Source organism: Hydra vulgaris, chromosome 07, assembly GCF_038396675.1.
Source record: "Hydra vulgaris chromosome 07, alternate assembly HydraT2T_AEP".
NCBI classification, from domain to species: Eukaryota; Metazoa; Cnidaria; class Hydrozoa; order Anthoathecata; family Hydridae; genus Hydra; species Hydra vulgaris.
The window spans coordinates 16,889,795-17,033,973 of record NC_088926.1 but is presented as its reverse complement, the minus strand read 5'-3'; the positions used below and the strand labels follow the sequence as shown (position 1 = coordinate 17,033,973).

The 144,179-nt window shown below is 27.5% G+C and overlaps 4 protein-coding genes across 4 annotated transcripts in view; 2 read left to right on the top strand and 2 right to left on the bottom strand.

The window, feature by feature from the left end:
* The window catches only part of LOC100215698 (transcription activator BRG1), an 83,640-nt gene extending 14,280 nt beyond the window's left edge, over positions 1 to 69,360 (top strand). The window contains exons 4-38 of the mRNA XM_065801217.1: positions 10,918 to 11,062; positions 13,302 to 13,530; positions 18,498 to 18,624; positions 21,604 to 21,710; positions 22,212 to 22,452; positions 22,522 to 22,686; positions 34,730 to 34,848; positions 35,719 to 35,850; positions 37,425 to 37,530; positions 37,611 to 37,774; positions 37,925 to 37,991; positions 39,328 to 39,438; positions 48,666 to 48,959; positions 49,126 to 49,188; positions 49,612 to 49,719; positions 49,793 to 49,879; positions 50,503 to 50,549; positions 52,300 to 52,633; positions 52,732 to 52,866; positions 52,957 to 53,052; positions 53,140 to 53,217; positions 53,738 to 53,773; positions 53,926 to 53,949; positions 54,055 to 54,132; positions 55,026 to 55,139; positions 55,249 to 55,377; positions 56,539 to 56,575; positions 56,710 to 56,791; positions 57,360 to 57,465; positions 57,547 to 57,648; positions 57,732 to 57,758; positions 58,801 to 58,860; positions 59,180 to 59,215; positions 59,383 to 59,478; positions 69,130 to 69,360. Of these exons, the coding sequence (XP_065657289.1) occupies positions 10,918 to 11,062; positions 13,302 to 13,530; positions 18,498 to 18,624; positions 21,604 to 21,710; positions 22,212 to 22,452; positions 22,522 to 22,686; positions 34,730 to 34,848; positions 35,719 to 35,850; positions 37,425 to 37,530; positions 37,611 to 37,774; positions 37,925 to 37,991; positions 39,328 to 39,438; positions 48,666 to 48,959; positions 49,126 to 49,188; positions 49,612 to 49,719; positions 49,793 to 49,879; positions 50,503 to 50,549; positions 52,300 to 52,633; positions 52,732 to 52,866; positions 52,957 to 53,052; positions 53,140 to 53,217; positions 53,738 to 53,773; positions 53,926 to 53,949; positions 54,055 to 54,132; positions 55,026 to 55,139; positions 55,249 to 55,377; positions 56,539 to 56,575; positions 56,710 to 56,791; positions 57,360 to 57,465; positions 57,547 to 57,648; positions 57,732 to 57,758; positions 58,801 to 58,860; positions 59,180 to 59,215; positions 59,383 to 59,478; positions 69,130 to 69,222 (3,975 nt within the window). The 3' untranslated portion in view covers positions 69,223 to 69,360. The remainder of the gene's footprint in view (positions 1 to 10,917; positions 11,063 to 13,301; positions 13,531 to 18,497; positions 18,625 to 21,603; positions 21,711 to 22,211; positions 22,453 to 22,521; positions 22,687 to 34,729; positions 34,849 to 35,718; positions 35,851 to 37,424; positions 37,531 to 37,610; positions 37,775 to 37,924; positions 37,992 to 39,327; positions 39,439 to 48,665; positions 48,960 to 49,125; positions 49,189 to 49,611; positions 49,720 to 49,792; positions 49,880 to 50,502; positions 50,550 to 52,299; positions 52,634 to 52,731; positions 52,867 to 52,956; positions 53,053 to 53,139; positions 53,218 to 53,737; positions 53,774 to 53,925; positions 53,950 to 54,054; positions 54,133 to 55,025; positions 55,140 to 55,248; positions 55,378 to 56,538; positions 56,576 to 56,709; positions 56,792 to 57,359; positions 57,466 to 57,546; positions 57,649 to 57,731; positions 57,759 to 58,800; positions 58,861 to 59,179; positions 59,216 to 59,382; positions 59,479 to 69,129) is intronic.
* A 4,354-nt stretch (positions 69,361 to 73,714) lies between these two features.
* Positions 73,715 to 74,413, top strand: LOC136082592 (uncharacterized). Its single transcript, XM_065802009.1, has one exon. The coding sequence runs from the start codon at positions 73,715 to 73,717 to the stop codon at positions 74,411 to 74,413; it is 699 nt and encodes a 232-aa protein (XP_065658081.1).
* An 8,585-nt stretch (positions 74,414 to 82,998) lies between these two features.
* On the bottom strand, positions 82,999 to 89,460 carry LOC100207396 (uncharacterized). Its single transcript, XM_065801215.1, has 3 exons — positions 89,347 to 89,460; positions 83,919 to 85,113; positions 82,999 to 83,798 (listed from the first exon to the last, which is right to left on the bottom strand). The coding sequence occupies exons 2-3, from the start codon at positions 85,074 to 85,076 to the stop codon at positions 83,730 to 83,732; spliced, it is 1,227 nt and encodes a 408-aa protein (XP_065657287.1). The 5' UTR covers positions 85,077 to 85,113; positions 89,347 to 89,460; the 3' UTR covers positions 82,999 to 83,729.
* Positions 89,461 to 90,573: 1,113 nt separating this feature from the next.
* Positions 90,574 to 133,742, bottom strand: LOC101234443 (membralin). Its single transcript, XM_065801214.1, has 11 exons — positions 133,408 to 133,742; positions 132,950 to 133,156; positions 128,237 to 128,507; positions 120,676 to 120,780; positions 111,234 to 111,356; positions 111,049 to 111,149; positions 96,388 to 96,445; positions 95,938 to 96,021; positions 95,673 to 95,805; positions 91,780 to 91,879; positions 90,574 to 91,559 (listed from the first exon to the last, which is right to left on the bottom strand). Exons 1-11 carry the CDS (start codon positions 133,621 to 133,623, stop codon positions 90,675 to 90,677), a joined length of 2,283 nt encoding a protein of 760 aa, XP_065657286.1. The 5' UTR covers positions 133,624 to 133,742; the 3' UTR covers positions 90,574 to 90,674.
* Between the last annotated feature and the right edge of the window lie 10,437 nt (positions 133,743 to 144,179).

The window sequence follows — 144,179 nt, the reverse complement described above, 5'->3', positions numbered from 1 at the left end:
CTTATGATTAATTTACTCATTATTATATCATTTTATATTACTATCATTTATATATATATATTTTTTTTATTAAGCAATTATTTTTACTTACTACAATCAATAAAGTTATGAATTTTTTTTTTTTTTTATTATAATTATTATTATTATTATACTTATTATTATTATAATTCTAGCAGTAAGCAACCCGTATTACGGGTTAGTAATAAATAAATAACAATTTGACTTGATATATTATCTGAAAAATATAAAATACAAATTTATCTATTTGGGCTGCCATTGTCCCGGTTTTTTTGCCGGAGAACGCTATAAAAGTTTTAATTAGTTTAGCATTGTGCTCTCCTTCGTAAAAATTGGGATAATAGCAACCTTAAGCTTTTATTGGTCTTGGCATTTAGTAAAGACCACGTAACTTTAAATATTAGGTTATTTTTAATAACAGCAAGCACCAGAGAAGGAAAGCCAAGTACAACTTACCAATACCAAAAGAAAAAAAAAGATCATCTCAAACTATAAAAGCATTACTTTACAGATTTATTATTGTATTTTAGAATAAGTAAGTTTGTTAATAAAGGGGAGCATTATTTTTTATATTTATTGTTGTGTTCATGAATTAGCCACTCATAAAACATTTCTTAAACATGGTCAAAATCAATTATGGTAACAAAAAATACATTAGAACTTAGTAATAACAGAGTGTTCCAATAGTGATCTCCTTTATTAACAAACTTTCGTTAAACAGAGGAGACAGACTGTGTTTCAAAGGCACTGTAGTAAAAAAAAGTTACAATAAGTTTTATATTAATAAATTAGTTGTTTTTAATGGCATCAGCAAAAAATATATATTAGCACAAAATAATTATAGCACAATTAACCATCAAAAAAGGCTTTTTAATGTTATCACTAAACAAAATTATTTTCACCTCAATAGTTTAGAATCCAAATTTCTTCTTAACTGTGAATAATGATAAACGCAGTAAATTTCATATCATATGAATTTACTAAATTAAAACCATGTTTCAACAGTAAGTAAACTAATAAAGCGATGACAACTAAAAAAAACAAAAAACAATTATGTTTAAACTTCAAAAAATATATAAAATCCTTTTTATATATTTTTTGAAGATATATATAAAATATATAAAATCCTTTTATTTTTGGATAATCAGTTATTTGAAAATATAATAAAATTTGATTCGTAAAAATATGCGGTGACTAATATTAGAACTAAAATATATATAACAAATCTGATAATAGTCTAATTTTTTACAGTCATAAAAAAAGTTATTATAATAATCTTTACCTTATCAGTTGTGATATTGTAGAATATCTGAAAGTAATGAGAGAGTTGAGTATAATAAAAAGTAGATATACGTAAGGTTGAATTTTAATTAAAATATAAATATTAGCACTTATCTGATAGGTCCAAGAAATTATAAATGGTAACTTTGAAAAAAGAAAAAAAAAGAAAAAGATATGTAACTTAACAAATTCTAGTATTTATATTTTGATACTGATTTTAGTAAGATTTATACTTAGTCTTAGGTCTTAGTTCTAAAGTGTCTTAAGTAAAAAATAATTAACAGAAATTAATACCACCCAGCACTATATAGTGCCAAGTAATACCACAACTTAGTAACATCTCTTGACTAGCAAGGATAACAATCTTGCTTTACGCACTGCTAAGTAGCACGACTTTTTAAACTTTTAAATAAAAAACAAACAGAGTATAAACATATATAAGCTTTGAACACATTATATTTTATAAACTATTAACATTACCTCTATTACACACAAAAACATACCTATCATAAACTATTAATTAAAATTTGAAAATAAATTTGTGTACTTTTTTTTACCACAAAACATTATAGCGGTTGCAGGCAAAAGTAATAAAAAGATTTGATTTAACAGATCTTTTTATTACTTTAACTATTTAAATTTTAATAACCATTTTCATATTTTTTTTAAAGACTTCTTAAGTAAATAGAAAACTATAACGCACCCTGGTCTAACATGATTGTTACCAAGGTTGCTTACATCTTCATGTAAGGCATCATATTGTATGCTTCTCAGTTTGCTTTGGTTATTTCTATGAAAGCAAAACACTGCTCTTCAATTTTAACAAATGTATCAGCAGTATATTGCTGAAATAGTTTCTTGCCATGATTTAACATGATTTCTAACCAATGTTGCATGTTCAGGGTTGCGAACCAATTATGCTATTTCTTGGAAATAGCATAATTGGTTTGTGAATAATAATAATAGTTGAAAAGTGAATAAGCCGTAGGATCTAAGTTAGCTGTCGTATTCAATATATCTTCTAAATGACCTTTTGATTAAATAACTTCCCTGGAAGCAGGTGGAACACCATCTCCAACGAATACAACTTCAATAACTATGGTTTGCAAATAAAACATTAGATTATGTAAGCAAAGTTGATTGCTATGTTACCTATGATTCATACGTTAAACCACATTATCAATAAATAAAGCAAAACAAAGACAGGCATATTAAATTCTAGTATATTTTAAAAAATTGATATTGGAATTATGATATATATAACTTCCTGTAAGTATTTGTAAGTCTTGTAAAGATTGTGGAAATAGTGAAAATGAAAGCAAAACTACCTTTCTATTATAGCAACATAAAAAATGTGCAATGTAAATTATATTTCTCCTAAATATAAATATTTAGGATAAATGAACAATATAAATATCTCCTAAATATAAATATTTAGGAGAAATGTCAGCAATGCCCGCAGATCTGGTTCATTTCTCCTAATAATTATAATCTAGAATAGTATCACTTCTTGATATACAATACATACTTTTTGTCTAGCAACATTCCTTAAATTTTGAGAATGATTTATCTCGTCTAGGCCAATCTCTTTCATTTATGTGATTATTACTTTCAACTCATCTAACCATGATGTTCTAATTTAGGTATAAATTAATTTCTTCTTACCAAGCAGTATTTCTTACAGTTTGATGACAATTAATTTTAGCTTGCCTAATCATTTCCTAATCAAATTATAAATTATTTTTAAGTTGATAGTATTTCTAATAACTTATTTAAGCCTAATATCGACCATCCAAAAAAAAAAGAGAAAAGAAATTAAATAAAAATATGAAAAATAGTCTAAAGTGGTAAACATATCTACAAAGTGGTAAACATATCTACAAAAAGAAAAATCAACAAAAAACCTGCAATCCTGTTAACAAAGATATTATTTAAACAATAATATCTTTGTTAATAATAACAAAGATATTATTGTTTAAATAAAAACAAAAACACAATGTTGAATCTTACTTGGTTTCTCATCTATAAAACAGTTTTATTTAACCATTTAAAAGAAAAATAAAACAAAAAAAAATCAAAATGCCTTATGTTAAGCAATGTATTTAAAAAAAAAATCAAATGCAATTACTTTAGAATATATATGATATATAAACCTCTAGAATTTAACTCATTAGCCTAACCACTGGTTTGCCATTTAGGTCAAAAATTAATAAACAAAAATTAAAACAATTTATTACAATTATTATTCAAAATAAAAAACCTCTAACAATTTAATTTAGAATTTAATAATATCCATATTTTTTTGGCAATGTCAGTATATTTTTATCTAAAGTAATAAAAAAAATGAACCCATTTAAGAACAAATTTAAAAATCTAAATATATATTCAGATACCTTAAAAAGACGCATAGCACAACATTCTTTTGACAACTTCCAACATAATTTTTTATACTTTCTACTACTTTTTTCTATTTTACTATTTTCTATACCTTTTTTTTTTTTTTTATCTAAAAGAAAATATACATATAGGTACAGAGAAATATAAAATATACTGAAATATATGCAAGTTTATGTAAATACACTTACATGTCCACAAATAACAGTTAATAATTTATTTGAAGAAAAGGAAACAGGCTATAAAAATTAGAAAAATACGAATAACCATAAATAAAAACCCTCACATTAAGGTCCCTCCCGCCTACTCCCCACCCTTAATATTTAATGGCTAGTTAATGAGAAGAGTTCTTTTAATTAAAAATAATTAAGAAAAAAAATTGAAGTTAAATAAAAGGATATATTTACTTATATAAGTATATTTATTTCTTTACAATTTACTTATATAAGTATATTTATTTCTTTACAATTTGCAAAACATCAATTGCTGAGAAAAAGGAACAAAATATATTTTTAAAAACATATTTTAACAAAATTCATTTGCAATTAACAAAGCAAGAATTGTTAACAAAAAAGGAAATATATCTTTTTAACAAAAAGTAAAATGGTTTTACAATCATAACATAACAAAAATTTTTATTTATAAAAAAGGTTATAAAATCTTATAACAGGTTTGAATATAAAGTTTTGTATCAGGTTTAAATCTCAAAAATGATTATGCAGATATATACAGATTGATTTTATATATACAGAAGATTTAAAAAACCTTAAAAACCTTATGGGATTAAAAATAAAAAATAAAAGGCTTTAATATTAGGCCTTGTGTATCTTATACGTTTGTGTCTCAGTTAGCATACATAGTTGAAACAAAGTCTATTAACAATTTTTCCAATTTCTTTATTCTGTTATTGTTGCAAATTCGCTAATGCCCTTACAGTTAGAATGGTGGAATAGCTGTAAACCCCCAAGTTTGCTTATTATCTTTAGATACAGTAATTTTAAAGTTTGCTTAGTTTTATATTAAGTAATTCTAACAAAAAGATTTTGTTTTGTATGTTAAATTGTAACAGTTATAATTGTGATACCATTTAAATAAATGCGTTAACTAACAAAAAGATAAAGGAGACCATTCAAAATTACGGCTAAAGTATATACTTTTGTTTAAACATATTAAACTTTTATTTAACCATAAACATATAAATAGTCATTATAATATAGTAGTTAGATGCAAACCAACTGTTATTAATAACCTCAAGAAGTAACTAATTTGGCAAATAAATACAAACTATTTAATTGCTAAATGGCATTGAAATAGTGTTTTACCTCTCACCACATTACACAATTGCATTTCCAGGATCACTGTTTTTAATAAGAAAACAAAAAAATATTGTAATTAACTATATAAACTTGTATTGTAATGTTACTATGGAAATGCAGCTATTTTTACCTCAATTGTATAGAATTCCAGTTTTTCAGACTGAAATTAAGGCAAAAAAATCTAATTGCATAAACAAAAATTTTTTTTAGCAAGCCCCCCCCCCCCCTCCTCCTCCTCTCCCCTGGCGTCATTGCATTGGGTTGCGTTTAGTATAAAATTGTATCCTTTGTACATTAGTTTGTAATTGTTTTTTTTTAAACATATTATCTCTTATCTTTAAATAATTTTCTCGTTTGGCAGAGTTTAAAATAGCGCAAGTTACTGTTATAATTTACAGCTCAAGTTATTATTTAAATTTTAAGTTGCAGGATGATGCAATTAATGAGCAGGATTGTGTAATGAGCAAGTAACGTATTTAATACTTTTAAGATATTACTTTTAGTAATTGTTTTTACTTAACATGATATTTAAAAAAGTGAAAAAACAAATAGTAAAAACGCAAATATTAAAATATTTTAATCACTTTAGTCATAAAAAAAGTATTTAATATGTTCATGCTGACGATAAAATACGTGTTATTTTTAAATATTTGAGCCACTTTAATTAGTCATAGAAAACTATTTAATACATTTGTGCTGACAATTTTTAAAGATTATTGAACTGTTATTATAAAAAGTTATAAAACAACAATAAAACAAACTTCAAAGTTGTTTTAACAATATAAAGAGCTCGTGTTAATGTAAAACAACATCGTGACACTATTTTATGCAATTTATAACATTAATAACATAATACGCATTTAAAATAAAGCAAAGTAAATAAATTGAATTGTTCTAATTAATAAATTAAAACATAAAACTTTAAACTTCATATTTGCACAAAAACATGCCTATAATCGGGCTTGGCCAGGAAGGCGTGCGATTTCAAGTCTTTATATGACCATGCAAATAATATTTTGTTATGACGATTGAACCACGGTTTTAAACAAATGCGCTGAAAAAATTGGTAGCTAATGATTTCAATTAAAGTATCATTGAAAGTTGTATAAATTTTCATTTATATTTTTTTAATTATATATTTTCATAAGTAAATTAAAAAAAGTGAAAATTATTTTAAAAAATTTAAATGTTGTAAGTGACAACTTTAAACAGCGGTCTCTTTAAAATTTTTTATATAAGAATCATTAAAGTTAATTAACTAGAAAAGCAGTAATATTTTGTCAAGAAGAAAAAAAAAAAAAAGGTTTTTTAAAGTTTTTTTTTTTTGAAAGTTCACTGAATTAAATAACTTTGATCTTTACTTATGTTTTTTTGTTATTGAAACGCCTTTAAGTAACAAATCATTGCTAATGATTTTTTAAAAAAATATTAATGAACAGTAATATATATTTTTTTATATTTATATAAGTATATTTTTTTTATTATAAATGTCTTTAAATTAAAAAAAAAATTATATCAACTTTTTAAATAATCGATTTAATTATTTTTCCTTCTGTTTACGTTACTGCGAAGCGTTGCTAAGGATCTTTTTTTTTACTTTTATATGTGCACTTTTGTTAAACAATCGTTAGATGTAAGTTGTTACTTTATTTTTTTTATTTTTATTTTTTGTTATTCACCTCATCAAGGCCGAGGTAGTGGTACTACCAGGGACGTGGTGGGAATCGAACTCGGAACCTTTCCTCTATGAAGCGAGCGCTTTACCACTACACCACTACCGCATAAAAAGCTTTTTTCATAATATTAAATTGTAAAAACATTATAAACAGTTCAAAGTTATTTATTCCACTACCGCATATACCACTACCGCATATACCGCATATACCACTACCACATATACCACTACTGCATATACCGCATATACCACTACCGCATATACTACTACTGCATATACCGCATATACCACTACCGCATTTAAAAAGCTTTTTTCATAATATTAAATTGTAAAAACATTATAAACAGTTCAAAGTTATTTATTCCATACGTAATTTAAATAATCTTATTGTTATAGTTTATTTTTTATTTTAGTTAAGTTTTAGTTTTAGTTTTTTTAATTTAGTATTATATTTTTTAATTTTTTTTACGAAGATTAATTTGCTTCTTCTATGATTTTTTTTTTTTAAAGCTTCTGTGTAGTTAAGTTAATTTTTTTAGAGCGTTTTTAAAATGTATACAAACTTTCAAAACATATTAACAGCCGTTGTCAAGTTTTCAAAATCACAAAGTATTTGTTTGGTCATATTATGATGTGAAATTGCATGCCTTCCTGGCCAAGCCTGTATAACTATACGAGTCAAGACCAAACGAGTAAGATCAAAGCAAAAAAACATTAGATACCATGTTTTTTATATTTTATTGTTTCTTGATCTAGCGTACTATTAAAAATTTAAGTATAATTAAGTTTTTCATTCAAATGGTTTTTAAGTTGATGTTTTCATTCAATTTTTTCATTCAAATTGTTTTGCAATAAAAAGTGAAAGAAAAAAAATTTAGTTTAATAAATCAAATTATATTTCCTTAAGTTTAAGAATTTGCTTAAATTATTTTTTTAGAAAAAAATTTATTTGTACAGAAGTAAAATAATTTATTAATTTTAATTTTTCATAATTTGATTTAATTTTAATTTTTGCAATCACTGGCTTAATGTTTGCAATAGAATGTTTCTACTTTTAAAATATTTTTCAAGAAACAAATTATAATTAACTATTCAAAACGTTTATGATTTAAATAAAACTTTCTTCGTCACTTGCACTATGATCTAAATCTGGTATTGTTACTGTAGCTAGATATACGCTTAACTTTCAACAACAATTTTCGCTATGCTGGGTATTAAAGATGCCGCTGAATTAAATTTGTAATTATTCAGCATTACAACTCTTTTAAATTTTTCAAATTTTTTTTCAATTTAAAATTTCAATTGCAAAATTATTTGAATAAGAGAGTTTTAGAAAAAATTCTTTTGTTCAAATAAATTTCTTTTTAAATAAAGTTTTAAATAAACTTTTTAAATAAAGTTTTTAAATAAACTTTTTAAATAAAGTTCCTAAAAACAACTTGCGTATTTATGGAAAACGTTTGATCTTGATATCGCTTTAAATAAAATATGAAAAAATGGTATCACATTTTTTATAATCTATTTGAAGTTTCTTTTTAAAAAAATTTTTGTTAGAGGCTTATATAATGTGTTAACAACATGTGATATAAATAGAAACATTTATATGGCTAATTTTTGCGAGTTTTTGAGTATATTAGTTAAATTTAATAGTTGTGTTACTGTAAGTTACTGTAGTAACTTAACTGGTTGTTTTGATTTAATTTAAAGGTAAATTTACTGTGATGTACTTTATCCATTCAGTAAATCAAACTAAATATAACTTTAAAATAATATTGGCTTCCACGCAGAGATTTAAAGTAATTAGTAATTTTTTTAATAAAATATAAAAATATTTATATAAGGTTGTATAAAATCTTCTTCATTACGTACCTGGTAATGAATTTTTGCCAACTTTAAAAAACACTTTAATGAAGGCAAGAGAATAACACTGATTTATCAAGTTTTAAAATAGGCATTGTTATTTAAAAAAAACTAAATAAAACTAAAAACTGAACATAGGGAAGAAATACCCTCTTACAGACAAAACATTTGTGGACATACCATCAATCAAGTTTTATTGCACAGCCCAATTCTCTTTTTATAAATACTGCATTATATAATTAGATTACAATTTTAAAACAATTATGACATGTGTCTATAAATATGATATGCTTCTCAAAGTTGTAATAAAGCATATATATAAATATCCTATGCTTCTTAATATATATATATATATATATATATATATATATATATATATATATATATATATATATATATATATATATATATATATATATATACATATATATATATATATATATATATATATATATATATATATATATATATATATATATATATACATATATATATATATATATATATATATATATATATATATATATATATATATATATATATATATATATGTATATATATATATATATATATATATAATATCCTATGCTTCATTTTGATGAAATGATAAAAAAATCTATGTATACTTTAGTAAAATGCTGAAGCTCTTTGCTTTTAAGCTCTTCACAAAGCTTAAACACAAAATATACACTTTCACATAATAGACAAATATAGGCTCATAAAAACTTATTTTAATTAAAAAAACAACTATAAAAAAATTTTAGCAAATTAAATTACATAAATTTACATAAACAGTACAACAAAATAATCCCACTTTAAATATAACAACAATTTAATGCAAAAGAAAATATAAAAAAAGATGGAAATTTTTTTATTGAAATAAAAATAAATTAGACCAATAACAAAAGGCTTTCAGTCAAAATTCTGTTCAGAATTACTTTTAAACATTTAATAACAACATCCTTAAAACAACAACCAACAATATCCATAGTTTATAAAAACAACAACCGACAACATCCTTAGTTTATAAAAATACAAACTGACAACATCCTTAGTTTATAAAAACAACAACTGACAACATCTTTAGTTTATAAAAACAACATCTGACAACATACTTAGTTTATAAAAACAACAACTGACAGCGCCCTTAGTTTATAAAAACAACAAAATATAAAAACTCATCTATTCCCCTAAAAATTATGTTTCGCTATATTTAGTATAACATTTTAGGTATTATACATTTGGTATATTTATATTTTATACAATTAAAGTTCTTCATTCAAAATAAAAATCAAAATTTCTTACAATTAGATAATGGCTGTTGAACTGAAAATATAAATGCATATAAAAACATTGTTATTAAATCTTTAGTAATAAAAATTTATAAAAAAAAAATTAACAAACAAATGCAAATACTTAGTTTATAATGGTATATAAAGAAAAATAAACATTTAAAAACTAACAAATGCTTTCTTCATTGTTATTTTAATCTAAATATATAAAATGAAAAACAATATTTGATACGAAAGAAAAAATAAAAGTAATACGTACAAAAATATATAATACGTAAAAAAATACAGATTAAAACTTAGTTATTAAATTCCAAATTTTTTAAATTAATGATTGCTTATTTAAATATATAAACAAACAATATAAAATATAAACTTTAGAGAAAAAAAAAATTAATCTAAATAATAATACTGAACTAAATAATTTAGTCAAATAAAAAGGAAAACTAAATAACTCAACTTAAATTGTTAAAAAATGGAATGCGACTTTCATTTTATCTACAACAACAAAAAAAACCCTGTTTAAAACAAAATATTTTGACAGACAAAGATTGAAATAATTTATTACTTGACATCCTAATTCTTTATTTTAGTTTTCTATAAAAAGAAGAAAAAATAACATATTTATCTTTTAACAAATTAGATTATATTTGCATAACAAGGTAGGTTATATGGTTGCATAATTAGATAGAAAATATAATTGCATAATTAGAAAGATTATATGGTTGCATAATTAGATAGATTATATGGTTGTATAATTAGATAAATTTATAATTGCATAGTTATATGAATTATATGGTTTCATCAAATTATCATCTAATACAATAAACAAGTTTAAATCTTAAAACAGATTAATCAGATATATACAGGTTGATAAAAGCTCAAGAGTGTCTTACTGCAAGGTTAAAAATATAAAAGGACATAATATAAGGCCAACTGTGAAAAATCTTTTTTAGAAAGCTCTGTGTAAAACCACACACAAATAAATAGCAGCATTAATTTCTTCATTATAATTTTATTGGATTGAATTAGAAAGTGATAAGTATCGCAAGAAGTAATAGGAGGTATTACAAATTTTTTATAGCAATTTCGAGCACAAATAATGGCATACAAGTTTTTTTCAAGAAATCAACCTGTTCCTGAAAACATTGCAATAGCAGCTATGGGAAGAAAACCACCTGTGCTGCAGTCCCCCGAAATGCCATATTTGCAAACCAATACTAATTCAGGTAAAAAAAGTTAAATATTTATCAATATTGTTTTAATCAATTTTGCTATGTAGTAATAAAAATATTGTTTTATCAATAAATTTTGTAATAACATATTTAGTTAAGATTTCTTTTTTTGATTTGTGATTTACAATTAGATGCAAAAAAAACTGCCAGTAAAATTTTTAAATTAATTAAAAAAATTTAAATTCATTAAAAATCTTGATATCAAAATTAATTACTCTAGATCATTTTAATAAAAATATATTACCTACTCTATGTAGTAAAAATTTTTAAATTATTCATGATCTTTTATTTGGGGAGTGGTATGATTTTGTCAGCGTATTACAGGGCTTGTTTTAAATAAAAAATGCTAATGCATTAGCTTAATGCGATATTTGACATCATAAAATTATAATTTTAATAATAATTATATAAAGATAATTATCTTTATTTTTTTATTTTTTAAAAACATTAACTTTTTTAAATTACTTCAATAATATTAATTACCGCAAAACGAGTTAAATGTTATTTAACTTCTTTTTTATTATTACTATAAGGAAATGGTAATTTTATTATTATTTTTTTAAATGTTAAATAATTAAATTTAATATTGCATTTCTAGAAATGTTTGCTATTAACAAATTTCTTTCTTTTCTCGACATTTGCATAATTGAATTAAAATATTTTAAATTTTTAAAATGATTATTTCTTAAATTTCTAATTGCAGCTTTGCAACTACAAATGATTTTTTATTTAAAAAAAATTAAAGAGTAACAAATAAAAAAATTATTTAAACTTATTTACTTTATTTATTAAAAGTTTATAAGTTTATTATTTTATTATTAAAATTATATCGCTGTATATATCGTTTATTAAAAAATAATCGCTGAGATTTAACTTGCGTTATAAAAGTTTAGCTTACAAAAACGTTTGACTTTTTGTGCAAGTTTTTGATGCAGCCGTTTATTTAAAATTTAATTTTGAGTAAAAAAAAAATGTTTAGGGAGGAAAACCGAAAAAACAATTGCAATAAAAATGAGCTAATTTTTTTTAAGAACAAAATAAAATTTCAATATTGAATAATATTTAGTAATATTTTTAAATAAATTTGACAGTTAAGTTAAACCCAAGCATTAACTTCAACTTTAATAAACTTAAATATATTTTTTAAATCAAAATTAAATTATATATTTTTAAAATCTAAATTAAGTTATGTTTTTTTTTTAGAATAAAATTTTATATTTTTGAAAATTAGTTTTAAATTAAATTATATATTTTTTATCAGAATTAAATTATGTTTTTATGATCTTTGCTTCAAGCTCACAATAAAATAAAAACAAAATAAAAATAAACTTTTTATTTTATTTGCGTTTTTTTCATTAGTAAATAGCGTTTATATCAAATATAATTGTCATTCAAACTTTTGTAACAAATATTTTTAAATAAACATCATTCAAATGTTAATGTGACTTTTTTTAGAATTAATTACTTCTTTTATCTTACCACTTATAGAATAATTTAAAAGTTAGAAAATGATAAAAAGTTGTTTAACCAAAATCGCTTACTGCTTACGTAAAGTTGCTTAAGGCGTACATAAATCACTCTACACATAACACTTTAAAACAAGGCCTGGTATTATGTCTAAACAAAAGCTTTAGATTTCTATAATATTTAAAGAAAACTTTTTCTTTTTTATATAATTTTTAAAACTTTTTTACTACTCCTAATAGTGAAACCTAAAGAACATCATTTTTGAGTCTTTAGGTCAATTTTGCTCAACAGCGTTAACTTGATTTTTTATAAATTTTTTTGAAAAAGTGCGTTAACCAACTATAGATCCTAGTTCTAATCTATTCTGGTACATATTAATAAAATGTTGTTGTCATAATACAACATTTCTGTCGATTTTCACCAAATATTAAAGAATTTCGACTAAGGAATAGACTAATAAAGTAAAACAGCCAAAAAAACGATCGTAACAGATCATTATTAAATTATGATGGTCATTTCACTTAAACATTTATTAAGAAAACATTTCACCTCAGCATTTATTTAAAATTTTATTCAAATTTGGACAAGCAATTATGATTTTTAGGAGGAAGAAAAAAAAAAATGAAAATGAAAAAATTAAATAAAAAGGTAAAAGTAAAAAATTCTATAAACCTTAATTTAAATAAAAAATTTTATTATACTTGTTTAAGCTATAAGATCAAAGGTTGAAAATATCATAGTTTCTAAATTTCATTTTTTTATTTAGTTAATTCCGAACCTGTTGTAGAAAATGAAAATAATGCACAAGTAAATATAAAAGTTGAATCTCCAACTGTTAATTTAAAAAAAGAGTCTTTAGAAGTTAATGCAGCTGAAACCACTAGTCATCCAAAGAAGCTTCCTAGTTTAAATAGTCCACCTAGATCTCGACTAGCACCAGTTACAAAGCCTATGGGAATTAATCCTGTTGAAATACTTGAAGAGCGAGAGCGGAGGTAAAAAATCTTTTTAAGCAGGCCTTGTTTTAAAGCATTATGTTATATGTGTTTTGTGTGAAATTTTCTGTTGATGTACACCTTAGAGTAGAACCTGAAAATCAATTGAATGTTCATATTAAATTTCATTGTAATTGTTTAAACTTTAACAAATAATGAATAAAGATAAAGTGTAGACAATAATTATAATTATTGTCTAAAGTTAATAAAAGTTAAGCAATATTTTTTAAATTTTTTTTACGACTTCTTTTTTTTCAACTTTCAAACAATTTTTTATGACTTATAACATTTTAAAATGCTTTTTTATGACTAATGGTTAACTTTAATATTTGTATGTAATTGGTTATATATGGTGGATTATATTGCTTACATATGGTGGATCATATTAGGCAATGTATTAGGCAATAGGTTTATAGTCACAGAGAAAAGATAAAGATTTAATTAGTGCAAAAAAATGCACTCTAAATGTGAAAAATTGGATTTAGAATCCAGTGAGAAAAAGCCTTAAAGAAAAATAATCTGAATCAATTTTCCATGCTGTTTTGTAGGAACATCAATCCAATGAAGTTAAAATATGGAATTTATAATGCTAAGTTCAGCAAAGAAATAACATTCTTGGGATTTTCAAGCACTTTAAAATGTGTCTCATAAATGTTTTATTTGTGAACACTTTCCAGCCTTTTTTTTTATAGATTGTTATCCTAATTTTCAATAAAGGACATTCTATAAAATACAATGCTTAAGTTTCATTTGAAAATTATTTTAATTATTGTTAGTACTTGCTTTACAAAACATACAATCATTACCCAAAATTTGCAATAAAAATACTGAAAAAATGGGTAAAAAATCAAATAAATTTCAAAAAAAGCAATGAATGAATTAATGACTAAAACCTTGCTCTGGTAATTTAGAAAATTTACGCAAATAAATTACATATAAAAGTCTAGGGCTATGCTACTTGTATGCTGGTAGGACGGTACAGATACATTCATAAAAGTCATTTGATTCTAACAAGAGATCTGTTTTGGAGATGACCCTGAATAGTTGTTTCAGCAAGACAACAGTTGTCAAAATGCAAAAGCAATAATAACCTGGTTTGAAGGAACAAAAAAAAGGTGCGCTTTTGGTCAGGTGTGCCAGATTAAAGTTATGGACTGTTACTGACCAAAATTTTTTTAAGTTTAGCTGAAGAACTAAAAGAAAGAGTTATATAATAGTTTATTGGTTTATGCTGTAGATTTGACTCTAGTTAAGTCAAAACTTATTTTTGTTCTTATATTAAATATAAATAAGATAATTTTTTAAGTTACTTTAAATTATGAAAAAGTTAAATTAAATTTTCTGTTGCAATCAAGTGATTTAATTGCTTTATTTTTTTTTGTTTCTATCTTTACAAAGAATTGTTAAAATTTTTTTTTTTAACTTGACTAACTAATCAGAGCATGAAATAATTTAAAATTGCTATTTTAAATAGACTATATTTAAAAAATTTTTTTTTTTTTTGCTAGCAACTTTTTGGAAAAATTAAATGTTTATACAATTTAAAAATAATATATATAACACTTTTTAGTAATTTAAATAAAATTTGTTCATTCATTAAAAAATCATTTAAAGTAATTTGTAAAAGCGTTTTGTGTTACTTTAACAAAACGTTTCAAAAGATAAGTTTTTAAGTAAATTATTTTAAATGCAATTAAAAATGTAACAAAAAGTAATTCGGTTCGAGTTTAAATTTTTGAGTTTTATTTATATTTATTTTCTTTTTCCATCAGAATTTTTTTTTTCTTTCTTTTTTTTTTTTTAATTTTCTTTCTAGTTAAAGCTTAGCTAGCGTTTGTTTTTTTAGCACATTTCTAAAATGTTTAAAAATCATCTAAACAGTCGTGGTCAGGTTGTCAAAAAATTAAATCATTTGCGTGGTCAGCAATAGCGCTCAACCGCACACCATTCCTGTCCAGGTCTGATATATATATATATATATAATTATATTTATATATATACATATATATATATATATATATATATATATATATATATATATATATATATATATATATATATATATATAAATTGTTGCATTTGGGAGTATGTTAAGGTAAAAATTGATTATTTTTACAACAAATACGTCACTTTTAATTACTTGTGACTTTCGTTCAACATTTCGGTGTTGTCAAAAAGTTAAAACCATTAATTTAATTACAAATTAATCGTTTTTTAAAAAAACTGCAAAAACACAAATTTAATTGACTAGAATGTTTTTAAAAAAAATTCAGAATATTTTTAAAACATTCTGAATGTTTTTAATAATATAAATAATATTTTTATTTTTATTAGCCTGACTCGCAAGGGAGTGCTGCTGCATCAATTGAGGGTTTGGTTGGGGCAGGACGTCTATCAAGTAATAAAAATAAAAATTCCGGTAGTGCATTTTAATTTATTTTTTTTGTGGCAACAAAATATGGAAAAACTTTCTGATAACCAGTAAGGTTGTCAGAAAGTTTTTCCATATTTTGTTGACACAAGCTGCCTAGCTAGTAATAGTTGTGTATTGTCTGCTCCTAAATAATGGTACGTTTTTATTTTTACCTGAATCGTTTGACACAAACAAACAAATGTGCACAATTTAGATGATAAAATTGACTCATTTGTATATTTTTAATCATTAAAATTAGATGTTTGATTTTTTTTTTGTGAATTTATGTGAAAAATTTTAATGAGAGAAATTGTTTTTCATTAAAAATATCTTATTTAATTTTAATTTATAATTTGTTTTGTAAGATACTAATAATTTTCTGAAGGTAAAACACTTTTTTTTTCTCGAAAAATTTTTTTTAATGAATATTTAGGACCAAAATCTATATTTTACTAATCATGGCTTTAGCATAAAAATATTTGAATGAGAATCAGCAAAAATTAATTTTGGATTTAATTAAGCAAAACAAAAACTTACAGAGCTATAAAAAAATAGACTGGAGTTCCATGCTCCACCATTTCAAACATTGTAAAAGTCACCAAAGATTTTGAAAGGATGTAGGCGCAAACATAAGACTACCATCAAAGAAGATCACTTGGTTGTAAGATTATTCAAGAAAAATAGATTTGAGTCATCCAGAAAAGTTGCAAAATATATTGAAAATAACACTGGAGCCAAAATAACTGATAAAACAATCTGAAATTGTTTACATAAAAATGTGTTTAAAACGTATCAAAACGTTATGGTCAGTTACAGATAAACAAATAGATAATCGTCACTTCAAGTGAAAGGCGGAATTAGAAACTCCTGTTACAAAGCCTTGGGAAGAAATAAATTCTGATATTACAAAAAAAATTAGTGGGATCTATGCCAAAAATGTTTAAATGCTATTATAAAAGCTAAAGGAGGTCACACAAAATATAAATTCTACCAAGTTTTCTTAAAAAAATATTTATGTTATGTGTCCCATTATTTTTTTCCAGAGAGATTAATCAAAAAACTGATATGTTTACTTATTATTAAATATGATTTTTGAAGAATTTAAAAGTACTCTGGAATATCTTTTTTTATAAAAATGATACTAGCAACTATCTTAAAAAAATCGTTTACTAAATAAAGTTATTTTTATATATATATATATATGTATATATATATATATATAAATACAACCCTCGGAATTAGCGTCGGCATTCGGCAATGCCGACCTAACTGCCGACCTGAAAGTGTTTGAGGTCAGCAAAAAATTGCCGACCTCATTTCTATGTTTTATGGTCAGACCTTTGTATCAAATAATTTTTGCCGACCTGATGCCGACCTCTATAAGATTGAGGTCGGCAAATTATTGCCAACCTCATTTTTCCTAATTCCGAGGGTTGTGGTTGAAATATATATATATATATATATATATATATATATATATATATATATATATATATATATATATATATATATATATATATATATATATATATATATATATATATATATATATATATATATATATTTCAACCTCATCATCAGTTAAAATATATTTGTTAAAAATGACATAAAATATAGTAATTGTAAAAATAAGCATAATGAAAGCCATGCAATTGATAACAAACTTCTTATATATACAAAAAGTTCTTCTTACAAAAAAGAGCTTCTCTTTATTATTAGCAAGGTCTTTGAATATTTGATTTTCAATCTTTGTGCTGATCTACAGCTGACTTGCTAACTGCTGTGATTAAAAGATTATACTGTACATTAGATGGAGGCGTCAAAGCAAAGTTCTTTGCTCTTGATATTGTTTGGCTTGCTGGTCTTTTCTATAAGCTTGCTTCATATGGTGTATCTGGTAAAAATTTTGAGATTATTAAATCATTTCTTTTTAGATGCTTTATTTATATATGAAGGCCAAGACTATTCTGCATTTCCTGTAACTTCTGAGGTAACACAAGGTTCTATCCTTGTTCCTGTATTGTGTCTTATCTACATTATTGATCCTCCTGACAACCTCACATCTAAATCGGTTCTTCTAATGATGCTTTCTCTCTTCTAGACAAGGTCAAAAAATGCATTTTAAATGTATCTGCTTTATCTGCCAAACTTAGGCATCTCTCCCATCCTTGTAAGGTTGCATCTCTATCTTTTTTCTATAAATACTATCATGGTAGCTGCTCAAAGGAGCTATTATCCCTAGTCACCATCAAATCTATTCATCATCAAAGTCCAATTCTTTTACTTTATATGTTTCTGCACGCTTTAAAAACTTTTTCATCTAGTTTTTTTCTCTGCACTTCACTCCTTTGGAACACTATCTCATTTTCATGATTTCCTGACTCATAAAACTTATTAGTGATTGCTTACAGCCTTGTTGAGAATTAAATAAAAAATTTAAAAACTTGTTGTAAGTACTGTAATATTGAACATGGTTAAAATAATATGTTTGAATATTTATTTAAAATGACTTTAATTTCATAGTTGGTTTAATAAGTATTGTTTTTTGTTTTAGAATATTATCACGCATAGCGCACCGCATACAAGTCTTACAAAGTTTACCCTCAACTATCAGTGAGCATATTAGAACTAAAGCCTTAATAGAGTTAAAAGCATTACGATTGCTTTATTTGCAAAAGCAGGTAAACAAACTATTTTAAATATTTAACACTGTTTTCTAGTATTTTGTTACACTGTTCTGAATCTTATTAGTTTGGTTTATATAACTTAATTATTAGTTTAGTAAACTTTTGTTTTATGCTGTTAATCAGATCTTATGTTTGTATTTTTATCTTATGTTTGTATTATATATAGTGAATTAGAAAACTTATTATTATATTTATTTCTTTTCATTTATATGCAATAGTGGTGTAGTGGTAGAGCGCTCGCTTCATAAGCGAGAGGTTCTGCCCAAACAGAGTACTGCTCAACTTATTTCTCCGCGCAGCGACCTTGTTTGTCAAGATGTTTAAGAATGTTTGTCAAGGTGTTTTAAGTTGTGTTTAAGAGTTATAGAGTTGAGAGAAGGTAATAATCACAATTAAGTAGCCTCCTTGTCTGTAGTGGCCTTCTTGGCCTTGGGAAGGTGAATTAACATTTGAAAAAAAAGTTTAACAAATAGTCATATACAAATAGTCAATAGGCTACTTGAATTCTTTTGCTTACATTTTTGTGCACCAAAGTACTACTCATGCCCTGAATTGGCAGTGACCAGATTTGAACTTGTATAATGGCGTGCTTTCTCCACAAAGCCTATGCAGAATTGTTCTAAAAGGCATATTTTTGCAGGATTTAACCATATATGCTTGATTTGTAGACCCATAAATATATAAACGCTAAGTTTTATAAAATTATTTAACTTAGAGTAAACTAAGTAGTGTTACATTGCGTTATAAAAAGATCTGACTTTTATCAGCATTGATATTATAATTTTTGAGATTGTAGAAAAATCAATGGATAATTTTTATTTTTTGACTGTTAATTGCTAAAACAATATTTTGTGTTAAAAATATTTTTATAATGTTAAGTAACTGAACAATACATTATCCAGGAGTTATAAATATTTTATTTCATATTTTAAATATTTTATTGATATTATAATTAATTCCAAGTTTTATTTAAAATAAAATTGATCTGATAACTTGTAAATCTAGAAATTCTTTAAGTGTTTCACTTTTATTCCAAAACTTTCTTTTGTTTGGAGAACTTTAACTTTTTATATTCAAATAGCATAATTTTTATTTAATAATTAATTATTAATAGATATTTTTGTTTTTGTTTTTACAAAGATAGATTTAGTAGAAAAACTTTTTAGATAAGTAAATTTCTTTAATCATTTTTTATCATTTTGAAAATATTTGACCAGATAAAAAAGTCAAATATCAAACTTGATTTTTCAATTCTATGATTATATAGCAATTAAATAATAGGATAGTCAACAAAAACAAGCAATAATTAAATTTAAAACTAATTAGTTTTATTTATTAATTATTATTATTATTTTAATTATTACATATTTATTTATTATATAAATATATTATTAAAAAATTTAATTATAAAATGTTTAATTGAAAAAAAAATTTAGTTTTACAAGCAATTTATTTTAATGCTTAAAATCAGTGATCAGGATTTCTTTTAATTAAATAATTTCAGGATCGCAAATTCATCTGGCTGTTGTGATTTTAGTTTAATCCTTGATTCAGTTTCTTGAATTTATCATTAGAAACTTTTTTATGCAAAATACTGATATACGTGAGCTCTTAGTTTAACACTTTATTCAGATAATTAAAAAAATTAGTTTGTGATAGCATAAAGAAAATAAAAAATTATTTACTGATCATTTAAAGAATATAGTAAAATAATTTTTTTTCCAAAAGACCATTATAAGATAGAAAACTTAGGGCCCATGCGGGATTCTCGCATAGCCTCTGAGGCCAGCACGCCACTGAACTTGTATTGCACAACAATTCAGGTTTTAACATTTTGTTTAAAGCTCTTATTAAAAATTATTATACAGTCTACTATTCTAGTTTTTTGCAAATATTTATATAATTGTCTCAGAAACACATTGATAATCATATAAATATTTAAAAACAACAAAATAGACAACAGTTATATGAATATTCTTCAACGAGTGAAAAAAATTTAAAAAAAAAAAAAACTTTAATAAGTATTGAGTTTAACTAATGTATACCAAAATATCCCTATATATGTTATATACAGGGCTTGTGATGAAGCGAGCGCGATCGCGCTCCGCTCGTAAAACGCGCCCGTAAACAGTATTTTCAAACTTTCTATGCGCAATAAACAACGCTCGTTCAACTTATAACGTCGTTATTAACGAGCGTATAAAATAACGCTCGTCCAATAGTTCGGGATTATTTTTTTATTTTCATAAAATATTTAAAAAAGATCTTTTATTAAAGATATTCTATTATCAAAGCACTAAAATATAAAAATCACTACGTTGTTCTCTTTTGCACTAACGTAATGAATGAGCAGTTTGAAGTCGTTAATAGTCACTAATTTCAATAATGGAATGTTCACGTGGATACGCAATGGAAGTATAAAAATCTACTTCGTTGAAGTAGTTTCATGAGTGTGATACTAATTCAAACATTTTTTGACGAAAGAATTATGTAACAAATAAAAAAAGAATATAAAAAATAAAAAGCTTTTTTTGAGCATCGCCTTCAGCAATTTTCATGATCACGCTCGCCGTCGTTATCTCGAGCGCACATAATCACGTTCGATGAAAACATATTCTAATTTTACGAGCTCAATATAACACGCTTGACGATTTTCTTCATCACAAGCCCTGTATATATATATATTTAGTATATGTATATATATAAATAAATATATATAAATAAATAAATATATATATATATATATATATATATATATATATATATATATATATATATATATATATATATATATATATATATATATATATATATATATATATACAAATATATATATTTTAACAAAGGATAAAGAAAATTATTTTACTAATTTTTATGATTGTTTTTACTTGCGATTCTAATTTAAAAACAAAATGATTTGATGACTTAGTTACCATTTTTTTTCTTGAAATATATAATTATATTATTTATTAGCTCAGATCTGACATAGTGATGTCTATGCGAAAAGATACCACACTGGAAACTGCACTTAATGCTAAAGCTTACAAGCGTAGTAAACGCCAAAATTTAAGAGAGGCCAGGTAGATTTTTTATTTTAAATTTATGTAGCTTCAAAAATATTTTAGGCTATTTAAACATTTTTTAAAGTGTAAATTTTTTAATTGAAATTAAAATCATTTACACAGGTCAAGAAAAAAATTTTTTTTTCTGGTGCCAACCAAACAATATCTTTTTCGTAGAGCATTTCTCATTTTGATTTCAATTATGCAACTCATTTTTTACCATCTCGCCAAGTTGTAAAAATATTTGGATTCTAGTCTTTAGCATTTGGGATAAAATCCCTTATATTGTCAACAACAAAAAAATTGAAAAGTATGTCAACCTGGCTCTACGAAAAACATTTGTTTGCTTGGCACCTGAAAATTTTTTTCTGGTTCCAATCAATCAATGGTAATCTGTTAAAAGCCTGTTAAAAACTGTTATAATCATAATTATAATCAAAAGGTTTTTGTAATATTTTTTATAAATTGATTTACACATTTATTTAATATGTTTTTATAGAAACTTCTATTCTTTTATAGAATGACAGAACGACTTGAGAAGCAACAAAAGCTTGAAGTTGAGAAAAAAAAGAGGCAAAAACATTTAGAATACATAAATACAATTTTGCAACATGCTCGTGAATATAAAGAGTTTCACAGAGGCGTGCAAGCCCGCATACAAAAGACAAACAAACTTGTGATGGTTTATCACACTAACTCTGACAGAGAAAGGCGAAAGGAGGAAGAAAGAATAGAGAGAGAACGTCTTCGACGCCTAATGGTGAAAATTTATAAATTTTAGTTTTATTTATGTACTTTTATGTGTAAACTAATTTATATAATTTTTTAGGCAGAAGATGAAGATGGTTATCGACAGTTAATTGACGAAAAAAAAGACCAGAGATTGCACTATTTGCTTTCTCAAACTGATGAGTATATAACCGGTCTCATGCAGCTGGTTAAAAAACATAAGAAAGAAGTAGACGAGAAAAAAAAACCTAAACAAAAAGGAATGGTTAGTAATGTTGATACATACATACATATATATATATATATATATATATATATATATATATATATATATATATACATATATATATATACATATACATATACTATACATATATAAATACATATATAAATTATTAGTAAATCACTTTTCAAACTTTTTTCATTTTTCACTGTTTCATCAATTAAGAATCATTAAAAATGCTGATGAGTCTTAATTGATGTGTGTATATATATATATGTATATATATATATATACACACACACACTCACACACACACACACACACACACACACACACACACTACCGGCAATTAATTTGAGACCAGTGATGAGAAAACAGTAATTCTATTAAAAATCAATTAAATCTATCAGTTATATTTTCGTTTATGTTTTTTTCGATCTTAGTGAACAAAGAAACTACAAATTAGTTCATGAAATATACTTTATTATAGTTTTCTTCACAAATATTTCTAAACAAATAGAAAACTTAACAAACATTAAAAAGTTAAATTATAAGGTCTTTATTTTGCACAAGTTTCAAACTTTGCGTTCATCAAAATAACCACCACGTTTCTTCATTACTGCTTTACATATTCTTGGCATACGAAAGATTAATTTGTTTAAAGTTTCCATGGTTACAGCTTTCCAAGCCTTTTGCCATAAATGTTTCTCAGATTTTACATGGAATTTCTTTACATACCAGTCAATTTCATACCAAAGGTCAATGGGATGAGTGGGGGTGACCGCGCAGGCCAGTCCATTAAAGTAAGGGTTTTTTCTTGTACTAGTTGATTCAGATAATTTGTACAAAGTTTAGATTTGTGCTTTGGGTCATTATCTTGCACCATTCAATGAGCAGATGGAACGGCATGATTCTCCAAAATTTCTCTTTATTGCTTCTTCTTCATAATTCCACGAACTCTGATCAAATCTCCTATTTTGTGACCTGCAAAACAACCCCATACCATTATTGAACCTCCTCCATGCTTAACAGTATGCACAATGCACTGCGGAATGTAACGTTCATTCTGGTGCCGGCCTACAAATACTCTTCTCTTGTTGCCAAATAATTCAAACTTGGATTCATCGCTCCATACTGCTGTTTTCCATTGACTTATTGTCCAGTTTGCATGTTTGTGAGCCCATTGTAGTCGTTTCTCCTTGTTTGCTTTCCTTAGCAATGGTTTTTTGGCAGCTACACGCCCTCTAAGTCCAGCTTTCATCAAATGGTTTCTCATTGTCCAGACACAAACAAGTTTTTCAGCAGTTTTATTGTATTCTCTCATTATTTGTGGAGCTGTTAATTTTCTGCTTGACATAGATAATCTCGTAATACAACAATCACCATGTTCATCTATCTTTCTAGGCTGTCCAGGTCGTGGTAAGTCACAATGATAACCAGTTTCCTTGAAATGCTTGATTGTATTGTGAACTCCAGTCTTTGATATTTTCATTTTTTTAGCAATTTTTCTTTCTGAAACACCTTTTTCATCAAGTAAAACAATGCGAACTCTCTGTTCAAAGCTCTGAGCAAAAAGGTCTCTGTTTAATTCTCGAACTGAGCCATTTTAGTACGACAAAATAGAAACTAAAAAAAAATAAAAAGTTCAAATAATACAATATTTGTATATTCATTTGCAAGTCATTATATACTATATTGGATCTACATAAAGTATCTACAAAAAGCTACCAATTAGAAAAATTATATTTTAAATATCAATTATTGGGTGCAAAAATGCACTTATCCTATTCTATTAACTTATTTATTGTGCTCTATATATTTTTGATTCAAAAATAAAGAAGTGCAAATATGATAATCAGATATATTTATTTTTGAAATGTAAATACCGTTTTTAACCGCTGGTCTCAAATTAATTGTCAGTAGTGTATATATATATATATATATATATATATATATATATATATATATATATATATATATATATATATATATAAGTAAAAGAAATGAACATATAATATACATTAGTAAAAGAGATAAACACATGCATACAAATACACACACATACATACATACATACATACATACATACATACATACATACATACATACATACATACATACATACATACATACATAGTGTATTAAAGAAATGTTACAAAAGAAGAGAGATATTTTTGCCACATTCTTTTAATTCTTTGTATTTATAGATAATTTTTAATTCCTAATTTTTAAAGATAAATTGTTTATTGTATATAAAACAATAGAATTAAATTAAAGTTGTTATTAAGCTGGACAATCTGAATTCTGAAAAGGTTTCAAGTTTCTTAAAACTAGAAAAAAAATTCAGGAAAACAATCTTTTTTAAATTAAAAAAAAAATTTAAGTTTTACAAAGTCTAAAATTTTCTGTTTAAATTCATTTCTTTCTATTGTGTTAAAGATTCCATTTCTCCACATCCATTTCTTATTATTATGTTATATTGCTTTTTGATAATTTTGACAAAGGAAGTGAGTCTAGTGAAAGATTCTTCAGTCTGCAACAGTTAAATAACTTGTCAAAAAATCCAAAATCCTTTCTAGAATTCCTCATTTTGACATAATGGAGTTAGCTTGATTGTTGATTAAAGCATTGGTTGTTGATTGGTTTATTTGTTGTTCAATTTTACCAACGTTGCTGTTCCTAGCTAGATTGCTTGTCCCTTATAATAAAATAATATTATTAAGACAGGATTTTGAAATTAGTTCACAGTAAAGTATATGTAAAAGTGGCCAACTATTGGAATAATAAGATGTCGATAAAAAAGGTAGAGGAAATTTGTTTACTTTTTTAAGTCCTACAACTGTAACAAACATTATTCAAACTAAATGTATATTGTTATTACTATTTTTATTTGCTTAAAAACTTTTATGTATCAAACCTAATGGCATCTTTAGGCTTTGTCATAAACAATTTTCCCTGCTGTTTATGATGAAGCCTAAAGATGCCATTAGGTTTGATACATAAGTTTCCATGCAAAAAGAAGCGCCATGCACCTTATTCCTATTTAAGAAATTTTCAAAACAGAAATTGTTTACAAAAATCTTTTTTTATTATACTTTTATCTTATTTGTTTATCTTAAATTTAATTTTCATTTGCTACACACCAACACACACATAATTGGTCATAATGCCATTTATTTCTAATAATATTTGTTAAAATAAAATTTGGTGCTAATGGTAAAAAATAAACTTCTAATAATTATGTGAAGGCAAATTGTAACGGGTGATACGGAAGTTATCGGACAAAATAAAAACGTCAATAACTTATTTATAAATAAAAAAACAAACTACTATTATATTTTTTTTAAATAAAGCATTTATCTTTTAATAAAAATATATTATTTTTTATATGAAAAAACACCACCATCTGCATTTGATCTCAATTTTGCTCTGACGCCTTTCATATGCGACTGTAAAAAGTTTAAATCAATTTCTTGTAGTTTTAGTTTAATGCGATCAATCAAAACTTGCTCTGTTGAAGCTTGCCAATCTCCCTCGTAAACCTTTTGTGCCAAATGTCCCCAAAAATTTTCAATTGGTCGTGTTCGAGGCACATTTGGGGGATTGGATTCTTTATCAACGTAATAGACATATTGGTCCATCCAATTTAGAGAATCTTTAGAATAATGAGAACTTGCTAAATCTGGCATAAATAAATAGTTTAAGTCTCCATGATACTTGTGAATAAATGGAAGAAGTCGTTTTTCTAAACATTCATTAATATAGATTGATGAATTGATCGCTACAGCCTTGGAAGTGCAAAACAATGGCTCGGACATACCACGGTCAGATATGGCTATCCACATTAATAATTTTTTTGGAAATTTCTCTTTTCCTATAAAGCGAACACTTTCCTGGCATGTCTTTTTGTTGTTTGTGTAGTATCCAGAATTTCCAGGCATGTTGTCCCCTGCAAAACCAAAGTATTTTTCGTCATCGATGACTAGAAGCGATTTTGTGTTATAGAGTTGGTTAACTAGTTTCCTGCTTCTTTTCTTTGCCTTTATTTGTTGTTCTATAGTGTATTTTGGAGTTTTTTCACGTTTTCTATATTTAATATTAATTTTTTTTAACTGATGACCAATTGTCAATTGATTTACACCGAATTTAATACCTATTTTTCTCTGACTGACCCCTTTTGGATTGTTGACAAGTCTCGTTAATTCAGCTTTCTTTTCTCTAGTCCAGGATGTCGGACGACCAGGGTGCTTTCTATCAGAAAACAATTGAACAGTTTCAAGTCTTTTTAGGTTATCACATATTGTACTTCGAGCAAATCTTTCCTTTTCAAAATGATTTATGATTTATTTATTTTTTATATTAGGTTTATTTACAAAAAACATTTTTAGTTGCTTTCGAAAAGATTCTCGTTCAGCTGCATTTAATCTCATTTTAAATAATTGTGTTTCAAATAATAAAGTTTATATTTTATAGAACGTTTATGCCTACGCATTAAACCACAAAAACTAATTATTATGCTCAAATAATGAAATTAGGATTTGTTCGATAACTTCCGCATCACCCGTTAAAAAGATAGCATGTGGAATATCTTGAATATTTTATGAATAATTTTGATTGATTGGATCTGCTGATACGACAATTTTGTTTTCTTATATTTTTAATTCTGTTCCTTATTCAAATTTTATTTACAACTTTATTATACATAACTTATTACAAGTTCACTATACATAAACAAAAATTCTCGTTGGTGTAATTATATACACAATTAAACAAAAATTCTCGTTGGTGTAATTATATACAAAAATAGCTTATGACTAGCATTAATAAATTATATCAATCAACTCATAACAAAATTTTTTCTCTCGCCTTGAATTGGTAGGCTACATACTTATTGTTTTGAGAAGCAGTTGCAGATTTTTTTTATGTTCCCATTGTTGGTGTTGCATTGTACCAAAATACCGCTAGTAATAGACATATTTGTGTACTTGCAACTGTTTATTTTACTGTGCAGTGGTTATGCTCCACAATCCCATTTGGGATTTCAGAGCGATGATAGATGGTTACACCTATAAATCATTTTTACACACTATTTCTCACATATATTTAAAAATTTACTGGATTTAAAAACCGCTCCATTGTCCATCAATAGTTCTTGTGGTGGGCTATGCTCCCTGAATTTGGATTCCAATTGAGTTACTATACTTTTGGTACCTTCATGAAACAACTTTCTCCAAACTGTAAATCAACTTGGTCCTCAGTCAATCATTGTTAAATATGGGGACCCTTTGTAGTGAGTCACATCACAAGCAATGCGATACCATGTGTCTGGTACATCTTGCACTCCATGTTTTTATTTTATTGGTGCTGAATTGCATTGACAATATTTGTGCACACATTCTTCAACAACTTCAACTTCTCAATACGTGCGGTAGTTTTTGTTGATGTTTTGAATTAAATTTTGGAATTTCTTCTACATTATTTACTCCACATAGTTCTTTAGTATTTCTTCATGAAAGATTATTTAACCAGGTCTATGGAACTCTTGTCAACACGTCAGCTTTGTTTTTGAAGGACAGAAACCATTTCAACGTGATGTTCATATTATATTCTTTTATTAAATCTTGCAGTAGAGAATGTCTTTTTTTAATAAGCATTTCTGATGATTCATTCGATTGAACCCTGTGACTTTCAGTCAGCATACTTTTTAACCATCTATTTACGGTTACTGAATCGGTGAATACTGATAGGTTCTTTATATCCCACTTAGCAGCTAGGTTTATCCCACGCACCACAGTAATACAGGGTTCCTACTCCTCCTTAAAAACCTTAAATATCCTTAAAAAAAAAAAACTCCTTAAAAGTCCTTAAATAACCTTAAAAAAAAGTTAAAATTTGACTGCTCTCCTTAATTTCTCCTAACTTTCTTTTTTTTTTATCATCTTGGAAATTTTATTAAAGCGAATGGATTATACTTATCTTTAGAGAAGCATATAGTTACTTCTTTGATGAGTTAAAATTCTATACTTTTATATATATATATATATATATATATACATATATATATATATATATATATATATATATATATATATATATATATATATATATATATATATATATATATATATATATATATATATATATATACACCACATATATATCAAAAATATATATATATATATACCACATATATATCAAATATATATATATATATATATATATATATATACATATATACACAGTATACAGTATTGGACAAAACATTTGCAACCAACATCGAACAATGCTAAAAAGTGTTCCTAATTTTACATGTCTTAAAACCAAAACGAACTATACTACCACAGCAAACAGTTCAGGAGTCTGGAGTCATAGGATGTCATGACACGAGCAATCAGCTGACAGGTGACAGCACACAGGCAGAGTTTTTTTGACAAGTGGCATTTTGTAGCGGACAAAACAAGTGCAACTTTTTTGGTTTGTTTCATTTTCTTAAGTTTGGTCCGTGTCAACGTCACGTAAGTTTTTTAATAATTAAAGAAAGTATCAAGAAGTTTTCAGAAGTTTCCAGAAGCTTCCAGAAGTTTCCAGAAGAAGCATCTGGAAGCATCCAGTAGCATCCAGAAATATCCAGAAACATTCAGAAGCATCCAGACGCATCCAGAAGCTTCCAGAAGCATCAAAAAGAAGCATCTAGAATCTTCCAGAACAGGTTCACACATGTTCATTTTACTATATAAGAGACATGTAAATCGACATGTAATTCAGTCAGTATATGGAAGTCAATCAGTCAGTATTATCAAGACAGCTTATCGAAGTGAGTTTTATCAAAGTGTTTTATCGAAGAACATCAATACAAGAAGTGAAATAAAACAAGTGTTTCATTACATCAATACAGTCCACATCCAACCAAGACGTTGTGTTCCACAGAGCATTATTGTATCATCACAAGGTAAATGTAACACGGTAAGCCTTGAGAAGCGTGATTATTTATTTTTATTATTTTTATGACTTCAAGTGCAAAAATGGCTCCCGACAGTCTTGGATTGGAACTAAGAAAGAAAATTATTGGCGATTACGTAAGTGGAATGTCACAAAAAAGTATTTGTGATTAATATCGCGTGAAAAAATGGACCGTATCAAGACTATGTTCCAAATATCGTTCTACGGGAAGTTGGCAAAAGATAACAAAGGTGGAAGACCGCGTTCCACCACTTCTAGAGAGGATTCTATGATCGTCAGATCCGCCAAGAAGGATCCCTGTATATCATCAGTCGAGATACAAAAGCAATTAGAGCTGCCTGTATCAGACCGAACAATCAGACGACGTGCTGTTGAAGCCTGATTGTTTTCTTGACGCCCTGCAAAGAAACCGCTGATTTCACTAAAAAACCAGAAGAAAAGACTCCTGTTTGCTACATCTCATATTGACTGGAATGTGCAGAAATGGCTAACTGTCCTGTTCAGTGATGAATCGAAGTTCAACATCATTGGGAGCGATGGCATTTGTTGTGTACATCGACCAGCCGGAAAACGCCTCAATTTACGTTACTGGCATAAGACCGTGAAGTATGTTGGAGGCAATGTAATGGTCTGGGGGTGTTTTTCTGTTAACGGTCTAGGTTCAATACATCGAAACGATGAAATAATGGACCGTTTCATGTATAAAAATATCCTGAAAGATGTTATGTTACCTCATGCTGAATGGAATATGCCAATAAAATGGGTTTTTCAACAAGACAACGATCCGAAACACACTACAAAATTAGTCAAGCAGTGGTTTCAAGACAACCACCTATTAGTGATGGATTGGCCGCCTCAATCTCCGGATCTCAACCCTATCGAGAACCTGTGGGAGATCGTCAACCGCAGAATTAATCGTGAAGGTGTTCATAATAAGGATCAACTGTTTGAGCAAATCCAAAAGGCCTGGGCAGCGATTCCACAAAGTTTCATTTATAACCTGATCGAATCCATGCCTCAAAGATGCAAAGCTGTGATCGACAACAAAGGATTCGCCACGAAATATTGATAGCGAAATACAGCTTGGTCAACATTTTGTCGACTTGCACTTGTTTTGTCCAGAAGAAAATCAACTTTTTTTAATACTTTTGATTAATTTATTAATTTTCGTGTACAAATAATGAACTTTGTGATGAATAAAACTTGAAGAACTTTGTCTCCAAACAGTTACATAGTTATTTCTCTAAATTGTAAAATTGCAGCACTTTTATATAAAGAAACTAAATTATCATTATTTGGTTGCACTCGTTTTGTCGGATACTGTATATATATATATATATATATATATATATATATATATATATATATATATATATATATATATATATATATATATATATATATATATATATATATATATATATTTATATATATATATATATATATATATATATATATATATATATATATATACATATATATATGTATATATATATATATATATATATATATATATATATATATATATATATATATATATATATATATATATATATATATATATGTACATATACATATATAAATGTATATATACATATACATATATATATATATATATATATATATATATATATATATATATATATATATATATATATATATATATATATATATATATATATATATATATATATTAGGGTGGAGCGATTTTAATAGGAAAAAGAAAAGATCTTGAGGGTCCTATTTGGAATTTAAATTCTTGACAGGTCCTAATATGTTTGAATTTTTTTTTTTCTAAACCATATCAACCTTGGACTCAAAAAAAGCAGAAAAAAATGCTTGTTTCATAAATAATAATTTTATTAAAAAATTTTTTTAGTGAAAAAAATACTTGCAAAAATGTACCTTACAACCCCCGTTTTGGTGAGGACGGGGGTTTTAAATGAAAAAAACAACTCTACTTTTTTAATTTTAATTTTTTAATAAAAACAAATATTATTTTCAAAATAAGCATATTATTTTGCTTCTTTTAAGTATCAAGTTGATATAGTTTAGAAAAAAAAAAATTTAAACAATATTAGGACCCATCAAAAATTTAGAATCCGAAGAGGAACCTCAAGAACTCATCTAAACTAAAAAAAAAAGAGTAAGGTTCTTTTTTCACCAAAAGATATTGATTTGCAGCTCAGGCAAATCAAATTTTAAAAATTTTCAAAATCGCTCCACCCTAATATATATATATATATATATATATATATATATATATATATATATATATATATATATATATATATATATGTATATATATATATACATATACATATATGTATATCATATATCAGCCCTCCGAGTATTAGAGTAAGTATTTTAATGGTTTTTTTTTTAAATATTAAACAAACTTCATATTGTAAAGATTGTTATATGTTTTTCACTAATTACCTTCAGATGCCTAATTATAAAAGTAGTTTCCGGAATATTTGGTTAAATAATGATAGTTACACTTTATGATTTCAGAAAGATAAAAATCCCAGCCTTGCGAGATGCAATGTTTGTTTTAAGTCATTCTCATTAGCAGGCATGGGTATAAAAGCTCTTGATGTACATGCAAGAGGAGCAAAGCACATATAGTGATTGCCAAAAGAGGGTTATGTTGTTTTGTTCAAAGGAACTTTGCAATCGGTACCACAGAAGCCTACCTCATCAAAGAAATGTTACATTTCAGATATGCTTCAGAAGGAATCAGTTTTGAAAGCAGGATTAATTTTGTGTTTAAATATTGTTCAAAGCAAATACTCTTTTAGATCAAGTGAGAATAAGTCTAAACAATTTGCTTTGATCTTTCCAGATAGCAAAATTGCCAGCGACTTTTCATGTGGTTGAACAAAATCTGGCTATATTGTAACTCATGGTCTTGCCCCTTATTTAAAAAAAATTCTGATAAAAGATCTTAACCTACTAGATAACTTTCTATGTCTTTTTGATGAGTCTTACAATAAGTTTGTAATAATAAAGAACTTAAAGAAGTTAATGTCTGCAATGTACTAAATATTTCATTAAAGTCCATCAAGAGCAAGTGATTATGAAAGAATAGCTGAGGCAACAAGTTCAGATTTTCATTACATTTTGTGGCACTCGACGGTCTGAAAATCAAAGTGTTGCCTAGAAAGCAATAGATGTTTGGTCAAAAGTAATCTTAGTTGTTAACTACTGGAAGTCTTTACCAAAGAGTAAGCAACCTGGACTTAGTAAATCAGGGCAAAACACCAACTTTGAACATTTAAGTGCTTGAAAAAATTTTTAGTTTTAGAACAAATTTTTAGTTTAGAAAAAAAGTTTTAGTTCCTTTAAAGTTGAAGTTTTTTTGAAGAGATTAGTGGCAGTCTAAATACATTCCTTGGTTGGTAATATTTGATCGAGATGCATATTTATTGCTTTTTATGTAATATATTTTGTTTTATTACAAAAGTATAGAAATATTCTGAAATTTTCTTTTCATTTTATTTTTAAAATTTTGACAAAAAATCACAACACTTTTTAGAATCACTACAGAAGTTTTTACTTCGATGTTGTTGACCACACTTTTTAGAATCACTACAGAAGTTTTTAGTTAATTTCAATTATGATTAGCGGTAATAAATTACATCTCATAACAAAATATAGTAAGCATAACAATAAACTGTTGTAGCAATTAGCTATTGTCACAGGATCAAAATTTGGTTGATTATTATCTATTAAGGAAATATCTTATATAGTAGAAAACACTCTTTTGTCACCTCATAGACATTGCAGCTGTAAGTAGGTTTTTTCAACCATTTCATAGACATTGGAGCTTTAAATAGGTTCGTTCTACTCTAACACATACAAAATTAAAGGGTAATACAAAAATAAATTCTTACTATACTCTTTAAGACTTATGTCAAAGAACTTATTTGGTTTTGAAGAGTTTGTCAATCTTTTAGAGCACAAACTGTATTTAAATTATGGGAAATAACATTCTGAGCATCTACCAAAGGTTTAGGAGCAAAAGAAGAAACTGTAAAGTGTAATTCTTTTGTTCTAGAACAGTGATTCCCAACCTTTCCAATGTCTTTGATATTAATTACCATGTTGTGGCGACCCTAACAATAATGTTAATAAGGTTGCTCCTAAGTTACTGCAATTTTTTCAATCACTAAATTTTTGCAGCTAACTGTTATGAATGTCTGATTTCATTTATAACTTATATTTTATAGGCATCATATATTTTTGTTACAAACTTTTGTTATAATAATTTATTAATAAAACAGTTTGTAATATAATTTAGTTAATTTTTGCAAGTGAATAAAATGTTTACATTGTAAACATTTTATAAAATATTTTCGGAACATATTAATAGTTCCGGTTGTGTCTCTTAATTTTATAATGTACATTGCACAATTCACACTTAAAATATTACAAATTTTACAATATTTTAAGTGCGCATTGTACAATGCAAATTATACAATTGTAAGCCACACACATAAATAATACACTGACTGTAGTCAGAGTAGGAGTGCTATTTAATTGAAAATAATAAAAATTATATTTAATTGAGTATTATATTTAATTGAAAATAATAAAAAAATTAAAAATAAAAATAAAAACCACTTAGGTGGTTGGTAAATTGGTAAAAAGGTAAATGATAAAAAGAAACTGACTTGCGTAAACAAATAATTTCCAGAAGGTCTAATATTGACCCCTGGCAAATTATTAGACAAACCCTGTTGGGTCGCGACCCACAGTTTGGGAACCGCTGTTTTAGAATTAAAAAACTTTTTTTTCTCATTTAATTTTAAATTTCTAATTCTTAACACCATAAATATCTACACTAACTTTGTTATAAATTCTAACAAATTTACTACTTTGTCTGCCATTATGGTCTATGACATAAATATCAATGATATGATAGTTTTTAATTAATTTGTTTAAAATTTTTTAAGCCATTTGCAAATGCATAAAACTAAATATTCAGGATTACTTTTGATGAGCAATGACAAGAAGCACCGTAAAATTTAGTTGAAATAATGTTTATTTTTTCATTGTAATAGTGTGTTTTTGCAATAATTTTTCTGTAACTTCTTTATACATTTCAATTTTAATAAAATAGGTTGTGGAAGATGAGACACAGCGCATTGCTGTTGAAAATCTTGAAAAAGGAATCAAACTTGTTGGAGATGAGGCTCCTATGTTTTCAGAACTAAACGAATTTCTTGCTGCTAATCCAGGGTAATCATTGATTTTTATATCGTTGATATATATATATATATATATATATATATATATATATATATATATATATATATATATATATATATATATATATACACATATATGTATATATATATACATATATATATGTTTATATATATATAACTTAGTAAAAACACTTATTTTAACAATTTTCTTTGAAAGTCTGTTTCTCCTTCTGTAGATTCATCAGGAAGTTTCCTACTTAAATCTAGTTCCTGATGAACCTACAAAGGGAGAAAATTAGATAAGTGTTTTTACAAATTTTTTTTTTCTGTAATTTATGTTAGTGTATTCTAAAAATAGAGTGCTCCGTGTTTTTTAAGAACATAGAGCTTTTGAAGAACATGGAGCACTCTATTTTTAGAATACACTAACATAATTTACATACATACATTTAGCTAGGATAATAAAATCTTATTATATATATATATATATATATATATATATATATATATATATATATATATATATATATATATATATATATATAATGTATAGTTCAAGCTATATAAATGCAGCATTAAACGCATGTTGATGATGCCATAAAAAAACAGGAAGTTGTGGAGGCTTCAGTACGAACATCGACTATCAAATCGCCTCACCCGCAATGGAGTGCTGCTACATCGACTGAAGGTTTAGCATGGGACAGCATCTTTTCTTTCATTATTCTTTGTTTTTTTCTTCTTTTTCTAAAAAATTAAAGCGCACTTTTTTACCTTAAAAGCTTAAAAATGATATATTATAAATTGCGACAAAAGAGAGAGTTTAAGAACAGTTTTTCTGAAATGTGGTTTCAAAACAAATATTTTGTGTGTGTGTGTGTGTGTATCATTTTCTTGTCTTTAGATTTCAAGTTGTTAAAGAACCAGATGAAGAAGAGGAAGAACCTGTAGAAAAAAAAGTTGAGAATGAGAATGAGGAGAATGTAAAAGCTGAAAATAATGCACAAAAAAAAGAATATGAAGATGATGATGCTGGGTAACTTTTAAAAATCACTTCTAAGTGGTTAAAAAATCTGATTTTTTTTTATCTATAGCTTTTCTACTATATTTTCCTAAATGTAGTTTTCTTTGTAAAATTTTCTTTGTAAAATTTTGGCCAAAAAGATCGGACTCACAAATATTACCTTCAAGTGCAAAATATTTGTGCAGTACACTAAATGTAATAAACACAGTGTACTCAGTTATCAACCTATTGGAAAATATCTTATATGCACTGTACATTAGCTTGCAATATATGTACCGTGCATATGTACAGTGATGAACTGTACACTATATGTGCAAAATGAATACAACAAATATGCACAGTACAGTGTGCAAAAGTATATATATGTACAGTGGCCATATTATTAGGCTTTGCAGAAAAAACAGACAAAATACCACTAAAAACCATCACATAATCTTTTTTTCTTTTATTAATTTTTACTTAAGCAACGTTTGCTAAATATGTTATTTTGTAAATGGCAACATTGCTCATATCTTTTATTGCTATTCTTATCATATATTATCAGTTTGAACAGAGCATTTCATAGAACAGTTGTGTGAAGTGTTTCTTTCTACAAACAAAATTATTGGAATACCTCATTATGAAGATTATTTTGTGACTAAAATTGTTTATTTTATTAATCACAAAAGTGTGTTTATCTTAATATTCACATTTTTTAAACAAAAATATATTAAAAATTTTTTATGGATTAGTACACAGTATTATTAAATATTGTCTTCTTTTTTTAGCAGTGGGGAGGGCATGTGATATTTCTCCACGAAAGCTAGGCAAAGTTCATGAATTATTAAAAAATACAAGCATTTTGCAATATAAGATAGCTGAGATACTCAACATTTCTCAAAAGCAAAAACTTGATTTTCACATACCTTTAGAACCTGCTCATAAAAGTGTTTATGACAGAAAAAAGTTAATAACACCTAGGACTGACAGAAAAATTAAGGATATTTGTCTACAAAAAAGAAAACACCTTGTCAACTTATTGACCAAGATTTTTAATGAAGAAGGAATTGATATTTCCAACATACATTCCAGAGACGTCTTAAAGAATTAGATACGACACATACAAAGCATAATTGCAGCAAACGGACATCAAAATATTAGCTATTTAATTCTTTCATGATGTTTTATTTCAATTATTTTCCATTATTATCTGTTAAATATATGTATTTGTTTTTGAAAAAACATTAATTTTTATTTATCTTTAGTAAAATGTCCTTAATTAATAACAAATTGTCCATGAAAATTGTATTTATGATGTAACTTTTTTGTTTTTGTCAAGTCTAATAATATGGCAAGCCATTGTATACATTAAAGCTAAGTTCAATCACTATTATTTAATAGTATGGCTACAATATTACTTGACAAACCTGTTCAAGTTTTATTGTATTCATATAGTTTATGTTCAAACTTTTAATTATCAAAGTCAAGTCTGAATGAGCAACAGCTTAACATTTAGAAATGCTTAAGGAACTCTTCAAATCTTTTTGGCCATTATATAATGATCTTTTGTACTTGTTATATAGTAGCAAAATAGTTTAACTTTTTAGAACATCATTAGACAGTCGAAATTATTATAATCTTGCACACAGCACCTCAGAGATAATTCATGAACAGCCAAAGTCACTTTGTGGTGGAGTCTTAAAAGAGTATCAGGTTTAAAAAAATATGTACATTTATTTAAGTTGAAAGGTCTTGAGAAGAGGATTTTTTTACATAAAAATTTTTTTTTTTAGTTAAAAGGTCTTGAATGGATGGTTTCATTATATAATAACAACCTTAATGGAATTCTGGCTGATGAAATGGGACTTGGAAAAACAATTCAAACTATTGCGTTAATAGCTTACTTAGTAGAGAAAAAAAAAATGAATGGACCTTTTCTTGTAATTTTGCCACTTTCGTAAGTATTTATCAATCAATACTTTACTAATAAAATTCTTATTTTGTAATTTTAGTATTGTATGAAATATAGTTTATTTTAACATTAATTTTGTTTTTTTAACATTAATTTTAACATTAATTTTGTTGGTTTTTTATTGTTAAATTTTAGGACAATGTCTAACTGGATGCTTGAATTTGAAAAGTGGGCCCCAAGCATTATTTGTTACAGTTATAAGGTTTACTGTGTTATAATACAATTATATACACTGTTTTAATACTGTTAAAGATATATGTATGTACAGGCCTTGTTAAGAGATTTTGTTGTGTAACGAAAAAGCGTAACTCAAGTAAATCTAATTTTACTCAATATACATATATACATTGTTAAATTTAATTTAATTTGAAACCATGTTAAAAATAATTTAGAGTCTTAATCTTTATAAAATCTTTATAAAATATCTTTATATTAAACAATACTGTTATAAAAGATAATATAAATGAAATTTAAATATGTTTGAAAAAAAAAATTTCCTTATTTTAAAAAACTATTTCTTAAACAATTAATTACACAACAAAATTGTCTTATGTTTATGTTATTATCAGCAAATTTTTTTTAACATTTTGACTTTAACAAAATTTTTGCCTGCTACTCTTAAACTAGTTAATTATTTCTAATAGACATTCATTTTATGATCGATCTAAAGAATTAATCGTAACGAAAAAACTTTTGTTAAAAAGCTTTTTTAAAACTAAAAAAAATCATCTTTTCATAAATTTGTTATATAAAGTTTACTAAAAAAAACTCTCTAATATAATTTTATAGGCTTGATTATCTTGATTTATCCATCAATGCATTTATATACAGTTATAAGCATTAATCCCTTTTATATGCACTTTTGTAATGGGATGAAAAAAGTTTATTGATTATAAACTATCAACAAATAAACAAAATAGTTGAATGCGAACATTAAAAAGTAACTTAAATTTGATAAAAATAATTTTCTTTTTTTCAAGCATACTTTCGAAATTTTTAAAGTATAAAAATAAGTTGTAAAACAGAGCGTTTTAAATTTAAAAAAAAATTGAAATTAAATTTAATAAAATAAGTTTAAGTTTATTAATATTTTATTATAAATTTAATATAATTTAATATTAAATTTATATTAAAATAAAAAAATTTATATAAAATATATTATATATATATTTTAAAATATATAGTAAAATTAATTAATAAATATAGTAAAATTAATTTTGATTTTTTATAAAAAAATGGAGAATAAAAAAAAATTTGTTTTTTTTATCAAAAAAAAAAAAATTGTTTCACAACTGCAGTGAAAATATTTTTTACAACAGTTAATTTCATTTGATGTTTTCTACAAAAATTATTTCAAAAGACTGTTTAAATAATTTAATTGAAAAAAGTTTTAACGTAATGTAAATGGCTCAAGGTGTATGTGGAATCACCATTATGTACGTGAAATAACAATCTTAACGAGACTTGTATGTATATATTTGATACATCAGTAATAACAAGAGGTTTTAACAATAAATTTTTCAAAAATTGTTTTTTAGGGTTCTCCACAAAATCGACGACAGGTCTCATATCAGATAAAGGCCGGCAAGTTTAACGTTGTTCTTACAACATATGAATATGTAATGAAAGATCGATCTATTCTGGCTAAAGTAAACATTTTTTCTGTTAATTTTTTTACACATTGTTTAACTTGGCAAGTCATTTCACAAACTTTATTATCAATCTTTGATCTACTCTCTAGAAATAGTTTTAATGTTTTTAACATAGACTTGCACTGCATACTGCACTGTAGTGTTTTATTAAATCACATTGTATTAAATTAAGTTTTGAACCATGGTCTAAAAGTGAAAGACTGCCATTACTAGAACCAGCCCAAATATGGTAACAGTATTCCATCCAGAGACAAATACGAGATTCGAAGGCCTAGTGAATAGAATCAAAAGTAAGCTAATGGCGTGCATAATAAAAGGAAGCAACATTTGCAGATGCCAACTTTGCAATGGATTGTATATGTCAGTAGTAAATTATAATTCAAGAAGTCATAACGAAGAGGATGCCACCCACTTTCAGTTACAGCAGTTAGCAAATCAGCAGTAAAATCAAAAAATCAAAAACTGTATTGATTGTCAGAGATAGTTATTAGACTCAAGATGGGATGTTAGAAATTTTTTTTTTAATGACTTCAAAATCATGCTAATAATAGAGAGAAGACTGATTAGACATTAGTTAGAGGGGTCAGAATTTTCTTCATAACTTTAAAAAGTTGGAACAACTAGCAGGCAGGAAAACAAAGTTCTAGAAGACAGAAAAACAAGGTTTAATCAAGTGCTTATTAAATAGAATTGAAGAGAGTTCTGGAGAACACTTTTGTATGACTATGACAGGAATGTTGTTTAAATCATGAGCCGTAGAAGAGTTTAATTAATAAATGACTTTAGTAATGAAAGTCAGAGTGATTTGGATGTCTAATGATTAGTTAACCTGTTTAACTAGAATGGCAGGAAAAGTATGGCCATGAGATATAAGAGTCAAATTAGAGGAAAAGTTCTTTGCAAATAGTTCTGCCTTGGGAGAAGTAATTTGATCAGACCATAAATTAGAGATGGAATGTTTGATTTACCATTGTTAAATCTTTCTAGAGCCTAGCTTCTGAGATAAGATACGAGATTTAGTAAACTGGGAACAATATAACTTAGCATCAAATGGGACCTTTTTACTGCAATAAATGCAATAATAAATAGGTGTTGGTTTTTAACATAGTTGTTCATTTGAAAAAGATAGAAAAAAGGATTACAATTAGATATAGCAGCTGCACAAGAAGATAAAAACCATGGAGTAGAATGAGGTTTGACTTAAAATGGATGAGAAGTAATAAAAGCATCCATATCTGTCAGGAGGTAGGGGCATTTATCAGCGAAGATATAAAAGTTATAAGGACTGTCATGAAGAAAATACACCCAATCACAAGGAGGTAACTGTTGGAATCTATCCAATCAAAGGATGGTAGCCATCAATACTACAATCCAAAGAAGAAACAGTTGAATTTAAATTAGTCTCACAAAGAGCATGTCTTGTAAATTTTTCAAGAGGTAAGATTCAACTGATGGAAAGTTACTTTAAAGATCTCAAATATTTGTGAAAGATATATTGGGACAACTAGGTGGTGGTGATGGTTTTTTATGTTTAGTATTTTTAGTTACTTTGATCATTGTTACACTTAAAGAGAGCTTGACTCTTATAAATAGAGCAAGCATCCCAAGCAATGAGCTATGCAGTTGTCTCAGTCCTACTAATTAACCCAAAAACATAATTTAGGGTTCCTTATGTGGCCTCGACAATGTACATTAAAAGCACTAACAGGAATACCATCCATGTGCAACGTGGCGCAGTTAATACTCTGTTGATTTCCAACTGTTGATGAAATCAGCATTTCTTAGAGCTATCGTAGAGTCCGAAAAACTTTACCAAATCAGCTGACCTAAACTGAATTTTAGAGCTGTATTCTCATTAGAAGAAACCGGAAAAGTTGCATAGTCACTAATAAGAAAGCACAAGTAAAAATCTATGATTTGAGTCATAAAGATCCATCACTCATCATCCTAACACAGTTTTATATCAAGGCCAGCCTAGATGTAAAATAGATGGAAAAGAATGCAATGCTGGTCAACAGTGTTATACTGCTTATCCCTAATGTCTTTGCCTAGAATACCTTCTACAAGACAGTAGCTAGATGCAGTTAACATCTGCTCTAGATGTTTTTTTTTTATCAAGACACTATCTCTAGCGTTCACTCAACCAAGAGCCCTAAGCCAGGGGAGTTTTAAGTCAGAGTTAATTGCTCTTAGTCTTTGCTTAGAAAAGCAAACCTTACAAGGCAGGAGGGCATAAGGATGATAATACTTTGTTACATGTTACTAGTAGTAGGGTGATGATCCTGTACTTGTCCTGTCCTGAAGTAGTTAAAAGAAGTAACTTCTGTAGGCAGTACTTCAAGACATTGAAAGGGATATTTTGGAAATGCATTAGGAAAAACATTACATCAAAATAAACACCGTACTAGATGTTTAGACAGCACACAAATGTACATATAATAATTTATGGGTGAATGAACACCACGCTATAACAATCACATATTAATTTTAGAACAATCATATAGTAATTTTTGAGTTTTTGAACACCATGTCAGTGGTTCTGACAGAACACAAACATACATATAGAAACTTACGGGTGGATGATCACTGCACCAGAGTTGTCTATCCATCCGTAACACAAACATACGTGTATTGTAAATTATGGGTAAGCTAACATAGTAAATAAGACACTTTAACTATATAACAGATAAAAATGAATACCACTGTAGACATGACAGATATTAGATAGTATTGGTAACAGGAAGTACACCTCTTCTTTGCTTAGAAAGCCAATCCTTAGAAATAATTTTGCTTAGAAAGCGAATCCTACAAGACAGCAGGACATGAAATAAGTTGCACTGGATTACATTTTACCAGTAGTAATTATTTTTATCATATCATATATCTAAAAGAAAATTTCCTTGATGTAATACCAGTTGACACCAAAAATATTTAATAAAATAAAAACTATAAAGTATTTAATAGAATGAAAACTAGAGCTGATGTTACAAAATATATGTCTTGTTCATTCAGTGTGTGTGTGTGTGTGTGTGTGTGTGTGTGTGTGTGTGTGTGTGTGTGTGTGTGTGTGTGTTTGTGTGTGTGTGTGTGTGTGTGTGTGTGTGTGTGTGTGTGTGTGTGTGTGTGTGTATATAGATATATAGATATATATATATACATATATATATATATATATATATATATATATATATATACATATATATATATATATATATATATATATATATATATATATATATATATATATATATATATATATATATATAAATTTTTTTATTTAACACTGTTTCATTAATAAAGACTCATCAAAAATGAATGATCAAATTAATAAAACTACAATTTGTACCAAAAATTAATTTACAGGTAGTCGCAAATGTCTTAGCTACTGTAAATTATCACACATTTGTGGAATTTGCTGACACCATTACAAAAAGAATTCTTCAGAAATAATTACTTATGCTTTTTAAAAATAATATTTTTTAAAAGGGGGATTTAATGTAACTATTATTTGAGCTCATTTATTTTTATAGTTTTTTTAGGAGAAACTTATTGCCTACATTTAGAAATTTTACTTTAAAGATGGACCAATTCAGTATAAAATCATCAATATTTTCACCTTTTAATTTCCATATACATTTTGATAGCATGGTGTCTTTTGAATACTTTTTATTTTTAAAAGATTGCTTATGATTGGCAAAACATTTTTTTCATTCACCCTCTGTTATGCCAATATATTGTTTATCAGGTACATTTTTAGAGGAAACAACACATTTATATACCACATTTTTTGATACAACTTCTACTCATTGGACAATTGTTTTTTTGTTTACAATTACAATTTTCTGTAGTTTTTTCATTTAGGATTTCTTTTTTGTTTAACAAAGCATTATTGTGACCTTTTATAATTCTTTCCATATTTTTTGTGCAACTGTAGCTAACTTTAATTGTATTTCGATTAAAAATTTTATGTAATTCATTAGAGGGCAGGAAATGCTTATCCACCAATTTTAGAAATACTTTTCCTATATTAGTGGAAACATTTTTGCTATTGGGGGGTTGAATCAAATTACATTTCTAGTTCTATTTTGCTTTTTTGTATTCTTTTTTTCAAGGTCAAATTTTAGTTTTTCAAGGTCAAATTTTAGTTTCAAAATTTTCAAAGCCACTTTTTTAAGGGCATCTTCAAATATTTTTTTAGAGGATATGAATACATTTTCATTAGAAGAGTTTTGGTTTAGTCTGTTGTTAATTGAAATCGAGATTTGTTTTAGAATTTGGGGTGGGTGGTTTGTGTTAATATTAATATACAATAATTCATCGTTTGGTTTTTTGAAAGGCTTATATGAATTTTCAGAGAGGTTAAATGTGATGTCAAGAAAGTTAACAATTTTTCAGTTTATGTTTATTTCAATTTGAGTGCCAAAATTTTTTAAATATCTTGTCTATTTTTATCGAGCTGTAGACCAGATTTCTTATGCTTTACTATTAAACCATCTTCGCGATAATGGCCTATATCTTTTATATTGATAGTTTTACTTAATAAATCTGAAAAATATAGTCCAACATATTCACAAATTTCTGCTCCGTCATAACTGCCTATTGTTACATCAAAGCAGTCACGTATGTTTTTCTTTTTCCAAGTTTCCTTATTAAAATAAAGTAAGGTTTTTTGACAATGTTTTTTTATATGGATTGTTTCATCAGGAATAACTGTGTGACCTTTTGCAAATTCAATTGTTTTATCTAAAATATCTGCAGTTATTGAGGGGTAAAAATCATTAATGTCAAATTGAATAAATGTACAGTCATTTTTATTTTCGATTATGGAGAACCAATTTATAACATCAGTGGTATTTTTACGCTGTTGCAAATTTAATTTATTTCTAAAAATATTATTAATTTTATCCAGTTTAATTTTTATTTTCGATTATGGAGAACCAATTTATAACATCAGTGGTATTTTTCCACTGTTGCAAATTTAATTTATTTCTAAAAATATTATTAATTTTATCCAGTTTAATTTTTATTTTCGATTATGGAGAACCAATTTATAACATCAGTGGTATTTTTCCACTGTTGCAAATTTAATTTATTTCTAAAAATATTATTAATTTTATCCAGTTTAATTTTTATTTTCGATTATGGAGAACCAATTTATAACATCAGTGGTATTTTTCCACTGTTGCAAATTTAATTTATTTCTAAAAATATTATTAATTTTATCCAGTTTAATTTTGCTTACATGTCCAATCTTCTTTTAAGGAAACCAATAACCTACAAGGAAGTTTGTTTTGAAAATTTGGTTAATGGTCTTTTAGTGTTACGAAGGCTTGGGCAGGAGCAGTTGATTCGATGAAACACAGTGTTAATCATTTCTAAAGAATTCTTTATATAATAGTGTCAGCAAGTTCCATAAATGTGTGATACTTTACAGTAGTTAAGACATTTGCGACTTCCTGTAATTTGATTTTTGGTATAAATTAAAGTTTTATTAATTTGATTATTCATTTCTGATGAGTCTTTATTAATGAAAAACAGTGTTAAATGAAAAAAATCTTCGTTAAGTGATTTTCTACCAATTTATAATTGCTCTGTTCTTTTAAGAACATTGAGCACTCTATTTTGTAGAATACATTTTAAAGTTGTTTATATATAATACATGTATATATATATATATATATATATATATATATATATATATATACATATGTATATATGTATTAAATACATATATATATATATATATATATATATGATGTATATGTATATATATATATATATATATATATATATATATATATATATATATATATATATATATATATATATATATACATATGTATATCCTTTTTCTGTGACTGCTCCTAGATGCTCCAAAAACGCTTATTCGTCTTGTTTTTTTCCTTGAACATCAGTTCTTTGGAATTCGCTTTCTTCATCTTGCTTTCCTGATTCATATAATTTGCAATCTTTTAAATCGTCCGTCAATCATTATCTTGCTCTACAATCTTCATCTTTTCTCTTACAGTAACTTCCAACTTTAATTAGTGGCTGCTTGCAGCCTTGTTGGAAGCGAAGATGTTTAAAAAAATATATATATATATGTATTAAATACATATATATATATATATATATGATATATATATGATGTATATATATATATATATTCATATATATATATGTAAATATATGTATATATATATGATGTATTTAATATATATATATATGTATATATGTATTAAATACATATATATATGATGTATATATATATATAGATATATATATATATGATGTATTTAATACATATATATATATGTATATATGTATTAAATACATATATATATATATATATATATATATATATATATATATATATATATAGAGAGAGAGAGAGAGAGAGAGAGAGAGAGAGATATATACATATATATATATAGATAAATATATAGATATATATATATATATATATATATATATATATATATATATATATATATATATATATATATTATATATGATGTATATATATACATAACTGTGGCAAGAAAGAGGGCTATTGGGTACTTTTGTATGATTTTGTTTCTTAGGCTCTTTATATCAAAATTTATGTTATTTAGATATCCGATTATTTCCTGTTAGATAGCCCACTATTTACTAGATATCAGTAGTTCATAAGTCAACAAAACAGCAAAAGCCAATTTATAAGCGGGATTGTGAGACTAGTTAAAAGGCTGTATAAAAAATATTTAAATTAAAATTATAACGGCTTATTTGTTTATAAAAAACATAAAAAAAAAGGTTAATACATTGCATATTTGAGATTCTAATTTTTTTTTTAATTCGCTAAGTATTATAAAAATATAAATTTCATTCAATGCATAAGTTTTTCTTTTTTTATTATTCAATATATAAATCTTGTAAAAAAAAAAATTATTTAGATAAAAATATTTGATCTTTTTTTATCTAAAGGAAAATTAGAGGATAAGAGATTAAATAATAAAAAAAATAAAAGAATTACAAAACAACAGTAGCACTATCAACAAGAATAACAATAAAAAAAAGAAAATTAGCGAGGCATTGCTTAATTTAGCAAATTCCAAAATTCCAATACATTACAAAAAATTACTCAATCTTGGACCTAGGGTTGTTCCAAAACCAAAATCATTACCATATTTAGATATCATACCAGTTACCAAATCATTTGCCTTTAAGTTTTAATATAGTAAGAAACTGACTGAGGGAGTTAAATTAAGACAAAAAGTTTTAACAATTTCATTAATGGCCAAACCACATAAAAGTAATGTTAACAATGAACAAAAGAGAGCTCCCTACGGAATTAGGAATATGCCTTTGGCAAACAGTTTGGGTTAGTTCTAAACGATTGAAATAGCACTCTAGAAAAAATTAAGGGACACTTAGGAAATACAATAAAGTTAAATTACGATCCAACTATTCAAATTCTTCACAAAGTTCAAACCACTCTCAGAAAATTAAATAAACTGTGATTTTTTACCCAAAAAGAATATAAAAATATCTAACCAAGTGACATTATACCAACACGTTTATATGGAGTAATTAATAAGTATGAAAAAGGCTACCTAATAAGGTTGATTGTAAACACCATTGTTAAACCTACACATAGCAATTCTTAATATTTAGTCAATATGGTACAACCCACTCTAAACTTAAATGAAATGTGTTAAAATAATTGTCTGCAATTTGCAGATATAGCAAGATTATGGGAAATTGATAAGAGTATGGTTCTAGTCTCTATTGTTGTTGTTTATTTGTACCATTCAGTACTGATTAAAGGAGCAATAATTGTATTAGTTGAAAGATTAAGAAACGACCAGAGGTTTATATCTAAACTTTTGAAGACTTTAGGTTAATTTTAGAGCTTTGTCTTTTTGCTGTTTTTTATATGAAAATGCTATTCATAAGCTCAAAAACTCCGGACAAATGGGTTAGCTCTTATGGGGGTGGTTGCCCAGTATTTTTTACAGATCATAAAAGTAATGCTCTTTCAAGGGCACTTAACAATAACATTTGAAATCATTCAAAAGATATTTTAATGATATACATTCAAGGTTCCGGGTAGAAGAAGATGCGCAAAAGTTTTTAAATCTAATTTAATTCTAAACAAAATTCAAGTATTCAATATGCAATGGAATCTGCCAACTTAACATTAACATTAAACTATTTTGATGTTTCAGTTATTAAACCGGTGCATATAATTTTAAAATACATCGCAAAAACGCAATCACAAAAGTACCAATTAAGCCGAATTAATGCCATGACTCAAAAACTATCAATTGTGTCTTTATTGGTTTAGAACAATACATTTGTGCACAATAAATAACATGGATTATGAGTTGTTGTTTCTTGTCAATGTATTTGAAAAAACTATGATAAGAACCGTCTGGTAAAACTAGTTAAATCTACAAAAATTAATATAAAAAAATGCATGTAATGTAAAAAATTATGTAATATGAGCATGCTCAAATTACCTAATGTTTTTCATTGAAATTACCTAGTTTGAAGTCCTAAAACCACAGTGGTTTTAATTGATTTTTGAATAAAAACAAAACAGTAAAATTTTTTAATATTTTAACAATACTAAATATCTTTTTGTAATTTAAATTCAAGATTAAAATACTAACATCACAAAAAACTCTCTTAAAAAACTCTTAAAAAAAAGCTCTTACAAAGAATTTTGTAAATTTTAACAGTAATGCATGATATAGCTTTTTTATTTTTTATAACGGTTTTTTTAATATACTTGGTAATGAGGGTATCAATATTCCCTGAAAAATATCGTAAAAACAAATATATTTTTAACAAATAGAAATAAATCCACAAAAAGAAGTTTTATTTTAAAATATTTATGCAATTAAACTCTATTGAAGATGTCAACATTTAATATATATATATATGTGTGTATATATATATATATATATATATATATATATATATATATATATATATATATATATATATATATATTATATATATATATATATATATATATATATATATATATATATATAGAGAGAGAGAGAGAGAGAGAGAGATATTTATATATACATGTATATATATATGTATATATATATATATGTATATATATATATATGTATATATATATATATATTTACACACATACACATGGGTGTATAAATTATACATATTTTTTATGTTATAAATAATATATACATTATATAATTTGATAGGTTAAATGGAAGTACATGATTGTTGATGAAGGTCATCGAATGAAAAATCACCATTGCAAGTTGACTCAAGTTTTAAACACTTATTATGCTGCACCATTCCGTCTTTTATTGACAGGAACTCCCTTACAAAATCGTCTGCCTGAACTGTGGGCATTATTAAATTTCTTGCTCCCAAGTATTTTTAGCTCTTCAACAACATTCGATAATTGGTTTAATACTCCTTTCCAGCTTACTGGAGAAAAAGTTGAGTTAAATGAAGAAGAAACTCTATTAATTATTCGCCGTCTTCACAAGGTACGGCAATTAATAATATGTCCTAATTTTTTTTAATCTGCAAAAATTTGTTGGCAGTATAAAAACAAAAAAACAAATAGTAATATAAAAACCGAAGATAAAATTACCTACTATGTTCCTTTAATTAAAAATATTACTATGTTCTTTTAATATGTAAACTTTGCAGGTTCTTCGGCCTTTTTTATTAAGAAGATTGAAAAAAGAAGTAGAATCACAATTGCCTGAAAAGGTATGCATTTTTTATTTTAAAAAAGTATGCATTTTTTATTTTGAAAAGGTATGCATTTTTTATTTTGAAAAGGTATGCATTTTTTATTTTGAAAAGGTATACATTTTTTATTTTGAAAAGGTATGCATTTTTTAGCGTATACTTGGGTCATGTTGCTAAAGAGTATAGATATTTTTAGTTTTTTTTTGTTTACCTTTTTTCTTTGGTGAACAAGTTTTTTAAATAGTTTTTTTTTTTTATTGATTTCCCTCCTCCTCCCCCCCCCCCTCTCCCACCTACCTTTTTAAATCAGTCTTTTTTTTTTTCCTTTATTCTCAAATCTTTAACATTTATCTTGAAGCATAAATTTAATTAATATACTTTTCTAATGGTGTTTTTTTTTTTGTTACTTTTTAAATTTTTTACTCTTTAAATTTAATTTAGGTTGAGTTTATTGTAAAATGTGACATGTCTGCTCTACAGAAGATATTATACAAGCATATGCAGCAAAAAGGCATACTATTAACAGATGGATCAGAAAAAGACAAGAAAGTAAGAGTTAAGAAAAATAAATTTTGATGATAAAATTAATAATAAACTACTAAATAATGCTGTTTTTTTTTAGGGTCATGGTGGTACAAAGACTCTAATGAATACCATCATGCAGCTACGAAAGATATGTAATCATCCATTTATGTTTCAGCATATTGAGGTACAAATGAAAATAGCTTGTATTAACAAAACTAAAAAAAAGGGAGAGGAGAAGGGGGTTAAAAATTTTGATATATGTTTCGAAAAAAAAAGCAAGTAAAGTAGTACTTGTAATTAAACTAAACCAGGCCATCATGCAGGAAGGCAGGAGGGGGGGGTATTAACAATATATGTTTGATATATGTAAAATAAAAAAAAAGGTCAAATGGCAACTCAATTGCTTGTACTTTAACTGGACCAGAGAAATGTCACAGTTACTTTTTTTTTTTTGCTTAAGAGCTTTCTGTAAGATCAGTCAGAACTCAAGAGTGATCCACTTCAAAATTATTATTTTTTTAGAATGTTGATACTCTAATAGAAAGTAAATTTGTTGACAAAAAAAAGATGTCGAAAGGATTTTTAAACTTGAAAATCCTACATACTTTTCAATGGGTTTTTCATCTGAGTATTGTTTATTGGCAACTTTAGAACTTTACCATATTTTAGAACTAAAAATAATAAAATTAAAAAATGATAACAGTAAACATTTTGGTGTGATGTAACATTAAGCATGATAAAATAACCAGAAGGTTTTTCATGATGTGTAGATACAGTTCCTATTAATGTGTAGATTTTTATTTCTAGGTAGCTCTAGCTAATCATCTTGGATATCATGGAGGTGTGGTGAATGGGTAACGTTTTGAAATTATTTTTTGTCTAAAAATTCGTACTATACCTTTTATATTATATCATTTTATATTATTTCATACATACCATTTTATATTATATCACAAACTCAATTGTTGTTTTTTTTTTTTTTGTGTGTGTACTACTTTTCCTTTAATATAAATTTTATTTTTAATGCACCATGGTAATGCATTTACATATAGTTGTTAAAGTTTTAAAAACTTAAAAGATTTTACAAATGACTCAAGAAAGTTAAATGAATGAAACCCTTAAAACCTGAATATTTCGAATAAAAGAAAAAACCAATCCATAATCCTCTTAAAACTTGTATATTATCAGCAAGCTTGTTATGATAAATGTTATCCATACCTTTGATTTGATCTTTGTCAGTTTTTTGGCTCAAAACTACCTCTGATGAAAGTTAAATTTCTGGTGCAAATCAGATTTTTGTATGATTTGATACCTAAAGAACCCAAATGTAACTTGTATATTTGATTTGATACCTAAAGTTTTTGCCAGAGTCACCTAATTATTATTTTGCTCAGCTCATCTCACAACTTTTCTTCTGTCATTGATGAAAATAAAAATATGTTTTTTTAACTTGTATGTATTTAATGTCAACAAGTTGGACAATTTAGATCTGATTGTTCCAGAAGTATATGTAAACAAATTTGGTAAAATAAATGTTGACAAATGTTGATTTATTCTAATAACAGACTTTCATTTCATAGTGTATTGACATAAACAAAACAATCTTTTAATTCCATGAATATTTTACTGGTGCATACAAATGTTGTATTTTTAATTAAATATCACAATTTCTAAATTACATATTACAGTTATTTACTTACAACTTTCATATTCTCAATTATATCTGGAAAAGGTGTCGCAATGCCTGTTTTTTGTGAAACCATGACAGCTATGAAAATCCAGTCATAAATCAAGTTAAAGGTGCTATTGCTTTACTGCAAATTTTTATTGATGCATGGAAAATTATAAATGTACCAAATATGTCTAATGATGTAAGATTACAGAATCCTTTGCAATCTATCATTCGAAGTGCTAAAGATAATCATCTACAACATTTATTTAAAAAAGCAGAATTGTGAAAATTTTGGTGCAAAAAACTGTACAAATAGAATAAAAATTTGTACTTTGACGACTATATCTTTATATTAAGAGGTTTAATAGACTCAACTAATTTTTTACATAAAACCAGTCAAGATCATAAATTCATTTTGCTTGGTGATTTCTTAACTTGATCCTTTAGAGAAAGCTTTTGGTTGGGTGCTAGGTTGGTTTTGGTTGGGTGCTAGTCATGCATGTTTTATTTTTGCTCAACAAGCTGTTGAGAAAATGTAACATAAATTACGACTAAGATTTAATATAGATTTTTATGGCTGCTCAAAGAGCAATCATTGCTGTGATGGATGTATACAACATCTAACTGATAATGAGAGTGAGATTTTTAACATGCTGGATGGTTTAAAGAGTCTCTAAAACAAGACAGCAAAATGGGATCTGTTTGTATTATATATATTTTTTTTTTAAAGTTTAGCATTATTAAATTATTTAATTTTTGTAATTAAGAAGTAAATATCACATTTTTTTGTGTAATTTTTTTTCAAAGAATAAAAAGCACTTTTAGTCAGTCTTTCCATTTAATTGCACAACTGTAAAACTTTTTGTAAGTTATAGCCTTGCATAATAACAATAGTTATATAAAATATTTTTATATTTAACTTTAATTTTTAGTTCTGAAGAGTTAAATAGAGTTTCTGGAAAGTTTGATTTGCTTGATAGAATTCTGAAAAAATTGTCTGTATGTGGACACCGTTCATTAATTTTTTGCCAGATGACCCAATGCATGACTATTCTAGAAGATTATCTAACATTTGCTAAGATTTCTTATCTACGATTAGATGGGACTACTAAAGCAGATGATCGTTCTGAACTGTTAAAAGTTTTTAACGCAAAAGATTCTCCGTTTCAAGTTTTTCTATTAAGTACACGAGCAGGGGGATTGGGATTAAATTTACAAACGGCAGATACTGTTATAATATTTGATAGTGATTGGAATCCTCATCAGGTACATTAAATACAGTACTACCTAATTTTTGACTCAATACAAACCCACAATTCTTTTTTACATAATACATTTACACAATGTTTTTTTTTAATTATCAGGATCTTCAAGCACAAGATCGTGCCCATCGTATTGGGCAGACAAATGAAGTTCGTGTGTTGCGTTTGATGACAGTTAATTCTGTTGAAGAACACATTTTAGCTGCAGCAAAATACAAACTTAATGTTGATTCAAAGGTTTATAGTTTACTATTGCTTGATATTTTATTAAATTTTATCTACGGATATTCTGTGTAAACATTCTCAAAATATTTTTTTTTGTGTTAGGTTATTCAAGCGGGTATGTTTAACCAGCATTCAACAAATGCTGAGCGCAAACAGATGTTAAGCAAATTACTGGAAAGTGATTCTTTAGAAGAAGAGGTTATTCTTTTTATTATTTTAAAAAATTTTTGTTTATTTTTTTCATTCAATGATTTTGAATCATCAACTTCTATTAAATTTGAGTAGGAAGAAAGTGAGGTACCTGACGATGAAACAGTAAATCAGATGATTGCGAGAAATGAAGAAGAATTTGAGAAATACCAAGTAAACTTGTATTTTTAGTTATTACTATTTTATCATAAATTTGCTTATGTTTTTATTTAACTTATTGGCTATAAAGTTTTATATTATCAGAAATTGAGGTAGTTGATAAATTGACGTAATTCAGTGAAAAAAAAATTGGAATAAACATAAATGTAATATATTTCACAAGTTTAATAATCAAATATTTAAATTTTTTTTGAAAAAAAAAAAAATCAAATAATAGTGTTTTATAGAGAGTGTTATTATAGTGATTCATAGTGTTTTTTAAATCCATAATCTATACAGATGTGTACTTCATAATGGTGCTTCATTGTATGTGATAATCCTTAATAGTGCTTCATTTTACGTGACAATCCACAATAGTGCTTCACAAGGTGTATAAAAGTGAATCATAAAGAATTAACCTAGAACTTACTTTTGAAAAATAATGTTTTAATATTGAGTTTGGCTAGATGTTCTGTGTTTGTTTACTTCAACGCTTTTTTCAACTTGATTTTTTTTCTTCTAATTTTTAAAATAGGAAGTTGATAGATTGCGGAACCAAGCAAAGAAAGAGGTTTTTTTTTACATTTACATTTTATTTAATATACATAATCAAGTACATATCCATATATAGTTAAGTATACATTTTTATTGCAGTTGTTGATTAAATGTTAAAAAAGTGTATATAAATGTGATTTAAATAAGTTTATTAAAATCTAATTTTAGCGTGAAGATGCTTTGATAGCAAAGGTAATAATTAATTTGGCTCTATTAAAGGCTCGAATAATTTGTTAAAGATGTTTTTTAAAGTTTAAATATTCAAGTATTTTAAAAATTCATAATAATCATGTGCAGGATCCAACCTACAAGAGAAAGCCTCGTTTAATGCAGGAAGATGAGTTGCCATCTTGGTTACTTAGAGATATAGATGAAGTAATTTTTTAATTGTAATTTTATTCTAATTACTTATCCATAGGAGAATTGCAACATCATTTTTTTTTATCCATAGGAGAATTGCAACATCATTTTTTTCACAAATTATTTTTTGAGGTGTTCTACACATTATAATAGAACACATTTTAAAATAATTAAGTTCATTTTTAAATTTAAAAGCAATGTTTCTTTGTAAATGTTTGTACTTAGGTGTTAAAGGATAAGGATACAATATTTAATTAAAATCAATTACTTTATATATATATATATATATATATATATATATATATATATATATATATATATATATATATATATAAATTTAAGTAAATTTTGATCTTGTCATTTTTTAAAGACATTTTATAGCAGTAATTTTTATATATTAGACCCAGGTTGGTACACACTTTCTTTGTTCTAAATATATATCATTTATATATCATTTTATAAGTGTATGATTATTTTATTAGGATTTTAAAGTTTATATCCTTTTTTTATTAAAAACAGAAAAAAAATATTGCTGCAAAATTTTATAAAAAATGATCATACCAAGTTTAGTTTTAAAATGTTGTATTTTTTTTGTCATTGATAATAAGTAATTGTAATTAAAAATAAGTAGTAATAAGTAATTAATTTTTATTTAAAATATATATATATATATATATATATATATATATATATATATATATATATATATATATATATATATATATATATATATATATATATATTATATTTCAAATTTGATAATTTAAACAATTCAGAATACATGAAAAATGTTTTTCAATGTAAAATTATATATTTCAAGAAAATTTTAATAACTTTGGTTTAAAATTTTGAAATTCAAAAGTTTCTGAAACAACTTATATTTCTTTTTATATTTCTTTATGCAATAGATAGCAAGATTAGAATTTGAAGAAAATGAAGAGAAATACTATGGTGTTGGAGCTAAACGCGAAAGAAAGGAAGTTGATTACAGTGACAGTTTAACCGAACGGCAATGGCTTCGGGTTAGAAAATCAAATTTAATTTTTTGTTTTATTTCAGTTTTTTTATGTATAGATTTGTTTGCATATCTGGTAAAGCTACTTGACATCAAAAGTTTTTATTTTTATATAGGCTATTGAAGATGGAACATTAGATGAAATTGATGAAGAAACTAATATTACCAATATTAAAAAAAGAAAAGGCAGGAAGAAAGAAGATGAAATCGATATAGAAGTTGGACCAAATGGAAAGGCTGTTAAAGTATTATTTATATATTATAGGTTTATTATAAATCGTTTATAATTATGAGGCAAAAAAACTTAACTTATAATCATATGTTTATAGTTTTAAATAGTTTTTAATATATATTTTTTTATATTTAAAATAAGCATTATCAATTATAGTTGTACTAAGCAAAGGTTAGTGTCTCTATCTTGTTATTAACAGTGTTTAAAAAAGCCAGTCTAGTTTTAAGTTTAATCATGTAATAGATTGTAGCCATCTAATTAATTGAAGACATAGTTGTAGCCATGTAATTAGTTGTAACCCTATATTTGTAAGTATGTATTTGTTGTAACCATGTAAAGAGTTGTAACCATGTAATTAGCTGTAACCATTTAATTAGTTGTAACTATTCAATTAGTTGTAGCCATGCAACTAGTTGTAATAATGTAATTAGTTGTAACCATGTCATTGTAACCATGTATTTACTCAAATTGCTTAAAGAAATAGGTTACTAATAGTTTTTTTTAATTAGCAATTTTTATTATTGTAATATATCTTCATTTTTCAAGATATTTTTTTATTCTTATACTAAAATTTTGGAATAATGACATAACCACATATCATAAAAAAAAGGATTGGTTCTCTAATAAAGTTATTTTTTTAGAGTTATAGTTCACTATAACCAATGGTTTTCTAAATTTCATATTTCCTTATAAACTAGTAATCACAAATGTAGTTCATTTAAACTAAAAAAATTTATTCAATGCTAGTATTGAATTTTCTAATTAGTGTTATATATGATCATACAAAAGTAGATGTAATTTGAATCATATATGTTGTGTCTATTGTTATACTGCATATACACATACACATAAAGACATATTATATGACTTTATGTGTGTGTGTATACATACATATGTATGTATATATATATATATGTGTGTATATATGCATATATTATATGTTGTGCCTATTGTTATACTGCAAATACACATACACATAGATTCATATACCTATATAGTATACAATATGTTGTATATAGTCATAAACTGTAGATTCAAGTATAGTTGTATATTTATATTTATAATTGTATTAATAGGTATACAAAAATATAGTTATTATATGGAATATAGTGCAATGTTAATATTAATGTAACCAAAATCAATGTTTTTGTTAATTTTTGTTTTTAATTTTTAGAAAAAAGGAAAACGTGGAAGACCTGTTGGTACTACAAGTAAGAATTATAAGTTTGAATATTTATAGCAAGTATTTTCTGATTATTTTTTTAATTTTAATTGATTTGTAAATGTTTTTTACATTACAACTTGTATTATTATATTTTTCAAGTTATATTGATTCGGATTTTAGTGCGCAGATTTGATCCAAATCCTCCTGAGTTAACAAAGAAAATGCAAGATCTAATCAAAGCAATTGTACAGTACACTAACAGGTTATTATTAATTTTTTTATTTATTTTTCTTCAGCATCCATGGTTCCATACATGTGTGATTTGGATAGGTTTCCATTATGCCATTTTAAAAATTAAATATGACATTATAGAAGAGTTGAAACAAATTTTTTGCAACCAGATAAACTGGCGTTAATCAGTTTTGCATATGAGGACTGAGAGGTATTACCATTAAGAAGATTATTACCTAAGATTTATCAGCTCTTCCTATTCTTACCCATTATTAATATGGAGGTTTTGTATTTGAATTTTTCTTCCTTGGTAAGTTATCTTCATCATGGCTAAAGAGCTTCCTCTGGTCTTACATAGAATCAGTTTAATCTCATGACCAGTGTGGTTGCTATTAAAAAATACAAGCTTCAAAATATAGTTCAATGCATGAAAGCACTACCCCTTTTTTCCCTCCCCTCCTTCTCTCACTCTTCTTCTTCTTCCTCCTCAAAAAAAACTTGCATCAGTATTTTTTTATTTTTATTTTTTTAATTTGGAAGGGAAATAGGAAAGAGGGGCCTTTAACCTCTAGTCTGTAATCTTAAAATAATGTCTTTAGTGAAGGACGCTGTTTAATGGATCCATTTGTTATGTTACCAACGCGCAAAGAACTTCCTGATTATTATCAAGTAATTAAACAACCAATTGACATTCGCAAAATCAAGGTTTTCAATATTTTGTTAATTTTTGATATTTATTTTTTAGTATATTTTAGCAGTAAATTTAAGCTTTCATTTGCATTATAGGATCGTATAGCCCAGCATAGGTATAGAAATCTAGATGACCTAGAAAATGACTTCATGATAATGTGTAGAAATGCTCAACAATACAATATAGAACAATCATTAGTAAATAGACTTTATTTTAAATTACTTTCTAAATTTTTTTAGTGGTTGATGACTTGTGGTTTAACATTATTATTTGTATTTAGATTTATCAAGATTCTTTTAAGTTGCAGGTAATTTTTATTTAACCATCAGACTTTTGTTTATTTCATATACCACTTTGAGTTTACTAAGGTTTATGATTTATCTCATTTAAATAAGACTTTTGTTTATTTCATATACCACTTTGAGTTTACTAAGGTTTATGATTTATCTCATTTAAATAAGACTTTTGTTTATTTCATATACCACTTTGAGTTTACTAAGGTTTATGATTTATCTCATTTAAATAAGACTTTTGTTTATTTCATATACCACTTTGAGTTTACTAAGGTTTATGATTTATCTCATTTAAATAAGACTTTTGTTTATTTCATATACCACTTTGAGTTTACTAAGGTTTATGATTTTACTAAGGTTTATGATTTATCTCATTTAAATAAGACTTTTGTTTATTTCATATACCACTTTGAGTTTACTAAGGTTTATGATTTTACTAAGGTTTATGATTTATCTCATTTAAATAAGACAAGCTTTCGAATAAAAATATAATAATTTAAAAAAAAATTGTTATATTAATTTTAAAACTATTTTATTTTCAAATTATTAAATTTCAAAAAAAAAAAAAACTTACATATAAAAACATAAAGTGACATTAATGTTGATTGGAATTTAAATTTTTGTTGAATGAACATTATTTGATTGGAATTAAAAACTTTTGTTGAGTTAATAAAAATGTTTATTTAAAGCTATTCTGCAATTTTAATTATAACAAAACGCTGTTTTTATGTTGTTCATAACTTATAGAATTTAGTATAATTAATACAAGTAATATGTAAATATATAAAATAATACATATATCATAATGATTACAAAATAATCAACTAACTGTGAAAAACTCTCTGAACAGTATTGAAACTAGATGAATCAGCATGATCAAAACTTGATATATCAAAACTCTTATCAAACATAAATACTTAAAAACAATATAAATATTATGAGTAAATAATTTAATATTGAAAAAAAATATTTTGCGAGTAATATATTAATAAAATAAATAAAATTTTCCTTATTCTTAAATTTATTAACACGATTTTTTTGTTGTCATTTGTTTAGGCTTTATTTAAAGAATATCGCAACAAAACTGAGGCTGGGGAGAGTATCGGCATTGCTGAGGTTGGTTAGAGTTAGCATTCATATTTTTTCAGCATCGGAAGTAAAATTTAAAAAGTTAATGGAAACCAAAGCCTCAAGCTCAAATCATCACAAGCAAAACATAAAATTCAAACTATCAAAAATCAAAACATCACATTGAAACTTTGAAACCATTAAAATCAAAACATTATATTGAAACCATTAAAATAAAATCATCAAATTCAGAACATCAAAATGATTTTATCAAAGAACTTAATCTTTGATAAAAAAAAATAATTTTGTTAAAAAAATTCAATCACAATAAAAAAACTTTTAACTTGCATATTTTTTTTTTTTTTAGGAAGACTCTGATAAAGAAACAAAAGGAAAAGGAAAGGTACATATTTTTTATTTGTTTTGAAAGTTTTTTTTCTTTAATTTTTGGGTGATTTTAAATTTTTAGGTGGAAATCAAAATTAAAGCCTTCAACTTTTCAATAAAATAATAAAATATATACTATAGTTGTCAAAAAATAACGTCTTACAAAAGTTCATATAAATTTAGGGTAGGCGGAGGAAAAAAAATCGTTTAATGCAATTACAAGATAGTGATGAAGAAACCAATGAATCTGGAGGATATAGATCTGGAGGATATAGATCTGTAAGTTTTTCTGTTTTTCAGTTTTCTTTTTAAAATTACAATAAACAATTAAAAATTAAATAAAAATATGATATAATAGTAAAATAAAGAAGTTTTTGAAAAAATGCAAAAAATGCATTAAAAGACCAAGCTGTCCAAGTAAAATAAGGAAAAAATTAGGAACACAGGTAGAATAAAAATTTTTAAAAGATATATTGAACAGGTTACATCTATTATAGCATATAAAATGAACACCTATTATAACATATAAAGATCAGCAAATGCTTTTGCTGATCAATATAGCATACAACTGTTTTGCTTATCTTTATATTATACAACTGTAACTAAATCAGCTTGTTCATTTTCACTATCTGAACTGTCATCATTTTGTTCTGTAATTAGATTTTCAGTAATTTTTTTATTTTTTCCTCTTTGAGTAACACTGTTGAGTAGTTCTTGTAGTTATTCTTTGCATTTCTATTTAAATCACATCTTCTGACCCTATACTTTTTCCTGCTGGAACATTCAACTTTCTTCTCACATGCTTCGTAGTTGGAATATCAGCACTTCTAGATCTTGTCAAAAAGTCAAGAGATAATTGATTGACATTCTCATTGAATCTTCTTGGTGAAACAATCATTTGTGGAAAAGTTTTTAATACTTCTTGTCTATTGCATAGATATATCCCTGTTTTTCTGAAACCAGACATGATATTTTCTGCACAATTTATTTGAATTGATTTATGAAGGGGACTTAATAGAGTAGGGAAAATGTCTTTGTTAAGCGTTTTTGCAAAATAAGCGGTTGCATATTTTCTAGGACCTGCTTTCCATTCTGATAATATTTTTCTCCACAACATCTTCATTGACCTAAAAAAGGCCACATCCAGTGATTGGGTAAGATGTTTTGAATTCAGTGGTAACTCGATAAAAGGAACATCATTGTCATCACGAAGTTTTTAATATCGACATTAATGTGACTACTGAGATTATCACTTATGGTAACTTTTCACCCAGATTGCCTTTTTAACCTTAGCAGTAGCAAACTAACAAATCAATCTTTAAATGAGTTACTCTCGAACCAGCCACTTTTGGAGCAATTATACCTTGTGCCAGGTGCACCACCTTTTGTCCATGTGGTCCAAAGTGACTCTGGCTTGTAGACCACATAAGGAGCCAGGAATTTTCCAGCTGCATTACCACAGTACATAAGCAAAATTGCCAATTTGGAACTAATGATAATTCTTTCCAGGTATTTTACTCCTTTTTTTTCCTCTCTGTTAAATTGGTCTCATTGAAATTCCAAATGTTTTCTACCAGTACATTTTCTGTTTCATTATCTAAGATATAAAAATATTCTGTGACTGTTTGTTGTGTTATAGCACCCCTGACCCTTTTGAGATTTCCAGCAAATCTCTCAGATAGCTGAAAATGACTTCTAATAATTTTTCATTGGAACATTTAACATCCCCCCCCCCCCAATCGATCTAGATTGAGTTTTACAATAATTCGAAGATCAAATGAGATTAGTGGGTTGCCAAAAGATGCAACCTTATTCAAATGATCACAGAATGACTGCTTATCTTTAGATAAGCAGTTTGCTACTGCTAAGGTTAAAAAGGCAATCTGGGCAAAAAGTTGCCATAAGTGATAATCTCAGTAGTCACATTAATGTCGATATTAAAAACTTTTGATCTAGCTGGATGCCCTACAGGTTTTTTTGTGATTGCTGTCATCTTCGAAGAGCTCTCTTAATGCTAGAATGGCTAATTCTAAATTCAATGAATCGTTGACTCATAGCTCCATGTTCAATATTTATACAGGCTTGCTCTAAGTTTTGATCTGAAAAGTATTTGTAAGATCCTAATTTTCTTTTATATTTGCAAAGCTTTTTGGTAGAACCAGTTACGATAGTATGTAGTATACGGAAAAAGGTGTATGATAATAGCTTTAACCAACCAATTATTTAGGTATACATATTATAACCTAGCAGATATTGAAAACATGGTTAATGCAACAGAAATATCAATTTCTTTTAAATATGATATTAGACTTAAAGTTATGTTAATGAAAAACAAATTTAATCATTTTCAGGCATAAGTTTCTAAAATAACATTTGGGTTCAAGTAGCCTCAATTTTGCTCTTCAAACATAAATACAAAATTTTTTATTAAAATAATAAAAATAAAAGATAATTATACATTTTGCAAAAGCTGATAACTTTGACTTTAATTTTTTTTTAATCTTTTCTGGTTTTGTCTGAATAGACAAAAGTTTTACACCAAATATTTACCATTATTGTAGTTTCCTTCAAAAAATATATATATATATTTTTGATCACTTCTTGCAAAAAAATTTAATTTTTTTTTTTTTTTTTTTTTTTTTTTTTTTGTGTTGCTTGATTTGAGTAAGTTTCAAATTTACTTTTTGGCAAAAACAATTCTATAAAAAATAAACAAATAAATAAATATTTAATTTTTTTGGATTCAAGTAACCCCAGGTAGCTTAAGTAGCCCCGGATGATGGTACATAAAATGAACAAGTATATAAAAAAACATATCTATCTATCTATATATATATATATATATATATATATATATATATATATATATATATATATATATATATATATATATATATATATGTATATATATTTTTTATTTGGATTTGTTCTCAACATGGCTGCAAGCAACCACTATTAAGTTGAAAGTTACTAGAAAAAAAAGAATAGTGTTATAGAGCAAGGAAACAGTTGACAGAAGACTTGAGAAGAAGTTGTAGGTTGTATGAGTCAGAAAAACATGAAGATGGGAGAGAGTTCCAAAGGGTTGAAATTTAAGGAAAAAAACTAGACTAATAAAAGTTTTTAAAGCATGCAGGGACAGATACAGTAAATGAATGAGACTTTGCTAAATGGCAAGTTAAGCAAGAATGTGTTTTAGTTGATGGAACTAGAAATGATAGCTCTTTTGAGCAGCAACCATGATAGTATTTGTAGAAAAGAGAAAGAGATGCAACTTTATGAGGATAGAAAAAGTTATATTGATATATAAACCAAAAAGATAATAAAAATCATGGTGTTATAAGCTTATATTAAATTATATTAAGTAGTGGACTAATGTAGGTGAACCTCTATCCTCAGGGCCACAATATATTCATCAATGATGTTTTGGAGAGCTTGATAAAAAATGAATAGCATCACTCAATGATGCATCCTTTGCTATATTTATCATCGCCTGTAACCTACATAATATCAGTTACTATTGCATTAAAACAGACAGAAAAGCTAAAAACTCAAACCCTCCAGAATTTAAGCAAATCAATAATTTTTAGAAAAAAAGTGGATATGGAGATAAACATACACAAAAAATTATACCTAATAAATATAAACAATACTATCTGCGGTAGTGGTGTAGTGGTAAAGCGCTTGCTTCATAAGCAAGAGGTTCCGAGTTCGATCCCCACCATGTCCCTGGTAGTACCGCGCTCAACTTGTTTCTCCGCGCAGCGGCCTTGTTCGTCAAGGTTTGTATTTCGGAGTAATAGAGTTGAGAGAGGGTTATAACCACTATTAAGTAGCCTCCTCATCTGTAGTGGTCTTCTCGGGCTTGAGGAGGTGAATAAAAAAAATATATATAGTATAAACATATAATACAATATTATTCACTATATACTAAACAAAAAAAATGAAAAGATAGATAGCCATCTTATCATATTCAATAAGTCAATATGAATTTTAAGGTGGATAATTAGTTATGGTAGCTGACAGATTTGAAACTGAAAACAAAAATAATATGCTGTCAAGAAAAATAATATCTTAATTGAAGACATTACAGTGCTAATAATAACAAAGTGACTTAGCAATGTCAAAGGAGTTAAAAGTTAAAATGAAAATAGCCTTAAATTGGGAATAGCGAGTGTATCTGATAGGGTGCATAAGGAATGATTAAGGCAGTTTAGGCATATAGAGTAAAAAATTTCAGATAATTGGCAGTTAAAAGTAAAAGTATAAAAAGCTGAAGGTGGTTGGTGTTACAAATAACAAAAAAAAGCTTTGGTTAAAAAAAGCTCAAGATAGTATATATTCAGGGATTATCTTTTTCCGGATATTTCCAGAATTGCGGATGTTTTTTTTAACTTTTAATTTTTCTGAATATCTAAACAATTTCCATAAATAGAAGTTTAGGTATAATTTTTGCAAGGTATTTGTTTTTTAAGTTTTTTCACTCAACACTCATAGAAAAATTAAGAAAAACTTGAAAAAAATTAGAAACATACTTTTATCCCAGACTTTGTTAAAAGTCTGAAAATTGGTCATGTTTATTATAACCCTAGGGTGATTAGACATCATATCCTGGGCTGATTTATTATAAGAAGCTTTGAATGGTTTAAATACAGTATGATCACAAGGTTGAAATCAATCGCTTGTATGAGCAGGTAGTTCAGCAGTTTTAATTTAGCTTAGTATGTATGGCCATATCTATTAACTATACAAAATTGTGGGAATCATGGCCATCCAAAATTAAAACTTGCAAATGTTGTGGTCCAATGTTTTTTAAAAATGTAAGCTCAAACCATAGTTTTGCAATTCCTTGTTTAGTCCATATTCACTTGGACTCCAGTTGGTTATTTTAAGGGCATCTTTGAAAACTTTGAAGGGATTTTACTATCTTCGCTTTTTGATCATTTCTCAATTTCTTCTGGTTCTCATATGTAAATATTTAGTATCTTTTGCATAAACAATTTTGTGTGCCTTAAAGTTTGTCTCATCCATCTTCCATATTTCTTCAAAGTGGCAGTCCTTAATGACCTCTTTAAGTGCAGTAAAATAATTTGCCACCTTTATTCGATTCATGCGCTGATGAAAAACTGCTGCTATTGATTCTGGTTATGCAATAGCTACTTTTTTGTTATGTCAATTGTTAAGTAGTTGCCACCATTTATTAGATGGTTTGCCATACTTGAAAGATTATCTTTTTTTTGGCAAGCTTGCCAGCATATACCATCAACTGTTCTTTTCCTAAACCAATTTCCATCCTCTGTTTATCCTCTGTTGTCCTCTGTTGTCACCAGCCTCTGTTGTCTGCAAAATCTAGTAACAAAATCAAAACTTTTTTAAAAATCAAGTGACTTTAGTAAACTTTTTCTTCCTGCTTTTGCATTAATCTCAACTTTTCCATTATCCTGCTCTGGATAAGTTGCTTGGATTACTTTAAAAAATTTAGCAGCAGCTCTAACATACAATTTAGGTGAACTATTAACATGTTTATAGCTTCAAGTAACACTTCCTTTTTCCATTTCACATCTTTACCTCAAGTTGGATGACATTGTTTCTTATTATGCAATTATTTTTATTATCAGTCATTCTAAAATGAAAACTTTATAAAATAAGTTATTAAAATTCTCATTTTAAGATTATTTTTTAATATAATTTCATTTGTAAGCAATAATCTACATAAAACAATATAATATCTTTCAATTACTTAAACTTTTGTTTATTTTTAAGTCATACATTCAAATATTTTATAAATATTAAGTAAATATTTTTAAAAATGTATGCATATTTTTAAGATAATTTTTAAGTCATACCTATAACATAAATACTTATTTTAAAAGATTATTAAAAGAATAAAATCTAATAATATAAATATCTTACAAGTATGAGTTACTTTTAGCCACTTGTGAACCTAATTTCGGCCTTGACCAGAATAAGGATTATACATGGCCAGATTTTGGTCTTTCCACCAGGTGTAGTTAATTCAGAAATGCAATTTATTTAAATTTTAAAAAATACATTTGTAGTTTAAAATAAATATTTCGTTAAGTAATAAATATTTAATGTTTATAAGCTTCAAACTGAATGCTTACATGATATTTTAAATCATAAGTAGTACTTTATGAGATAAATATTTGTTATGATGTTATTATAAATACCCGCTAAATAAATTAATGTTTTGTTTTTTTTATCAGCTGAGTCTCAAAAAAGTTGCATTTATAAGTATAACGCAGAAACCATAACAGAAATATTAAATTTAAAATGTAACTGGAATTTGGTCAATGGCTCAAAATTGGTCGCTGGCTCGAAATCAGTCACTTTACCCTATAGAGTAGGGTAAAGTGACACAGAAAGTAATCTCTCCAGTGATTACTTTCTGTGTAATTTTTACACTGCAACTTTATAATAGCAATAATAATTATGAGAAACATCTAACCCCATAAAGGGCAAAAGTTTTCAAGAATACTAGAGGAGATATTTGAAAACAAAGCTGTGAAAGTATGCCCTTAAATGATAAAACAACAAAAAAAGAAATGATTTTCTTAAAGAACATGTTTCTTGTTCTAAAATGTTTTTCAATCATAAGGTTTTGTAGTACATTGTAAAAACTAAAACAAAAAAAGAAGCTACTAAGGTGTTGTCTATTAGAAAAGGGATATGATCGGAAATCGTCCATAAAGTACATACCTTCAGAGCGTATGAGGAGGGTTGCAAATGGCATATATGAGATGGGAGGGTAGTGGGTCATTTATAAAAGGAGGCACTAAATTTACAAATATCATAAAATGTTGGGTAAGTAGTTTAAAAGTGTAGATACCTTTTAGGGAGTTGGAACCTACTTAAAAAAGCGTATTGCAAAATGTGGGGGGGGGGGGGTTCGAAATAAAAGCGTACGCACTTTATGGACGACCCCTTGGCTACTAAGAAACTAAAAGAAAAGACAAAATGTTTAGATTTTTGAAAATGACCAAGTTTTGTTAAAAAATAAAATCTGATGTAAAATCTCTTCTTGTTCCAAAAAGTAAAGGTTTGGATTGCTCTTGCATCATAGTTTGAAATAAGTTCTCCTGCAGAGCCTTTCAAGCTTTCAAGCTTTTTTACTTAAAAATATAATACGAAACTATCAAATTGTTTTATGTTCAAAATTGACATATAAAAGTCATGTTCATCCTCCCAAGTTATACACATTTTAAATGAGTGTGGCAGACCATCGTTTCCTTATTTTATGCATAAAAAGAACAAGTTTTTCAACTGGCATATAGGCTACAAGTTTTTTTAAGGTAAATACTTATATTTGTACAATATATATATATATATATATATATATATATATATATATATATATATATATATATATATATATATATATATATATATATATATATATATATATGTATGTATGTATATATATATATATATATATATATATATATATATATATATATATATATATATATATATATATATATATATATATATAAAGTTTTATTCATCACAAAGTTCATTATTTGTACACGAAAATTAATAAATTAATCAAAAGTATTAAAAAAAGTTGATTTCCTTCTGAACAAAACAAGTGCAACTCGACAAAATGTTGACCAAGCTGTAATTCGCTATCAATATTTTGTGGCGAATCCTTTGTTGTCGATCACAGCCTTGCATCTTTGAGGCATAGATTCGATCAGGTGATCAATGAAACTTTGTGGAATCGCTGCCCAGGCCTTTTGGATTTGTTCAAACAGTTGATCCTTATTACGAACACCTTCACGATTAATTCTGCGGTTGACGATCTCCCACAGGTTCTCGATAGGGTTGAGATCCGGAGATTGAGGCGGCCAATCCATCACTAATAGGTGGTTGTCTTGAAACCATTGCTTGGCTACTTTTGCAGTGTGTTTTGGATCGTTGTCTTGCCGAAAAACCTATTTTATTGGCATGTTCCATTCAGCATGAGGTAACATAACATCTTTCAGAATATTTTTATTCATGAAACGGTCCATTATTCCATCGTTTCGATGTATTGGACTTAGACCGTTAGCAGAAAAACACCCCCATACCATTACATTGCCTCCAACATGCTTCACGGTCTTATGGCAGTAACGTAAATCGAGGCGTTTTCCGGCCGGTCGATGTACACGGCAAATGCCATCGCTCCCAATGATGTTGAACTTCGATTCATCACTGAACAAGACAGTTCGCCAATTCTGCACATTTCAGTCAATATGAGATGTAGCAAACACAGGAGTCTTTTCTTCTAGTTTTTTAGTGAAATCAGCGGTTATTTTGCAGGGCGTCGAGAAAACAATCCGGCTTCAGCAGCACGTCGTCTGATTGTTCGGTCCGATACAGGCAGCTCTGATTGCTTTTATATCTCGACTGATGGTATCCAGGGATCCTTCTTGACGGATCTGACGATCATAGAATCCTCTCTAGAAGTGGTGGAACGCGGTCTTCCACCTTTGTTATTTGCTGCCACCTTCCCCGTAGAACGATATTTGGAACATAGTCTTGATACGGTCCATTTTTTCACGCGATATTTATTACAAATACTTTTTTGTGACATTCTACTTGCGTAATCGCCAATAATTTTCTTTCTTAGTGCCAATCCAAGACTGTCGGGAGCCATTTTTGCACTTGAAGTCATAAAAATAATAAAAATAAATAATCACGCTTCTCAAGGCTTACCGTGTTACATTTACCTTGTGATGATACAATAATGCTCTGTGGAACAAAACGTCTTGGTTGGATGTGGACTGTATTGATGTAATGAAACACTTGTTGTATTTCACTTCTTGTATTGATGTTCTACGATAAAACACTTTGATAAAACTCACTTTGATAAACTGTCTTGATAATACTGACTGATTGACTTCCATATACTGACTGAATTACATGTCGGTTTACATGTCTCTTATATAGTAAAATGAACATGTGTGAACCTGTTCTGGAAGATTCTAGATGCTTCTTTTTGATGCTTCTGGAAGCTTCTGGATGCTTCTGAATGTTTCTGGATATTTCTGGATGCTACTGGATGCTTCCAGATGCTTCTTCTGGAAACTTCTGGATACTTCCTTTAATTATTAAAAAACTTCCGTGACGTTGACACGGACCAAACTTAAGAAAATGAAACAAACCAAAAAAGTTGCACTTGTTTTGTCCGCTGCAAAATGGCACTTGTCAACAGAATTCTGCCTGTGTGCTGTCACCTGTCAGCTGATTGCTCATGTCATGGCATGCTATGACTCCAGACTCCTGAACTGTTTGCTGTGGTAGTATAGTTCGTTTCGTTTTTAAGACATGTAAAATTAGGAACACTTTTTAGCATTGTTCGATGTTGGTTGCAAATGTTTTGTCCAATACTGTATATATATATATATATATATATATATATATATATATATATATATATTTGATATATATGTGGTATATATATATATATATATATATATATATATATATATATATATATATATATATATATATATATATATATATATATATATTTTATATATATATATATATATATATATATATATATATATATATATATATATATATATATATATATATATACATATATATATATTCATATATATATATATCAAAATTATCGTCGCTTATGTCTCTTCAAGACAAAACGGTAAAGAAACTGAAAAATTAAATGACTAAAAAATGAACAAATAATGAACATTATTGTATAATTTGAACAGATGGTTTAGATTAGTTTAAAGAATTTTTTGAAATATATAATTTTTAACTTTTTATTAAATTATATTAAATATGCAATTTTTTTAAAGATCGACAAATAATATTTATCGATTCTTAAACTTAACTGAACTTTTATGTAGTTTTATATTTAACGTTTATTTATCATTTTTTACAAATACTTGTTTGCAGGACTCCGATTATGAAGATACGCCTGCTTCTTCTGCAGTTTCTTCACCAACCCCTTTCAACACCGCTTTGCGACGTAAACAATCAACAGTATAAATCTTTGATAAACATTTCGCAAACATTTTCGCCTCTCAATTTTTGATTCTCAGGATTTTTCTAGTTTTATTTTTGTTATTGTAGTTTTATTAAAACCATCTCTTAATATATTATTCAATTTCGAAAATTTTGAGAGGATATATGACGTTTTTTTTAACTTCGGTATTAACATATCTACATAATTTTAGGTTATATTTAATATTTTAAAAGCGGAAACATAACATGCATTAAAATAATAATTGTTAAGTTAGTAAAAGGTTGTTTATAACTATAAGTATAAATTTTACATTTAGAAAAAAATGTTAAACAAAAATTTTGCATGGTCAAATGCCAACAACTCTTTCAATATTTATCAAATCTTTTTTTCGAACTAAACTTTTTATACAAACTGTTTGAAATTACTAAATTAAGTTAGGCAGCCGCGGGTCTTCAAAAATATATATTACTGACTATAGTTTCATTAGCTAGTGTTATAATGCTAAGACAAACACTTTCCCTACAGCATTAAATAAAAATTTCCATTGAGTTTTCAACAAAAACGCTTCAAAATGGCTCTTTCAGTAAATTCCTATGGTATCCACTTTTCTCCTTTAAGATTTTACCCATCGCATTTAAACGTCTGGAGACAGTTAATTCACAGCTTCTAAGCTATCTCATAGTTCTTTCAGAGTTTGAGCTGGTTTTTCATCCATTAACTCTTGCAATCCAGTCAAAGCCTAAGTCTTCGCACCCGTTCTACGTAAATGACATCAAAGTTACCACTATAATCGTTGAAAACCAAAATCAAAAATTAGGGTATGACTTGCCAGCATCGCCATAAATTCAAATCAAACAACAAAAGTAACGAGTATTAAAAATCCAATTTAGAGACTAGGGTCTGCTAACACTAAATAACTCAATAATATTAAATGTACAACTGTCAAAATAACAATAGATAAGTCATACTTAAATGGGTTTTTTATTTTTATTTGATACTTCATATATTTACCCAAAGATGTCACTTATCAAAATTAACGCAAACAACTATTATATAGTATGGGATCAACTGGTCAAGGGCATCAAATTAGGGTATAAAAAAAAAGGCTAAAAAATTTTCCTCATTAATGAACCTTCCAAGTCCACTGAGTACAAAAAAATAACCATGTTTCCGTAAAAGATGTTACTGATACTGTTGCTACAGTTGCTAAAGAAATGATATTTAGAGCAGCAAATAAAGTAAAAAGTAATGGCTACAACGTTGTTGATACTGGAGTTTGGAACTTCGCAACGTAGACGGTACAATTTACTGAAAGGAGTTGTGGCAACATCTATAGAAAAATGAAAAGTTTTAGATGTTGATAGTGATCGACTGAAACAGAATAGGAGACAAAACCAAAATAGACCGAAATTTTGGTACTCGAATTTGGTGCCGAAACCGACATTTCGGCAAATATTTTACCGAAACTGATACCGAGTTTAGGCTAATCAAAATTTATTTTATTAGAAAAATTTATTTAAAAATACAATTTTACATTTGTTGTTTTTTTATACTCGTATTGTGTTAGAATTAATTTCACGTAAATCCCAAATTGAGATTTAATACATAAGCTGGCAATATAAGCTAATAGGGAAATTTAACTACTGACAGATTTTCTCTGCCAAACAAGATTTTTGAGGTATTTTGTGAAAATTCTCAAAATATTTTGTGAAAATTCTAAAAAACAACTGTTTTTCTAAATTAGATAAAAATCGGTTTTCGGTTAGATAAAAATGTTTTTCAACCGAAATTTCGGTTTTTACCGAATTTATAAAAATTATCAAAACCAAAATTTCGGTTAAAACCTAAGGTCAAGATTAATATAAATTCTAAATTAATAGCAGTTTCAAAGTTTTTTTTTAATTTAATATTTTAGGTGCCCCAAGAAATCTATGTCTTATCACAGAGCACCGTGGAAGAGCATTTTAAAGGAGGTTCACGTCTCCTTCCTTACCAATGTTATTAAACTTTTTTTTTTTTAATTTTATTTAGGTGCCCGAAGAAGTCCTTACGGTCTTATCACAGAGCACCGCGGATGAGCATTTAATTGGAAGTTCACGCCTCCTTCCTAACCGATGTCGCAAAACTTGCCCAGAGGTGGATTTGAACCACAGATCCTTTGTTTCTGAGACAAGTGCGCTACCACTGCGCCACGGCTGCTCATAAACTTGCCCAGAGGTGGCGTTGAACCACGGACCTCTCTAACCTGAGGCAAGTTGTAATGTAATATAAGGTGTAATTTTTATATATATTTATCTTAAAATGTATATATATATATATATATGTATATATATATATATATATATATATATATATATATATATATATATATATATATATATATATATATATATATATATATATATATATATATATATATACATATATGAATTTACATATATAGTATCGGACAAAACGAGTGCAACCAAATAATGATAATTTAGTTTGTATATATAAAGGTGCTGCATTTTTTCAATTAAGAGAAATAACTATGCAACTGTTTAGAGACAAAGTTCTTCAAGTTTTATTCATCACAAAGTTCATTATTTGTACACGAAAATTAATAAATTAATCAAAAGTATTAAAAAAAGTTGATTTCCTTCTGAACAAAACAAGTGCAACTCGACAAAATGTTGACCAAGCTGTAATTCGCTATCAATATTTTGTGGCGAATCCTTTGTTGTCGATCACAGCCTTGCATCTTTGAGGCATAGATTCGATCAGGTGATCAATGAAACTTTGTGGAATCGCTGCCCAGGCCTTTTGGATTTGTTCAAACAGTTGATCCTTATTACGAACACCTTCACGATTAATTCTGCGGTTGACGATCTCCCACAGGTTCTCGATAGGGTTGAGATCCGGAGATTGAGGCGGCCAATCCATCACTAATAGGTGGTTGTCTTGAAACCATTGCTTGGCTACTTTTGCAGTGTGTTTTGGATCGTTGTCTTGCCGAAAAACCTATTTTATTGGCATGTTCCATTCAGCATGAGGTAACATAACATCTTTCAGAATATTTTTATTCATGAAACGGTCCATTATTCCATCGTTTCGATGTATTGGACTTAGACCGTTAGCAGAAAAACACCCCCATACCATTACATTGCCTCCAACATGCTTCACGGTCTTATGGCAGTAACGTAAATCGAGGCGTTTTCCGGCCGGTCGATGTACACGGCAAATGCCATCGCTCCCAATGATGTTGAACTTCGATTCATCACTGAACAAGACAGTTCGCCAATTCTGCACATTTCAGTCAATATGAGATGTAGCAAACACAGGAGTCTTTTCTTCTAGTTTTTTAGTGAAATCAGCGGTTATTTTGCAGGGCGTCGAGAAAACAATCCGGCTTCAGCAGCACGTCGTCTGATTGTTCGGTCCGATACAGGCAGCTCTGATTGCTTTTATATCTCGACTGATGGTATCCAGGGATCCTTCTTGACGGATCTGACGATCATAGAATCCTCTCTAGAAGTGGTGGAACGCGGTCTTCCACCTTTGTTATTTGCTGCCACCTTCCCCGTAGAACGATATTTGGAACATAGTCTTGATACGGTCCATTTTTTCACGCGATATTTATTACAAATACTTTTTTGTGACATTCTACTTGCGTAATCGCCAATAATTTTCTTTCTTAGTGCCAATCCAAGACTGTCGGGAGCCATTTTTGCACTTGAAGTCATAAAAATAATAAAAATAAATAATCACGCTTCTCAAGGCTTACCGTGTTACATTTACCTTGTGATGATACAATAATGCTCTGTGGAACAAAACGTCTTGGTTGGATGTGGACTGTATTGATGTAATGAAACACTTGTTGTATTTCACTTCTTGTATTGATGTTCTACGATAAAACACTTTGATAAAACTCACTTTGATAAACTGTCTTGATAATACTGACTGATTGACTTCCATATACTGACTGAATTACATGTCGGTTTACATGTCTCTTATATAGTAAAATGAACATGTGTGAACCTGTTCTGGAAGATTCTAGATGCTTCTTTTTGATGCTTCTGGAAGCTTCTGGATGCTTCTGAATGTTTCTGGATATTTCTGGATGCTACTGGATGCTTCCAGATGCTTCTTCTGGAAACTTCTGGATACTTCCTTTAATTATTAAAAAACTTCCGTGACGTTGACACGGACCAAACTTAAGAAAATGAAACAAACCAAAAAAGTTGCACTTGTTTTGTCCGCTGCAAAATGGCACTTGTCAACAGAATTCTGCCTGTGTGCTGTCACCTGTCAGCTGATTGCTCATGTCATGGCATGCTATGACTCCAGACTCCTGAACTGTTTGCTGTGGTAGTATAGTTCGTTTCGTTTTTAAGACATGTAAAATTAGGAACACTTTTTAGCATTGTTCGATGTTGGTTGCAAATGTTTTGTCAAATACTGTATATGTTGTATATCTATAGAAATATAAACCGATATTAAAAAACATAAAAAATCGATAACGATAAAGTAATTACGATGGGAATGCTTAGAGAACTCATGTCATTACAAGGAGATACAACTTTCAAATGTTTTAAGGAAACTTTGCTCAGTGTTCTTGAAAAAGTTGATAACTTAGCCAAAGACATTGAAGAAATAAAACGTGGGCTTACTTTCGTTGGTGATCAAATGGAGACAAAAGTGAGCAAGGTTGATAGTAAAATGGCAGAAATTAAAGAAACTATTGTGGGTATTAAGTCATTCCACAGAAAATTAAGCAACGATTCAAATGAAAATAAAAGTAAAACAGTCGATCTTGAGGATCGAAACCGACGTAACAATCTAAGAACTGTCGGAATCAAAGAAGCAAATAACGAAACTTTTAATGATGTTTTAAAAAAAGTAAGCCTACTATTTAAGGAAGACCTTGAAATTGCGGATCCAGTTGTTATAGAAAGAGCACATCGTGCCAGTAAATTTAATGGCAAGCCTAGTACTATTGTCTGCAAAATATTAAACTGGCAAGACAAGGAAAACATCTTATCTAACGCTCGTAAACTCAAGGGAAAAAACATATTTATTAACGAAGACTATAGCGATGAAACAATGCGAATTCGTAAAGAGTTTTTTGTCCAAGCAAAAATACATCGTGGTAACGGAAAATACCCGAAAGTCATATATAATCGATTAGTGGTAAAAGAAATGAAAAACGAGAACGAGGGTGTTGAAAGCAAGTAATTTATTTATTTACGTTTTAATTATTTTATTAAGTACTAAATTAAGGTTTTTATTAAAGAATATATTAACAATCAATATATCTAAAACAATGCATAACAATGAAGATAATTTGACAAAATTAATATCACCTATTTTTGAAATTTTGAAATATAACAAAAATGATTATAATTTTTTGACTGAAATAGATATTAACTTCTTAAATAATGAATATTATAAACCAGAAGAATTTAAGAGAGAAAAACGTAACAAAGATTTAAACATTTTAAGTATACGGTAAATGAACAAAAATTTTGAATCATTTAAACATTTTTATTATTCTTTAAATTTTCTTTTTGATGTAATATGTATATCAGAAACTTGGGAAGATGCAAATTCGCCCATGCCCGAAAATTCCCTTTACAATTTAGATTCATATAAAATAATAAGTTAACCTCGTGTAATCAGCAAGGGAGGTGGCGTTGCAGTATATATTCTTGATAAATTTGAATTAAAAAAAATCAACACATTTTCAAAAACAAATAAACATATTGAAACTTTGTGCATTGAAGTGTTAAATACTTCTGGTAAATCGTTTTTAATCTCCTCATTGTATCGACCGCCATGTGGTAAACAAGTTAACTTCCTTAATATCTTAAGAAATTTTATGTCTCAAATGAGTAAACAAAACAAGCACGTTTTCTTCGCGGGAGATACAAATATGGACGCATTATGTTATGAAAAGTTTGCAATCATAAAAACTTTTATAATTTACTATTTAAATTTAATGTAATACCCACCATATTTAAACCTACACGCATTACTAACCAATCATCTTCTGTGATTGACAATATTTTAACAAACAGTTCCCTAAATTCTAAATTTGAATCAGGCCTTTTTATTGCAGACGTCTCTGATCATTTTCCGGTTTTCCATATAGAACGCGAAGTACTATCTAATATTGACAATAAAAAAATCTTTGTGACTTACAGAAATCTTTCTATAAAAAACCTGAATAATTTAAAAAAAAAACTCCAAATAGAACGATCGGACAACGTTTATTCATCATCAGATCCTAATATTGCGTTTGATAATTTCTCAAGCACATTTCAAAATATCTTTGATAATATATGCCCAAAAATAACTACAGAAATAAAAAACAAAGGATATAAGAATCCATGGATGACAATAACTTTAATTAAAGCATCAAAAAGAAAACAAAAACTTTACGTAAAATTTTTAAAATCTAAAAATAAAGATGATGAAAAAATCTACAAAAATTATAAAAAGTTTTTTTAACATAATATTAAAGAAGCAAAAATAAGATATTTTTCTAATCAGCTTGATAAGCATAAATTCGATATAAAAAGGACTTGGGCTGTTATAAACCAACTAACAGGAAGAGAAAAAAACAAGCATACTTGCTTACCACAAAAATTAATTTCCGATAAAAAAATTATAACAAGTGAAACAAATATATGTCAAGAATTTAACAAATATTTTGTTAATGTAGGCCCCTCTCTTGCTTCTAACATTGCGCAACCAAATAAAACATTTAATAATTTTTTGGGAGAAAACCCAAGACTAGTATAAATAATGAAAAGATAACTAAACTTGAATTTGATAAAGCAATTATTAAACGCAACAAGTCATGTGGATATGATGGTATTTCCAGTAATGTAGCTATTTATGTTATGGACAGCATTTGTAAACCATTATTTTATTTAATATCATCTTTATTTGAAAATAGTATATTCCCTGACTGACTTAAATTAGCCAAAATTAATCCCATTCTCAAAAAAGGTGATTGCAATAATGTTTCTAACTACCGACTTATTTCTCTACTCCCAGTTTTTTCAAAAGTATACGAGAGAGTAATTTATAATAGAGTTAATAAGTACTTTACATTAAACAATTTATTATATAAAAATCAGTTTGGATTTAAAACCAATTGCTCTACTGAACATGCTATTATTAAACTTGCTGACAAAATATATAAGTCGTTTGATAGTGATGAACTGGTATTAGGAGTCTTTATTGATCTTTCCAAGGCCTTTGATACAGTTGATCACAGTATTTTACTTTCCAAGCTAAAATATTACGGCATATTAGGCTCAACATTTAAGTGGATTCAAAGCTACTTGTCTAACAGAAAGCAATTTGTACTACTAGAAAAGTCAGGAGCCCTTGATATTACGTGGGGAGTTTCTCAGGGTTCAATCCTAGGTCCATTATTGTTCTTAATATATATTAACGATATGCATAAAGCTTCCCAAAAAATATCTACAATTATGTATGCTGACGATACAAATTTATTTTTTAATCATCCTGATGCAAATGCTTTGTTTGAAACTATGAATATTGAACTCAAAAACTTCAACCTCTGGTTCATAGCAAATAAATTATCCCTAAATTGTAAAAAAACTAGCTTTACTCTATTTCATAAAAAAAAACAATCAATTAATCTTCCGTTAAAGCAGCCTAAACTGTTTATCAATAAAAATAAAATTAAACGTGAAAAATAAACAAAATTTTTGGGAGTACTTCTTGACGAAAATTTTTCATGGAGAAACCATATTGGTCTTCTTGAAACAAAGGTGTCTTCTGTAATTGGTGTTTTGTATAAGTCAAGACCTTTTCTCGATAGTAAATCACGTAATATGCTTTACTTTAGTCTTGTTCATAGTCAGCTTTTGTACGCAAATATTGTATGGGCCAGCACCCATAAAACCAAATTGCTAAAATTGCTAAGTCTGCAAAACCATGCATGCAAAGCAATTAATTATTTAAATAGGTTAGTAAACCCGGCCCCAGTGATGAAAAGCATGATGGTTCTAGATATTGAGAAACTTAACACATTACAGATATTAATTTTTATGTATAAGTATAAAAACAATCTTCTACCAAGCGTTTTTTCAGATAACTTCCTGATATCATTTTCTGAAAAATATAATCTGCGTTCAAATACCAGGAACGATTATCAATTAGGAAAAATTAAATCACAACAGTCAAGTTTTCTAATTACAAACCGTGGTCCATCGGTTTATATTTATATAGTTTAATATTTTTGTTTGTTTTTGTTTTCAATTTTTTACACCAAAAAAAAAAAAAAAAAAAAAAAATGAGTTTTGCTTTATTAAATTTTTTATTTTACTTTAAAAATTAAAGTGTTTATTTTATAATTTTTATTTTAATGAGTGACTAAAGGGGCTCTATGAAAAGGTTGTGATGATAAACGCATCATCCTTACCTTCTTTGAGTCCCTGACTGATTATAACAGTATATAAATGGTATTTGAAGTTGAAAAGTTAGAATTTTTAGGGCATTTTAAGAAGTAAGTTGGGTTGGACACATCTAAATATATTTAAAAAAATACTGATGGCATGGAAATTTAACAGCTTGTTGATAAACTTCAAAATTATTATAGGAATGCGGTAAGAATAATATAGCAATCTACAAGGCATGAAGAAATCCATTTATGCTTTACTTTTATGTGTTGCTTCATCAAAAATAAAAAAAAGATAAAGCAACAGGCAAATCAACATAAAAACCAGGTACATGACTTCCTCTATCAACCATAAAATATTTAAAACCAATGTATGCTGATATGAGCGAGGAGTTTTTGTTATGATAATGTATGCATGGGCAAATACAATACTAATTGGAACATACGACACCGTAATATTTGAAGAAAAGTTCTATTTTAGTTTTTAAACAGTTAAAAATGACACCTGTTAAATATAGACTAAAGTTGTGCAATATTTTAAATTGAAACAGTATTTTTCAAAAATGTTAGGTTCAGATTACACCACAAAGTGTTAGTTACAAGGAATCGCTATATGACTGTTTGATTTGTTCTGAAATAGTTTAAACATATTATGTTGTTTTAAATCAGTTTTACTGTCTGAACATAATTTTTGATATTTTGACGGTATTTCCCCATTAAGAGATAATATTTAATTTAAGCAATTATTTAAGCAATTTTTAAATTTAACAATTTCAATAAAACATATTAGGACGTTTCAAAATAAAAAATTGTTTTTGTTGTCCAGCATAGAGTGGTCTCATTTAAGCCTTTACATAATTTGAACCTCATTTGACTCTTTACATAGTTTGAAACGCAGTCACAAAGACCATCTTAATACAATATTTCTTTTTTAATGCATTTCGTTGTTACCCAAATGTTGACGTCATGAAGAATGATGATCAACTCATAGGTAACTTGGTAATGGGGTACCTTTTGATTACTGCCCAGGTAGAAAATTCAAAAGGTAGGTAACCGCCATTTTATAAGTTTAAAATTTATTTCATTCATTTTTAAATTATAAAACTATTAATTGTAATATAACAGTTTAACAATATCAATTAGGTATACGAAAGGAGATCTCGAAAATCTTGTGACTAAAAAATTTTTATAATTACGATTTCTTTACTACTATCAGAATTTCTGAAAACATTTGATATAACGTTTGGAAATTTGTTTGCGTTTCTGATTCAGATACCTGCTTATTATTATACAATGGTTATTATTATTGTTATTATTATTATTATTATTATTATTATTGTTATTATTACTTATTATTGTGTACCATGTTTTTACGTAAAACGGAGGTTTACTCAACTTGTTTATTAATTTAACTCTTGGACAAAAATTCTTTAAAACCTAAAAGATGGAGTGTATAGTTATTCTATTCTAGCACTCAAGAACATACATGCTTGCATTAACATGTGCATAAATGCAACTTCAGTATCATCAGAATACGATTTCTCAACTGTTGCGTATGTGGTCAATCTATGGCGAACATCTTAGACACCTGAAAGAGTAAAAATGTGTAAAATATTGTATAAATACAAATAGCAAGGGTAAGAGTAAGACACATTTGTCTTATCAACAACGTAACATTTGTTTATCAGCCTCGTAAGGGCACTTAAAGTAAAATAAGATTTAGAAAAAGAACATTTTTAAATAAGTATTTAAATAAAAAATATATTTAATATAATCATTAAATTAAAAGTTTTTTTGACTGTTTATAAAAACAAAAGTACAATTTTTTTAACGGGTATCCGGGTACCCGCCCGTTCTATCAACAGGTATTGGGACAGGTATTTTCACAATTTTCGACAGTCCTACTCACATGTAACTTACAGTACTTTAAACCCAGATCGTGCCTTAACTAGAAGAGTTAATTGATTGTTTTTGTTACCCAGATGTTTTGAAATCGTTTTGTTTTCTGCATTAATATTTCTGTCGTATAACAACGCTGTGTTTCGGTGGATCATTCCATCTTTTTAGGTTGGTGGCGTTGACTGTTTGTTTTAATATTCTTTTTTTATCTTGCACAAATAAACTACTTTGTCTAAAACATCTATTATTGTGTACGGGTCATGAACTCGTTCAGCTAACTTGTTATCAACTTGTCTTTTCATCAGTTGCATTTTAATACTTTGTTGCAAACGACTGTTTAATATCGTAACGTTTCTTCTGCAAACAATAGAGCGAATGTTTATATGGTATCGTTTCTTCTCAAGGTCGTCCGAAGAGATTTCATAGGGGGTGACGTGTCTGTTTTTTGCCAACTAAAGCCAAAAAAAAATTTTTTGCTTACTAAATAAATAAAAAAAAGTTCTCGCTTTCCAACTTTTGCCGACTGCAAACTATAAATCCAATTTTGCCGACTAATAAAATTGGTAGGGGAGCTAGACAACTCTAGGTGCCCCCTCCCCCCGCTCCCGCTTCTGCATATTTTTTAATACTTTGATGCTATTTTTATCTTGCGTCTCATTCGTAACACTTGTTAGATTTTATCATTTTCGGTATCCCACTGAAAACATTTTCATGCTCCGTTTTTAAAATCTATTGGACTCTGAGCTTTAACGCCAACATCACCATTTAATTAAATCATCTCAAAGGAGGAGTATTATGTAAAAGCTTGTTTATTTATTTGATAAGTAAAAGCCCCACTGGCTTCCACCGGTTCAAAAGCTCGTCCCAGTTTTTTGCATTGTTGTTAACGAGCTTTGTTAAATGTGTATTAACATTTAACGAAGCTTGTTAACCAACCATTGATTACACATTGTGTAATCAATGGTTGGTTGAGCCTTGTAATTAATGGTTGGTTGAGTGTAATCAATAGTTGGTTGTGCTAGACAAATAAGTTGTAGTTTGTAACTGTTGTGTTTTAAGCTATTTAATAATGCTACTATTTATTAAGTTGTGTTTAAACAAAACACAACTTAATAAAAGTATTGAAATTATTTTTAAAAACTCAAAAGTTAAAAAGAAAACACCATTATTCACATTTCAGCCCATCAGTTTGGGAATGATATTCTAATGTTTTTGAGGCTTTCATGCCTGAATTAGATTAAAGATTTTCAGTTAAAGCTTGTTGCAAAAATAATGTGACAAGCCTAAAAATCTGAATACCAGACAAAGAATAACACAATGAACAGAACGGATTCTGTTCATCTTATTTTGCTTGGCTTGTCACATTACATAATATCAATACACTTCTTTTAGTTCTTTTCTTCTTTCAACGGATCAATTAAATGTATTTCCCAGCGACAAAAAATGTTGGGAACTGGGATTAAACGCAACGTAGCAGGCGATAGTTTGTTGTTAGGATTAGCACGTTTATATTCAGAACAAAATCCAAAAATTTGGCGTATGTCTTTTAAAATCAACTTCCATCAATACTTCTCAGTTGCTTTTCTGATGGTTGCCTTTTACCCAAAATGACATCCTTTAATTATGTGACTATAAAAAGTTCGAATAATACGGTTTCATTTTCACTTTTTGCAGGTTTGTTGTAGTCGTTTTTCAACTCGTTGTAGTCATTTTTCATTATTAATGTGAAATCTCCTAGTAAAAGTCTCCTAGAAACAAGCATGTACTAACCGGTGTTTTTTTCAATGTTTCCTCTTATAGTCCTTTATATACTTTAAAGAATATTTCTTCTTCCTGAAATAAAAAATCAGAACCTCACTTTCTTCTTTTTCCAAATCCTTCTTTTAAATATTTTATATTTGTTAGATGTTTTTGCTTTTATATAACTAGTAGACATAATTGGATAAAGACGTTATGCTACTCAAATGTGGAACTGAGATATCTGGAGTTAATGTTTTGAACACATTTTGTTCAAAATATTTTTCTATAGCTTTATATGTAAATATTTATGGAGTATTTCTACAGCTTTATATGTAAATATTTATGGAGTATTTCTACAGCTTTATATGTAAATATTTATTTAGCAATGTAATAACCAAAATTATTAATTTTAAATAATCAATTCTTACTAATCGATAAAAAAGCCCCTTTGCGCCTTTATCCATCTTATGTATTGTTGTGACTGAATTAATGTGTGACATAACTCCTTAACCGCTATAAAGATGGTATTTTTGCAAGTTTTTGTGCGTTGTTATTAAGTTCATGTGAAATAGCATTATATACTTTTATTCCCATTAAATACCTTTATCTGCGTAAAAAAGTGGATACTTGTGATTTTGCGATATAATGCCTTTATCCACTTATGTTTTTAAATAATAAATGCTAATAATTCTTATTCCTTACTGAAACCAAATAACCTTAAATTATGTATGTATGCAGGGCTGTGGAATCGGAGTTGGAGTCGGAGTCGCAGAATCACAACATTTTTAGCGAAGAAGGAGTCGCTAAACAAAGTCGCGATTCCGACTCCAATAGTAAAACTTCTCGGTATTGCACGTTCATGTACAAAATATTCAATCAACCTTATATTCATATTACACTTTCAAAGAACTTTTCATAAATTAGGCAAAAAAAAATTTTTTAATTATTGCATAATATTTTTTAAAAAATTCAAAGAATTTTTCAAAAATTTTGCTTAGGAGTCAGAATTGGAGTCGGAGTCGTTACTTTTTTTTTTTACGACCGACACCCCTGTATCTTTTGAATGTTCAAAAAAAGTCATTTGAGAATCAAAGGCCTCCGGGCATGTTACAGAGATGTAAAGTTGTGCTAGAGTTTTGTATATCTAAAGTGGTTTTGCATATTTTACTAATGATTTAAAAACTGCTGCCAATTTATATGTAGAAAACTAGGAGTTAGAAATAATTTACTTAATTATAAGTCAATTTATAAATGGAATGTTTTTTCTCAATTTAACTACTCTTTATGAACAGTAGTTGTATGTTTTATATAGTTTTAAAAATATTGAAAAAAATTAATGGCAACATTTTGTATAAAATCTTTACTTATGAAAAAAAAGTTGAGTTTTGTAAAAAAAAGCAACTTGATCCAAACCTGTTTTGAATACTTGTTTTACTATTACTGTTTTGAAAACTTGTTTATTATAAAATTACCTTGGTTCGAATCAAATAAATCGCGATTTTTTGATATAAATCTCGAATTACTTTTCCGATTCAAATGTAATATCGAAGTAATATTAAAGCTTTGCAGAGGCCTAATATGTGTGTATATATGTATGCAGTAGTGTGTTAGTGGTAGAACACTAGCTTCACATTCAAAGTGAATTAAATCTCAACCAGTTTCCCCTCGATTTTAACCTCCTAAACTGTAGTGGCCCCCTCTGGAGTTTGGAGATGTGAATTTTAGAAAGAAAAAAATGCATAAATATGTAAAATATGTTTATTACCAAAACTTAAAAAATTCATTAGCCTCATTTTACAAATGAAGTTTAATTATATACAGTATTAGAAAAAAAGTAAACAGTATTGACTTAAACTAAATTTTTTGTGCAAAGTTATTCTATGTAAAATCAATTCTATTTTTCACAAACGCAAATGGAAAACGCTGTGCATCTTCTTCGTTGCTACTTCTTATTATTTTAAACGTTATACACAAAATATTTTAAATCTAAAGTTTAATATAAATAGTAAAAAACTTTTATATAGAATATAAATTTATAAAAAAAACTCTCGCTTTATATTATTTCAATACCCAGCAAATGTTGTTTTAGTGGATTTGCAGTGTATATTTGGTCGATATATATATATGTATATATATATATATATTTATATATATATATATATATATATATATATATATATATATATATATATATATATATATATATATATATATATCAACCACTAAGTATCCGATGAGCAAAATTACAGTGGGGCACCTAAAATGCATATATAGGTCCACTGAAATTCCGCAAAAGGGTGTTTGCTGGGTAACATTATTTTTATATAACGTAGATATTATAATGAAGTGATTTGGTTGACATAATTTCATTTTCCATTATTCTCATGGAAAATAAAATTATGATAACTCCAAGTATAACTTAAACAGATGAAATTATCATTTTTTGAATAATCGATTATTTTGTAAGAAGTAATTTCAGGAGTTTGTTACTGAATCTTCCTTTAATTTTCCGCAGCTAGCGTTGTGAATTTTCCAGTCTTTTGCCTGAATTAAAAGTGTTAACAACGTAACAAAAAAAACTACATCAAAAGCAAATAGTTAAAAAGGTAAAAAACATCAAAGGTAATACAAGAAAGGTATAAGTATTATATTTTATTTATTCACCTGACATGCTTGAGTACAATACCAAGATTTTAAACATCCTGAACATATAAATTGGGATGATTCGCCACATACGTTGCATACTTTTTTAGCTTTTTTTAGCACTGGCTGATAATCGACCTCGGATTGTTTACAAGAAACTTTTTTCTCATTAACTTGTTCGATTGATAGATTCTGATTAATTTCTTTTGACAGACTGCGTTGATTTGAATGAGGTGCTTGGTTACTAGAATCGATAACATGGCTTGGGAAAGCATTGTTTTCTTTAACCTTTGTTTTAGATCCATGATTTTTTTGATTTCTAATTAGTTCTGCATTTTTCAAAGCGTCGAGTTCATACTCCGTCAACCGTGAAGCGTCGGAATTTTTATTTAGTTGATGTTTATTTGTTTCGGATAAATATGATTGGTTAGCTTTTTGCAACGAAGTTGTTTTCATAATCTCTTCTAATCGAATGGTTTGTAAAATATGAATGTCTCTTTCAATTTCAAGGAGATGTTGTCTCCTAGTTAATTCTTCGTGTAATAAAGCGTTATGAGTGATTGGGAATACTGGCGATACAGCTTCCTGAGGCGCAGCAGTTAAGTTGTGTTTAGTATTGTCTAACATTTCTGTAGTAACGCAGTCATTTTGTGGGACAGCACAACGTTTATTAGTATTGTATAGTAATGATAAAGCGTATTTTGACAAGTTTGGTAATTTTAATGCTTGAATGTTTAATTGCTCTCGTAGTAAAATGTTTTCCAGTTCTCGTTGTTTAAGCAACTCGTGTTTTTGGCGAAGTAATAAATCAGGTGCAATATCTGACGGTACTTGGATTTGAGATTGATTTATTAGTTGACTATTGACCTCTTGTATTCTTGGTAAAACACTTTCTAAATGGCGGTATCTTAAGTTGGCTTCAGATAAAAATAAATCTCTGGCCACTAACGATTGTGGTGTTACTTTAATGTAACTATTTATGGGAGAAATATATCTGAATGGGTGTTCTTCAGTAAGCTCGTTATATTGGTTAATAGAACAAAGTTTATTAGGGTTACCAGGTAATGGTTGGTTAAGCATATTTGAATATCTTTTTATAAATAAATCTTCGGGATACATATTCTTGATATTTGCAAATTGTCCTTGTCGAAGACGATTTTCGTTTACTTTACCATTCATTTAAATTTTAACAATAAATATTTTTTCTGAAGCAAACCTAATGAATTTTATAAATAGCTGAATATAAATTTATATACTACATTTTAAAAAGACATGTAACATAACATTACTATATTTTAAAAGACATGCAACATAACATTACTTAAGTAATTTTATACACCTAAAAACATTTCTTTAAACAAATTATTAGGACTTATTGTAAAGTGTTATTTTGTAGATATAAATAAATCTTTATGGAAATGGAGCATCTATGGAGCATCAATGGAGCATCTAAATGGAGCATCTATGAAACGTCTATGGAGCATTTATGGAGCATCTATAAAGCATCTATGGAGCATCTATGGAGCATCTATGGAACGTCTATGGAGCATCTATGGAACGTCTATGAGCATCTATGGAGCATCTAAATGGAGCATTTCCTTAAAACAAACAAGTTAAACTAAAATCAAACAAGATTTGATTAATTATTGGAAACGATTGAAAACGATGACTCGGTCTTAAATTGTCAATATAAGCTAATCATAAATAGTCTAGATGAGCTGGTTTTAAAATGTCTATATGATTTGATTTTAGATGGTCTATGAGATGGTTTTAAACGGTTTTTATAAGATGGTTTTTGATCGTCTATGTTTTAAAGACGGTTTAAGTTTTGAAATTTAGTATTTTAAACAAAAACAAAAAAAGAAACTTAAAATAATGGTAGAAGCCTTTTTTTTTTTAAATGCAGATAAAAAACGATTTTAAGACTAATCAATCTAGTTTTAAAAACAAATCGAAAAGTTTTAATTATTACCACTTCAACATTTTTTTCCTACACTTGTACTTACAGTAGTAATTACAAAATAAAAACAAAAAACATTTACGTTTACTTTTTTTTCTGTTACACAATATTTTGGTTCTTTTCATATCTCATTGCTCTTTTTTAGAAGTATTCAGTTGAAGCTATTTTTACTTCGGGTTTTTTTAAGCCACTCTTTATAGTAGATTCAATAAGAGAGAACCGTTGAAAACGAATTAAATCAACCCCCCCCCCCCCCCTCTCCAACTGTTTTTTTTTATTTGTCTTTTTTTTTTTAATTGAGTCTAAAATATCTTTTGAGCACCAAAATATATTTTGATGAAATTTGAAATTAAAATATTAGCGCAATTATAGCAATTTCCTTCGTGACAAAAAAATTCGGAATACAGAAAATCTATTCGGAATACAGAAAATGTTTCGCTTTTACTGACACACACAAAACATGCAAGAATTTAAAATAAAAAATTTATAGAAATGAAATGCCGCAAACATTGCTTTAAAAATTATAATTTAATAAAAAAAGTATTGTGCTTTTTCAATATAAATATATCCTTGAAAATCTTCTTACAATTCCATTGAACTGTATTCAACAGCAATATCTTCTAATTTTTCACTACCTTTTTTTACTAATTTAGATTTTTATGCATTGCTTCTTAAGTTTATTCTATTATAACATTAAGTGGAATCCTCTGTCTATCAAGATACTCTTTGAGATTACAATCTCATGTTTGAGATTACAATCTCATTGAAATGTATTCAACAACAATAGCAACAATTCTAATTTTTCACCAGTTTTATCAATTTAGATTTTTATGCACTACTTCTTATGTTTATTCTACTATAACACTAAGAGATATCAAGAATTCTATTAAAACACTAAGAAGTATCAAGATACTTCTTGAGATTACGATCTCAATAAATTTTAGAACAATATACAGCAAATAGCACAATGGCAATCGTAATCTTCTTTTTCCATTCTTTCTAACTTTTTAACTTGAATATAACTTTATAAGACAACCATTTAATCAAGAAATTTCTACAGCTTTACTGATAGTCTTCCCTTTAAAATATGTTTGTTTTGCAACTCCAGTCAGAATCGTAGAGACAAAAAGATGTGTTTTTAACGGTTTCTTATTTTACTGAAAAGAGTGGCTTAAAAAAATTGCTTTAACTGAAGCCTCTAAAAAAAAAGGACAGCGATCAATTTTTTCTAAAAAAAAGTTTAAAGTAAATTAACTTGATACTTAAACAAAACAGAATTAGGTAAAAACTGGCAGATAAAAAGCTTTTTTTGCATAAAAAATAAAGCCTTTATTGTTAAAAAATTTTTTTTTTTTTTAACTTGAAAGCACCCATTTTTTGCAAAAAAAATTTGGAAAAAGTAAAATGTTTATTAAAAATCGTTTTTAATAAAACGGAGTATACTATTTGAAACCATAATCACACTTATCTAACTACATTCCAGGTTGACACACTTTTTAAAAAATATTTTGTAATAATTATTTTTCACAGCTCTGGCTAAGTTTGGTTCTTTCGTTGAGTTTAAGTTTCTTTTCTTGTGAATAAAATTTTTAATTTTAATCAAAATCATCCCATAAAAAACCAACAGGAGAGAGATCTTGTGATTGGGGAGGCTAAATTATTTTATTCAATATTTGATCATTCTCAAACTCAGTCAAATAATTTATACAATATATTGAAGAGTATGTTTTGGATTTAAGCCTAAAGTCATTTTCTACTAAAAAAATAAATGGCTTTCCATTAACTCAATTTTTCAAAGGTATATCATGACTTTTTAAGTGTCCAAGTAAACTACCTTGTTATTATTTCCTCTGTTTTTACCTGCAGCATTCCGACCACCCCCAATTCCGAACACCCCACATTAAATCTACATCCACCATGTTTTACAGTTGGTAATACACACTATTTTATCATACATTCAACAATTTTTTTTTAGACAAATAATCTTCTCTTGAAACCAGAGATCTAAAACTTTGACAAGTCGGTCAACGTTTACAGACGTTGATAGTTCATATTTTATGTAGTTTTGTCCACTTTTGCATTTTTATTATACTTATGATTTTTATCAATGAATTTCAATCAAAATTTTTTAATTTATTTTAAGTTTTTTTAATTATTTAATAGTGCAAAACTAAAAATAAAAAATAGTAAAATAAAATATAGCATTTTAAAAAAAAGTTGATGCCATTTGAATAATTATGAACGGTTGTATATATATATATATATATATATATATATATATATATATATATATATATATATATATATATATATATAATACACACATAGAAAATATTTAACATTTTATTAATAAACCTTTATTTTAAGAGATTTGTATATATATATATATATATATATATATATATATATATATATATATATATATATATATATATATATATATATATATATATATATATATATATATATATATATATATATATATATATATGTATATATATATAGATATATATACATATATACATTTACAAATCTCTCACAATAAGGTATTTTAATGAAATTTTAAACATTATCTATTTATAAGCTCACATAAATAATAAATAATTTAATAAAAATGAAGCTGGGCGTTTTCAATCAACGCTAGTTTTCCTTTACTGAATGATTCATTGACTTCTGTATTCCTATTTTAAATAGATAACTGAATTAAATACAATTTGAGTTGCATGACAATATTTTTCAAACAGCTTCAATCAAGTTTAATTATTCAAACGTATTCTTGCGTCTTTTTATCCTGTATTCACAATAGTGCATAAACAATTTTTAGACATTTGATTAAAATAACACCCTTATTATTTATGCATTCGATATTAAAGGAGTTATTTTTAAAAATTTGTAAATATATAATCAAGCATTTATTATATATTTACAAAATATATTTAGGCCGCAATTGTCGGGCTGTTGTTTCTAATTGCATTCGTACAATATACTATTTCCTGAGAACTTTCACCCGAGAAAAAATCTCAAAAATGGTTTCATACTGGATTCCGTATTGCTTCTAATTTTTATTTACAATCCTTCTAAAAATACTTAGCTTTAAAGTGCCTTTATTCTTTAGAGAATAAAGCCACTTTTAAGGTAAGTATTTTTAGGAGGATTGTAAATAAAAATTAGAAACAATTCGGGATCCAGTATAACACACCACTTAACCGAATTTTTTTTTTTTAAATAAAAAACTTTCCGATTGCTCAAACAAACTGTTGATCGACATGATGACTTTATTTTTGTAAATTCTTGGGGCTTACAATAAAAGCGAATTTTAAGTTTAAAAAATAGTTTTTTTTTTAGTTATTCCATAATCAATAGTTTCTTCCAACATTATCGACACACACACAAAGCATGTGTCTCATACTTATGTATGCAACACTCACAAGTCATGCAGCACAAAAGAAATACAAATTTACAGAAAAAGAATAAACATAAACAACTAACCAGAGTATTATCCGTTTTACTTTTTCTCGCTACCATCAGTTTTAAAGCAATGCAGAAAATTTAATTTTAAAATCGTATTAAAGTGCGTTTAATTATTATTCAAGTTTGATAAATTTAAAAGAATCAAAAGAAAAAACTTAATAGACATATACAATTCATTGGTATTCAATTTAAATATCTTTATTGAATATTTTACTGAATTGACGATATATTTTCTTTTCGATGTGGCGCTTTAAACATGGAAACAGCAATTAATCTATTTCGGGAAACTCAATGCTGATTCAAATGAAAAAAAGTTTACTTTCACCAACAAGGTTGTTTGCCTCGCACTTATAAAAGCATTAATCTGAGATGCTTATACGTTTATGTTCTTGCTAATGAAACATCTTTATTAAACATTTTATTTTAAAAACGTAATAAAAAAATTGTAAAAGGCTGTATTTCAAAGTTGTTTTGTTAATATAAAAAGTTTGTGTTAATATAAAAAAACCTGGCCATATTGTTTTATACAGTTTTTAACATTAAGAATATAAAACATGTTTAAAATAAAATGTGTTTTATTGTCTGTATAAACGGGGTATTATTAAAATAATGTCATTGAACGTTATTTCGATGGATGTCTATTAAGTACATAAAAACATTTTGGTAAGAAAGGAAACTGATAGAGAAAGGAATCGAATTGGAGGAAAAGAAAGCACAATATAAATTGACACCACAATGTCCTAAAATTTTCGAGCGCAAAATTCTAAGCAAAAATTATAGTGTTTTGTCGTTTAAAACAGTTTTATTTTCAAGCACCCTAAAATTTTTATGTAAAATTTCAAGTGATCGCGGCGCCGAGGACTGGGAGAAGCCTAAAATTTTAAACAATATTAAAAATACAAGATACTGGCTCCCCAAAGAAAAAAGCGCCACGATTCATGAATTTTCAAGAGTTTGAGAAGGAGGGTAGAGAGATAACTAAAAGCTGCTGATTTTATGTCCCTAAGCAACAGACACCATGGAATTCTTTTTCAAACTGTAATTAAATAAACGAATGTTAATTTAACCAATTAAGTGTCAATGGAAAATTAAGTACAGTAATGTCTTATTAATTTTGATACTAATGTAATATAATTGTGCATATGTAATTGAAATAATACTTTTTCATCAACATTAGTTTATGCATAATTTATAATTCGTTGGAACTTTCATTATTAAAAAGTATGAAGATAAAGAACTATAAAATAATCACAATTTTTTTTTCAACATAACTAAATCATTATGGAGATTTCAACATAACTAAATTATTATGGAGATTTAAAAAGTACATATAAAAGTCATAAATTTTATGTATTACTAGTGCTGTGTTTCTCATTGTCACTAACAGTAGAAATACAATGAAGAGAGTGGCAACTTAGCTCATTGTGGATCGCAAAACTGTCTTTTACTTTTGATGCATTTTCACACGAATGTTTGTCAAGCAAATTTGCTTCAGTCTTCTCGTATGAGCATTGATCAACCGAATTCGCCTCAGTTTCCTTGGTATAAATCTGATTATATGTGGTATCATTATGACTAATTCCATCCTCATATTTAAAGTTATTAGAACAAACACTATTGATGGATGGCATTTGCACAACCTCATTAAGAGTTTTTGGGTCGCTCACGTTTGTTACAACTTCCATAGCTGAACGCTGAATACTATTATAAACTATAGTCTCGGACAAATTGTCAAAAACTGGTTCAGAAACACCTTGAGATTCTGAAAAATTACTAACAAACGTATTTGTTGTCTGAGATTCAGGAGAGTTTTCTTCCAAATATATATTATTGCTAACATTGTTCAACGTTGAATTTTCAAGCGGCGCATCCACCGAGACCGTCTCAACATAAGTATTGGCCTCAGAATTAGAAACTGTGCCTCTATGAAAATGGCGAATAAAATCACGTACAACATTAACAAATGGACGTTCGGCCGCATATATATATACACGTGTTGATCTATTTGAATTTGATATAACTTCTCCTAAACTGTTCACTTCGTTTGGATTTGTATTCATTCCCACATGAGGTGGGTTTTCTGGAGTAATTGTATCCCCGATAACAGTCTCAATACCGTCAACAATCATTTGCACAGCTTCTTCTAGATATGATTCTAATTCACCATTATTATCTTGGGACTCTTCGATCATGGGAAGTTCGTAATGATGGAAAAAGAAAAGCATCGAGTGCTGCAAAACAAGCCAATAAATATCACAAAATTATAAACATTAAATACTTTATAATCTTATTTAACATAATGACGAATATTATTGTAGATTAAACTAAAAAAAGTGGAAAAGCGCTAAAACTCACATAACTAAACCACCATCAAAAATGTTATTCAAATTCAAATGTAAACAGCAAGTTATAATTAACAACAAATAAAAAAGAATTACAAAATAAAAATACTTGTATCATAAACCAAGAGGCAGCAAGAGCAAGCATATCAAATTGCCCATTGAAACGATAATAGTATGCATAGAATACAAAATGGTACAAGTAAAAAAACCTAAAACAAATTATAAAAAAATCGATCAAAATATCTTGCGCTCTAACTTTAATTTTTACATAAAAAAGTAAATATAATCCAAAATTAAATTAAAATAATGTAAAAAATAGGCCTGCAAAATTTAAAAAACATAAAACTGGTATGTATGTATGTATGCCCTTTCCTCAAATTTTTAGGTTTATGTTTTTATACGATTCTTAATCAGCATGAAGTTCTCTATCATAATCATAAAAAGATAGAGTAGGAGTGAGGGTAGGGGTGAGGGTAGAGATGAAGGTAGGAAAATAAAACAATGTCAGCTACAAATTTAGTTTTTAAGCTCTTAAACTTCTGAGTAACTTTTTTTGAAAATATCAAACTAAAGTTTAGAAGAATTTGGCAAACATCGTTTTCATCTAATCAATGATCTTCTCAATAACTCTAAAGTATTTGCTAGTGACACATCAATATACTCCAGTCATGATGAAAAGTCATCACTTTTTGATTAATTAGAACAGGCGGCTGATCTTAAATGAGATCTCACTTATGTGACAGCTTAGATAATAATCCAAACAAAGCTCAGTTGTTTACTGCTATTTATGGTAATATTGTTGATATTCCTAATTATGGTAATATATGCTAATTATGGTAACATATGCTAATTATGGCAATATTGTTGATGTTCCTATTTTGATGAACTCCTAGTTAGTCCTTTACTTTATGCTTAAATTATCTGATCCGATGGCGACCAAAAAATAATACAGATAGAGTATTAATACTAGATTTAAAGATATTTTTAACCAATTACATGAAATTAATAGTAAATAAAAAGAATTTATGACACTTGATGGGTAGAATGAAAATTTTTTAATGAATTAATAATCGCCTGCTATCTGGCTTATTTTAATCTCGGAACAAACAAATAGCATAAATATAACGTAGTAATAATCTTTTCTGACCATTTTCCCCTTCTTTGATAGACTCCAGACTCCCTCTTTTTGATAGACTCCAGACTCCCTCTCTTTGATAGACTCTAGACTAACCAAAACATTTTATGTATCAAACTCAAGATGACACAGTCTATGTATTGGTCGTATAAAATTTTTTTTGCCAATTTTAATTTTTGCAACTCTCCATTTTTACTTTCAAATACTTTTGTAACTCTGCCTAGCGGCCAATTTCCTAAGGGTGTATCTAGTGAAATTACTAATAAAATATAATTTGACCTTTTTCTTGATACCATTTATATCGTTTTTTGATAAAGAAGGAAGCCATTCTTGCATCCACCTTGAAATGATATATTGATTCACCCAAAAATGACAAATGAATTGCTGGTAGAGCTATCAATTATTGCACAATGAGAGCAATTTTTGAACTTTGACAATTACTTATAAATCAATGTATCCATCTGTTTATTCAGTCAGTTTTTTCCAATGTAATACTTATTTATATACAGAAATTGATTTACGTCAGTACATTATGCAAAATTTGTCAATACAATATTCTTTTTAATTTCAATCCTAGCTGAAGTTTAGAATTCCTCTAACTAGTAAATCCTATATATTAATTGTTGTTGGTATGTATGCCATAGTAGCATGAGCTTTTTGTCGTTCATATTAGCATGAGTTCTTTGTATAACTGAATTCCTATCTTTTCATCAAGTACAGAAACTATTGTATCACTCATGTAAGTTGCTTCAAGAACAGCTCTTGAAGCGTTTGTGTCCATACTTTCTTGCATGCTCTTGTATTACAAGTTGTGTCATGAAAGGTAAGGAGCTGATGCCAAATAATAGCTGATTAAACTGGAACACATCAGATTCTGCAGTTGGAATCAGATTTCTCCATAAAATTTGTTCATCATAAAATGTGCATCTTTATATATTCTGATTTTTAAATACATTTCTGCTATATCAAAGGAAAAACTGTCACAAGGCCTTGCTGAAGTTTTGGACTTTGATCAATATTATTTGATTTACCATTGTATTTTACAGATCTATTAAACGCAACTCTGACTTTTATAGTTGATTTATTGACTAGAGAATTAGAAAGTGTGGTAAGTACCAACCATCACCTAGATTTTACTTATCAATTTTCTCCAAACATTCTTTTAACCCTTCACTTTCCCTTTTTTTATTATGATGTTAGAATCTACTATCTCCGTTTTTCATGGCAGTAATTTTGTAAAGTAGGTTTAGGTCCATGTTTAGGAGTTTTATGTTTCTAAGATATCTCCATTTTTTTAACATTTTTGCTGAATTAACTGCTTTTAAGTTTCCAGTTACATTTTTCGCTCTAAAAGCTTGAATTTTAATAGTCATTTTTACATTCAATAACTTTAACTGGAATTCCACTGGGATTGTTCCAAGCAAATAAATTTTTATGTTTCTCATACTGACAGTTACCTTTTCTGTTTTCATAATTTATGATTATATTTATTGGATGAATAAATGTACTGTTTTTGCAAACAGTATTTTTATTCACCCAATGTATTTTCTTTTTTTTATACATTGTCAAGTACAAATTTCTTTCAGGAGGTTGATTAAGACAAATTTCCTTCAGGAGGTTCATCAATGTTTCTATAGCTGATATTTAAAAATTCACTTCATTAACTGTAAACTTTTTGAGAGATTCAGCATTTTCTTTTAATCTGTTGTCATATACCCAACACTTATATCTTATTAACATAATTTCTGGAACTTTTTTTTGTAGTTTAATATTTCACCACCAAATTCTTCAGTTCTTTTTGCTTCTTTTAAATTTATTACTGCTACATCAAACAAGTTGGAAAATATTTCTACATCTTTTGGTTGATTTTCCCTCATACATGGTTTTAGTTGTTTCTATAGATTTTTGCAGTTTTTTCATTAAAATTACTTACTTCATTTTTCATTGCTCCTTTGCCATTATCATGTTCTTCTTCATTACGTTCAGACTTATTGTTCCTTTTTTGAGTTAAGCATAGATAATATACTTGATCTTCCATTACAAGGTTAACTTTTTGATCCATCCTGTGTTATTTCAAACAAAAATTTTAAATTCCATCGTGCAATATCCATCTATTCACATGTTCCATTGCTTCAGTAAATTTGTCATTTGTTTTTTCTAATTCTTCATTGAGTTTTTCTACATTTTCTTTTGATTCTAAAAACTTGTATTTACTTGACAAATCAACCATTAAAGATATTTGATGGTTAAAATAATTCTTTTATTAATGGTACTTTTAACTTTAATTAAATTTAAAACATCAAAAGCCAACAAAGAATGTTATAAAGGTTTTAAGTAAAAAATAAAAATTAAAAGTAAAATGAATGTTTTAACGAAAAGTTAAGAACTTTTCATGAAAACATAATGGAATTTTCATTAAATTTTTTTTTTTTTTTTTTATAGAAAAAGTTTAAAAAGTTTGGGAAAAAAAAAAATACTTTTTTTGATGTTTTATTCTATTGTTTGTCACAAAAAATTTAAGATTTTAAATTATTATTTAGCTCAAAATATTTTAAATACTCAGTTCAGCATTTTAAATATTCATTTTACTAAAAATGAATGAACCATCACTTAAAGACAAATCCACCCCCTTCCTCCTCCTCCAAAGTTGTTTTTAGCAATCTTTAAAATTACTAGATAATTAAAATTTAGTAAAATATAGCTTATAAATAATCAATTAAATCAGTTTATTAATATATAGTGAATATTTTCAAATAATTCAATTTAAAAAAATAGTGAAAAAGTAAAAAAAATAAAACTTTAGCTAATAAAGAAAAAGAAGATTTAAAAATTTCTATTTACAAGTAACATAAGAATTTAAACCATACCGAAGCCAATATTTTTGTGAAATGACTGTATGACAACAAATTGTATCAAACTGGTCAACAGTCCAAACCATTAATATAATATAAAAGGTTATGGATGTATCATGGAAGAATTCTGCCATTATAGTTTCTAATCCTATCATGTGAATAAATAAAACCAATAAGAAAAAAAAAAAAGTAGCAATTTATTTAGACAAAAATAAATATTTTATATGAAGAGCAAAAAGTTAATAAAGTTTAAATAAACTATAAGATTTAAAACACCTACCCACAAGTGATAAAATAACAGCCATAAGAGGTGCTAAAGGAAATATTATTAGAGCATTCATGTTCATCACTTGTAGCATGTTCACTAGAATCAATAAGAAAATCTCATATTAAATTACTTTATACAGTTTTTTAAAAAGTAAATAAAATAAAATAATTGCAGTAGCAGTGTAAAGATTCAGCAACTCTGTAATGTCCTTTATAAAAAAGAAGTGTTGAACTCCCACCAACTTCTTCTTGGTAGTAAAACACTCAACTTGCTTCTCCCTACAACAGCTTTGTTTGTCAAAGATAATGTTTAGAAGTTATAGGGTTAACAAAGGATTGTAACAACACTTTAGTAATAATTAAAACAAATAAAAAAATGAGCAGCCTTCTCAACTGTAGTAGCCCCTTTGGCTATGGAAAGATAAAGAGGGAAAAAAAAATTCAAAAAAAAATTAAATCATACCAATAAAGTAAAACACCTGCTGATGACAGTATCGAAGCAACATTGATATGGCAATAGTCTAATAAAATGAATTTTGATTATAGAATATTTAATATATATTTTTAAATTAAAAGCGATTATTATTTAAAAAATTATATTTAAAATAATTTTACTATATGTAAGAAAAATACGAATCTTAGTGATCATTACTTTAGAACAAATGTTTTTTGCTACAGTCAATACTTTAGCAAAAAACATTTGTTTTAATGACTGTTATACTCATGCCAAGCCTTTATTAGATATTAAAACTTTGAATATATATGAGTTTAATATATATATATAGCCCTTTTTTGAAACAAACTTGAGTAAATTTTGCATTGATTTTTGCAGACCATTTTTAAGGAACAAAATAGTTTTTAATATTTTCTCACTTTTTTTATTCAACAATGCAAACACAATTTTTTTTCAACAAAAATTTGAAGAATTCATTTTTATAATTGATGATATATTAATAGATATGTTTATCCGTAGATGCTTAAATGATGAAGTTACAGTTAAAGTATTAATGGGTACATTTTCAGTATTATGAATTAATTTGTCATACATTTCTTAAAAAAAAGCCAATCATCATTTATAAGGAATGCTATTAAACTTAGCTTTTATATATAGAAATTTCTTTTTCTCTTTATTTACATTATTAATTTTATTTTACAAAGGTTTCACTGTAACAACATAAACACAAGGTCAGTGAGAAATTTCCAACTTCAGACACTTTCAGGTTGGCAGTAAGCTCGGCATTGATGAATATCGACTCTAATTCTGAGGGCTGATGTATGTATGTATGCATGTATGTATGTATGTATGTATGTATGTATGTATGTATGTATGTATGTATGTAAACAAATTATTATTTTAGATTTTACTGCACAAAAAATGACATTTTTTAAACTAAAAAAAGTACATTTTTTTAATAAAATGATTATTGTTTTAAACTGAAAAAAGTACATTTTTTTAATAAAATGATTATTGTTTTGAAATTGTATACCATTCATTTGAGACCCAACATGAAATACATTAAAAAACCTTTTTTGTTGATTATATATCCAACCCATTTTTTAAACCTACTATTATTTTATTTTATAAAAAACAAAAAGTTAGCCAAAAGTTTCAGTTATTTGTATACGAACATATTTTTTCTTTGGATTTTCTTATAATAGATAAGGAGCTTTGTTCTCTCAATAACATGTACAAGAAAAGTTTCATATAATATTTATTAGTTAAAACTAATTTTACATGAAGTTATTTTGAACTAGGCTTAAATTTTTTAAACTGCAAGTCAGTCACAATGTATGTATATATGTATAATGATTATTAAACTGCAAGTCAGTCACAATGTATGTATATATGTATAATGATTATTAAACTGCAAGTCAGTCACAATTATAATCAATGAAAAATAATAAAAACAAAAAGTTTTATTTTTTTTGGATGATCAATTAGACCAATATACATAGAAAAGTTAATAAAAACAGATCTATTACTCAATATTGTATTCTGGACTTTTTTGACGGGGAAAACTTTATGTCTTATTGATATGAGTACAAACCTGATTGTGAAACCACAATCAGCATGAATTGTTTTCACATTGAGGAAATAAACACACAATTACTGTTTTATTAATTTTTGACTTCAAAATATTACATTTTTTTTGTTATGAGTAAGTTACGATTATTACAAAGTGATTCAACTTAAAACTTTTTCATCACAAAGATTTCATCAAACTAAAAGACAAAGAGTCCTTTTATATATTTCTTGTTTATCTGGTTATTTGTTTAGAATCATAAACAAGTAGACCTACCTTACTTTTTAAAAGTCCTCATTATTATCTTGGATCCTTTATAACCCTAAATTATTTTCAAATCATTATTTAGTAAAATACGGTTATAAATCACAAACCAATGCATAAAATCATGGAATAATTTACTACTTCATCTTAAATCATGTTTTTTTTGCTTATTTGTTGGAGAGATACTGTTTGTAGAATATTGGGCTCACTATGGATTATTATCATTATCATTGCAAATGTTATTATCTATTATTATTATTATTAATACATGCGATGTAAATACTTTTAAACTATTATTTAATTGTTATTACTTATTATTATTAATTAATATTTAGCTTTGATATGCATCAATATTATTCTCATTGTTATTATTACTTCTATTATTACTATTATAATTTGTACATCTAATAGTACAAATGTTGTTATAACTATTAATATAATTGTTAATTTTGCTTTAATATTAATTATGATTGGTATTATTATCCGATTAGTGTTTATTTTAATTTTTGTATTCATACTTTTTTTAAGAAAATATATATATTTATCACATCCTGTAAAAACCATATGTAACATGACCAAAAAGTCTGTTGTTGCCCTTTCGAGGGAACAAAAGTATATACTCTTGGGTACCTAAAACATAAAAAATTTAAATCTTCTACTAAAATTCAAACCAGAAATTTCATTTTAAATTTGATGAATAAAATTATTTCTTTTTTAAATATTTGACGAATGTATGTGCCTCTCTCAACCTAAACTATGAATCATACAAATGGTTTCATTAATGTAAAAGAAAAGCAATAGGATTCAATCAAGATTTTGTTAACATAACCTTGTTCTAGGTTTTCTCATTCTGTTAATTACCAAATGATTTCATAAGGCACCTGTGCAGCATTAAAACAAAAAAAACTTAATACAAGTTTTTTTTCCTTCTTACTAAATATGAAATATTGGATATAAACAATTGAATAATTTTATTAACTGTTCAGATATCAAATAGTAATATCCAGTCAAGATGTCTAACTAACTAACTTATCTAGGACAAAATCAACAAAAATTAAATAATAAATAAATATGAAAGGTACTTATGACTAAGGTCATGCGGTTAAACAAACTGAACCCTTCTTTCAGTGAAAACCGAAACAAAAAAACCAAATTGAACCGATCTAACTATTTAAAATAAAATAAAAACCGAATCGTAACTGAAAAAAATGTTAAAAACCGATCTAAAATTTTGAGATGTCAAAAAAATTATTTAATATCAAATATTATCAAAAATTATTAAATAATATTTAATTGTTATTTAATTTAAGAAATTTCAAATCACATAAAAACAAATTAAAATGGGGAACAACGTAAACATAATAAAATAGTCCGCAAACAGCTTGCCATGAAATTAGAACAAATGTTGCGGACCACATGGAGTAAAACTTTTTGAGAGTTAGTCTTGTAAAATGTAAGTATAGTATAAACTTTTTCTAAAAAGCTGCATTTTTTTACTTATTTATTTCTAATATTGTTTATAATATTTACCTTATAATATCATTATTTTGAAAACCTTGTTTTCTAAACTGTTTTCATTGTATAAATAATAAAACTGATATAATCAAAATAAATTGTTCTTTAAATATTATTAATGCCTTTAGGAGCATGCAAGACGTAAAATAATTTGCATTGTAACTAATAAAGATCTAAAAATAATAAAATAAATAAATAACTAAAGATCTAAAAAATAATTAAAATACTTTTTAAGGATTTTGAAAAACTCTTAAGTTAAATTTGTTTATGTTGTTATCTGATATTATACTTTTTCAAAATTAATTTTTTATTTATGTTTATTTATTTATGTTTATTATATGGTTTGGTTGTCTCACTAATCATTTTTATTTTATTCACATTAAAGATGGCGAAAGAAAGTGATATTTGGAAAATCTTTTAAAAGTCAAGTAAATTTGAAGTCAAATGTAAAATTTGCTTGAAATCTTACAAAATAAACTGTGGCAGTACTTCAACAATAACCAGCCACGCCAAAACTAAACTTGAAGCATCTGGGAAAGAACATGTTTTGAAAACTACAGAGATATTTAATAAACAAAAATTTAAAGAAAAAGAGACAAAAACAACTACAACTGAAAGTTGCATTATAAAAAACCAAAAATATGGGTTAAATGATTCAAAGCAATTAAAGTTTGACTTAGATTTAACAAAATTTATTTGCAAGTTTAGTCTACCTTTTTTGAAATTTTAGACAATTAAGGAGCACAAGAGTTTATTGGTGAAGTAAATTGCAAATTTACTGTAAAATCTGCATCAACATTTAGACGTCAAAAACTACCTATGTTGTATGAAAAGGTAAAGGAGGGGTAGCAAATAGAGTTTCTCAAAGATTTTTCAGAAGTAACTGGAGCTAGTTTTACAACAGATCTCTAGACAAGTCAAAACAATGATTCCTACATGAGTCTTACAATTCACTACATTAGTTCAGACTTTAATTTTGTAAGTTTTCTCATTGCTTGCGCACCATTTACTAGTAGACACACTGGGGTTGCTATTGCAGTAAACCTGGACACTTTTATTGCTAATTTAAACTTAAATGAAGAAGTCCATTGAGCTTGCGTTAATGACAATGGCAGCAACATTGTTTTAGCTGCTAAAGAAAGTGATGAAATTAATTCAGAATTGCGCTGCAATGATCACACAATCCAGCTAGTTATTCTTAAAGCAATCAAAAATTCAATTGAACTTTCTAAAGCAATAAAAAACTGTACAAATTTAGTATCACACATACATAGAAGTGTACTCTCTACAACCAAGCTTCAAGATGCTTGTGAAGAACTTGGAATTAAGCCCAGGAAATTGATTGTTCCAAGTACAACACGATGGAGTTCTGATTACATGTGCATAAAGTTAGTCAAAAGTCAAGTTAAGTCAAAGATGCAATCAAAAGACTTGCAAAAACCAATGATGAGTTTGAAAGGTCATGTCCCTCAGATGATCAATGGAAGACATTAGAAAACAGCATTCCATTTCTTGAAAAAAATTTTCAGTAATCTTATTAGCCAATAAAAGACCAACAATTCAAGATGTGATATCTGAATTATATTCCTTGCACCAAGAGCTTCTTTCTGATCAACATCTCAAACACAATCCAACAAGAACATTTATAAAAATGCTGATTTGTGAACTGCAGGAAAGATATCCTCTTAATAGTGCTGAGCAGATGATTAATTGTTTTGCAAATTTTTTAGACCCACATTACCTGCATTTGATTGAATATAAAAAATGTGATGAAATAAAAGAAGCAATAGACTCAGGAAAAAGAGAAAAAAAATATGAAAAAGCTTTAATGAGTAGCAGCAAAACAGACAATGAAAGTAATGAAAATGTTAAAATTAATCATCACAAACTGCTTAGAAAAAGACTGAAACAAGATATTTCAGCATGCAGTGCTTCAACGATGACTAAATTGGGTTTAGAAATTGATCATTATTTAGCAGCCGAAACAGCTGAAGAAACAACAAATATTTTAGAGTGGTGAAAAATTATGAAGTTGCAGTACCCAATTTTATCAAACTATGCACAAAAATATCTTTTTATACCAGCAACTTCTGCAAATTCGGAGAGGGTTTTTTCTACTGCCGGTAATGTTGTCACTGCCAGCCAAACTTTTTTGGCGGTTGAAAATGTTGAAAAAATTGTTTATATAAAAGAAAATATTAAAACAATAAAAATTTATTTTTAGTTTTCTTTGGTATTTTTAAAAATATGTAATTCTAAATTTATTAAATAAATGACCTCTAATAACCAATCAAAAAAAATTAAAATCAAACCGAAAAAAACAGAAGCGTTACTTTTCTTTTTAAAACCAAATCGAAAAAACTGAACCAAAAAAAACCTTAACTGCGTGGCCTTACTTGTGATTCTTAAATAAAAAAAAATTATTTTAAAATTATAAAAAAAATATTCTAATTGCAAAAAAGTAAAAAATCTAAAGAATAACTGCAATATTTTAAATTTCAATTCGCTTGCAAATGGGTAGAAAAGCAGTGTCAGAGAGCATCAAACAGCAAATTATTGGACTGGTCAAATCAAAGAATCATAACAACATTGAAATTAGTAAACTTATTGTTGTTTCTGAATTTTGCGTGCAAAAAACAGTGAAAACCTAGGAGCTAATAGGTAACGTTGACATGCCTCATTTTGGAAGACCACTGAAGCTTAGTGACCGTGACAAAAGTAGCATATTCAGAACCAGTAGAAAAAATCCTAGGCTCAGCAACAAAAACCTAGCTCAAATATTCAACTGATCCTTTTTAATCGAAATGTAAGCAAAGAACATATTAGAAGAACATTAGCAAAAAAAGGTACTGGGTCTTACATTGCAATAAGTAAGCCTATCCTGTTAATCATGGACTGGTGCAAAAGACAAAAATGGTGCAAAGAACGTGTGCATTTTCAAGTTGTAAACCGCAAAGGAAGAATATACGTTAAGAAATTTGCAACTGAGAAATATAGCGAGCGCTATTTACAAGCAAGACGACAAGGTGGTAAGGCTTAGTAGGCATATGGGGATGTTTTTCCCACATAGGCCCTGGTTTTTATGACCTGTATAATGACCGTATCAACCAATATACCAACAAAAACATCAACAAGGCAATTGTACAGCAGACAATTGCCTTGTTATGAAGCATGTGAAGCAACTTCTGAATGAGTACTGATGAAAAGTGCCACATAAGATGCGCATGAAATTGGTTAAATAATGCAGAGACGAGTTCTTTTTTGCTATCGAGCCAAAGGAGGATACTTTGAATACTAAATTTTTTTTTAATTTTTATTGTTCTAAGACTTAATTTGATTAAACTTTTATACAACTCATTTTATAATTAAGTAATTTTTTTTTTTTTTTTTGAATTCTTTTTTTTAACGATCTTATCTTATTAATGTTTATAAATTGTTCTTTTAAAAATAAACAAAATTAAACTCATTTTCCTGATTTTTATTAGTTAAAAAAACCCTGTAAAGTTTGATTAAAATTACCATCTTGATTATATATATATATACATATATATATATATATATATATATATATATATATATATATATATATATATATATATTATAAATATAAATATATATATAAATATATATATATATATAAATATATATATATATAAATATATATATAAATATATATATATATATAAATATATATATATATATATATAAATATATATATACATATATATATATATATATATATATATATATATATATATATATATATATATATATATATATATATATATATATATATATATATATATATATATATATACATATATATATACATTTATAAATTTTCTTATTTTTTTAACATCTTTGCTTCCAGCAAGGCTGCAAGCAACCACTAATTAAAGTTGGAAGTTATTGGAAGATAAAAGATGAAGATTGTATAGCAATAAAACGATTGACAGACAACTTAAAAAGAAAGCGAATTCCAAAGAGCTGATGTTCAAGGTAAAAACTAGAGGAATAAGAGTTTTTGGAGCACTTAGGAACAGTCACAAAAAAAGGATGAGACTGAATTGAATGATGAGTAACACAAGAATGAATTTTAGTAAAAGGCACAAGAGGCGCTAGCTGTTTAGAGCAGTACCTATTATAGTACTAGTAGAAAAGAAAAAGAAAAGCAATATTACGATGTGATAATGGTTGGAGGTTGGCTGCAAGAGCAGGTCCACCTATGTTCAAAATGCATTTTTACACCTTATCTAAAAGAGAAAGGACATCATTTGAAGATCTGTCCCAGATATGGCAACAGTATTCTATACAAGGCCAGATTTGAGATTTATAGAGATAGAGAATAGAATCCTGAGTAAGAAAGTGTCAAGCTCGATAAAGAGATGTAACCTTAGCAGATGCTAATTTTGCAACGGATTTGATATACGGTTTCCAAGAAAGATCAGAACTAAGAGTTAATCCTAGAAGGGTAGATGACTCATTAAGTACATTACCGTTCATAAATATAGGAAGATCTAAATTATTGGGAGAACAACTTGCTGAAAAAATTGAGTTTTATCTAAATTAAAGTTCAACAGCCATTGTGAACCCTATGCTGTAGTAGAAGTGAGACCCTTTTCCAGCTCAAAAGCCCCTTCCAAGCAATCAGAGAGTGTTGGCGTCTTATCATGACGAGAATAAATGGTAGTACCATCAGCAAACAATGCCACCTTAGATGTGAGAATATCTGGAAGATTGTTTATGTAAATTAGAAAGAGTATAGGGCCAAAGATTCAACCTTTAGGAACCCCCGAAGTTACAGAATAAGAAGAAGAATGCTGTCCATTGAGGACAACTTTTATACTACGATTGGAAAGGATTCAATAATCTTAAAAATGTTACCAGATACACCATAAGAAGAAAGCTTATGGAGAAGACCAGCATGCCAAACTTTATCAAAAGCTTTAGAAATGTCAAGAGCAATGGCCTAAACCTCTCCACCTATATCTTATGCATGATAAAACCTATCGGTTACTACTGCTAGCAAATCAGCTGTAGAATGAGAAGATCAAAATCCATATTGATGATCAGAAAGTAGGTTATTAGATTCAAGATAAGAGATTAAATGTTTGTTCATTAAAGATTTAAAAACCTTGATTTTGATAGGAAGAACACTGATAAGACGGTAGTTAAACAAATAAGAGAACTCTCTAGAATTTTTGAAAATAGGGATAACAGATGCCGCTTTCCAGCAGGCTGGAAAACAAGACTCTGATAAGCACTTGTTGAATAGTTTTGAAAGTATAGACAACAGCTTCAAAGAACACTTCTGCAAGACTATAACAGGTATGTTGTCCGGGCCACAAGCTGTAAAGGAGTCTAAGCAGGAAATCACTTTAGATACAGAAGCTGAAGTGATACAAATCTCAAGCAATGGATCAACCTGTTTGACAGCTATATTAGGCAGAACACAACTAATGGAATCAAGAGATGATATTGATGAAAAGATCTTAGCAAACAACTCAGCTTTGTCTTTAGGAGAGGTGACAAAGTCCGAACCATAAAAGAGAGGTGGAATTACAGATTTGCCTTTATTATTGATACTATTAAAGACTCTCCAGAAGTCACGAGAGCCTAATTTTTGTGATGAAATACGAGATTTCATGACCTGAGAATAGCGGGCTTTGGCATTAGACAAAACCTTTTTACAATGGTTTCTAGCAGTAATAAACAGACATCTGTTTTCTGGAGAATTGTTTTACTGTAGATATGGAAGTAAGTCGAGAGGGAACAAAAGATTCCATGCCAGCCTGAATCCACGAAGTTATGTAAAAAGCACATTTGTCAACAAGAAGACAAAAGATTTCTACCTAAGGGCCATCATGAAGAAATTCACGGAAAGAGTCCCAGTCAGCTTTAAGGTTGTTGTAAGAGGTACGACGATAAGAGGATTCAGATGATCAAGAAGAATGAGATAATAGTATTAGAGAGATCAAACCATGATCAGAAGCACCTAAGGGTGAATGTGGAGAAACTGAGCACTGACTAGGATCAGAAACAAGACATAAGTCAAGTAGAGAAGGTAAATGATTCGGGTTTTCTGTAAAGCGAGTTGGAAAGTTGACTATTTGAGTTAGGGATTGAGCAAGGCAAAAGTTGCGGACTTTAATGCCTGCAGAATCACTGACACTAGAGCCAAGCTATTCAGTGTGATGAGCATTAAAGTCACCAACAACAACAATATTATCTGATGGATAAAGATAGAGAGCGTGGTCAATTTGATTAGAAATAACATCAAAAAGAGTGCAGTTTTGAGATGAAGAAGAGCGATATATAGAACAAAGAGACAGACGATAGAGTGAAGTGGTGCTAAACGAAAGTACATAAAAGAACAGTCTTTGGATTCAAACCTAGTTTCCCGACAAATGGGTGATTTCTTACGAATGTAAATGCCCAGGCCAAGCATGTGACTATTGGATTCTTTGCAAATTAAAGGAAGATAACCATCAACACTAAGATCACAAGATGAGACAGCTGAACTCAAATTAGTCTCACAAAGAGCAAGTAGGTCTGGTGAACTTTGCAAGAAATAAGACTCAACAGAAGAAAAGTTACTTTGAGGACCATGAATATTAGTGAATGATAGGTTTAGAGAACTTGGCGATGATGATGTTTTTTCGTGTTTTATAGTTTTTGGTACTTTATTTATTTTTAAATTCGTTAAAGAACTTGACTCAAAGTATAGATAGTACTCAGTACACTGTTTAATAGCCCAAACAATTGCCTCATTACTATTAATAAACCTTAAGCCGTAACAAAGGGCTCCAAATGTGGCCTTGACAATGCACACCAAAAGTACAAACAGGGACACCATCCTGCGCAACATGGCACTGTTAATACTTTGATATTTTTCAGCTGTTGATGGAGTCAGCCTCTCTGAGAGCTACCACAGAGTTTGGGAAACCTGACTACCAGCTGGCCTCAGAACCATAAAACTGAGTTTTAGAGCTGTACCCTCATTAGGAGATAATAGAATGAGTTGCCTAGTCATAAAAACAGAGACACAAGCAAAACCCATGCATAGAGTCAAGAAGATCCAGCATTCAACATCCTAAATTGGAAACAATGTATTAAAAATACATCTGCGCCGGCCTAATAGATGAAGAAGGGGTGCGAGGCTGGTCAACATATAAAATCTGTTTACCCTTTAAGTCTTCTCCTAGGAAGCCTTAAAGGCCTACAAAACAGTAGCCGGATGCATTTAACATCTGCCCAAGATGAGTATTTTTATCAAGACACTATCTCTAGCCTTTACTCAACCAAGAACCCCAAGGCAGAGGGTGTTATAAGTTGGAGTTGGCATCTCCTAGCCTTTGACTAAAAAGACGTATCCTACAAGGCAGCAGGACATGAAGCAGATTGTACTGGGTTACACGTTACCAGTAGCAGGATAACCTGACCTAACAGTAGACATTAGACATATTACAATACATATATATATATATAAATTTTTAAATATTATAATACATATATATACCTGACAGTAGACATACATATATATATATAAATATATAAATTTTTGGCGATTTTTTTAAACATATTTATTCAATTAATATATATATATATATATATATATATATATATATATATATATATATATATATATATATATGCATATATATATATATATATATATTAATATATATATATATATTAATATATATATATATATATATATATATATATATATATATATATATATATATATAATATATATATATATATATATATATATATATATATATATATATATATATATATATATATATATATATATATATATATATATATATATATATATAGATATATATTATATATATATAAAGTATGTATATATATATATATGTTTGGTGATTTTTTTAATATATTAATTCAATTAATATATATATATTTATATATATATTTATTTATTTATATATATATATACATATATATATATATATATTTATATATATATATACTTATATATATATATATATATATATATATATATATATATATATATATATATATATATATACTACTGTGATCAAAAAGTAAGGTGAATTTTTAATTTAAACTTCCCGCCAAGGAATATTATTTAAGCGTTATGCAACGTTTGCGTGAAGCTATTTGCAAAAAGAGACCGGTATTATGGGCCAATAACTCTTGGATTTTGCACCACGATAATGCGCCTTTGCACACAGCACTGGTTCTTTGTGAGTTTTTCGCCAAAAACTCTACCCATGTTGCTCCACAACCACCGTATTCGCCCGACTTAGCACCGTGTGACTTCTGGCTGTTCCCAAAGCTCAAGAGACCACTCCGGGGAAATCGTTTTGAGTCCATTGAAGAGATCCAACATGAATCGGCACGCGCATTGAAGGCTATCCCTACCGAGGACTTTTCGGCATGCTTCGAAGACTGGAAAAAACGTTGGCAAAAGTGCATTGGGGCCGAGGGGGATTATTTTGAGGGGGACGATACAGATTTGGAAGAATAAATAAAGATTTTTCATTTTATAAAATAATTCACCTTACTTTTTGATCACAGTAGTATATATATATATATATATATATATATATATATATATATATATATATATATATATATATATATATATATATAAAGTATAAAAAGTTCTATATATAAAGTATAAAAACTCTAAAAAGTTAAAAATATACTTAAAGTAAGTTTAGTTTCATGCTTTTAAAAGACAATTCTTTGACAATTTTTAAATCTTAATGATGATAGCTTCTTATTTACAAAAACTCACTAACCACTAATAACATTGAATTGTTTTACTTTTTATTTTTTATGTTGTTTTTAATAACATTCTTTTTAACTTATTTCAATTTCTTTTGTTCTTGATAACTTTATTTTCCATTTTGTTGAGTGGATGATAATCATGAAAACCCAGAAAACTAACATTATTAATTCTATAACAACACAAACTGGAACACTTTGCTTCTTTTTTTTTTTCAACCTAATATGTGCTCACTTAAACTAATATGTGGTCACTTGACTTTCAATATCCATTAGATATTTCTGATTTAAAACTTTTTTTATATCTTTTTTCTCCTTTTTATTTCTTTGTGTTTTAAAGATGATTGGGATTCTTTCAGTAATTTTAAATTTAACAATCGTTGGATCAGTGTCTTCCTTTTCTCAACTGAAAAAGATGATTCATTTAGAAATTCAAGAATTCAGGCAGGCATGATAGGTTTACTTTTGCAGTTTCTAACCATCAATTGTTAGGGTAACCATCATTTGTCAGGGTAAGTTTTCAAAATTATAAAACCTTTTCTCTTTAGTAATAACAAAAAAGTTATTCTTAACATTTACTGTAATCTCAAGAAACGCTATCTTGTGTAACTAGTGTCCGACAAAAAAAAAAGCTTAGGTAAACTCTCAAAAAATTACAACAAAAAAGAATGACAATCAAATATTCTTTACAATATATATATATTTCAATACTATTTCAGGAAGAAATAAATCTAATTAATAATTAATTTTAATAGTTTTTATTTTTCAATAGTTTCTTTAATATTCTAGAAATATCTTTGGGCAAACTACAACCACATGTTTACGTCATTTTATTATTTGTCAATTAGAGCTTGACATGTTGAATTCCGGACAAATTTTTGGCGAGTTGTGAAAAAAAAAACTTATTGTGAGTGAAAACGTAATCCTAAATTACCTTTCTTGCTTCAATTGTCGCTTTTTCTATCAAAGCACCCAAGTCGAACAATGCGCCAGACAACTCAAAAAAAGATAAGAAATCAACTCAATGAGTATGAAAAGGGCCAAATTGTGGCATGGCATGAAAGTGGATACACTGACCATGAAATTGGAAAAAAATTGAATCGATGGTGCACTACAATTCAAAGACTTTTGTTCAAGTATTATTTGACGGGAAGTTTTAAACGCAAAGAAGGGAGCGGAAGAAGGCGTAAAACAACTGCCAGAGAGGACAGATTAATTATAAGAGAGGTTCGAAAGAATAGAAAGATAACAGCGGCTGAAATAAAGAGAAATTTTAAACTGGATGTGGACGAACGGATAGACAATAGAATGGATCCTTCTTCGAAGGATCCATTCTATTGGGAAATTTAAACCTTACTGGAGCGTTAATAAACCATTTATTTCTGAAAGTAACCAAAAAAAAGAATTCAATGGGCAAAGCAATATCAGAATTGGACAATCAAACAATGGAAAAATGTTTTATGGAGTGATGAGTCACCATTTTGTTTGCGCTTCAGTGGACGGTCGCGTGTTTGGCGGATACATAATGAACGTTACGATCCATTAGTAACACAGCCAATAGTAAAGCACGATAAAAAAGTGAATGTATGGGGATGTTTTACTTCATCGGGTGTTGGTCGTTTGTATAGAATTCCTGGTATTATGGACAGTAAATTGTACATACAAATCTTAATTCATCAACTGATACCTATTGCAAATGAGCTCTTTAAAGATAAAAGTTGGGTCTTTCAGCAAGATAATGACCCGAAACATACGGCAAACAATGTGAAAAATTATTTGAAAAACAAAAAATTAGTGGTTCTTTCTTGGCCAGCTCAAAGTCCTGGTCTGAACCCTATCGAGAATCTCTGGAGTATATTGGATCATGGAATCAAGACAAGAGCTCCAAAAAATGAAGAAGAGTTGTTTCAAATTCTTCAAAATCAATGGAAGAACATTTCTGAGAAACTCTTACATCCACTTGTTGAGAGTATGCCTCGTCGGTGCAAGGCAGTGATCAAAAGCCATGGCTTCACCACAAAGTATTAGTTTGGTCTATTTCGTTATTTCAATAAAAATTCTCAAATTTTCGTCATTTTTTTCTTGTTTTTTATCTATCTAAGAATCAATGCACCAAATAAATTTTTTTTTTTTTTTTTTCTATATCAGTTGTAGAAATTTAGTTGAGTTCTCTTGCATGTCTATCTAAGCTTTTTTTTTGTCAGACACTGTACATTTTTAGTTTAATTAAAAATTTATAATTACTAAAATTTAATAACTTTGTACAATTTTGAATACTCTGGCAATATATCTAATATGTAATTTGTTTTAGAAAAAAGAAGATATAGGACAGAAGGTCCTCCTATTTAATTTAAATAAATAAATAAATAAATAAATATATATATATATATATATATATATATATATATATATATATATATATATATATATATATATATATATATATATATATATATATATATATATATATATATATATATATATATATATATATATATATATATATATATAACAAATGAGAAAATGCCACCTACAAACAAAAACATAAGAACAAATGAAATTAGATAAGATCCTTTTCCAATACTGGAAGGAACAAATTTATAGTTTTCACCAGTCACCACATTCACCATATAACCTTAAAAGAAATCATTTTTTTAAATCATTTAAATTTTAAAGCTAGTGTAGATTTAAAAAAATCATTAAAAAGAATAGCTCTTACCAAGATTATTATCAGTATCTGCAATCCTTTTAATACTGTTCATAAGAATATTGTCATAACCCAAAAAATATTTCAGTAAGAATCTATTAAAATTGCTACCAAAACACTTGTCGTTGTTTGGATCTGACAAAAAAAAAAAAAGCAAAAACTCGAGACATTAAAGCAACCAAACATGAAAAAAATTTGAAAAAGTAATAAATAATAATGCTGAATTAAGTTTTAAGATCAAAGTTTTTTTGTGCACTGGCATCAAATTTCAAATGGAGAAGACTATATATATACATACATATATATATATATATATATATATATTATATATATATATATATATATATATATATATATATATATATATATATATATATATATATATATATATATATATATTATATATGTATATATATATATATATATATATATATATATATATATATATATATATATATATATATATATATTATATATATATATATATATACATATATAATATATATATATATATATATATATATATATATATATATATATATATATATATATATATATATATACATATATAATATATATATATATATTATATATATATATATATTTTATATATATATATATTATATATATATATATGTATATGTATATATAATATACACATCTTGCAAATTTTCATTTTCGACCATAAGTCACCAAATTAAAAAAAAATAGCCAACGTTAATACTGAAACCATATTTGAAGAAAATTTTGCAAGTAATAGCAGTAGCTTAGAAGAACTCCTTTCCAGTGGTAAAATGGCTATGAAATAAAATATGGTATTCTAGACTTGCTGCCACATCAGATTGCTACAGAGTTAGCAGTCGTGCAACAGCAGAAATAGTTAATGCAGAACTGCAGGACATGGGTTTGTTAAATGAATCAAACACTTTGGATAGAAAAAAGGTAGAACGGGAAAAATTCAAATTTGAGGAAACAAAAGTTAAGGCTTTAAATGAAAACAAAATGGTTTTGAAGTAATTGGATTTGATGGAAGAATCGAGAAAACTTCAACCAAGATTGGTTCAGTCAGAGAAGAGCTCTATGTTCTTGTTAGTTATCTGCTAGGCCAATACATTGACCATGTAACTCCGGTTACATGGTCAATGTAACCAGAATTACATTGGGAACAGTGGAGTAATTAAACGAATTGAATTGTTTATTGAATGACCATTACAGTGGTTAATTTGCTTATTGCATTTGAATGAACTGCCTTTTTGACATATATTTTCTGAAAAAGATGGTCCAAGCAGTGGACCAACAAATCTTTGCGGTCCAATAGGAAAACAGCTACTTGAGGACTTGACTAAAAGACCAACTATTGATTTTCTTCCTATTCAGGGAAATTTGGAATTGATTTCTCAAGGATTAGTAGCAGAATTAAGTGAAAACCAACCTTATCTATACGAAATAAGTCATGCCATTTCTTCCGGACATGTTTCTTAATTGCTTCAGCATCGTTCTCCTGGGCGAATGCACAATGAGTATTGCATTTATATGTTTCGACTGTCGATCCTGATGCGGCATTAGCTGATTTCGAACGCATAATTGTAAATGTGTATGCTCCTACTTGGTTTTACATCAAAACACATCAACCTGCAAGTCATGGCTTAAAGAACTTTTGTTTTATTTGCAATAAGATTTCTCAAACCAAAGAACCATATCAGAATATTATGAATAAAGTTGTTAATACAAATTCTTTTTTTGCACATCTGGAAAACATTATTTTAAACATGGTAGCTGATAAACAACAAGAAGTTCGCAGAACTGCAATCGGTAGAATATTGGAAGCACAGCTTAACAAAGAAGGTGAAAAACGGAATTTTGAACTACTGAAAACACTCAATATTTTTTCAAACGATTATACTAACATGATAGACTAGAAAAAAGAACTAGTCACACCTCCGCCTTTACTTAGCAATAAAACAGAATCGTAAATTATGGAATATGAAATAGAACCTTTGCAACTTTTAGACATTCCTGTCACAGCCAAAGTGTTGAAAGACATTGTTACAAAAGCTTCAGCTGACTGTATTTGACATACTAGTCGACATTTCATACTTGTAACATTTAGAAATCTCGAATAATTATGCCAGCATTTGAAAGTAAATTTTTTAATATAATAAATAAGGAAGCATTCACAATTATGTTTTTACTGCATTATCTTTTCTGTATTTTCATTAAAGTGAACTGTTATTTCAAAAATTGATTAAAAAACAATCATTATGTTTTAATAAAATTTTTTTTACATATACTAGTTTACATTATGTAAATACATTTAAAAAAAAAAATCAAAGCTAAAAAACAACTGAGGTTTAATAAATGAATCATATTGAAAAATCAATTTTTTTTCAACAATTTCAGGAAAAATTGTGTAAAACGTGCTGGATCCTAAAATTTCTTTTTCTTTTGAAAATATCTTATATAGGGCCTAATGAAGTCCCCACACTATGTGGATTTTCAAGATAAAATTTTGTCCCGCCCTAATATATGTATATACAAACATATACCTACACGCACACACACATATATAATTAAAATGAAGAAAAACAACAATTTTCAGGACTTAAAATTTCATGCATTGTAGGCAATCAAAAGCCATCAAATCAAAATTCAAAAACTGTTTAAAAAAAATTACAATTACAAGGAATTAAATTGAAGTGGTAAACAGATTCTATCTGTTGACCAGCTTCACACCCATTCTTTATCTATTACGCTGACATAGATGTAATTATAAAACATTATTTCCAGTTTAGAATGTCGAATGCTGGATCTTCCTGACTAATTGCATGGGTTTTGCTTATGTCTCTGTTTTTATGACTAGGTAACTCGTTATATTATATTCTAATAAAGGTACAGCTCTAAAACAGCTGTAAAATATCAGAGTACTAACAGTGCCATGTTGCCCATGGATGGTGTCCCTGTTTGTACTTTTGGTGTACATTGTCAAGGATACATTTGGAGCCATTTGATATGACTTAGGGTCTATTAGTAGTAAAGAGGCAATTGCTTGAACTATTAGATAGTGTACTGAGTACTATCTGAAATTCGAGTCAAGTTCTTTAACCAACTTATAAAAATGACTAAAGTATCAAAAACTATAAAACCATTGCCATTGCCAAGTTCTCTAAATCTATCACTCACTAATATTTGTGATCTTCAAAGTAACTTTTCTTCTGTTAAGACTTACCTCTTGCAAAGCCCACCAGGCTTATTTGCTCTTTGTTAGACTAATTTGGATTCAGACTAATTTGGATTCCTTTAATTCATAAAGACTCCAATAGTCACATGCTTTGCCTGGGCATAAACATTCGTAAGAATTCACCCATTTGTCGGGAAACTAGGTTTGAATCTACAGACTATTCTTTTATGTGCTTTCGTTTAGCACCATTTTACTCTATTGCCTTTTTCTTTGTTCTATATCACTCTCCTTTATCTCAAGACTGCACTCTTTTCGATGTTATTTCTGATCAAATTGACCAAGCCCTTTCTCTTTATCCTTCAGCCAATACTGTTGTTGTTGGTGGCTTTAATACTCATCACACTGAATGGCTTGGTTCTAGTGTCAGTGACTGTGCAGATGTTAAGGTCCAAAACTTTTGCCTCAATCTCTAACACAAATAGTCAGCTTTCCAACTCAATTTCCAGACAATCTAAATCCTTTACCTTCTCTACTTGATTTATGTCTTGTTTCTGATCCTAGTCAGTGTTTAGTTTCTACACTCACCTTTGGGTGTTACTGATCACTCTAAAACTATTATCTCAATCTTCTTCATCATCAGAATCCCCCATCATTGTACCTCTAACAACTACCTTAAAGTTGATTGGGACTCTCTCCATGATTTCTTTCGTGATGGCCCTTGGGTAAAAATATTCCTGATGACAAATGTGTCTTATGTAACTTCTTGGATTCAGGCTGGCATGGAATCTTTTATTCCCCCTTAACAATTCCAAGCCAAGCCTCACTCTTTTCCATGGTTTTCCTTTCATTGTGCTACTGCAATTTCTAATCGTAAACATTACTTCCATATTTATTGCCAAAACAATTCTCCAGAAAACAGACATCTGTTTACTATTGCAAATAACCATTGTAAAAAGGTTTTGTCTAACGACAAAGCCTGCTATTCTCAGGTCACAAAATCTCATAATATTTCTCAAAAATTAGGCTCCAGAGACTTATGGAGAATCTTTAACAGTATCTATAATAAGGGAAATTTTGTTATTCATCCTTCGTGCATGGCTCAGCTTTTGTTACCTCACCTTTTTATCAATCTCATCTCTTGATTCCACTAATCACATCCTACCTAATATAGCCAACAAACATGGTTGACATTTGTATCACTCCAGTTTCAGTATCTTAAGTGATTTCCTGCTTAGACAGCTTGTGTTCTGAACAACATACCTGTTATAGTTTTGCAGAAGTATCCGCTGGAGCTGTTGTTTATACTTTCAAAACTACTTAACAAGTGTTTATCAGAGTCTTGTCTTCCAGCCTGTTGGAAAGCAGCATCTGTTATCCCTATTTTCAAAAATTCTGGTGAGTGATCTAACTCATCTAACTACCGCCCCATTGTTCTTCTTCCTATCATAAGCAACTTTTTCGAGTCTTTTATTAATAAACACTTAACCTCTCATCTTAAGTCTAATAACTTACTTTCTGTTCATCAAAATGGTTCTCGATTTTCTTGTTCTACTGCTGATTTATTAACGGTAATAACTGATAGGTTTTATTGTGCAATAGAAAGATGTGGAGAGGTTAAGGCTATCACTCTTGGCATACGATCTCTTTTTACATTGTAAAAAGAGATCGTATGGAGAAGATTAGCATGCCAAAATTTATCAAAGGCTTTAGAAGAAGGTATTCCAAGATTTATAGCCTCACTTCTGCTACAGAATGGGATTCTCAGTGGCTGGTGAACTTAAATCAGATAAAGCTCAATTTTATTCAGCTAATCATTATCGCAACAGTCTAGATCTTCCTATATTCATGAATGGTAATGTACTCAATGAGTCATCTACCATCTACCTTCTAGGATAAACTCTTTCTAAGATTAACTTCCAATCTTTCTTGGAAACCATATATCAAATCGATTGCAAAATTAGCATCTGCTAAGGTTGCTAATTTTGCAATCTCTTTATCATGCTGGACACTTTCTTACTCAGGATACTATTTTTTATTTCTATAAATCTTAAATCCGTCTTCGAATGGAATACTGTTGCCATATCTGGAGCAAATCTTCTAATGACGCTTTTTCTCTTTTATACAAGGTGCAAAAGTGCATTGTAAACACAATTTGACCTGCTCTTGCAGCCAAACTTCAATCAACTTGTCACATCGCTGTAATATTGCTTCTCTTTTCTATAGATGCTATAACGGGCGCTGCTCTAAAGAGCTTGAGTCTCTTGTGCCATCTCTTAAAATTTATATAATTAAGTCTTATCCTTTTACTGTAACTGTTCCTAAGTGTTTTAAAAATTCTTATTTGCCCAGTTTTTTTCCTCAAACATGAGTTCTTTGGAATTATCTTTTCTTTTTCTGTAACTTCCAACTCTAATAGTGTTTGCTTGCAGCCTTGTTGGAAGTGAAGATGTTTAAAATAAAAAGAAAAAAAAAACAAGTTCTGACATCTCTACAGCGACGTTAGATCTAACAATAGAAAAAATAGGATATGATAATGGTTGCCTAATCACCAGTGTCATAGGAGGACACAGAAATTGGTTTTGTGTCTTCACATAGAGACCATAAGTTTGTGCCTTTATAAAATAATATTTACAATTTTTCATTTAAACAAAGATGACAAATTTATGAAACTGGGTTGTATTTTATGCAAATTTTGAAAATTTATTTTAAAAATTTGTATTTCGAGAAAAAAACTTTTATTGCATTAATAAATCTGCCTGCCCATTAAGCAACAAATGTCTATCTAATTACATTTTATACCAAGGAACAGTATGTCCTGAATACAAAGACAAAGTATAAATTGGCTTAAGCGCAACCTCTTTTAAAGTTTGTTAGACAAATATTTAAAATCATTTAACATCAATAAATATAAACATAACACAGAGCTTTCCAAAGAAATGGAACTATGGGAATTATCCAGTTTACTGTAAGGTTGGACTGAATTGTAAGAATGATTTAGGGTTACATCAAGATAATTAAAAATTTTTAGATTATTATAGACATGAGAAGATTAAGAATTTTGAAAATTTGCATAAAATGTTTATTTATTTTTTCAATTTATTGTTCACTTTTATTCTTGAAAATAGCCACATCGTCATTTCGATACAGACCAAAATGGCTCTTGTTATAAAATTGCAAAAACTGAAACAAAATGATGATACCAACTAGTTTGCATACCTCCGCAATAAATATTTTTTTGCATGCTGTATATGCACTATGTCCTTCACTTACAAATACATGTTGCTTAGTAAAATTAATTGTCTCTATTAGAAGATTTTTGGAGATTGATGGAAATTATTTATGTCGAAGACTAAAAATTTATAACAGTTTTTTTTCATTAACACCTTTAAACCAATTTATTATGCCTTAGGTGCTTTGCTATTGATTTAAATAAAGTTTTGCTCTTAACTCTGAATTGATATACAATAAATGAACTTTTAAAATTCTACCCTTCATTCTTTACAGGATTTAAATTTAGTCGGACAGTATAGTTATTTAGAAAATTAGCCTTGCGGTCTTGTAATATTATATAGCATTCAGAAGTTCCATTTATTTTGATTTTATTAAAAACTAAATAATTAAAAGTTGCTTACTTTATCTGTTATCTTTAAGTTTCAGGTATTTATTTTGATTTTATTAAAAACTAATTAATTAAAAGTTGCTTACTTTATCTGTTTACTTGATCTTTAAGTTTTTTGAGTCAGTTTTGGGTCAGCTTTTCTATAAATAGTAGTGATTGTATTCTTTAGGAGTTAATTTATACATATTTGAGGTTTTATTAGCAAAAGTTAAGGTTTTATGATTATAAGGATTTGATACCCTGATTTATTTTTTCTTGATACGTATCATTGATATTGCAAAATTTTATAGTTTTAACTAGATGTATCAAATCTTTTTCAAAAGCAGACATTTCTTTGATTTGCAGAGGGCATGTTGGAGTTTTGATACCATAATCAATGTAGTAATTTTAATACCATAATTATTACAGTTGATACCATAATTAATTTATAAACGCATAAACTTACTTAACAAACAGGGAAAATGGTCTCTATGTGCAAACACAAAAACAGATATCTGTTGTCCTCATACAACACTGGTGATTAGACAACTATTATTACATCTTTATAATCACCTGGTTTGATGCAGGCATTAAAACATTATTTCCTTTTTGTTAGTTTGGAGTAAAATTTCACCAACTATCCGGTAGTTTTCTTTTTTTTGTGCAGCTGCTATTTTAATTGTAATCTTTTTTTAATCTTTACCAAATGTATAACTCTCTGTACCAAATATACAACTCTCTGGAAAACCAACATTTTTTTACTGCAAGAAATCAATGCAAAAAGACATTGCATGCCGTAAAGTTGTATCTCTTTATCTTTTCTACAAATACTACTATGATGGCTTCTTAAGCAAACTATTATCCTTGTTCAACAAATTAAAAAATTAAAATATGACTAGCCATTCAAAGTCTTTTTACTGTAAATACTTTTTCATGTTCAAAAAACTTTTTGTAATCTAATTTTTTCCTTGAACATCAGTACTTTGAAATTTTCTTCTCTTTATGTTTTCACAATTCATACAGTTTACAGTCTTATAAGTCTTCTGTCAACCATTTTTCAAGTCACATTTTTTTGTTTTCTTTTAACTCCCAAATTAATTAATTGTTTCTTGATGCCTAATTGGTTTTAATAATAAAAAAAAAAGCTTTTGATTCTTAATAGATTTTCTAGTTTAAGTCCTGTTTGAAATTTGCACTTACACTAGAAAATCACGAAATTAATGTTCACAGGTCCACAATTTGAGCTCTATCTTCTCCATTACATTTTAGATCCGAAATTCTAATTCAAAAGTAAATAAGCTAAGCCTGTCTTTTTCTTAAGCATATTAAAGCAAATTTCAAATTTCATGCAATAATCTCTTATTTTTCAAAAACTATAACCATATAAAGTTTTAACCCCCTCAATTTGAGGGGGCTGTAAACTTTGCAAACTGAACTGAACACTAAGAGATTATTGTAAAACATTCTTTTTTGATATAAGCATAAACATACAAAAGTTTGGAGTTTTTTTTGCCGACCTTAATCTTTTAGAGGTCAGCAAATAAAATTTAATACAAAAGTCTTACCATAAAACGTAGAAACAAGGTTGGCAAAATTTTGCCAACCTCAAGCACTTTTAGGTCGACATTGCCAAATGCCGACCCTAATTCTGAGGGCTATATATATATATATACATATATATATGTATATATATATATATATATATATATATATATATATATATATATATATATATATATATATATATATATATAGACTTTTGTATTAAATTTTTTTTGCGGACCTCTAAAAGATTAAGGTTGGCATACTATTGCCGACCCCATTTTTCCTAATTCCGAGTTTTGTATATACAGGGTTCCCACTATTAAAACTGAGGCTAAAAGTAAGGATTTTAAGGAAATTTAAGGAGATATTTACCTAATATTTAAGGAGATTTGGTCACAAACAACACTTTTTTTTAAGAAAAAGTAAGGAGAATTAAGGAGAAAACATTAGAAACAGAATTTTATTTTTTTCAATAAATTTTAAATATAAACAGAAAAATTATTATTAATTAGTATATTACTTTACATATATAAAATATATATATAATAGAAATATAGGTTTGCAAACTATCAAAGAACTATATATTTTTTTCTTTGTTAATAAGTATAATCCTTCACTTTAATAAAATTTCTTAGATGACTAAAAAAAAAAAAAAGAAGAAATTAAGGAGAGCAGTCAAATTTGATCTTTTTTTAAGGTTATTTAAGGACTTTTAAGGAGAATATGTTTTTTTACGGATATTTAAGGTTTTTAAAGAGGAGTGGGAACCCTGATATATATTTTTGTTTTAAAAATTGATTTTAGTGTCAAATTAAAAAATAAAAAGTTAAAGGGAAAAAGTTATATCTAAAAAAAAATGTACAAAACTTCATGTTAAAACTTAGTAAAAATAGTTAAAATAATTATATAAAATACACTCATATCAAAACATTCAAATATATGTTTGAAAAAAAAAAAAAAAAAAACAATATTAAAAAATTAAATTAAGAAAAATTAGGTAGTTGCATGTATTAAATTTAATAAACAAATGCATTTACCATATATATAATTATGCAATAATTAATTATTTACATAATTATGTAATAATTAACTATATATATAAAAATCTAATAATTAACCATATATAAAATTACCTAATAATATTGTTTTAACAGGAATTTTTAATCTTCTTCTTGCATCAAAAGATAGATGTAGAAGTCCATACTCTCTGGAATATTCAAATAGATAATCTCCATTGGCTTAACATAATAAATATTGATTATTAAAATTAATTAAAATAGAGGGCTCAAATTGAGTGCCATACATCAACACCCATCAGAGCTACTAACAAATCAGAGTCTAGTTTATTTTGGACCTTTATAATATGATTATAAATAACAGTATAATAATAATAGTAATAATAATAATAATAGTAAAAAGAAACTATAATTATATTTTTTTGCACTTTGCATTATGCACTATGTTTTCTTTACCTATATTTTAATCTATTCATTATATGCAGCCCTCAGAATCAGGAAAAATGAGGTCGGCAAATAACTCCCAACCTTGAACACTTTTAGATCTAAAGTTAAGTCGACACTGTCGAATTTCAATCCTATTTTTGAGGGATATATATATATATATATATATATATATATATATATATATATATATATATATATATATATATATATATATATATATATACATGCATATATATACATGCATATATATGTACACACATGTATTTTGTTTTTACATTGTTTTTATTTTGTTTTAGTTATTATTATATAAACTTCTTGTTTTACACACCATCAGCACAATTGAATAAAGCATAAATATAGTAAAATTGGATAAAATGTTGGTAATTACTAAATGCCAGATTTGGTGTCATGTAGCATGAATTTTGATAAACTATAAAATAGATTATGTTTTTAATTTTTTCATGAAATTAAACTAATTTTTTTGAAACAAATTTATTCTTTATAAATAAAAATAAAAATTTTAAGCATAAAGTTACAGTTACAAAATTTACAGTTACAGTAAAAGGATACAAATTTGTGACTTAATGATGACATGTGATTGAGTTTTGGTTGATGAAACAAGGTATGATAGCTTGCTTAAGCAGTAACCATGATAGCAGTTGAAGAAAAGAAAAAGAGAACTTACAACAATTGAAAAAAGGGTCTAGCTAAAGTAGGTCAAACAACATTTACATTACATTTTCGAACTTCTTTTAAAAGAAAGTATGGTTATTCTCATAAGAATAACCGGCCCAAATATGACAACAGTATTCCATACAAAGACAAATAAAAAGTCTATAGAGATAGAGAATGGAATCAAGTGCAAGAAAATGGCAAGCATGATTAAAAAGGTTGACTAAAAAGTAAGAGGATGCTAACTTTTCTTAAAAGAAATATTTTTGCAATTTGTTTTTTTTTGTTAATTTTATTTTTATTTTTTGAATTTAGCATACTTTTTTTGGTCATTCTTAAAAGTTTAGTCATTTCGTAAAAGTTTTTTATTAGGGCTCATAAAGTACATCACGCTAAATTTATCTTTTGAATAGAAGTATGATCTTTGCTCTCTTGTGCGGAGATTTTATTCAACATCAAGCCCTATTGAATTTAAATAACTTTAAATCTCTGCCTTTAAGCCAATACTATTTTAAAGTTATATTTAGTTTGATTTACTGAATGGATAAAGTACATCACAGTAAATTTACCTTTAAACTAAATCAAAACAACCAGTTAATTTACTACAGTAACTTACAGTAACACAACTATTAAGTTTACCTAATATACTCAAAGACTCGCAAAAATTAGCCATATAAATGTTTCTATTTATATCTTATATGTTGTTAACACATAATATAAGCTTCTAACTAAAATTATTTTAACAAGAAATCTCGAATAGAATATAAAAAATGTGACTTTTATATTCTATTTGAGATTTTTTTATATTTTATTTAAAGCAATATCAAGATTAAACATTTTCTATAATCTAAACAATAAAAAATTTAAATTTAAATTAATTAATTATTTTACTTCTGTTCAAAGAAATTTTTTTCTAAAATATAATTTAACTTAGGGAAATATAAACCAAATATTATTTTGTTCTATTTTTTGTGGCAAAACAATTTGAATGAAAAAATTGAATGAAAACATCAACTTAAAAACCATTAAAATGAAAAACAAAATTATACTTAAATTTTTAATAGCACGCTAAATCAAGAAACAATAAATTATAAAAAACCTGGTATCTAATGTTAATTTGTTTTGATTTTACTTGTTTGGCCTATAGATTATAAACTTGTATGGTCTATAGTCATGTTTTTGTGTGAATATGAAGTTTTATGACAATTATGTTTTAATTTATTATTAAATAAAACAATTCTATATATTTACTTTGTTTTTATGTTATTAAGGTTATATACTGTGATAGCAGCAATAAAACAGCGTCACAAAGTTGTTTTACATTAACACCAAGTCTTTATATTGTTAAAACAACTTTGAAGTTTGTTTTATTGTTGTTTTATAACTTTTTACAATAACAGTTCAATAATCTTTAAAAATTGTCAGCACAAATGTATTAAATAGTTTTCTATGACTAATTAAAGTGGCTCAAATATTGTGATACTTACGTTTTTACTATTAGTTTTTTACTTCTACTTTTTTAAATATCATGTTAAGTAAAAACAATTACTAAAAGTAATATTTTGATAGTATTAAATATGTTACTTGCTCATTACACAAAAACTGCAACTTAAACTTTAAATTATAACTTAAGCTGTAAATTATACAGTAACTTGCGCTATTTTAAACTTTGCCAAACAAGAAAATTATAAGATAATATAAAAATATGAGAGATAATATTTTAAAAAAATTTTGAACTAATGTACTAAAGAGACAAAAAAAAACTTTTTTCACAATTAGATTTTGCGTTAATTCAAGCGATAAATTGATTGTATATATAATTTAAATAAGAGGTCAAATGTGATAACCTAAAAAGACATAGAGTAGAGGACTCAAAAAGAGTGACCATCATAAATATAAATAATATTGCAATAATTATCAGCAGTAAACAATTGAGTTTTGTTAGGGTAAAATTTGCTGTTGCAAGCTCCAAAGCTGTGACAGAAGAGGTATCAAAATTAAGATAAGATGCCTGTTTTAATCAATCAAAAAGTGATGACTTTTTGACAAGACTGGAGTATATTGATGTAGATATATACATTATGAATGACCAGAGCATATAGTTTCTAAAATTCTAAAAAAAAAAACTCAGCGAAAATTAAAACGAAATCTTTTTTAGTTAACAAAATTTGAAATTTTGTTAACTACATTTGTTAACTACATTTGTTAACTACATTTGGACTAAATAGCTTTTAAACCTTGATCTCTTTAATACTTATATAATATTAGGCAAAATGCTTTTAAATAAGGTAACAGCTTATTTGTAATGATTGTTTAATAAGTTAAACATATTTTATATAAATTATTAAAGAGTATTATATATAATTTTTTTATTTGCACTGACTTTAGCGATTCTTAAAAAAGTTTATTAAAAACATAATAGTAGTTTTTTTATTTCCATTCCATGGGTTTAACTAAACCTAATTGCCCGAGTCTTTTGATGGTTTTAACTAAACCTAATTGCCCGAGTCTTTTGATGGTTTTAACTAAACCTAATTGCCCGAGTCTTTTGATGGTTTTAACTAAACCTAATTGCCCGAGTCTTTTGATGGTTTTAACTAAACCTAATTGCCCGAGTCTTTTGTCATTGTCATTTTTTGCAAGAAAGACTGTCTCTAAAACTTTTAATATTTTTTTTTCAATTTGGTAGTTGTATACCTTATCTATCTTGCTTACATAATTTTTTTTAGCTGAAACATTGTCCATAACTAAATACATATTTTTCACAACCATAATGCATAATACCCAAGGCCAATATATTCCTCTTTAACACTTAATATCTTTTTCATCCACTATACAGGTACTGGATCTATTGACTGATATAGTTCATAACTTTTGATGACATACTGTTGTTGATTTGGTATTCGCCAACACTGACACACTCCTATGTGTTCAGTTTGTTTAAATACATTAAAAATGAATATGGCTTCTGGTACTCTAATACAGCTCGTCAGATGCTCAGCCACAATCAATATGTCTTTGGCTTTATCCTCAATTGGTATTACCGCTCCATAATAAATGGATCCAAACTGTGTTATTCCTAATAACTTAAGGGAAAACATTCTAATCATCATATTAACTCAGAATGGTTGTAAACACAACCATTAGATATATTAGATCAGCGACTGACACTATTGATGAAACTTTTCTTCAAAGGAGTTCAAATACCACCTTTGGAGATTTTTAGCATTTATTTAGATTTTTGGACAACTTTTATTTAAGACTGTTTTTGAAGATTATCTACCAATGATACCAAACTAAGGACAAGTGACATAATAAAAAATGAACACATGTTAATCAATTTATTATTTATGTTACTTGTTGTCCAAGGGGTTATTGTTGATGGCATTATTATAGTAGTACCTTTGGCGGAGCTAATTAGTACACTGTTGTTGCTTAAAGTTTTCTGAGAGGTTACTGTCAATGGTGCTGCAGTAGTAGAATCTTTGGCACAACTGATCGATCTAGTTGTCAGTGTAGATTTTGGCTTGTTTGGCTAGAGATCATTGCACATGATCAGATTAGCTGAGGATTGCTATAGTCTGATTGATCTAACTTGGTGTTGGTTGTGGTCGTCCTTATTTAGTATCATTTTTAATTCACTATCTCTGACAGCCTAGTATTTACATTTTTTGAGCTTGTAACATAGTAATCCCATTTGCAAAAATTGCTGTCTCTATTCAGGTAAAATTGCTGTCTCTCAGGTAAAATTGCTGTCTCTATTCAGGTAAAGATTACTATAAATAGAGTTTTTAAATTTTCAACTTTTTCTAAGAAATTCTTGTGCAGCTTCTTGGTCTACAAGTTCAACAACAACTAGCAGTAGTTTTGCTGCTATTGGCTCTTCTGTCTGGTTGATGTTAGAGGTTTTGCTGTTGTGTTTTCTTTTTTTCAGTCGCCTTATCTGTTTTATTTTGCTAATTGGAGCACCAATTTCTTCTGCTATCTTCATTATATGACTTAGATCCATCTTGTCACTCACAATTACATCAGTTGTCGACAGCAGCAGCAATCCACTAATCATAATATTATTGGCATTTTTCTCTTTTATCTTATGTTCTTGTGCAAAAACAGAGCAAATGGTTACAATGGTATCATTGTTTTTAATTTTATCTGGTACTATTTCACTGAAAGATTTTTAAGATTTGATTTTTTGTTTATGTTCTTCAATTTTAATTTCTAAGGTTTTATTTTCATCACTTAGGAGTTTAAATGATTTGGCATAACATTTGATTCTTGTATTCTTATATTGCATCAAGTGCTGTCAAAACCATCAACCAAGTTGTTATTAAGATATATTTCATTTTATTTATTTAAGGAGGGTTACCACTCTAAACAGGAGTGAATTACCTCCTTTCTATTCCTTTATACTATAAACCTTAATACACAGGGACTTATTAACACAATAAAACTGGAGTTATTATTGTTTTTTTTTCTGCCATATAATAATTTTGGAATTAAAAGAATTAAGAATTTTGCAAATAAAAAGGCATAAAAAATTAAAACTTAAGGTAGTTAAAAAAATTTAACTTTATTTAATTTTGTTTATCTAACATTTGTCTTACAAATTTCGTTTCTTGTTTTATGTAGATTATAAAATAAATATTGATTATAAACTTAATTTTGTTTTATTAAATAGATACACAAAAATATATAGTATATTTCATTTTAAATACTAAATAAAAAAAATTCAGGGGGAGGGCCAAAGCACTTTTTTTTCCAGGGAAGGCCTCAAATTAATAGTAATAACTTTTTTTTTTTTTTTTTTCAACATCTTCACTTTCAACAAGGCTGCAAGAAACCACTATTAGAGTTGAAAGTTACTGGAAGAAAAAAGAAGAAATTTATAGAGCAAGATAAAGATTAACAGGCAACTTAAAAGATTGCAAATTATATGAATCAGGAAAACAAAAGGAAGGAAGCGAACTCCAAAGGACTGATGTTGGAAGCAAAAAACTAGACAAATAGGAATTTTTAGAGTAATTAGGAAAAGTCACAGTAAAAAGATGACATTTAATTGAATGACCAGTAACACGAGAATAGACTTTAGTAGATGACACAAGAGACGCTAGTTCTTTAGCAGCACCCATTATAGTATTTATAAAAAAGGAAAGTATATGATAATGGCTGGTGGCTGGCTGCAAGAGCAGATCAAACCATGCTTACAATGTGTTTTTGCACCTTGTCTAGAAGAAGAAGGGCATCATTTGAAGATCCGCCCTAGATATGGCAACAGTATTCCATACAAGAACGGATTTGAGATAAAGAATTGAATCCTGAGTAAGAAAGTGGCAAGCATGATAAAGAGATGCAACCCGAGTAGATGCTAATTATGCAATCAATTTTATATACGGTTTCCAAGAAAGATCAAAAGTAAGAGTTAATCCTATAAGATGAAAGGTAGTGACTCATCATGCACATTACCGTTCATAAATATAGAAAGATCTAGATTATTGTGATAACAATTAGCTGGAAAAAAATTGAGCTTTATCTGAGTTAAACTTCACCAGCCACTGAGATCCCTATGCTCTAGAAGAGGTGAGATGCTTTTCAAGCTCAAATGCTCCCTCCAAGCAATCAAAGAATGTTGGCTACTTATCAAGACAAGAATAAATGGTATCATCAGCAAACAATGCCACCTTAGATGTGAAAATTTTTGGGAGATTAGTTAGTTAGAGAAGTCAGATTACTCTCCAGAATTTTTGAAAATAGAGATAACAGATGTCGCTTTCCACCAGGCTGGAAAACAAGACTCTGATAAGCATTAGTTAAATAGTTTTGAAAGTATAGACAACAGCTCTGGAAAACACTTCTGCAAGACTATAACAGGTATGTTGTCCAGACCACAAGCTGTAGAAGAGTCTAAGCAGGAAATCACTTTAGATACAGAAGCTGGAGTGATACAAAGGTAATGCAAAAGATTAACTTGTCAGCTATACCAGTCAGCATTAAGGTAGCTGAGGTACGACAATCGAGGGATTCTGGTCAAAAACCATAGCTCTTATATATACTTATTTTTATTTTTTAAGTATTTTTGTTTAATTAATAAATTCATAATAATTTAATTAATAGATTCATAATGCATATTCCATACTTAGGCCCATATTACTCCAATTTTAAAAAACTAAAAACTTTTCTCAACTTATTTTAGCAAACTGAAAATTTAGGCAACTAATTTCAGCAAATTAAAAATTTAGTCAACTAACATTTCAGCCTAACTTAAAACTAACCTTAACTCCCATCATTAATAAAGGTAAAAAAATAATATACAAACATATGAAATGTAATAGACATTCTCTATGTTAAACAATGTTAAAATCTTATAATCAAATATGTTAAATAAAAACATATATAAAAAAATCTTAAGTTTGATAAATTTAGTTTTCAATAAAATAATAACCAATATCATGCTACCATTTTAAACATATATAATTTAATACTTGTGTGTTAAGTTGTGTATATGACTATTATCTTTATATAGCAGAATAAAAAAAAATGTTAAAATAATAAGAATCCTTACTTGAAAATTGATTAACAACTGTAAAGAATTCGTAAAATGTCAGGAGAATATTTCTGGCCTTTTTTCGCTCTGAATTTCTTCTTATCTCAGAATTAGCTGATTCTGTTATTATTTCGATGGAATCGAAACCTTTCCACAATTTTTTGTTTAAAGAGTATAAAAAATCAGAGACATTAAAGCGATAGCACTGGTTCAGCTGTTTGTGTTTTTTATTGTAATATATATAATAATTTTGAAGATCATATCTTGAACATAATTTAGCATTTAAAACCTGTGAATATGAAAAAATAAATTCAATAAATTCAAAATATTTGCTTTTTATCAAAACTTACTTTGTTTTTGTAAAATAAAACATTTTAGTAATAAGTTTTATGATAAGACACTATGCCTGGTCTCACTGTCCTAAAAGACAAAACAACCGTTGTTTTTTTTAAACAACTTGAGATTTGAATAAAGTAGTCTGAGACATGTTTGTAATTTGCAGCAGATTATTTCATGGTAAAATTACTGTAAATTTGAAAAAACTATAATAGTCTTACAAAGCATCATATATCACATCTATCAAATCAGATTTGTGGCTCTTTAAAACAATATGTTAGTTGTAATTTGTAAAGGATACTAAAAGCATGGTTTATAACAAAGGCAAATCAAAATGATTGATGAAAAGCTTAACAAACAAGAAAGTCCTTTTTAAGATGTTTAAACATAGCTCAACAAATAGTATCAGAATAAAATAAACCTAATTTAATTCAAAGTAAATATTAAAAATTAGTGATTAAAATTTTGAATCTTTTAATTTAATTTTTTGAATCTTTTTAACTCATACTTCTATCATTTTACAAAGATTTTAAATCATTATGAGTATGAATAAAAACTTTCCAATTTACTGATTTTATCAAAAATTATGTAAAATTTTTTTACTTATCAAATAATTTGTAAAAATTCTAACTACCTCTAGCTTCATCCTCAGTTCTAGCTGCTTATATATTCATAACAAGACATATTTTAATTAAGAACTTATTTATAATACCCTTTAGACTTCAAAGGTGACTAATTAAATTTAATTGTAATAATGCAGCAGTAGACTAACTTTTGGATCACAATTAAAAAGTTTCTATTACAAATTCACTTTGCGTCTAAGGAAGAACATGCTTAACCTATTTCTCCTTAAAGTGGCCTTGTTTAACAAGGTTTGGGATTTGGAGTTGAGGGTAGAGATAGAGTTTCCAATAAAACAAGTTTAAAAAAAAAAAAAGTAACTTTCTTGATTGTAGTGGTCCCCTCTAGAATATTGAAATGGTGAAATGAATAAAAAAATGTTTATATATTAAAATCAAATATTTAAATTTTATTTTGGTCTTTTTTATTTTCCTGTAACCACAACTATGTAGTATAATAATACATTATCATTATAAAATAACAAATTACAATATAAAATAACATAATACATTAAAAAATATCAAATTACAATATAAAATAACATAACACATTATAAAATAACAAATTACAATATAAAATAACATAATACATTATAAAATATCAAATTACAATATAAAATAACATAACACATTATAAAATAACAAATTACAATATAAAATAACATAATACATTATAAAATATCAAATTACAATATAAAATAACATAACACATTATAAAATAACAAATTACAATATAAGATAACATAATACATTATAAAATATACATATATATAGCTCTATAGAGCAATAAAAATTTTAAAAAGTCTTCTTTGAAAAACACTTTTTTTGGTATTTTGTTAAGTTTTTTTATTACAACTATAAGTAGTAACTATGATAATTTGTTGTCAAAACTGTTTTATCCTGTTATTTGCTAAGCATATTGATTTTCATTGCTGTAGCAAGCTTTGTTTAAAGCTAAACATAGATTGCACCACCATCCCCAGGGACGAACCCAGACCTGTTTTAGCACTGCTGGAGCAGTATGGGCGCCCAAAAAAAAATTTTAATTTTTCTTTTGCTTTTTTATTAAAAATAGAAAAAAAAATTAAGTTTTAAATGCAACAGTATATAAATAATTTTCAGTTTATTTTGGCTGCCTCTTTTTTTTTTTCGGTCGATAAAATGAATTAAAAAGAAATAGCTTTTTTATGTAATTTTGTGAAGTAACTGTTCTTCGGTTACTAACTGAACGTTATATTGTTATGAAACTTAATTTTAAAAACACATTGCAAAATTCTATAAGAATAAAATATATAAAAAATTTGTTTTTTAGAGAGATAGAACAATTTTAAAACATCCAATAAGAGTAAAGTTAACTTTTGGTTTCAGGCAATTAAGAGTTAACCGCTTTTCATAATAAATGAACAAAAGTAAAAAAGTTCAGTCTTAATAACTGTCATGCAAATTTAATTTTTGAATAAATGAACTTTTGATCTTTTGCTTGCTTTTTAAGTTTATAGTAACGTCTTATTAATTTTATCAGATAGGATGTAATTAGTTGAATCAAGATATTGATGAAAAGTTCTTAGCAAACAACTCCGCTTTGTCTTTAGGAGAGGTGACAAAGTCCAAACCATAAAAGAGAGGTGGAATTACAGATTTAAACTTATTATTGATACTATTAAAGATTCTCCAGAAGTCACGAGAGCCTATTTTTTGTAATGAAATACAAGAATTCATGACCTGAGAATAGCGGGCTTTGGCATTAGACAAAACCTTTTTACAATGGTTTCTAGCAACAGTAAACAGACGTCTGTTTTCTGGATTATTTTTTTGGTGATAGATATGGAAGTAATGGTTACGATTAGAAACTGCAGCAGCACAATGAGAGGAAAACAATGGAGAAGAGTGAGACTTGACTTGGAATCATTGAGAGGGAGTAAAAAATTCCATGCTAGCCTGAATCCAAGAAGTTACTTAAGAAACACAGGTCAGCAGGAAGACAAAAGATTTGTACCCAGGGACCATCACAAAGAAAATCACGGAAAGAGTCCCAGTCACTTTTTAAGTAGTTTTAAAAAGTACAATGAAAGGGGATTTTGATGATGAAGAACAATAAGATCATAGTTTTAGAGAAATCAAATCATGATCAGAGGTACCTAAAGGTGAATGTGAAGAAACTGAGCAATGACTAGGATCAGAAACAAGACATACTTCAAGTAGAGAAGATAAACGATTCAGGTTGTCAATTGCAAATTGGAAAGTTGACTATTTGTTTTAGAGATTAAAAAAGGCAAAAGTTGTGGGCTTAAAGACCTGCAAAGTCAGATACAAGAGCCAAGCCATTCTGTGTAATGAGCAATAAAGTCATTAATAACAACTATAATGGCTGAAGGATAAAGAGAAAGGCCTTGGTCAGTTTGATGAGAAATAGCATCAAAAAGAGTGCAATCTTGAGATGAAGGAGAACAATATAGAACAAAGAGAATCGTAATAAAGTGCTAAACAAAAGCACATAAATAAAACTATGGATTCAAACCTAGTTTCTGCACAAATAGATAAACTCTTACAAATATAAATGCCAATGCCAAGCATAAGACTATTAGAGACTTTACAAAGTAAAGGAACACTAAGATCACAAGATAAGACAGCTGGACTCGAATTAGTCTCACAAAGAGTAAGAGATAAGACTCAACAGAAAAAAAGCTACTTCAAAGACCACAAACATTAGTGAATGATTTAGAAAACTTGATGGTGACAGTGGCTTTTTGCATTTTATAGTTTTTGATACTTTAGTCATTTTTTTTAAATTGATTAAATAACTTGACTCAAAGCACAGATAGTACTCAGTATATTATTCAACAGCCCAAGCAATTGCCTCATTACTATTCATAAACCCTAAGCCGTAACAAAGGGCTCCAAATGTTGCCTCAACAATGGACACCAAAAGTAAGAATAGGCACACCATCCATGCACAATATGGCACTGTTAGTACTCTAATACTTTATAGCTGTTGATGGAATCAGCCTCTATAAGAGCTACCACAGAGTTCAGGAAACCTGACTACCAGCCAGCCTCAAAACTATAAAACTGAGGTTTAGAGCTGTACCCTCAATAGGAGAGAATAGAATGAGTTGTTAGCCATAAAAACAGAGACACAAGCAAAGCACATGAATTAAGAAGATTCAGCATACAAAATCCTAAACTGAAAACAATGTATTATAAATAGATGAAAAAAGGTGCAAAGCTGGTCAACAGATAGAATCTTTTTACCCCTTATATAAATAAACAAATAAAAAATAATATATATATATATATATATATATATATATATATATATATATATATATATATATATATATATATATATATATATATATATATATATATATATATATATATATAATAACATAATTACATATAAAATAACATAATACATTATCATTATAAAATATAAAATAACATAATTAAGAAAATATATTACATTCCTCGGAATTAGAAAAAAAATGAGGTAGGCAATTTATTCCCGCCATTAAACTGTTAGAGGTTGGCATCAGATCCACAAAAAAAGTTTGACATAAAGGTTAAACCATAAAACATAGAAACAAGATCAGCCATTTTTTTCCAACCTCAAACACTTTGAGGTCAGCAGTTAGGTTAGCATTGCCTAATGCTGACCCTAATTCTGAGGGCTGCCTTATCATTATAAAATATAGAATAACATAATTAAGAAAATAAAAGTGAATTATATAAAGGTAACATAATTAAAAGGGAATAATTCAAAACCATCACTTACTTTATCAAGTTGACAAAGTTGGGAAACAACTCGATCTTGTGTTTCATATCCACTTGTCAAATATTTATCAACATATGCTCCAGGACTAATTTGAACGCGAAGAAGACCATCGCGTGGCCAGCTGCCATTTTTTAAATTCAAGCAACTTAGTTGAGACCCAACAAATGAATAATGAAGATAGAATAGTAAAGCATAAAGAAATAAACCCTATAAAAAAAGTATATATAAAAGTATATAAAAGTAAGTGAAAAGTAGCGTATTTATAAACTGTATAAATAAAATTTTAATATATATAAAGTTGTTAATAAAATTAAAAAGATATTTAAAACAACAAAATCTTGCTTTAGAAAAAAATTTTACACTTTTTTTTTCAAATAAATGTGTTTAATAAAAATAAATTTAAATATTATTTTATTATTTTTGTTAATTTGCATAACTATAATAAATAACATACTCACCTTTATAAGAAAAAGCATTTCAATAAAAAATCGAAACTTCTTAGGTACAAGTAAAGAATAAAATGTTCCGATTTTTATAAACAATGCATGGTAAAGACGGTCTCTTGGATTAATCAAACCCCGTGCTAAATTTTCTGTTCTTCTTCTTATTCTTTGAGCTTCAAGGTTATTACCAATATTATCAAAATGCGCAGAATTTCTAGCATTTGCATCCATACTTTAACTTAAAAACAAAAAAATTTTCTCAGATTTGCCCTCAATAGCAAATTTTGAGTTTTGAAATTAACAAATTTGACATAAAAACCTTTAAATGTGTTTTATTTTTCAAAAACCCTAAAATGAAAAATGTATATTTATGTATATTTTAATAAAATTATAAACGTGTTGAAAATTTTTCAACACGTTTATAATTTTTATTAATTTATTAAAATATTTATTAATATAAAATATTTATAATTATAATTTATTAAAATATACATAAGCATTTTAAAGTTCTATTTATGCTAAGTTTACAGCCTTCCCAAAACAAGGGAGCTATTAAGTTGACAACTATAATTCTTAAACACCTAAGTTATTCTTGTGGTAATTTCAAATTTGTCAATAGATAGTTTTGTCAATAATAGTTTGTCAATAATAGTTTTATAAATTTGTCAATAATAGTTTTACAAAGAGTCAGTAATAAATGCAATAAAATAATTTTTTTTGGGTGTAGCTCAAGACTCTTAAACATCAGTTGGGTTCCTATAATAATTTTAAATAGTTTTTTAAAAATATATGTTGGGTCTCAAAAAAATATAATGCACAATTAAATGTTTTGCTCAAAAATAATTGTAATTGTGCAAATACTTTTTTTGCAGAATCTTTAATTATTGTAATAATTCTTAAACTTCCTTCATTCTATTACAGTAAGAAAATAAAAAATACTTTTTTTAAGCTGTAAAAATATTTAAAGCTCTATGTTTATCAACTTTTCTATCAAGTAAGTAAATTTGTTAAGTGGATAGCTAGTGTAAAAACCTAAAGAAAATGCTTCTCTAAAGAATCTTTTTAAAATTTTTTTTGGGTGTAGCTCAAGACTCTTAATCATCAGTTGGGTTCCTATAATTATTTTATAAAAAGTTTTTAAAAATTATATCATGTTGGGTCTCAAAAGATGCAAAATTATATAAAAATTTCAAAAATAATTATCATCTTATAAGAAGCATTATGAAAAAAATTATAATAATTTTTTTTTTTTATGTGCTATTTTTAGTTTTAGTTGAAAAATTTCATTTTCTAGGCAGTGAAATCTAAAATAATATATATTTTTTAAATGATTATTTTTGAAAATTTTTAGACCTAATATGATATATTTTTAAGACCCAACATGATATACTTTTAAAGAACTTCTTTTTTGATAATAATAGGGACCTGTCTGATGTTTAAGGGTCTTGAACTAACCCTATAAATACTTTTTTTTGAAAATATTTTAATTCCAGTATTATTTTATTATATAGAACACATTTAGAGGGTGAGAGCAGGATTTTAAAAAAAAAGTTGTTTTATTAGCCACCCTAATGTCTATGTCTTCATATTAAAACTATTATGTAAAATTCAGTTTATAATATCAAACATGTTAAAAATACATTTGAAATATTTAAAATACATTTGAAATATTTAAAAATGTCAAATTTTTTTAATTTCAAAAAAATAAAAAAATATAATGCACAATTAAATGTTTTGTTCAAAAATAATTATAATTGTGCAAATACTTTTTTTGGAGAATCTTTCATTATTGTAATAATTCTTAAACTTCCTGCATTCTATTACAGTGAGAAAATAAAAAATATTTTAAGCCGTAAAAATATTTATAGCTCTATGTTTATCAACTTTTCTATCAAGAAAGTAATTTTGTTAAGTGGATAGCTAGTGTGAAAACCTAAAGAAAATGCTTCTCTAAAGAATCTTTTCCTAAAATGAGTATTACCAAAGTTTTTATGGCGCAATAAATAATGCTTGTTGTGTATATATAATTGCAACATTAAGAATACAAGCATATGCTTATAACGAATATAAAATTAAATTTTGTCTAACAAGTAATTTCTTTAATGAGTAAATAGTTATGAGTTAATGAGTAGATAGTTCAAAACTAAAAACTCACAAAAAACTGTTAAGAGGAGCAGCTCGCATGGCTCGCTATTTTCAATTTAGGAGAGCATACAAACAAAAAAACATACACACATACATACATACATACATACATACATACATACATACATACATACATACATACATACATACATACATACATACATACATACATACATACATACATACATACATACATACAAATATGTATGTATATATATATGTATATATATATGTATATATATGTGTGTATATATATATACATATATATATACATATATATATACATATATATATATACATACATATTTGAAAAAACTTTTAATTAATTATATTTGTAAGCTTTTTTAGAATGCTTGCTGATTATAAAATAAAAATTTAACTCATCTTATGCAATGCTTTTTTCTTGTATTTAAAAAAAAAAAACTAGTTACAAAGATTCTAAAAAAATTAATAAATTTACTACCAAATAAATTAATAAAATAGTTAAATTCTGTAGTAAATTATCAAAAAATATTAACAAAAAGTGAAACAACAACAATATTACGGAATAGTAACGAATATTAATATATTACGGTACTATGCAAAATATTACATTACTACGGTAGAAGAGTAACTTCGTGACGGATGTATCGTGTTTAATTTTTAAATATAAAAAGTAGATTATATTATATGTAGGTGGTGGGGGCAATATCATCAGGCAGATAGAGATTATACACTAAGATTAAAAAAGTGTTCCATGAAAAAAGAATTTTTTTAGGTCAACAGATATTCACACTTTATATTCAAATTTTTAAAAACATTTTGTGACGTCCGAGAAAGTTATAGAAATTTAAAAAATTATTCAAAAGCCAAAATGTGATGCTGCATTATTTTTACAACAGATGGTCTAAAAAAATAAAGTTTTAAAAACAGCAGTTAAAATTCTGAAAATTATTCTAAATAGTGTTAAAAAGTTTTTCATTTAATCTTTTCTTTTTATTTTTTTTGCTATGTTGTGGATAAACACAATTTTATTTGTAAGCTCTAGTTTCCTCTAGCATAATCAATCCAAACCAAAATTGTTTGGACTTTTCTATAGTTGAAGAAAGTTTTTTTTGTGTTATATGGTTGTTTTTTTTACCTAAAACTCAATAAACTCAGGCTTTTTCTTAAAGAAAACTTGAATCAATGGAGTAATTAAAATTTGAGGACTTTTTGTTTTTCGTTTTTTTTCTCTCTCTCTCTCTCTCAAAAAAAAAAAGTTATAAATCTTTATAAAAAAATTAAAGGCATTTTGTCAACCATTTCTGTTCGATTGCATTAATTTTTTAAATGCAACAAAAAATCTCTGTAAATTTTTTTTTTTCTGTTTTTAACTTTTCCAAAAACTATTTAAAGCAAATTAACTTTGAAAAATTTTCATGTTTATGTAAATTACTTTTCACTAACTGATTTTAACAATTGCCAAAAATTTTTACATTATCTGATATGAGTTTTTAAGATACTCATTTTTTACTGTGATAAAGTTTTTTAAACTTTTTTAAATACTTTTTTTGGCAATTGCTTTTTAATTTTAAATGTTTGAGTCTTTCAAAGTGTCTGAATTCACTGTTTTGTTTGTTTGTTTGTTTTTGATTATTTCTGATCATCTCTTGGCATTTTTTTAACAAGCAGTTTATAAAATCGATCAGATAAAACATTTTCAAATATTCTATATTATGGAAAATTGGTAGTTCAAACTTTAATGTACATGGTTGGGCTTCTTTTTTTATTATGAAACTTTTTCCAGTTGTGTTAAGGTGCTCTAAAAGACTTAATGGTCTTGTCACAGACGTTAAATGAGGAAGTCCACGCTGTCTTTTTTACCAATGTCGCTTTTATGGCATGGGCATCGATTATATGACCAAAGTATCAGTTATATGGCCAGAGAAATTTTGGTAATCTTTTATTATTTTAGTAGCTTTTTGTAAAACATCGTTGTTGATGGCTGCAAGGCTATAATATGTAACATCGTTGTTGATGGCTGCAAGGCTATAATATGTAACTATCGGACTTGTTGTTATGTTATAGTTTGCTACAATAATATAATAATAGCTCTATAGTCGATATCGATAACCTATAGATTTATAGTTATGTTTTAGCAAGCTGTAAAGCTACAATGCATGTTGTTTTAAATAGAGAGTGGCGATGTATCGTTTAACGATAAGTCGATTAATCGCGTTATTTAATGCATCGAAACGATGCATTGAACACGATACATCGACGTATCTAACGATATCAAATGATACATCGTCGCTCCCTAGTTTTAAATCTTTTTATAATAGTTAATAGAAGAAACCCTGGGCCTGGAAAAGCTATTGTTATGTCTAATTGTTTTCTTTTTTTTATAGTCAGGTAACTAAATCTAGTGCAAAACAAACAAAACTTTTATAGCTAAAGATAATAACAAAGTTAGATCAAATGAAAAATTAGTAAATTACTGGTTAAACTAATAAACGAAATGTCGCAATCTTTACCCTTAGATATGAAAGTAGATGATAATCTTATTCTTGATCAAAAAACAATTGCTTCCAAATTTAATAAATATTTTGTAATTGTCGGACCAAACCTTGCCGAAAAATTCCGAACCTTAAAAATTTAATAAAGGAAATGACCTCGAAACTCGTATCTAAATTTTTTGATTTGTCTTATGAGAAGAGTTTGAAAGTGCTTTTAAATTGTTAAAGCCAAATAAAGTAGTTGATCCTGATAATGTCATTGGGAATGTTATTATAAGTTGTTTTGACGTTTTGAAAGGCATACTTTTTAAAATTTTTAAATTCTCTATTAATCAGGTAGTTTTTCCTGACGATTTAAAAATAAAGAATAAATTCAGAGTTGCAAGCTTCTTACCAGTGCCGCCGTGAGGGAGTCGGGTCGCGAGAGACAGTTTGTCCCGGGCGGCAGGTATCAGAAATGCAAAATGAAAAGAAGGTACCTAAAACAAAAACAAAAAATAAGTCCATCAAATATAATATAGGGAAATTTTGATAAATAAGGGTACCAATCAGGGTTGCTGTCCCAGGTGGCGTGACAGCTCTCGGTGGCCCTGCTTCTTACTAACTGTTTCAATATCAAATGTTGAATTTGGGCATAAAATATCGTATTGTTTTGGAAACTCTGGCAAGTTTTCATCATCAGTAGTTAAAACTGTGCTGAAAAATTGTTTAGTTTGCTAGCGAATTTTGAAATTATTTCATGAGCCACTTTGATTGAGTTTGTAATTTTCATACAATTTTGAATGTCACTTATTCCAGGTCAATGCAACCACATAGTATTAACTCACTTCCAACTTCTATGTTACACCATATTTGTTCGATTTGTTTTTTTGCAGTACATCATTTTAAACTTTGAAAGAATTTATTGAGTGTTTTACGTATATGCAAACACCACCACCTTTGCCATAAATTCGGCCTCGTTCAAACATAAAATATCCTTGAATGCTTTTTGTATAGCAATTTTTCCACCATTTTTCACAAGCAAACATAATATATAGATTATTTAGTTCTATTTCAACTATTAGTTTGTTGTATTTATTGTTTAATAAAGTTGCAATTGTGTACCAACATTTTATATTATTGCTTGATTTTTTCAATCATGATTTCCTAATTTTTCTTTCTTAAGTAGTACTAGATCATTAACCTGTATCTTATCATCTACAACTTTATTTTGAGACAGGACTAACCTTCTAAATTTATACACAGGCTTTCTTAAAACATTTACTTGTGGATATGAACCATGATTTGATTTTTTATCTTTTATATCATATAACTATTTTCTGATTTTTGTTACTTTGTTATTTCAAATTCCATAATAAAACTCGTTTTAGTTGTTCTCTTTGTTTATATTTCTGCATTCTTCTCTAAAAATCTTTGATTTAAACCTTTCAGTTTCTGTAAAATCTGGATTTATATAAATATTCTCGTATTATTTTGAGTCTCTTAACTCTTTTAATTTTTTTAAGATCAATATATATATATATATATATATATATATATATATATATATATATATATATATATATATATATATATATATATATATATATATATATATATATATATATAAATATTTATATATACAATTTTATAATACAAAAATAAAGAAAGAAATCGATTTCCTAGCAGATGTGTTGGCTGAAAATGGATATGAAAAGAAAAAAATCCAAAATCTTGCAAATATAGTTATGAAAAAACGACACTCAAATAATGAAATAGTCTTATCTAACAACAAAGCAACCATGCCAACTATATCACTACCGAGCATCTCAATATTATCACAAAAACATCGAAAAATCTTCAGGAAAGCAGGTTACAAGAAAGTCTTTAAATTTAATGCAAATCTTAAATCTAACTTCACGCAACAAAAGAAAACTTTCATCAAGTAGCTACCCCGGAGTATACTTAATAAAATGCGCGTGTAAACAAAAATAAATTTGCGAAATATATATATATATATATATTTGTTCGCATTTTTGTCGTTGTTTACAAAAACAAACAAACAAGGCTTCTGAAAAAAGATAATAATGATCTTATCATCAGAACCTTTTACAAGTTTTTTACATCAATACATAAACAAGACTAAAAAAAATTACAATAAATTGTGATATAATTTGGAAATATAAATCAAACCACTAATGTTATATATAATAAAAAAAAGTCTGATCTTATCGTAAGAATTTATAAAAACGCAAATATATAAATATAAGAGAAGTGGGAGCATAACTGCATATGGAGGCACAAACATATTTTTACATCATATTTTTCAAGACCTTTTTTTTTGAGGATTAATTAATATTTGATATTAGTGGTAAAGATATGTGTTATCAAGGTTATTTCATTAATTGAAAACCATTTTTGATATCAACATAACCTAATAAGCAAGCTATAAAACTGTATTCTTTCTAAAAACTGTCCTAAATCCATGTTGAGACTTTAATAATAGATTGCGTACAGTGTTTTATAATCTTATTTATAACAATTCTCTTCGTCACCTTGCACGGTGTAAGTGAGACATAATAAGTTTTGGCTTTGTTTCCTTTTTTGAGGGTAAGCGTGACATTTAACTTGCGTTGAGACTTAAACACTACTAGGAAGTTTGAGGGGTAAACAGATTCTATCTGTTGACCAGCCTCGCACCCCTTCTTCATCTATTAGGCTGGCGCAGATGTATTTTTAATACATTGTTTCCAGTTTAGGATGTTGAATGCTGGATCTTCTTGACTCAATGCATGGGTTTGCTTGTGTCACTGTTTTTATGACTAGGCAACTCATTCTATTATCTCCTAATGAGGGTACAGCTCTAAAACTCAGTTTTATGGTTCTGAGGCCGGCTGGTAGTCAGGTTTCCCAAACTCTGTGGTAGCTCTCAGAGAGGCTGATTCCATCAACAGCTGAAAAATATCAAAGTATTAACAGTGCCATGTTGCGCATGGATGGTGTCCCTGTTTGTACTTTTGGTGTGCATTGCGGAGGCCACATTTGGAGCCCTTTGTTACGGCTTAGGGTTTATTAGTAGTAATGATGCAATTGCTTGGGCTATTAAACGGTGTTATGAGTACTATCTATGCTTTGAGTCAAGTTCTTCAATCTAATTTAAAAATGAATAGAGTACCAAAAACTATAAAACACAAAAAACCATCATCATCACCAAGTTCTCTAAACCTATCATTCACTAATATTTGTGGTCTTCGAAGTAACTTTTCTTCTGTTGAGTCTTATCTCTTGCAAAGTTCACCAGACCTACTTGCTCTTTGTGAGACTAATTTGAGTTCGGCTGTCTCATCTTGTAATCTTAGTGTTGATGGTTATCTTCCTCTGATTCGTAAAGACTCCAATAGTCACATGCTTGGCCTAGGCATTTACATTCGTAAGAATTCTCCTGTTTGTCGTGAAACTAGGTTTGAATCCACAGACCATTCTTTCATGTGCTTTCGTTTAGCACCACTTCACTCTATTGCCTTTCTTTTTGTTCTATATCGCTCTCCTTCATCTCAAGACTGCACTCTTTTTGATGTTATTTCTGATCATATTGACCAAGCCCCCTCTCTTTATCCATCAGCTAATATAGTTGTTGTCGGTGACTTTAATGCTCACCACTCTGAATGGCTTGGCTCTAGTGTCAGTGACTCTGCAGGCATTAAAGCCCACAACTTTTGCCTTTCTCAATCCCTAACTCAAATAGTCAACTTTCCAACTCGCTTTCCTGACAATCCTAATCATTTATCTTCTCTACTCGACTTATGTCTTGTTTCTGATCCTAGTCAGTGCTCAGTTTCTCCACATTCACCCTTAGGTGCTTCTGATCACAGTTTGATCTCTTTAAAACTCATATCTCATTCTTCTTCATCACCTGAATACCCCTATTATCGAACCTCTTACAACTACAGTAAAGCTGACTGGGATTCTTTCCGTGATTTTCTTCGTGATGGCCCTTGGGTAGAAATCTTTCAACTTCCTGTCGACAAATGTGCTTCTTACGTAACTTCGTGGATTCAGGCTGGCATGGAATCTTTTATTCCCTCTCGACGATTCCAGGTCAAGCCTCACCCTCCTCCATGGTTTTCCTCACACTGTGCTGCTGCAACTGCCAATCGAAACCGTTACTTCCATATTTATCAGCAAAACGATTCTCCAGAAAACAGACGTCTGTTTATTACTGCTAGAAACAACTGTAAAAAGGTTTTGTCTAACGCCAAAACCCGCTATTCTCAGGTCATGAAATCTTGTATCTTATCTCAAAAATTAGGCTCTCGTGACTTCTGGAGAATCTTTAATAATATCAATAACAAGGACAAATCTATAATTCCACCTCTCTTGTATGGTTCAGACTTTGTCACCTCACCTAAAGACAAAGCCGAGCTGTTTGCTAAAAACTTTTCATCAATATCATCTCTTGATTCCACTAATTGCGTTCTACCTGATATTGCCAACAAACAGGTTGATCCATTGCTTGACATTCATATCACTCCAGCATCTGTATCTAAAGTGATTTCCCGCCTAGACTCTTCAACAGCTTGTGGCCCAGACAACATACCTGTTATTGTCTTGCAGAAGTGTTCTCCGGAGCTGTCGTCTATACTCTCAAAACTATTCAACAAGTGCTTATCAGAGTCTTGTTTTCCAGCCTGCTGGAAAGCCGCATCTATTATCCCTATCTTCAAAAATTCTGGGGAGCGATCTGATTCGTCTAACTACCGTCCCATAAGTCTTCTTCCTATCATAAGCAAGGTTTTTGAATCTTTAATTAACAAGCACTTAATTTCTCATCTTGAATCTAATAACTTACTTTCTGACCATCAATATGGATTTCGATCTTCTCGTTCTACAGCTGATTTGCTAACAGTAATAACTGACAGGTTTTATCGTGCATTAGATAAAGATGGAGAGATTAAGGCCATCGCTCTTGACATTTCAAAAGCGTTTGATAAAGTTTGGCATGCTGGTCTTCTCCATAAGCTTTCTTCTTACAGTGTATCCGGCAACATCTTTAAGATCATTGAATCCTTCCTTTCCAATCGTAGCATAAAAGTTGTCCTCGACGGACAACACTCTTCTTCTTATTCTGTAACTTCAGGGGTTCCTCAAGGTTCTATCCTTGGCCCTATACTCTTTTTAATTTACATTAACGATCTTCCAGATATTCTCACATCTAAGGTGGCATTGTTTGCTGATGATACTACCATTTATTCTTGTCGTGATAAGAAACCAACACCCTCTGATTGGTTGGAGGGGGCATTTGAGCTTGAAAAGGATCTCACTTCTGCTACAGCATGGGGCTCACAGTGGCTGGTGAACTTTAATTCAGATAAAACTCAATTTTTTTCAGCCAATCGTTGTCGCAATAATTTAGATCTTCCTATATTTATGAACGGTGATGTACTCGATGAGTCATCTACTCTTCATCTTCTAGGATTAACTCTTACTTCCAATTTTTCTTGGAAACCATATATCAAATTGGTTGCAAAATTAGCATCTGCTAAGGTTGCATCTCTTTATCGAGCTCGCCACTTTCTTACTCTGGGTTCTATTCTCTATCTCTATAAATCTCAAATCCGGCCTTGTATGGAATACTGTTGCCATATCTGGGGCGGATCTTCTAATGATGCCCTTTCTCTTTTAGACAAGGTGCAAAAACGCATTGTAAACATAGTTGGACCTGCTCTTGCACCCAACCTTCAACCATTATCACATCGTCGTAATGTTGCTTCTCTTTCTCTTTTCTACAAATACCATAATGGGCACTGCTCTAAAGAGCTAGCGTCTCTTGTGCCATCTACTAAAATTCATTCTCGTGTTACTCGTCATTCGATTAAGTGTCATCCTTTTTCTGTGACTGTTCCTAAGTGCTCCAAAAACGCTTATTCGTCTAGTTTTTTTCCTCGAACATCAGCTCTTTGGAATTCGCTTCCTTCATCTTGCTTTCCTGATTCATATAATTTGCTATCTTTTAAATCGTCCGTCAATCGTTATCTTGCTCTACAATCTTCATCTTTTCTCTTACAGTAACTTCCAACTTTAATTAGTGGCTGCTTGCAGCCTTGTTGGAAACGAAGATGTTTAAAAAAAAAAAAAAAAAAAAAAAAAAAGTTGTTTAAGCAAATAAAGTTAATTTAGTTTTTTTTA

Excerpts from the sequence above, each read along its gene's own strand:
- LOC136082592 (XM_065802009.1), top strand. The coding sequence starts at position 73,715 with ATGGGAATGCTTAGAGAACTCATGTCATTACAAGGAGATACAACTTTC.
- LOC100207396 (XM_065801215.1), bottom strand. The coding sequence starts at position 85,076 with ATGAATGGTAAAGTAAACGAAAATCGTCTTCGACAAGGACAATTTGCA. Across the intron at positions 83,799-83,918 it reads ATTGTACTCAAGCATGTCAG|GCAAAAGACTGGAAAATTCA; the intron begins GTGAATAAATAA and ends CTTTTAATTCAG.
- LOC101234443 (XM_065801214.1), bottom strand. The coding sequence starts at position 133,623 with ATGGATGCAAATGCTAGAAATTCTGCGCATTTTGATAATATTGGTAAT. Across the intron at positions 96,446-111,048 it reads TTGTTCTTATGTTTTTGTTT|ACTATTGCCATATCAATGTT; the intron begins GTAGGTGGCATT and ends TCATTTTATTAG. Across the intron at positions 96,022-96,387 it reads GCAGGTGTTTTACTTTATTG|TGAACATGCTACAAGTGATG; the intron begins GTATGATTTAAT and ends TATTGATTCTAG.